Source organism: Rhea pennata, chromosome 36 (assembly GCF_028389875.1).
Source record: "Rhea pennata isolate bPtePen1 chromosome 36, bPtePen1.pri, whole genome shotgun sequence".
Lineage (NCBI taxonomy): Eukaryota > Metazoa > Chordata > Aves > Rheiformes > Rheidae > Rhea > Rhea pennata.
The window spans coordinates 17,043-147,968 of record NC_084698.1 but is presented as its reverse complement, the minus strand read 5'-3'; the positions used below and the strand labels follow the sequence as shown (position 1 = coordinate 147,968).

Here is a 130,926-nt window from a genome sequence, read left to right as displayed (position 1 = left end):
ACGGACAGGGGCGGCTCCTGTCCCCTATATAGGACACGGGCGGCTCCTGTCTCCTACACGGACACGGGCGGCTCCTGTCCCCTATACAGGACACGTGCGGCTCCAGGTCCCTACACGGACACGGACGGCTCCTGTCCCCTAAATGGACACGGGGGCTCTGTCCCCTACACGGACACGGGCAGCTCTGTCCCCTATACGGACACGGGGAACTCCTGTCCATTATGCAGGAAATAGGCGGCTCCTGTCCCTTACACAGAGACGGGCGGCTCCTGTCCCCTATATAGGACACGGGCGGCTCCTGTCTCCTACACGGACACGGGCGGCTCCTGTCCCCTATACGGACACGGGCGGCTCCTGTGCCCTATACAGACACGTGCGGCTCCTGTGCCCTACACGGACACGGGCGGCTCCTGTCCCCTATACGGACACGGGCGGCTCCAGGTCCCTACACGGACACGGGCAGCTCTGTCCCCTATACGGACACGGGGGACTCCTGTCCATTATGCAGGAAATAGGCGGCTCCTGTCCCTTACACAGACACGGGCGGCTCCTGTCCCCTATACGGACACAGGCGGCTCTGTCCCCTATGCAGGACATAGGCGACTCCTGTCCTCTACACGGACACGGGCAGCTCCTGTCCCTTACACGGACACGGACGGCTCCGGGTCCCTACACGGACATGGGCGACTCTTGTCCCCTATGCAGGAAATAGGCGGCTCCTGTGCCCTATACGAAGCACGGGCGGCTCTGTCCCCTACAGGGACACGGGCAGCTCCTGTCCCCCATACGGACACGGACGGCTCTGTCCCCTATGCAGCACAAAGACGGCTCCTGTCCCCTATACGGGACACGGACGGCTCCGTCCCCTATGCAGGACTCGGTGCTCATTCCCTCCCCGATCTGCATGGAGCCCATAGGGCCCCATAGGGCTGCGGCTTCCCTGTAGCTGAGCGTGCTGCCTGTGCCACACAGCCGGGACCGGCATACAACATATCCCCTATAGCCACCCCCGTGGGACTTGAGGCTTATATCAATATCTGCATTTGCGCTGTATGTATTGAGACGTGTCATATGGAGACACACTACAGAGTTTCTTCTTTCCATCCAAATAGCTGTAGTTAAATTGTGTACATAGACAAGTTCCTGTTATGGATTTACTTGCTATAGGTTATTACTTCTATACAAATAGCTACCGTTAAATTATATAAATACTATAGATACAGACAATGTTTCTGTTACACAAATATTGGCTATATTATTTCTATATCAGTGTATTTATATCACATATCTATTTATAGACATGCTTCTGGTGTAGATGTACTGCCTACAGGATATTATTTCTTTACAAATAGCTATAGGATATTATTCCTATATCAATATCTATATTTATGCTGTTTATTCAGTATATATGCCGGCACATTTCTGCTATAGAAGTACTACAGACAAGCCGTTCTTTCTACAGAAATACGTGTATCTTGTGCGAATATTTCAATTTATGCTTTACATAAAAAATGATACAGGTATGCTTCTGCTATGGACTTAGATATTGTTTCTATACGGGTATCTATATTTATGACATGTTTAACAAGGAACGGCATAAAGGCTACTCTTTCCATTCGGGGTATACGGCCACATTTCCCTTATGGATGTACTGCGTGTTCTGGGCATCGCGTATAGGGCGTTTCTCAGCGCGAGTCTCTGCAGCCCTCACGGCCATCGGGGCTCCCTTCGCGGGCTGCAGACATCTATAGGGTTTCTATAGGTGCAGACGCGTCGTGGCGGCTCTTGGACAGTGCCAAAATACCCTCAGTGTTCACGGGCGGCTGCACACGCGTGCCCAGCTCAGTACGGCGCTACACACGCGTGCCCGGGTGTGCACGGCGCTGCCCGACCTTGTCCGGCTCGGCACGGTGCGGCACATGCGTGCCCGGGTGTGCATGGCGCTGCACAGGCATGCCCGGGTGTGCATAGCGCTGCACACGCGTGCCCGGGTGTGCACGGTGCTCCACGCGCCTGGGCCGCGGCGGCGATGCCCGACGCTGCACGGCGCCCCCATCCCTCCGTCCGCGCTCCCTCTCCTCCCTCTCCCGTCCCGTCCGTGCCTCCTTCCCTGCGTCCCCCTCCAGCCCGGCCACCCCTCCTCGCCCTTCGTCTCTCCCTCTTTTCCTCCGTCCCTTCCTCCTTCTCCCCGTCCCTCCTCTCCACCAGTCCCCGTCTCTCACCTTCTCTTCTTCTCTCTTTCCAACCTTCCTTCTCCCTATCCCTCCTTCTCCCCATCCCTCCTTCTCCTTCTCCCCATCCCTCCTTCTCCACATCCTCTCCCCCGCGCTCTCCCCTCTCCTTCTCCCCTTTTCCCCTTTCCTCCTTCTCCCCTTCTCCCCATCCCGCCACTCTTCCCCCTTTTCTCCCGCCGTTCCTTCTTCTCCCAGTCCTTCTCGATCCCTCTTCCCATCCCTTCCACTATCCCGCCGCTCTCCCGTCCCTCTCCCCTCCAGCCCCGCCGCCGCCCCGGGGCGGCCCCTCGTTGCCCCGCCGGCGCCGGCGGATCAAAGCGGCCCATTGATCCCCGCATCGATCCGGGCCGGGCCGGGCCGGGCCGGGCCGGGGGGGCCGGGCCGGGGGGGGGGCCGGGCCGCGCTCCCATCGCCGCGGGTCATGAAACAATGAGCCGAGCCGGGCCGCGGCCGGGCGGTAATTGGGGCTATGAATAATGCAGACGGCGGGGGGGGGGGGGGCCGGAGCGGGGGGGGGGGCGAGGATGGGGGGGGGGGGCTTAGGGGGGCTGGGAGCATGGGGGTGAGCATGGGGGGCTGGGGGCATGGGGGAGAGAGCATGGAGCATGAGGGGGGCTGGGAGCATGGGGGGGGGGCCGGGCAGGGGGGGCAGGCAGGGGGTTGTTAGGGCATGGAGGGGATTAGGGCCTGGGGGGGCTGGGAGCAGGGGGCATTAGGGTATGGGGGGCATGGGGGGCTGGGGGTGTGGGGGCAGGGAGGCAGGTAGGGGGTATGAGGGCATGGGGGGTATGGTGGGCCGGGCAGAGGGGCACTGAGGCATGGGGGCTGGGGATATTAGGGCATGGGGGCTGGGGAATGAAGGAGGAATGGGGCCTGGGGGGCAGGAGGGCATGGAATGGGTTAGGACCTGGGGGGCCGGGGAAATGGGGGCCGGGGTGAATGGAGCCCCCTATGCTGCTGCGCCCCTGCTGCAAGGCCGGTGCGGCCTGGGTGCCCGCACGAGGGCTGCACTCAGGGACTCCACATAGGGGCCCTAAATAGGGTCTGTGCAGGGACTGCTTGCATGGGCTACTTGCACAAGGCACGTGCAGCACGCACGTCTGAGCGTGCACCAGGGGGGTTACACATGTGGGGTGTCCGCATGCCACTTGTGTCCATGTGTGCAGCGCATGCATAGGGAACATGCGCTGCCTCTGCACAACAGATGTGTGTGTGTGTACGAGGGGTGTGTGAAGTGTGTCTGTGCACATGTGGAGGGGGAGTCTGTGTACAGGTGTTCGTGCATAGGCGTCACACAGAGGGATGTTCAGGTCTGTAAGTGGCGTGCAAAGCATGTCCATGTATAAGTACGTGTGTGCCTCGGGGACGTGTGTGTCGATAAGGGATGTGCATAGCATGTCTGTGTTTCATGCAGTTTGGGGGGGCATAGAGTTGTGCATGTAAAGACAGTGCGTGCAAGAGCTGTGCAAGCAGTCCATGCCTGTGTGTACAAGGATGTGCAGCAGGAGTGGTCTGTGTGCAAGGGAGGTGCCTGCGTGCGTGAGCATGGTGTGCACAAGGTGTGTATACAGACTGCGTGTGCACAAGGCTGCACAGCAGGATGTGCGTGTACAGGGGCTGTGTGCATGTGACGACATGCCGTGCATGTGCGTGGCACACAGGTGTGCACAGCTGGGGGGGCGCGGTGCACAAGGGTGGGCGGTGCACGGTGCAGGAGTGTGTGTCTGGGAGCATGGTGTAGTAGGGGTGTGCACCAGGGAATGGGGTGTAGTAAGGGTGTGTTTCAGGGTGTGGGGTGTAGTAGGAGTGTGTTTTGGGGTGCACAGGGTGTATTGGGGTGTGTTTCAGGGTGCGCAGTGTGTGTGTGGAGTGCATAGCAGATGGGTGGTGCATGCAGGGTGCCTGTTGCAGTGCAGGGTGCACTAGGAGCGTGTTAGGGGTGTGTGTTGGGATGCAGCATGCATTAGGGGCACGTGCTGGGCTGCAGGATGTGTTGGGGTGCATTAGCAGTACGTTGGGGCACACGGAGGTGCACTAGGAGTGTGTTAGGGCACATTAGGGGTAACGTTAGGGGTGCGCTGGGGATGGTGCATTGAGGTGTGTTAGGAGGGCACTAGAGGTGCATTAGGAGAGTGTTAGGGTGCAACGGGGTGCATTAGGAGTGTGCTGGGGCGCACTGAGGGTGCATTAGGGGTGCGCTAGGGCCGCGCGCCGGCGCGGGGCGGGGGCGGGGGGGGGGGGCGCAGGGCCGCGCAGCCCCCGCGCCGCCCGCCGCGGGCCCGGCAATTCCCAGCGCTGCTCGTTAGTTCGTGGCTCCGGGAGGCGCCGCCGAGTTGAAAGCGCCGTAACCGAAATCAAAACTAACAAGGAAACGAGCCGCTGCCGGGCGGGGGGGAGGCGGTGGGGGGGGGGCTTCCGCCGGCCGCGGCGGGGGGGGCTGCAGCACGGCCCCGGCTCCCGGCCCCGCACCGCTCCCTGGCCCCTGCCCTGCACCCCACAACGCACCCAAACCCTCCCTGTGCCCCACACCGCACTGCACCCCCTTCTTGCAACCCACATCGTGCCCCAAACCCTCCCCACACCCTGGCCCTGCACCCACACCTTCCCATGCACCTTCCTTGCACCACCTACTGCAGCCTAGACCCCCCCACGCACCCCACATCCCCAAACCTACCCCCGTGCCCCTTCTCTGCACCCCAAACCCTCCCCTGCGCCCTGGCTCCACATCCCCCATCTCTGCAGATCCCCCTGCCCCTACAGCCCCCCTAAATCCCCCCCTTGAGCTCCCTAAATCGCCTCCCCCCACTCCAGCCCTCCCCCAAGCCTGCACCCCCATCCATGTTCCCCACCCCAGCTCACCATCTCTGCCCTTCCCACCCTCGAGACCCCCCCAAACTGCCCCCTCTTCTCCAGCCCTCGCACCTGCACCCTGTGCACCCCCTTGCCTGTGCCCCACTGCACCCCTCAATGCACCCCCTGCACTTACACCCCCATGCACCCCTCAATGCACCCCCTGCCTGCACCCCACTGCACTCCCTACACACCTCTCCCTGTGCCCCCAAGTCCCCCCCTTGCAGTCTGCCCCAGCCCCAGCCCCTCTCCTCCCCATGTGCCAGGGCTGAGCTCGACGCTGCCCTGGGTTTTCCGGGTGCCCCTGCTTGCCCCCCCCCGCCAATTTCTGTCTTGCCCGCAGGTGTGACCCCGCCGCACCATGGACTGTAACTGCGTGTCCGACCTGCTCCTCACCTCCCCGGTGCCGGCCCTCTGGACCCCAGGTAAGGGTGCTGCCGGCCCCTAGACACCCCCTGCGGCCCCAGCCCCCACCCTAGGGGGGTGCTGGTGGGGGGGGCACAGCTGGCAGCATGACACACGGCCCCTGTGCCCAGAGCCCACTACTCACACCCAGGACTTCCAGCTTGCACCCAGGACATGCAGCCCCCTCACCCAGGACCCCCCACTTGCACCCAGGACGCCTGCCTGCACCCAGGACCCACAGGCCCCTTGCCAAGGGCGTTCTGCTGGTTGCCTCCCTGCAGGCTTCGCCTTCCCGGACTGGGCGTACAAGCCGGAGTCGAGCCCAGGCTCGCGGCAGATCCAACTGTGGCACTTCATCCTGGAGCTGCTGCAGAAGGAGGAGTACCAGAACGTCATCGCCTGGCAGGGCGACTACGGCGAGTTCGTCATCAAGGACCCCGACGAGGTGGCCCGGCTCTGGGGCATCCGCAAGTGCAAGCCCCACATGAACTACGACAAGCTGAGCCGGGCGCTGAGGTGAGCGCTGAGAGGGTGCGGGGGGCCGCGGGAGGAGCCCAGGTGCCCAAGTCCCACCCATCGTCTGCTCCCCACTGCCCAGGTACTACTACAACAAGCGGATCCTGCACAAGACCAAGGGCAAACGCTTCACCTACAAATTCAACTTCAGCAAAGTGGTGCTGGTCAACTACCCGCTGCTCGAGGTGGGCGGCAGCTCGCCCTTCCTGCTGGCGCAGAGCCCCTTCACTGCCGGCGCGTCCAGCCCCGACTGCGCCACCCTCACCCCCGAGGTACTGGGGGGCCAGGAAAGGACTGGGGGGGAGGGAACCAGGAGGGTCATGAATAAGGATAGGGGGGTCCCAGGAAGGTCCTCAGGGAAGGGTCGGCAGCGGGTCCTCAGGAGATCCCAGGGGATCCCGGTGGGGTCCTGGAGGGATGCAGGGGTCCTGGGGGATCCCAATGGGGTCCCAGGGGGATGCTGCAGAGCACAAGGGGGCGCCTTGGGGTGGTGCAGGGGTCCTGGGGGATCCCAGTGGGGTCCTGGGGGGGATGCAGGGGTCCCAGGGGATTCCAGTGAGGTCCCAGGGGGATGCTGCAGAGCACAAGGGGGGGCCTCGGGGTGGTGCAGGGGTCCTGGGGGATCCCAGTGGGGTCCCGGGGGGATGCTGCAGAGCACAAGGGGGGGCCTCGGGGTGGTGCAGGGGTCCTGGAAGATCCCAGTGGGGCGCCGCAGAGCCCCAGGGGGGTCCCAGGGCGGTGCAGGTGGCTCCAGGAGGGTCCCAGGGGATCACGCAGGATCCTGGCGGACAAAGCCACCCGCCGCCGCTCACCGTCCCTCTCCGCAGACCCTGCAGTCGCTGTTCTCCAGCCCGCGCCTGGCCGAGCCGCCGAGCCGCTCGCCGCTCTACGAGCGCCAGCCCGAGGCTGAGAAGCTGCGGCTGGACGCGGCGCTGCCCTTCCTCGGCTCAGGTGAGGCAGGCACGGCGGGACCAGTGGCACTGGGACCCATGGCCACGGGGAGCCAAGGCTGCAGGGACCCATGTCTGTGGGGAGCCACAGCTGCAGGGACCCAGAGCTGCAGGGACCCAGAGCTGCAGGGAGCCAGGGCCAAGGAGAGCCACAGCCATGGGGAGCCATGGCCGCAGGGCCCCATGGTCACGGGGAGCCATGCCCACAGGGAGCCATGGCTACAAGGACCCACGGCCGCGGGGAGCCACAGCCATGGGGACCCACAGTTGCAGGGAGCCAGGGCCACGGGGACCCACAGCCACATGGACTCACAGCTGTGGGGACCCAGAGCCGCAGGGACCCACAGCTGTGGGGACCCACAGTTGCAGGGAGCCACAGCCACAGGGACCCACAGCCATGGGGACCCACAGTTGCAGGGAGCCAGGGCCACAGGGACCCACGGCTGCAGGGACCCACGGCCGCCGCTCTTGCTGCAGGTGTCTCCGGCTACTCCAAGGCGCCGGCGCTGCTGGGGCCCTACGGCCGCGCGGCGCCCTTCCCCGAGTACCCGTGGGGCTGGGGGCCCTACGTGCCAGGGGCGCTGCCCCTCGGTGGCTCCAAGCTGCCCGCCGCCCTCTACTCGCCGCACTTCTACCCTGGGCTGGCACCGCTGCCGCCGCCGGTGCCCGCCGCACTGCCGCCGCCGCCGCCAGGGCCTGAGCGCGCCGCTGCCCCGCGGCCCGCACCGCCGCCACCACCGGGGCAGGAACCGGGACCGGGGCCGGGGCCAGGACCGGGGCCGGGGGCGCTGCCGGAGCCCGATGTCACCGAGCCCGCCTCCGACTCGGAGCTGGAGATCACGGACGGTGGCAGCAGCAGCTCGGAGAACGAGGCTGGCAGCCCCCTGCCGCTGTCTGGCCGCGGGCGCCCCAAGGGCCTGGCCCGCAGCTGAGCGCCCCCCCGCCGCCCCTTTTTATACCGGAGTTTTATCTGGGGGGCGATAAGACTCTCCCCCCGCCCCGGGTCCCGTTAGACGCGGACTCGGCTCCCTCTGGCCAGCAGGGCCCCGCGGGAGAAAGGACCCAGGTGTCCGGGCCCCCGACCCCCTCCCCCTGCTGCATCCGCACCCAGCGCAGGGGAGGGGACCCAGGCGTCCGGGCCCCTGACCCCCTCCCCCTGCTGCATCCCCACCCAGCACAAGGGAAGGGACCCAGGCGTCCGGGCCCCTGACCCCCTCCCCAACTGCATCCCCACCCGGCACAGGGGAGGGGACCCAGGCATCTGGGCCCCTAACTCCCCCCCTCCCCATTGGCAATGCAACTCAGAGTCCGGGCCTCACCTTGACCACCTTGGGGGGCCCAGGCATCCGGGAACCCCAGACCCCCATTTCTAGCCAAGTGCAATATGGTCCATGCCCCCCCGCGTGCCCCCTACCCCCGCTTGTGCATCTTCGTGACGGAGGAACGAGCCCCCCCTCCTCCCTTCTGGTGTTCGCGGCCCCCCCGGCGCCTGCTCAAGCAATAAACTTGCCTCGCTCGGCCTTGCCTCTGCCTCTGGGGGCCCAGGCATCTGGGGGGGGGGCACACGCATGGTGGGGGGGGTCCTGTTCTCCCCCTCCTGCCCCCCCCACGCCAAGGACCAGCCAGGGTGGAAGCAAGAACAGTTTATTTGGCATTTTCCCAGCCTCTTTGGTGCTCTGTAGCCCCCACTCCCTGCCCCACGGCGGTGGGCTGGGGGCGGCCCCACGGCGAGGGGCCTGCTCCAAGCGGTGCTGAGGGGGCAGGCTTGGGGTGCCCCCCCAGTTTCTGTACAATGCTTAAAAAAGAACCAGCCCCATACATGTGGGGGAGGGCCCCCCACCCCCCACTTCAGTCCCATATATATACATTTATATAAAATCCCAGCAAATGTATAAAAAAAACAGCGTGGGGGGAGGCACTTGGGGGGAGCCCCCCCGCAGGGCAGGCGCTGCCCCCCAGCAGCGGTACCAGGGAAAGCCAGGGGGCAGCCCTGGTCCCCTGGGCCTCTGCGGCCGTCCTGCCGCCTTGGGGCAGCCCCGGCCTGCGCCCCACGGCAGGGCGAGGGCCCAGCTCCAGCTGCAGGGGCTGCGGAGAGAGAGAGAGAGAAGATGGGTCAGGTCCCTCGGGGCGCACTCTGCAGCACACGGTGGCCCCACGTGTGCTCCACAGCATGCTCCAGCCCCCCCCACGCCGTGCCCCATAGTGTGATGTGCCCCGCATCATGCCACAGCCTGCCCCAAGGCGCCCCACGTACCTGCCCTCATGTGTAGAGGCAGCCTGTGGAGCTGTGCTTGGCCAGAAGCTCCTGAACTTGCCAGTAATCCTCCTCGATTTCCTGGGGGCAGACCCACAGCGTGTCGGGGGGGAGCAGGGCCATGGCATGTTTGGGGAGGGCAGACCCACAGCGTGTCAGGGGTGGCAGGGCCATGGCATGTCAAGGTGGGGCACATCCACAGTGCGTCAGGGGCGCAGACCCATGGCGCGTCGGGGCGGGGGGGGAAGCAGGGCCATGGAGTGTCGGGGGTGGCAGACCCACGGCACACTGGGGGGGCAGACCCACAGCCTGTCAGGGGGAGCAGCCCCATAGTGCTCATTACAGGAGGCAGTCCCATGGCATGTTAGAGGGACTGGCCCCACAGCTCAGCAGAGGGAGCAGCCCCATGGCACGTTGTGGGTGCAGACCCACGGCGCATCACGAGGAGCAGATCAGCAGTGTGTTAGCGAAGGGCGGCCCCATGGTCCGTTACGGGGGGCAGCCCCACGGTGCGCTGGGGGGCGGCAGGGGGTTGCCTGCTGCCCCAGGCCCACCGGCGGCCCCTCACCTTGAGCCCATGGAGCGCCTCCTCCAGGCCCTGCAGCTGGGCCTGCAGCCAGGCCGCCTGTGCTGGGGCGAGCGCCAGCGGGGGCGGGGGCGCCTCCACCAGCCGCGACCCCCACTCGGGGGAGCGGGGGCCGTTCAGGGTCCCTCCTGCAGGAGACAGACAGACAGATGGATGGATGGATGGACGGAGAGAGATGCGGTGACGTGGAGGCTGCAGCTGTGCCGCCCCCAGTGTCCCATTACCTGCGGCACCGCCAGCCTCAGCGCGCTGCCCATGGCCCTCGCCCTCACTCTCGGCGCCGTCGCCGTCGTCCCGGCGCTCCTCGTCCTCGGGGGGGCCCTGGCACAGCCCCTCGGGGGTGGTCTCGGGGGGCGAGGCAGCCCCGTCGCCCGGCGCAGGGGGCTGCGCCGGCAGCAGCTGCTGCAGCGCGCACACTGCAGGGGCAAAGCAGCGTCAGGGGGTTGGGGGGCAGCCATGGGACTGGGGCTGGGCCTGGGCATGGGGTCAGTACGGGGGGCCGAGTAGTGCCCATTGTGGTTGGGGGTGAGGTGGGATGAGGTTGGGGGTCCAGGCAGCACCCGTTGTGGTTGGGGGGCACAGGAGGGCAAGGTTGGGGGGCTTGGCGGTGCCTGTTGGGGTTGAGTGGGCGTGGGGGCTGAGGTTGGGGGTTTGAGTGACACATGCTGGGGCTGGAGGGGGCGGGTGCTGAGGTTGGGGGTCTGGGTGATGCCCGTTGGGGTCACGGGCTGAGTTTGGGGGTCTGGGCGGTGCCTACTGGGTGCCGGGGGGGGCGGTTGGGGGCCAGGGATGGTAGTTGGGGGTCTGGTTGGTGCCTGTTGGGTGATGTGGTGGTGGTTGGGGGCCAGGGATGACAGTTGGGGGTCCGGGAGGTGCCTGTTGGGTGCCGAGGGTGGTGGTTGGGGACCAGGGACGACAGCTGGGGGTCCGGGTGGTGCCCATTGGGTGCTGGGGTGGCAGTTGGGGGTCTGGAGGGGTGGTTGGGGGTCTGGGAGGTGCCAGCTGGGTGCCGGGGGAGGCAGTTGGGGGTCATGGACAATGTCTGTCGAGTGCCAGGGGTGGCGGTTGAGGGCCAGAGATGGCAGTTGGGGGTCCAGGAGGTGCCCACTGGGTGCCAAGGGTGGAGTTGAAGGTCTGGAGGGGCAGTTGGGGGTCAGAGCTCACCTCTGCCCAGGGCAGTGGCAGCCAGGGCCCCCTCGCCGCCTGCCCGGGGGGGCCTGCGCAGCGCCAGCACCTCGGCCAGGACCCGCTCCGCCTCCTTCTCCATCTTCTCAGGCCCCCCCTCGAACTCGGTGCCCTCCACGGCCCCGTCCTTCTCGCGCTCTGCGGGGGGAGCGCAGCCTGTCAGCACCCCCCCCCCGGGGGGCCCCGGTGTCCGGTGCAGGGCGCGGCCGCCCCCAGGCGGGGGCTGGCGGCACTGCGGCCGCAGCCCCCCCGCTCCCCCCTCACCGTCCAAGGGCAGCGGCTCCTTCAGGGACCCCCCGTTTTCCGAGCTGCTGAGCAGCGGCTCCCGGTAGCTGCGGGAGAAAAGGGGGGGGATCAGCAAAGAGTCCAGCCCCCAAACCTCATCCGCCCCCAAAACCTCTGTCCACCACCCAAAAACCTCCATCCATCCCCCAAAACCTTTGCCTGCCACCAAAAACCTCCACCTGCCCCTCCAAACCCTCCACTTGGCCCCCAAAATCTCTCCCCACACGCCAAACCTTCCACCTGCTCCCCAAAATCTGTCAAACCCCCCAAAACTTGCATCCGTTCCCCAAAACCCCCACCCACCACACAAGACTTCCACCTGCGCCCTGAAACTTCTGCCTGCCCCCCAAAAACCATCTGCCCCTCAAAAATTCTGTCTGCCCCCCAAAACCTCCAGCCCCCCAAAACCTCCAGCCCCCCAAAACCTCTGCCAATCCCCTAAAATCTCCAAGTCCCCCCAAACTCTATCTGCCCTCCAAAACTTCTGCCTGCTCCCCAAAACTTCCACCAAATGTTCCAAAAATTCCATCCACTCTCCAACACCTCCATTCGGCCCCCAAAGCCTCCACCTGTCCCCCCAAATCCTCCCCCCCCGTGCCCTCCACTCACTAGATGGGGCTGTGGGGGCTCTGCCCGCCGCGGGCCGCCTTCACCCGGTGGCACCCCGGCAGCTTGAGGGAGCCGGCCGTCTCACTGATCATGGCGCACCAGCTGCGGGAGATGGGCGTGAGCCCCAAGCGGCCCCCCCAGCACCCCCTGGACTCCCCCGGGACCCCCCCGGCCTCACTTCTTCCTCTCCGACACGGTCTGAGCCACCAGCTCGTAGATCTGCGCCCCGTTCTCCCAGCTGATGATCACGTAAAAGGCCTTGTGGTCTGGGGGCAGCAAACGGGGGGGTCAGAGAGGGTGTCGCAGCACCCCCCCCACTGCACCCCCCTGCCGCGGCCACCCCCAGCCCCACGGGGGTCCACGCGCACACGTAACACATGCACGCGACACGAGCGAGATGCGCACATATAGGACACGTGCAGGACACGTGTGCACAGCACACGCAACATGCACATGACACAGGACATGCACGATGCGTGTGCACAGCATGCACGCATACGGCACGCAGCACCCACCACGTACCGGGGCACACGCCATGCCACGCGCACACACACAGGACACACGTGCGCGCACGACACAGCCCCATGCAGCACGGCGATCCGTGCCCTCGACTCCCGCCAGCGGCCCGGGCGCGCGAGCACCGTAGCCGCCGGGTCCCCCCGGCGCCCCACCTGTGGCCACCTCGCGGGTCATGGCGGAGCTGAGCTTGATGATGGGGCTCAGCATCTGCTTGCCGTCGGGCGTGGGCGTGATGGTGCGGCTGTGGCAGCGCAGCACCAGCCGCTCCTCCTGCCGCTGCAGCAGCACGAGCAGGTCGTCCAGCAGCAGCACGTGCACGTCTGGGGGGGAGCAGGGGGGGGTCAGCGGGCACCCCGCAATCCCCCCGCCCCATGCATCCCCACCACCACCACCACCACGCTCACCCACGGCCTTGTCCCTGGTGACGCGCCAGGTCAGCGGCCCCTCGTGCACCAGGTTCCTCTTGGTGATGTCTGTGTTCTGGGGATGGTGGGGAGTCAGTGGGGGGGGGAAGGGGGCAGGACCCCCCCATGTCTGTCCCCCCCCCCACAGCCCCCAGGCTCACCTTGAACTCGCTCAGCAGTGGATCCATGCTCTGCTTCAGGTTGGAGAGATCCAGGCGGCGCTGATAGTCCTTCAGCTTCTGCAGGGCGGAGTAAGGGGCACAGGCACCGTGGGGCTGGCAGGGGGGCTGGCAGGGGGGCTGGGGGGCACCGCGGGGCCGGCAGGGGTCTCTTACCATGAGGTTCTCCATGTCCCGCACCTCCTGGTTGACGTGGTTGAGGATCTGCCGGCAGCACTCGGCCGCCTGCTCCACCTTGGCCCGCTCGCCCGCGGCCTCTGGGGGCAGGAGAGGGGTCAGGGGTGTGCACGGCCCCCCTGCCGGCCCCGCGGCCCCCGCGCGCCCCCCCTCACCGGTGCACTTGGTGATGTTGTGCAGCAGCAGCGGGTACTTGGTGAGGCGCTGCATTTCCGTGGGGATGATGTCCTTCAGCTGCAGCCGGCGGCACCGGGGCTGGCTCTCCGCCTCCTGGGGGCCGGGGACAGCGCTGGGCCGGGGCTGGGATGGGGCCAGGGGCAGGGGCCAGGGGCAGGGGCCAGGGGCAGGGCCGGGGACAGCACTGGGCTGGGGACAGCGCTGGGCCGGGGACAGCGCTGGGCCGGGGCTGGGGACAAGGGGCAGGGGCCAGGGTCAGGGCCCGGGACAGCGCTGGGCTGGGCTGGGCTGGGGACAGCACTGGGCTGGGCTGGGGACAGGGAGGAGGGGCCAGGGACAGGGCCGGGGACAGTGCTGGGCTGGGATGGGCTGGGGACAGCGCTGGGCTGGGATGGGGACAGGGAGGAGGGGCCAGGGACAGGGCCGGGGACAGTGCTGGGCTGGGCTGGGGACAGGGGGCAGGGGCCAGGGCCAGGGCCAGGGACAGCGCTGGGCTGGGGGCTGGGCTGGGGACAACGCTGGGACGGTGGCTCAGATCCCCGCAGTGCAGCTGGGCAGCAGGAGGGCGAGGAGGGATCCAGAGAAAGGCTTCTCCGGGGGGGAATTCGCCTGGCCCAAATGGGGCAACGCTTGGGGGACGGATGAAACGGGGGGGACAGATGAAACGGTGGGACGGATGAAACAGGGGGGACGGGGGGATCAGGGCCCCTGGAGGGCGCTACCTGGATGAACTGGCTGAAGCGGGTGTCCTTGCGCTGCTTGGCCTTGAGCTGCTCCAGCGCGAAGGACTGGCGGCTGCAGAACCGCGCCGAGATCTTCTGGAACCAGCTGCCCTCCGTGCCCTCGAACTGCACGAGCCCCACGGCATGAGCCCCACAGCGCGCACGAGCCTTGCACGAGCCCCACAGCGCGTGCGAGCCCCACCACGTGCACGAGCCTTGTACGAGCCCCATCACGTGTGCGAGCCCCACGGCACACACGAGCCTTGCACAAGCCCCGCGGCATGAGCCCCGCAGTGCACACAAGCATTGCACAAGCCCCATGGCGTGTGTGAACTCCGCAGCGTGCACAAGCCGCGCACGAGCCCCACGGCGTGTGTGAGCCCCACGGCACGCATGAGCCTAGCATGAGCCCCACAGCATGCACAAGTCTTGCACGAGCCCCACGGCACATTCAAGCCCCACAGCACGCACGAGCCTTGCACAAGCCCCATCGCATGTGCAAGCCCCACAGCACACACGAGCCTTGCACAAGCCCCGCGACATGAGCCCCGCAGCATGCACAAGCCTTGCACGAGCCCCTCAGCATGAGCCCTGCAGCACACACGAGCCTTGCACAAGCCCCGTGGCACGTGCAAGCCCCGGAGTGCACACGAGCCTTGCACAAGCCCCGCGGCATGAGCCCCACAGTGTGCACAAGCCTTGCATGAGCCCCACGGCGTGTGCGAGCCCCGCAGCGCGCATGAGCCTTGCACGAGCCCCACAGCATGAGCCCCGCAGCATGCACGAGCCTTGCACGAGCCCATGCCATGTGTGAACCTCACAGTGTGCATGAGCCTTGCATGAGCCCCACAGCGTGTGCGAGCCCTGCAGTGTGCACAAGCCTTGCATGAGCCCCACAGCATAAGTTCCACAGTGTGCACAAGCCTTGCATGAGCCCCATGGCATGTGCAAGCCCCGCAGTGTGCACAAGCCTTGCACGAGCCCCGCGGTGTGTGCGAGCCCCACGTGAGCCGCACAGCATGCAGGAGCCCCACACAACCTGCACAGAGCGTGGGAACCCCACGGCCTCTCTCACCCGGGCCTGCAGGACGTCTCCGATCTCGGAGATGATGTAGTTGCTCTCCTCCCGGAGCTTCTTCAGGCTGTCCAGGAACACAGCTGGGGGCACAGGAAAGGGCTCAGCCCCCCGGAAGCAGGGCGGCGCTGGTGCCACCAGCCCCCTGCCCGCCCCGACTCACTGTGGACCTCCACAAGATCCTCGAGGCTGGGGAAGATGTTGGAGAGCTCCTGCTCGTCAAAGAAGGCCTCCTTCAGCATGGGCTGGTAGAACACCTCCAGCAGGACGCGCAGCATGCGCACGTGGGCGTGCTCCGTGAGGAACAGCTCTGCGGGGAGCGGGAGAGCGGCGTCGGCACTGGGCGAGCCCCGGCAGCGGGACATGAGGCCCCCAGGCCGGGGCAACGGCTCGCGGGGATGGTTTTGGCGCGCAGGGGGGTCTCACCGTTGATCACTTCTTGCCGCTTGACTTCGCTCTTCTTCAGCCTGAGGAGGGCGTCAGGGGCGGCGAGCTGGCGCCAGGTCGGCGGGTCCAGCTCCAGCTCCGAAACGCGCGGCTCAGTCTCCTCAGACTGGGGAGGCAGAAAGGACTGCGGGGGCTCACCCCCGCCCGGCCCCCCTGGCTCCAGGCTGCGGGGAGAGACGAGGGGTTTCAGAGCACGAGGGACAACGGGGGACGGACGGATCCTGCCCTCCTGCCCGGGGAACACAGAGGCCTCCCCCCGCGCCGTGCCACGCCGCGCCGGGGCCAGGGCTCCCGCCACCTACGTGGGTCGCCGGCGGCCCTGGGCCGGGGAGGGCCGTTCCTCCAGCTCGGTGGCGCGGGCGGCCGCCTCCAGGTCCACGTCGCTGCGGGAGCGCGGCTGCTTGCCCTTGGCCGAGCCGCGCTGGGAACGCTTCCGCTCGTATACACGCAGGCTCTCCGAGCGCCCCAGCTTCCCCGGCAGCCTGCGGCGGGGGGGGGGGGGGGGGGCGGGACACCAGCCACGGGACGTGGACGCGACAGGGGACAAGGCCCCGGCAGGGCGGACAGGACACGGGGAGCCGCAAAGGCGGAGGCGGCAGAGCCGGGAAGCCGGCCGGGCGCAAGGAACGGAGCAGAGGGCCGGGGGGCGGCGGGCGAGACGGGGGCGGGCGGAGGGCGGCGTGGGCAGGGGGGAGCCACACACCCAGCACAGAGAGCCGCAGAGAGCGCAAGGGGGTCGCGGGAGCCGCCGGCGTGTGCGTGCAGAGGGCACATGTGTGTTCACGTGTGAAGGCACAAGCGTGCATGGAGGGCGCAGGTGTGTGTTTGTGTGTGCAGAGGATGTAGGCGTGCGCAGAAGGCACAGACGCATGTTCACATGTTCATGCGTGTAGAGGGCACAGGTCACAGAGGACGCAGGCATGTGTTTGCATGTGTGGAGAGCACAAGTGTGCATGAAGAGCGTGGGCATGTGTTCACGTGCGTGGAGAGCACAGGTGTGTGCAAAGGGTGCAGGTGTGTGTTCACGCATGCAGAGAGACAGGAACGTGCAGGGTGTGCGGGCGTGTGTTGGTATGGGCAGAGGGCACAGGCATGTGTTCGCATGTATGGATAGCACAGTTGTGCATGGAGGGCACAGGCGGTCCCACGAGCCGAGCAGCGAGCGTGGCGGGGGCGATTTGAGCATGCGGGGATGAGGCAGCGGCAGACAGGATAGGCATGTGCAGAGGGCACAGGCGTGTGTTCACACGTGCAGAGCGCACAGGTGGTCCCATGAGCAAAGCAATGAGCATACAGGGGAGAATTTGAGCGTGCAGAAGGGGGCAGGGGCAGACAGCACAGGCATGTGCAGACAGCACAGGCGTGTGTTCACACATGCAGAGGGCAAAGGCGGCCCCACGAGCCAAGCAGCGAGCATACAGGGGATAATTTGAGCGTGTGGGAGGAACCAGCGGCACACAGGACAGGCGTGTGCAGACAGCACAGGCGTGTGTTCACACATGCAGAGGGCACAGGCAAGTGTTCACGTGTGCAGAGGACACAGGCGGCCCCATGAGCCGAGCAGCGAGCGTGCGGGGGGCAATTTGAGCGTGTGGGAAGGGGGCAGAGGCAGACAGGACCACATGCACGGAGGGGAGAAAGAGAAACAGGGTGAGACCTCCGGGGGGGGGGAGCGCATGCACCAGATTGGGGGGGTTCCGAGCCATGCAACAGCCCAGGGAGCCTGGGGCCAGGATGGGTGGGTGCAAGGCCCTGGGGGTGGGGGGCAGGCAGTGGAGGCAGAAGGGGGCAGCCCCCCTCCGGCGCTTGCGGCAGGGGGTCCCGGTACTTAGCTGAGTTTGTGGGTGTCGCTAAGTTAATGTCCCCTGGCACCGCTGCGCCCCCCCAAGCATGCAAGGGGGGGGCTGGGGAATCACCAACCTGATCCGCTTTCTGGGGAGAAAGAGCAGCACAAGAGCAGGGTTAGGGGGGGGGGGAGCGGCAGCAACAGCAAAGCCAGGAGAAAGGGTCGGGGGGCAGCGGTGAGGTAAAGGAGAGGGAGCCCCAGCATCCGGGCCCCCGGTGCACCCTCGCTCCCCACGGAGCTCGGCCCGCGGACGTAGGGCGGGGGTGTTGCTAAGTTAGGGGCTGCAGCAGCGGGGTCCCTCCATCAGCAGCCGGACCAAGGGGCTGCGGAGGGAGGACAAGGCAGACGAGGGGGAGGCCAGGGCACCTGCGCAGAGAGGGCAGCGGAAACGGCATGGCGGGGGCGGGGGGGGGGGGGGGGGAAGCTGCTTCACCTCTCATTCTCAGCCCCATCTTCTGTGGGGTGCTGCTCACTGCTGGCGGGCTCTGTGGGGCAGAAGCCTCGTGGCGGCGTGTCTCCCAGCTCTGTGGGGCCGGGGGGGTCCAAACCTGCAGGGAGGACAAAGAATGAGCGAGATGAGCAGGATAAGAAGCGCCGAGAGCACACCCTGAATCTGCGGCCCCCTTACCTGGGTCGCCTTCGGCGCCTTCTCCCGGGGGCGGGTTGATGGTCACGGCCACGCTGGGGGGGTCGGAGGCGGGGGCACTGGCTGCCCCCGCTTTGGGCCGCACGGTACCACCCTCGGTCTTGTCTGAGGCTCTGGGGCCCTTCCTGTCTGGGTGCGCCACCTTTTCCGCTGTGGGGAGGAACCGGGTTGGAGAAGGGGGAGGGAAAAGGTTAGGAAAACGCCCAGAGGGGGTCAGGAGACCCTTTGCACGCTCCGAACTCGGCGCAGGCTGCAGTCCTGCCTTCCGGTCCAGCCCTCTGCCAGGGCAGGGCGAGTGCCCAGGCATCCGGGCTCCCCCCCGGGGTCCGGGCTCGGAGCCCCCCACGACGAGCAGATGGAAGATGGAGATGCGAGCGGAAGGGAAGGACGGACAGACGCCAGGCTGGCTGCATGCAAGGGGGCAGATTAGTGTATTACAGGGGGGCGGCCCAGCTCTCTGCCCCGTCGGTGCTGCACACGCAGGGAGGAGGTGGGTTAATGGGGTTACAGGTTCCGACCCCCCCTCCCCGGCTGGGCTGACGTGACCCGGGGGAGGAACAGATTTGGGGTCCCATGCATGTAGGGGGGACAGGAGGGGGTACCTTCGCCCTCGGGGACTTTGCTTTGCCTGAAATCGGAATCTGCAAGAGAGAAGAATGGGGGGGGAGCTGAGGGGGACAGGGGGGTCTAAAGGACAATGGACGGGGCTCTGCCCCCAGGCCCCGCGGCATGGCCCCACGCGGAGCCTCAGCCTTGCAGCAGGACAGGCCCGAGCCCCACGAACGGTGCTGGGTGCGTAACCGGGAGCTGCAGAGAGAAAGGGGGTATGTGAAGACTTTGGGAAGAGGGGGAACCTCGTGCCCCCTCTCACTTACTGTGGGTGTCACGGTTCCAGAGGGAAGTCCCCGGGAGGATGAAGCCCTTCCGGGGCTTTGTTTGCAGCTCCTCCGGCTTCTTGATCCCTGAGATCTGTGGGGTGAGGCAGGGGCGCGTCAGCGAGACCGGGAGAGGGTCCCTCCCGGGAGCGGGCAGGGAGCCCAGGCGGCTGGGCGCCTCACCTTCTTGCGGAAGAAGTTGGATTTTGATTTCTTGCTGTCACTGAGCTTGGTTTTAACCCCCAGGTACTTCATGTAGGTCACGATGGCCCCAAAGATGGCAGAGCTGGGATGAGGGAAGAGAGGGGCTGAGGGGCGGTGAGGGGTGGAGAGGGCTCCGTGGGGGTCGCCCGCCATGGCGCCGGCCCCACAGGGCTGCAGATGTTTCCTCCTCCGCCCTCCGACAGCCACAGCCTGAGCTGGGGGTGCAGAGCAGCCCGGATAGCACTGCAGTACGCTCCAGCATGGCGAGACACCCCCCACCCCAAACATGGCACCCCCCAACACCCTCGGAGTGCCCCAGCCACCCTCATGCCTCCCTGGAGACCCTCAGGTACCCCTAAAGCCACCCCACCGCCAGGCGCCCCGAGTGCCTGCCTGCTTTTCTCACCTTTTTTCCTCGTCGGAAGATATCGTGAGGCTGGAAAAACAAGAAGCAGCAGTGCACGGTGAGCCCAAGTGTCCGGGGAGCCCTGACCCCCCCCATCCTCCTGTGCTGCTTGCCCCCCATCGCGTGTCTCCACATCGAACCCCCCCCCCCACTGTGGCCAGGGGCTCCCCAGGTGGCCCCCTCACCAGTATGCCAGCCCCATATCTGCCTGTCGGTGTCGGCACCAGGCGCTGGAGCATGTTCTGGTGAGCACGGGTGAGCGTGTGCTAGGACGGAGCAGCTGGGACAGACTGGGCTGGACGGGTTGTGGGGGACGGGGGGTTTATACCACGCCGAGACTGATGCAATCGTCAGCAATACCCAGGAAAAGGGGGGAGGAGGGCAGGAAGGGGGTGTTTCCCCCTCCCAGGCCGCAGCTGCTGGCTCTGTCTGCGCTTCTGGGACGGGCGCCCAGCGGGGAGGGGCGCCAGATGTGCTGGGGCCGCACGGAGGAGGAAGGGGGCTTGCAGCCAGCTGAGGAGGGTCCCTGGCTGGGCCGCGGGGGTAAAGGGCCTGGGAAGGAGCCGGTGCATGCATGCGCACGCAGGTGCGGAAAGCGCGGAGGCGCCGGAGTCAGCCGAAGCACGGCGCGCCCCTCTGCTGCAGCGTTGTCCGCGCGCAGCCACGGGTCAGGGCCGAAGCACACGCACGTCGGCACGTTCGGGGCGCGGGCACCTGCACGCATGTGTCCCCGAGGCGCCCCACTCACTGCATCTCCTCCAGCCGAGCCAACAGCACCTCCGCCAGCTGCTTCTCCTTGGCCTCCCGGATGCCAACGTCCCGGGTCTGGTAGGACTCCAGCTCCGTCAGCTCCTGCTCCCCTGGCGTCATGCCCATCAGGCGCTTGGACCTAGGGGAAGGGGCGTCAACGGTGGTGGGACGCACGCCGGGGCCCCCGCACCGCGGCCCATGGCCTCCTCGCACCTGAAGTCCTCCAGCTGCCGGGAGATCTCGGGCTCCTGGAAGGCCTGGATTTCCTGCAGGTACCGACGCTGCACATCATCCGCCAGGAGCTCAGGGCGCGTGCGGTCTGCAGGCGAAGGGGGCCGTGAGCTGCCTCCGGCTGTGTCCTCGGGGAGCCCTGCCTGTGCCAGCCCCGGCCCCCCCAGGGCCCAGCCGCCCCTCCGGATCTGCTGGGGGTGGAGAGCGGGCCGCCAGTGGGGAGTGCTGGACATGGCAGGACTTTGGGTGGATGGAGAGGGGAGCGGGCAAGGGGCTGCACACAGGGGCCCACTGGAGCGTGCAGCGTAGCGTTGCGGGGCTGGCTGCAGCATCCTCAAGCACCAGGAGATGGTGCCACGCAGCTGTGTCGCGTTGTTCCCCCCCCCCCCAGCGGAGGCCCCATGAGCTCAGCGCAGCCGGGGCTTCCCAGGCGCTTCCGGCCTTTCTCGCGGCAGCCAGCTGGGTGCGGCTGTGCGGCTGGTGGAGGAAGGGCCAGGGCCGGCAGGAGTAGCGGGTGCTGGGGGGGGGAGGGCACAGGGCTGCGGGTGCCAGGGGGTGCAGCGGGGGGAGCGGAGGGGGCACAGGACGTGCCATGGGGTGCAGGCACAGGTTTGGGTACAGAACCAGGGCAGAGTAGGGCTGAGTCCTGTCACCAAACCCCGCTCTAGGGGTTGGGGGGGGTTAACTCACCCAGTTCGAACTGCACTTGGTGGGGGACAGGCACCCGCAGGAGCTGCGAGAGATGGGGGGAGGGTCAAGGTTGCCCCTCTAAGCCCCCCGAGCAGCCCCACAGCAGGAGGGAGCTGGGGGGCACAGAGGGGCCAGGGGTGGCGCTCACCCCCGCCTTGTCCAGGAACAAGTGGCAGAACTCAAGGAACTGCTTCTTGCCCTCCTTGGGGTTCATCCTGCGCAGCATGTCCACGTGCAGGTAGCAGAGCTGGGGGGGCACAGGCAGGCAGGGGCTGAGGCAGGGTCCTGCTCTCAGCGCCCCCCCCTTCCCCCAAACCCCCCGGGTATTACCTCAGCTCCAGCCCCTGCCAGCAGGGAGGGGGGAACAGAGAGAAGAGGTTATTCAAGGGGACGCGCAGTGCAGCCTCCTACATGCACGCACCCCCCCGGGGGCAGCTGCACGCATGTGGGGAGCCTTTCGTGCCCCTAGGCCTCCCTCCTGCTGGCCCAGGGGGCCCTGTGCTGCCCCCCCCTCACCCCAGCAGTGCTGCCCGCCCCCCCCCCGCAGCACACTCACCACAGGGCAGGAGTCGAACTGGAGGACGACGTGCTGCAGGAAGGCCATGAGATAGGCTGGGTGCTGCCGGACCAGCTCCAGGCTCTGGAACATGCTGTTCTGGTCATCAGGGTTCTGGTGGGGGGGAGCAGAGTGAGGTGCCTGTGGGACCCCCCAGCCCTGCGGCCCCCCAGCCGCTGGGGCGCCCTCCTGCCCACTCACCGGCTCGATGTCGTTCTCAAAGTCCTCATCCTCGGCCCCGATGATGGCCACCGCGGACCCGCCACGAGCGCCCACCGCCGGGCTCTGGGGGGAGAGGCGGCGTTGAGGGGCACAGGGAGGAGTGGGGTCGGGGGGGTCCTTCTGTGGGACCCCTCCCCCCAAGCACAAACAGCCTCTCGAGGACGCATCTCTGGCCTGGAAATTTGCCCGGATTGCGGCGCCAGGGCCACCCCCCCCCACCCCGAACCACTGCTCACCCCGTTAAATGCCTCCTCAGGCTCCATGGTGCCCCCGGGCGGTGGGGGGCCCCGTCCGCCAGCTCACGGGGTCCCACCTGGAAGGGAGAGAGGGCGTCATGGGGAGGCGAGACGAGTTTGCTGGGTCTCGGCTCAGCGTCCGGGCACCTTCTCAAGTCGCGGCCCAGGAAGTGGCAGGAGGGTTCCCCCCCCCCGACAACAGCGGCGGGCAGGATATAGGCATGTGGTTTGGGGACACGCCGGGGCGCGCGACTGGAGGCTCTCTCTGCCCCCCGCCCCGGCTCAGACATTCAGAGCTGGGGGTGGCGCCGGGCTGTCAATGGGGCTCTGTGCTGCACAAAGAGCCCCATTGAGAGCCCAGGGGGGCGGTGCGGGGGGGGGGGGGGAGGCCCTGCTGCCGGCCCCACCCCACCCACGCCCGGCCCCCACGCTCCTGCACGCATGCACACATGTGCATGTGCACCCCTTCACACGCTCACACCCCTCTGGGCACCACAGCCTGCACTTCTGCCCGCTCTGACCCCCGGGGGGCAAACCTCTGGGGCGGGGGGGTGCTTCAGGGACCCCAGGGTGGGGGACACAGGTGCGCTGAGACCCCCACGCTCCGGGCACAGTGGGAGGCTGGGGGCCTTCCAGGGCAGAGCCGGGGCTGCCACCCCCCCATCACTCCCTACGCGCGCCCCACGCCTACCTATTTCCGAGCGGCTGCTGGTGAAACCAGTCTGAGGGGCAGGAAATGCAGCAACCCCCCCAAGCCAGGGTGGGGGGGACACAAGGAGCAGAGCCCCGAGGGGCTGGGGGGGGCAGGACCTGGACACCTGGGCTCCTGGGGGCCCCTCCCGCTGTCGCCCCGCGGCGGAAAGGCGGCTCCTCAGGCTCTAAAACAAAGCGTCGGCCCCCGGATTATTTACAGAGAGAGCAAGGCTTCCTGTAGGAAGTGATGTGCAAGGCGACGGCACCGAGCCCCCCCCCATCTCCCTCTGCCCCCCCCCCAGCGTGCCCTGCGGCCCCCAGCTGTCCCAGGGCCCCCACGCAGACGAGGGCTCTGCCCCCCGGTGCCCCTCACCTCTGCCCCACAGCCCCGCGGCCTGCTTGGCAGTGCCCGCGGCCACTGCCCTGTCCCCGCTGGGCCGCGTCCAGGGTCCAGCTGTCTAGAGCGGGCTGCGCTGAGAGCGGATGCCCCCCGTCCTCGCGGGGAGGGCGGGATGCCCCCCAGGCAGGGAGTGTCACCAGAGCCCCGTCCAAATGCCTGTGGGATTCCCAGCATTGTAGGGCCACAGGGAAGGGGTGAGAGCCGGGCCCCCCTCAGGGCAGGGGACATCCCCCGGGGGACGCCGGCACAGCTGGGCCCCGCAGCCTGCGCCGTGGGGGCACGGGGGTCTGGCCACACAGCCCCAGCAGTGGGGTGCCCCCCTTCCCCCGGACAGGGCTGCCCAGCTGCGTGCACCTCGCCCACAGCCAGGCCCACGGCCGGCCTCTGCACCACCCGGGCCAGGCAGACCCCTGCCCCACACACGCTGCTTCCAGCCCCATGCGCTTCCCCTGCCCTGCATAACCCCCTGCCCCATATTCATCCCCTGCCCCACATTGCCCCCAGGCCCAGGCTCATCCTCTGCCCCACATAACCCTCAGGCCCACCTACCCTCCCGGCCCCACATATCCCCCTGGCCCTGCACGCTCTCCCGGCCCCGTGTAAACTCCAGCCCCATCTGCGCTCCCAGCACCCCCCCGCCATCCAGCCCCGCCTTCGGTGCCGGTGCCGATGCCCGGGCCGACACGACGCCGGAACCCGCCAGGAAACGGTCACTTCCGCCGGCCCGGCCCGGCCCGGCGCGGCCCGGCCCGCGGCGGGGGCACTCACCGCTCGGGCCGCGCCGGGCCGCGCCGCGCCGCGCCGCTCCGCCGGGCCGCGCCGGGCCGGGCCGGGTCGGGGAACCGGGAACCCGCTGCCTGTTCCGGGCGGGTCCGGGCCGTCCGCCCCTTCTCGGCGCTTCCTGCGGGAGGAGCGAGCCGCGGGTCCGCCTCCCCCGGGCGGCGGCGGCCGCCCGCCCGCCGGCCGCCGCGGGGCTCCGGGCGTCTCGGCCCCGCATCCCCGGGAGCCGCGGGCATCCCGGCTCTGTGGCCCTGGGAGCACTGGGACCTCCAGGCTCTGAGCCCTGGGCACCCCGGGCTCTGCGCCCCGGGCACCCCGGCTCTGTGCCCCTGGGAGCTCCAGGCACCCCCGGGCTGTGCGTCCCCAGGAATCCTGGCTCTGAGCCCCTGGGAACCCTGAGACCGCCTGGCTCTGCACCCCTGGAGAGCCCCCAGTCCTGTACCCCCACCTCTGTCCCCCCGGAGCCCTGGGTGCCCCAGCTCTGCACCCCTGGGAGCCCCGGGCACCCCGGCTCTGTGCCCCTGGGAGCTCCAGGCACCCTGGGCTGTGCGTCCTCAGGAATCCTGGCTCTGAGCCCCTGGGAGCCCTGAGACCGCCTGGCTCTGCACCCCTGGAGAGCCCCCAGTCCTGTACCCCCACCTCTGCCCCCCCGGAGCCCTGGGTGCCCCAGCTCTGCACCCCTGGGAGCCCTGGGCACCCCGGCTCTGTGCCCTGGGAGCCCCGGGCATCTTGGCTCTGCACCGCTGGAAGCCCCGAGCCCCATGTCCCCTGTGTCCCCAGCCGTGCAGCCCTTCTGCTCCAGACCCCCTAGTCCTGCATCTCCTGCGTGCCCCCACGAGAGGAGCCAGCACTCTGACCGCCGCCCTGGGCAGCCCTCCTGGGTGCTCAGGCTGTGCCCAGCGGTAGGGACGCCCCCTCTCCGGTGTGACGGGTGATGCCTGGCCCTCATTCGGGGTGGGGTGCTGAGGCCGCCCCCCCCCCCCGCTTCCTGCGCAGGCATCCTGTGTCCCCCCGGGAGGGCCGGGGCCCCCGGGCGAGGGCAGGGGCGGGCGCGGGGCGCCCGGGCGCATCTCCTCCCGCGGGGAGTAGGCGCGCGGCGACGCCGATGCGGCGCAGCGCGGCACGGCATGGCGGGTGCTCCTGGGCGGCGCGGCGCCCTGCAGCCCCTCTTCCTCTGCCTCTTCCCAGGTAGGGCCCGGCCAGGTGTGTGTGTGGGGGGGGCTCTGGGGGTGCGGAGCAGGTGGGAAGCATCCCATGGGTGCTGCGGAGCTGGGCAGTGAGGGCTACCGCGCCCCACTGATGCCCGGAGGGCAAAAACCACCCTGGCCCTGCTGCCAACCCTGAAGCAGCAGCTGGTGGCTCTGCTCTGCCTGCCCGGGGGGCGAGGGGGCCGAGGGGGCTGGCTGCACACCCCCTCCCCGGCACCCCCTCCTCAGCCTCCCCCTCGGGGCACCCCGGAATCGCCTGCGCCCCGGCCAGGCCCTCGCACTTCCTGTCAACAACGCCCAAGAAGAGGAACTGAAAGCAGCCCGGGGGTTTGGGGGCCATGCAAGGGGTAGGGGGGTGCCGGGGACGCCCCTGGCTCCAGCCCCAGCAGGCCCTGAGGTGCCCCTACGCCCTGCCCGCAGGCTGCCTGCTCCTGGCGCCCGCCACGGCCAACCTGACCTGGAACAGCACCCACTCCCCTTTCCCGCCGCCCCCGCCCCCGTCGAGGGTGACCCTGACACCCATCTCGGTGGAGAGCCACCGGACCACGGCGGCTCACTGCTGCTCCAGCGACTCCAACGTGGTGGTGAAGGCCGGCCCCACATCCCGCACCTTCACGGTGGGCGACCACGCCAGCCTGGAGTGTGAGTTCAAGGCACCCAGGGAGGCCACGGTGACCTGGAACCGCGTCTACCCCCGCAAGAACTGCAGCGCCTTCTTCGCCCCCGTCAACGTCAGCTGCAGCAACTGCTCCGTGGTGCGGCATGAGGACCGCGCCACCCTGGCCTTCCACCACGTCGGCAAGGACGACGCTGGCCTCTACTTCTGCCGCGTGGAGGCCGGCTGGGCCGCAGGGCAGTCGTGCGGCACCTACCTGCGTGTGCGCAGTGAGTGTGGGTGTGGGGTGGGCAGCGAGGGAGAGGGGCTCTGGGCCAAGCCAACGGTTGCATCCCCCCGCCATGCACACCCCCTTTCAGAACCGGTGGCCATGCCCTTCCTGAACCTCAAGGAGTCCACCAAGAACCGGATCATCACCGCCGAGGGCATCCTGCTGCTGCTCTGCACCGTGGGACCCGGCCTCTTCCTATTCTTCCAGGTGAGCGCCGGGCGCGTGGTGCTGGCGGCGGGGGGGGGGGGGGCCGGGCCAAGGCCCCGTCCTGAGCTCTGCCCCTTTCCGCCGCCGCAGAAGCGCTGGGCCAACGAGCGGCTGCTGCAGAGCAAGAAGGGCGCCTGTGAGGAGGAGAACCTGTATGAGGTGAGGCTGGGGCACCGCGTGGGCGCCCTCCGCCACGGCGCGGCGTGGGCCGGCCCCCTGGGCCCACCACCCCCGCCCTGCCTTTGCCTCTGCAGGGGCTCAACCTGGACGAGTGCTCCATGTACGAGGACATCTCGCGGGGGCTGCAGCCCACGTACCAGGATGTGGGCAGCCTGGGCGCCGGCGACACGCAGCTGGAGAAGCCGTGAGGGGCCGCCCGGCAGGCCCGCGCCCCGCTCCGGTCACTGCGCCGCCCGGCCTCCCCCCGCCCTCTGGCTTCCCCTGCGCGTGGGGGCTCGGTGCCGCGTGGCCACAGACCCCCGGCACCGCCCCCTCCCAGCTCGAGCGCCCCCGGCTTCGCTTGGCTGCTGAATCGCGGGGTGCCCTGCACCTGGGCAGCTCAACAAGGAATAAAGCTAACGAGCTGCTGCCAGGGGTCCTGGAGTCCATGCTGCGCAGCGGGGCGCTGCTGCAGCCAGCGCTTCTCAGGCTTTCTGGGTGGGAAGCGCCTTGGGGGCTGCAGCCAGATTTTCCCGATCCTCCCTCCTCCTCGCTCCCGAAGTGAGGGAAGAAAAGCAAAGCTCATCCCCTCTCCCACCCCAACCGCCCGGAGCGCCAGCGCTGGGCGGGCACTGCCCCCTCTGTCTCCCTGGAGCACGGGGGCTCACTGGTGCTGGAGTGCCGCTTCCGCCACCACCTCCCCATCTGTCTGGGAGCCTGCGGGCCGCGCCAGCAAGGCGTGCTGTGCAGGGAGAGTGTGGTCGGTGGGGAGAGTGTGGTCGGTGGGGAGAGCGGATTGTCGAGCTTCCTACCAGCGCTGCCCCCCATGTGACCGTCCACGTGGCCCCTTTCTGCCCTAACGAAGGCACCAGCTATTTCAGGCCACAGCTGGAATCATCCGCCAGGATGGCCCCGTTCCTGCGAATCTGTGGGAAACCGGGATAACTGCGTGGGGAGCCCAGCCAGGCAAGTTTAGTGAAGGGCACCCTTGCCAAGCGAGGGAACATCCTCAGCCCAGGCAGATGTGCCCGTTGCTGCACCGGCAGCAGCTGCGGCATGCAGTGTGGGATGAGTGTGGTGCTCTCAGCCCAGCTCCGCTCAGGACAGCCGGGAGTGGGCAGGGCGATGCTGAGTTTGCAGGCGCCATCCTGCGCCCGGGGCCCGGTGGAGGATTCCCGAAGTGGAGCCCCTCTGTTTTAGGGCGGCGCTGCACTGCGTCCCCCCTCCACCACCTCCCAGGGTGGAGCGTGCACCTCCGTAGGCGAGCTGCGATCCTGCCCCATCTCCCAGACATGCTTGGAGAAACGGCAATGTGGGGACATGAATGACAGATAAATGCGGAGCAGGAGAGAGCTGAAGAGCACTAAACGTCCTCTGCTTCCTGCCAGGCCTCCGCGGCCGCAGAAGGGAGCTCGTTGGTGCACAACGGCAAGCTGGGCGTGCTAAAAAGGGAAGGGAGGTGCAGGGCTTTGATGGGGCAAGGAACGTGCTGCCCAACCCTGTGCTGCGCCGCCTCCTCCGTGGACACCAGCTCGCCCAAGGCACCGAGGCGTGGGGTGTGCTGAGGGAAGGGCAGTCACCGCTGCCTCCTTAGGTGCTCGGGGCAATTGAGGCCACCTCAGGGAGGAGGAAAGGCCCCGGAAACTATCACTTACATAATTGTCCGCCCCCCCCCCCCCCCCCCGGCTCGTTGATTTTGACGTAGGCTTTCCTCTCTTTCATAAGCTGTATGCGTTTGCTTGGGTGCTGCATCTGGTGGCTTCAGAAACCATCCCCCGGGTGCATCTAGAGAGCGCTATGCAGGACGGCTTAGCCGCTGCCGCAGTCGAGCTACAGAAATAAATGGACAGTGACATATTTGGGCCTAATTCTCTGTAGCTGCAGAGCAAATAAGAACCCCGGCCTCCAACGGAATGGGAATGCACGGAGAAAGATGAGCCACTGCGCTCTTTCTTGGAGCCAGGCACGGAAAACCGCAGCAGCCTAATCCTGATACTGATACCTTCTGATTATAATTGACTAAGCAGCGACACTGTCCCCTCGCATTTGTATCTGGCTCAGCCTCAGCTGGGCTGCGTGCCGACAGCCTCCGACAAGCTGCCGTGTGGGAATGCGAGAGCCAGGACAATGGGAACGAGACGGCAGGCTGCGGCCGTGGCTGCGCTGGACTGCAGCCAGGTTACGGAGGGAGGGATCCACGGGCCGCGGTGGCGACAAGGACGTTTCTTTTGTCACTTCTGCCTGCATGCTGAAGCAGCAGGAAGCTGAGCTGGGGGCAGGTTGGGGGAGAGGTAATGGTAGTCAGTGAGATTTACGTTTCCTTCAGTGGAAGGAGTCGGCCAGCGTGGAGAGCTCGCGCTCCGAAGCGGCTTGCTATTGTTTGGGCACGCAGTTAACTCTCCGCGGACCCACCAGTGGCTCGTCTCGGCCCGCCGAATCCACAGGCTGACGGCTCCCCGCTCCTGGGGCTGCCACGACAGCGCGGACAAGAGCTCTGCACGCAACAGCAAACCGTGTCAGAGGCCGGTGACGTTGGGGTCAGGATCTGCTCTGTCCCTGGGGGATGTTTCATCTGGTTTCTCAGGATCTGCTATATGCTGGGAATCCTCCTCCTCAGTGGGTGCCTCTGCAGCTTGCTTTAAAAAAAACAACACTTTTACAGCAGAAGGAAATTACTTTGTATGTGAGTGATGTTTTCTAACAAAACAATAATTTGCTGCAGAATTTTTCCAGAACATTTTTGATTTAACAGAGTTGTCAATGTTTCCAAAACGGTTGTGCAAATGGCTACAGGAGTTTTTTCCCTTTTGTGGGGAGGAGGAAAAGTCTATTTCTGAATAAAATTTCCCATGCCTTTGCCAAGGAAAGCTGCTCTGGTAACCAGCAGAGGGAGCATCCGACACAAGCAGTTTGTGGTTGGCCCTTGTTAGATGCCTCAGCCCTACAATTTACCACCTTCAGGAACTGGCGTGGAAGAGAATTGTTCCTTTCCATGTTGTGGCCAAAAAAGCAAACATATTAATGGTTTTGTCAGGTTTCAGCTCTTCTAGGTTTTTTTTATGCAATTCTCCCCGCACCCTTTAAGTATTTTATATCCACTTTATTGCTAGCAAAGACTTTTGTTTGAATCAGTGGGTGAGGATTGTAGCTTTAGTTATTCTTACTGTATGCTAATTGTTACATAATTACTAGCACTTATGAGTGCCACTAGTAATTTGGGCCCTGACTAGATCACAGTCAGGGCTACACATGTTGAGACACTGCTTAGTTAAGTTTTACCTCAGAAGTGAGTTTTGTTAGCAAAAAAAAAAAAAAAAAAAAGACAAAATACAAATAAAATATATCAATTATTCTTACCTATGTGATGTTTTGCCCTTTCTCCTTTATCAAGTATTCTTGCCTGTGTGATGTTTTGCCCTTTCTCCTTCCACTTTTTTCAACAGCTGTGGATTTATATTGTGGCCTCGAGGTTTTGACTGTAGCTGTAAGAAAGATGAATGTGTTCCCAAATGTGTCAAGACAAAAGAGTGCTGAAATGATTAGTATCGCAATGCCAGGGGCCGCCAGCCCTTGCACATTTTCAGTGGCTGTGACAGGATCACAGGCGTTGGGGACTGGGAGGCCTTTGCCCCTGCCCGTGGGAGTTCGGCGCAGGGCAGGCGGTTTGCGCAGCTGCTGCAGAGGAACAGGTTTAGCTGTGCTGTGTCGCTATTTAAGGTGCAGTGCAAAGGGGCTCAGGAGTTGCAGGGAGAGGCAGCTCTGCTCAGGAAGGAGACATTAGAGCTCGTGTGTGGCTGCGTATGCAATAGCTCTGTGCTGCCCGTTATGTTATTTTAAGGTGTTACTGGGATGAACAAGAGGGCACTGGCAGATTACCACCTTTGTCTTCGAAATGGTATGAATTGCCTGAAAGTGTAAACTCTTGTGGTAAAACAAGTGTCACAGTATGGTTCAAACCCCTCAAAGTTCTTCCTGCACACTGCGTACTTCCTGCCTTATCATTGCCAAGAAAGGATGTGTGCGTGCCTCAGAGCAAAACCTCCCCCCTTCCCTACACCAGCTGCTTGGGCTTTTGGGGCTGCCAGCCATGACACGAAAATACAGGCTTTGGGAGAGAGAGACCTAAGAAGGATGTTTCAGGATGTGAGCTCTTCCCAAACTCTCCACAGGGAAAGTGCTTCCCGCACAGGAACCTTGAGGGCTTTGCTGTCCTGGCTGCGGGACTTCACCATGGCAGGGTGGCACCTGAAGGTCCAGGAAGGTTCACCGCCACAATACCCAGACAGATGCATGCCACCGCGAGGGTGGGCCGCACCCCCGGCCGCGGAGAGCCAGATCTGTCTTACACAGAGGTGCAAACTTTACCCTTTTGGCAAGTTTCCCCGATCAAAACAGAAAGCGGAAGCTTCAGGGAGGCAAAAGAGAAATGCCTCAGCTCTGCTTGCTTCTGCCAGATGGTGCACCATTTGCGTGTCGCTGGTCTCCTCTCCACCTGCCCTCTTCACCTAGTTCTCTTGTAAAGTCACAGTTTCACTTCATTTTCTTCAAGGCTACCATTTCTGCCCGCTGTCTTTCAGGAAGTAGATGAACATCTCCTCAGACTGCACTTCCACCAAACTGGGGAATGAGAGAGACAAAGTGGGCCTTGCTGTCCTCTTTCATTTTTCTGAAAAAAAGAGAGAACTCTACTTGTTCCCACCACAGCTCCTCACCTCAGGATCCTCTCCTTCCTCATTTCCCAGCACCATCCTCTGACTAGAGAGCTTTCTTCCCCAGGGCTAGCACTCACAGACAGTATTGTGAGCCAAACTGATGTGTTAGGGATACGTAGCCAGGCATTTACCAGAGAACTGGAGGTGTGGGAATGTGGTTCCTTCTCTCAGCTGTGGGGCTGGCACAGTGGGAACCATGGCGTGGCTGCCCTCCCCACTGTGGGATCTCCTCAGCACTGGAGCCCCAATCCTAGGGCTCGGTATAGTCACAGCCCCCTAGGTGCTGGGGCTCCTGGGGGTGCCAGCCCTCCCAGCTCTGGGGCTTGGCAGGGTCAGTGCTCCCTCAGTGCTGGGGTTCCCAGCCCTGAGTCCTGCGGCTCAGCAGGATCACGGGCCCTTCAGTGCCAAGGCTCCCAGGGATGCTGGCCCTCCTGGTCCTGGGGCTCAGCAGGGTCACAGCCCCTTCGGTGCCAGGGTTCCTGGGGGTGCCGGCCCTCCCAGCTCTGCAGCTCAGCGGGGTTGCGGCCCCCTCGGTGTCAGGGTCCCTGGGGCTCGGCAAGGTTGCAGCCTTCTCAGCTCCCCGGAGCTTTGTCAGCCCGAACCCAATGCTACCGCTCACCTCAGAGGTGCGACGTCCTCTCCTCCTGCGCCCTCCCCCGCCCCGCCCCGCCACAGGCCTCTCAGCCAATCAGCGCGGGCGCCCCCAGGCCGCGGGCCAATCGGCGGGCAGCGCGGGAAACGCAAAAGCCCTCCCGCCGGGCTCGTGCCGCGGGCGGCTGCTGTTCAACGGCCGCGGCACGAGGGGCCGCTCTGGCGCGCGGCGGGGCAGGCCACGCCCACCGCGCGGGGAGGGGCGGGGCCTGGCGGACGGTTGGCCGCGGGCGGAGGTGGGGGGGGGCAACGAGGGGAAATGGGGACGTGGAGGGTGTTGGGGGCAATGGGGAGACGGGGGGACAAGGGAGCATTGGGGAGCAATGGGTATATGGGGGATGTTAGGGGGCAATGGGGGGAAATGGGGGAAAATGGGGACATGGGGGGAGATGGGGGAAATGTGTGTCCCTGGGACATGGGGGGCCCTGAAGATATTGGGGGCACCGGGGGGGGGGGAATGGAGGCTCCTGGAGATGTTGGGGGAGATCGGGGGAAATGGGGGTCCCTGGGGAGATGGGGGAAATGGGGGGCCCTGGGGATATTGGGAGTGTTGAGGGTGCAATGGGAGGCCATGGAGGCCACGGGGACACTGGGGGAGTAGAGAGGGTCCCTGGGACATTGGAAGAGTTGAGGGGAAATGAGGGTCACTGAGGATGCTGGGGACAACAGGATGAGAATGGGGGTTTATGGGGATCATGGAGACACTGGGGGAGTTGGGGGGCTGGGGACATTTGAGGTGTTGGGGGGAACCTGGGGGGTCCTGGGGACATTAGGGGTGCCTGAGGGGGCAGTGGGGGGCCATGGGGACATTGGGGGTTGCAGAGGGGTCTGTGGAGCATTGCGGGTATTGAGGTGGAAATGTGGCTCCCTGGAGGCCATAGGGACATAGGGGGGTGCTGGGAAGGGAAAATGAGGGTCCCTGGGAATGTCAGGGGGGTCTGGGAGTCCATAGGGATACTGGGGGTCTCAGAGGCAGAGGGAAACAGAGGGTCTCCAGGGATATCAGTGGTCTTTTGGGGAGAGCTGCTGAGACAGTGCCATTAATGAATTTTCTGTGATAGTTCCAAGAAATAAGTGTCTGATCTCTACACAAGTGACAGCACGAAGTGTCCTCCGGGAAGGGGTAAATAGGGAGAGGGCATGCGGAGGCTGTTTGGTGGGCAAGAGGGTTTTCAGAAAGCGGAGAGCTCTGCAGGAAAGGTTTTGCCATGGGCAGGGATGGGGGGTAGAAGGAGCTGGGGGGCAGAGGACTGGGCAGCGGTATTCAGGGAAGGATCTCTCTGGGGCCCCCCTCTCCCTTCCATCTCCTCTTCCCCACCACCAGCTACCCCCGTCCTGTTCCTCCACCAGGCTCAAACGCGCCCCTCTTCCCTAGGGTGCCTGGCACGGCGCAGGGTTCGAACCCCGCGTTAGGGAGGCGACCCACGCGGTTTGCACTGCACTGCCCCAAACTGCTGCTTCCGGAGACGGGCTCGTGCCTGCGGAGGACCTTTCCCGTCACTTCTCCCCTCGCCAACCTGTGCGCTTGCTAACGTCGCTGCCACCTTTCCCAGGGGCGCCGCCAACAGCATGGATCGCAGGAGCGGCGCCGACGCTGCCCCCCGCCTGCCTGCCGGTCCATGCAGCGCGGGGGCGAGGCCCGGCCGCGTCAAGCGCCGCAAAACCAGGCGGGAGCGCAACTCTGCCAAGTTTGGCCGGAGGGCCGTCGGGGCCGGGCGGCTGGAGCCCAGGCCCCTGCAGAGGCTGCCGCCGCCTCTCCGGGGCTGCCGCCACACTGGCCGGCCCTTCCGCAGCCCCGTTTCGGCCTCCAAGCCAGTCGTCATCACTCAGAACCGCCTCAGCCAGCACCTGGGCATGTTCAACAGGGAGGTGAAGTCCGTTAATATTGAGAGGCTGCTCAGCCCCTGCAATGGGCCAGAAACCGCCCCAGCCAGCCCCAGCAGGAAGGACGCCGGGATGGAGACGCAGCTGCAAGCTGACGTGCCGGCTGCTCCCAGCCCTGCTGCCGAGCCCTCGCTGCAACACCTCCCTGACGGGCAGCCGGGGACGGAGCATGGCAGCAGAGAGCCTCGGCCCGTCACCGCTCCTGCTGCCGAGGAATCAGTGCCAGGTCACCCTGAGCCCAGCGCCAGCCAAGCTGAAACGCCGCTGCCGCCGAGCGACAAGGAGAACGTGCCCCCACCGGGGCCGGAGCACGCGGCCGCTGGCCTGCCCTGGAGGGAGATAGCTTGCAAACTCCGAGCACTGCTCAGCCGCACACCGGCGTTTCCAGGACGCGACCTGGTCAGCGAGCGGCGTCGGACCATCCTCGCTGTCCTGCTTGACAGGCACCATGCCTACCCTGACCTCTCCATGCTGCTGGCCCACAAGACCCAGGCAGCGGAGGCTGCTCCACAAGGTCAGGGTGCCCAGCAGCACTGCTGGGAGCGGGGCAGGGGTGCATGAATCTGTGCAGGACCTGCGCCAGGGCGATCTTCCCAGAGCCGAGTCCTTCTTTCCCCACAGTGCACTTACCAGGCACCTGGCTCCCCGCGTCCCGGCCTGTTGTGTGGGGGTTTCCAACCGGAGCAGCCTTTGGGTTTTGCTCACGGCTCCCCACTTTCTCTCCCTTGCAGATCTCCGGAGCCTCAACACCCCGGAAGAGGAGCTGCTCTTCACTATGGGGTTGAGCAGCAGCAGGAACTCTGAGCCAGATGCTCCTGGGAAGCGGAGAAGGAGCAGGGGCCTGCCATCTGCCTGTGGCTGCACCCCCAGCCCCCCGCAAACAGTCTTGAACAGGGTGAGTAGCCTTCCTGCCCGGAAAGCTGCCTTCCCTGCCCTGGAGTGGGGAAGGTGTCACTCCATTCAGCTCTCCCCTGCTGCTGGGAACTGGACCAGGGCTGGCTGCAGCGGTGCAGGAGGCAGCTTGGGTGGCCGGTCCGGCCTCACTGGGCTTCATTAATACTTGGCATCCGTCCACACAGAGCCGTTTCCCCTGGACTCCGGGGAACGAAGAGGTGGGAGGTGAGCACCCGGAGAGCCCTGCCACAGTCTTCTGCATCCATGGAGAGAGGAGGTCAGCCTGCAGGGCATCCCCACCAGGGCTGGAGGCGTTCGGCCGGCCTGCGAGAGCACTGCCCCGCGGCGAGTTCTTGCCTCACTCTGCCAGTTTCCCCCCGCTGGAGGGGCCAGGTCTCCTGTGCAGGGCTGTGCCTGGAGCAGCTCCGCGTTGCAGGGCTTCCATGGGGCCTGCTTGCAGGTCCAGGACGTGGCCGGCAAAAACCCTCATGGGCTTTGGAGAGGACGCTGCGGAGGAATGCAGCTGGAGCCACAAGCTGCCTCTCGCAGCGGGCAACGTGGGCCTGAACAGCACAAGCCCACTCGGCCTTTCCTTGGCTGGGCCACAGAAGTATGGCTTGAGCCGGCGTCCTGCAACAGAGCCTTGCACTTCCCAGCACCTGGACTTGGGACCCCGCCCCACACGCAGGGCTGCCCCGGCCCCACGGACCTCCGTCGATGTCCTCGGAAGCGCTTGGAGCTCCAGCACCTTTGAGCGTCCTGAGCACCGGCTTCCAGGTGTCCCGGGCTGGCCCCGCTCCGTGCACCAGCCCGCGTCCCGGGAGCTCTGCCCTCAGCATGGCTCCTGCTTGCCATGGCCGGACCATCCCCTTGAGGTGCCTGTGCCCTGCTGGGAGACGCGTGAGCCGGGCCACCAGAGGCTGCCAGCACCCGCCCAGCCTGGAGTCAGCTGTTGGAAGCACCAGGACAGCTCGGACAGCTACCAGCCGTGGGACCGCAAAGCCTGGGAGGTGCCCGAGACAGGGCCCAGCAGGAGCTGGCTGGGCCCAGATGATGCTGAGCAGCTCCGTGCACTCCAGTGCCTGCCCATGTCCTTCTTTCCCCCCTCAGAGGTGCTGGAGAGGGGCTGCTCTCCAGCTTCCCAGGCACATGGACACCATCAGGACTACTCCAGCCCTGAGGCCTGGGTCTTCCCCCGCATGAAGCTGTACTGAGGCCCGCTGTGGCAAAAGGAGCAGCGAGGCGAGCAGCTGTGGAAGCCGGCGTTTTATTGTGGCGCGGGCCAGTGTCGCACCGCGAGCCGAGGAGCTTCACCCAGAGTCGGGGCCGGCACTTGGCCCCCAGCGCGCTGCCTGCAGCCTCCCTCCCCTCCTGCAGCCTCCCTCCCCTCCTGCTGCCGCGTGCTCAATAAAGGCTGTTTCTCCCGAGGGTGGCATTGCCGGCCCTTCCTCCCGGCTGCGCCGGCTGCCTCCTCCGGGCAGTGGGACTTAATCCAGACGGCTCTGTGTGTCCCCGCGGGGCCTCGGGGAAGCCCTGACGGCTCCCCAGCAAGGCCCAGGCCCAGCCCTGGCTCTGCCACCGTCGTTAAGGTCTGTGGGATCCCAGGGAATGCTGAAGCACAGTGTAACGGCAGTTAGCACCGCCCGGCCTGCGGCATCCCACGCCCTTCCTTGGTGTGTCCACTCAGCCTGCTCTGAATCCCCGGCCTGGGAGCAGGATGCTTTCTGGGGGGGGGAGATGGAGGCTGCAAAGCAAGGAGGAGGAAGGCTTTGGACTGCCTCTGCTGCCTACAGCAGCTTCTCTTCCTGCCCAAAGTCCTCCTCCTCTTCCTCCATGTAGTTGCTCTTCAGGGCCTTTTTAAGCTTCATCCAGAAGAGCTTCTGGGCCTCGGGCTGTGGAGGCCAGCTGAGGTAGGTCTTCTTCAGCATCACCTTCCGCATGCGGTGGTAGGCAGAGAGCTCCGCGTTGGGGATGGCCTCCAGGAAGACCAGGACCAGCACGTCCTTGAGCTCATCAAAGAGGCGGTAGCTGGCCAGCTGGATCTCCAGGGAGCACCACTCGCTCTGCAGGTAGCTGCGGCTGATGATGCAGATGGTCTTGCGGCTGTTGTAGATGCTGTCCACAATGTTGTCGATGATGCTCCTCCCGGGCCTAAAGTCACGGTGGTGGAGGCAGAGGCGGAAAGAGCCCCGGCCGCTGCCCTGCTCCAGGTTGGGCACCAGCTCCTGCAGCACCCAGCTCTCGTCGGCCGAGTTGTAGGAGATGAAGCTGTCGTACCGGTACTTCTCCTTGTCCTGCCGCCACCAGCGCTCATTCACCCAGCAGCGGAGGATGTAGAAGTGGTACTTGAGGTGCCAGTAGGCCCGGTGGTAGAGCAGCGGCAGCACCATGAGGAGCAGCAGCGCTGGCGCCGTGCCCAAGAACAGGTAGAGCCCGACGTCCAGGAAGCAGACGTGCGTGTCAAAGCTGTACACGTAGGCTGGCTGCTGCCGTGAGTCGCAGGTGTAATTGTAGAGGTACACCACCTGCACCTGGCTGTTGTTCAGCCACGTCTGGAACCAAGTGTTCTCGCAATTGCAGCTCAGTGGACATTTGCGCAAGTCCAGGTAGCGCAGGGCTCTCAGCCGCTGGGCCACGCTCTGGTTGACCGTCTGCAGCTCGTTCTTGGCCAGCCTCAGTGTCTTCAAGCGGCTGAGGTTGCCGAAGACCTCCAGCGTCAGGGAGTGGAGCCCCACGTTCTCCAGGTCCAGGGACTCCAGGCTGGTGAGGTTTTTGAAGATGCCCGGTGGCAAGTCCTGCATCCCATTGTTGCTGTCCGCCAGTGTCAGGTACTGCAACTGGGCCAGGTCATCGAAGATGTCAGAGGGGATGGAGAGCAGCTTGTTCTGCGACAGGAAGAGGGTGCGCAGGGCCGTGAGGCCCTGGAAGAACTTGTGGGGGATGATTTTGAGGCCGTAGGGCTGCTGGGCCTGCAGCTTGAGATCGTAGAGCTGATGCAGGTACATGAACGGGGGCTGCTGGCTTTGCTGCTTTGTGATGTACTGCAGTTTGTTGCCCTTCAGATCCAGCACCTCTAAGGTGGCCTGCACTGGGCCGAAGATGTCACTGCTGATCTCCTGGATGTGATTGCCATCCAGGTAGAGCTTACGGAGGCTGTGCAGCCCCTGGAAGGACTTGTCTGTCAAGTGCCGGATGTTGTTACCCCCCAGGTCCAGCGTCTGGAGCTGACTCAGGTTGCTGAAGACATTGGAGAAGAGGACAGAGACATGGTTGTTGCGGAGGTTGAGCATCTGGAGCTGGCCCAGGCCAGTGAAGCTGGTCTGGTAGAGGTCGGTGAGGAGATTGTTGTCGAGCCGCAGCTCGGTGAGGTTGTGCAGGCCCTGGAGCGCGCCCTTCTGCAGGTCGGCAATGTTGTTGATGTTGAGGTGCAGGACGCGGAGGCTGGGGGCGTAGCCGAAGGCACGGCGGCCGACCATCAGGATGCGGTTGAAGCGGAAGGAGATGTTGTAGAGGCGAGGCAGTTGCGCACCCGCCTCGCAGGACTGCAGGCGTTTCAGGAGGTTGTGCTCCACCACCAGGCTCTGCAGCGCCTGCTGCTGCCTCCGGCTCAGCAGCTCCCCCACGCACCCCACGGAGTGCATCTCGTTCCATGAGAGGTCCAGGGTGCCGAAGTGTGGGCACGGGGCGAAAGCGCCCTTCCGCAAGGCACGGATCCCGTTCCGTTGCAGCTGGAGCTGCCTCAGCCCGGCGCCCTGCAAGTGCCGGCACACCTGGCTCACGCTCTCGTTGCCCAGCCTCAGGCCGGAGAAGTCCACGCTGCGGGGCCTCACGTCGGAGACATTCAGCAGGCGGAAGATGTCCAGGGGGTTCCCCAGCAGCTGGAGCCGGCTGAGGTTCTGGAAGCGGACCTGGGCGAAGGACTGCACGTCGGAGATGTTGTTGTAGGACAGATCGAGCACCTTGACGTGGTGCAGAAGGTCGGGGCTGGCGCCGCTGACGCCCACCAGCGAGTTGTTGCAGAGGCGCAGGGTGCGCAGCGACGGGGGCAGGCGGGGGCCGGGCTCCAGCGACGTCAGGTTGTTTTTGCACACGTCCAGGTCCCGGAGCCGTGGCAGGTGCTGCACACTGCCGGCCACCTCGCGGAAGCTCTGCAGGCGGTTGTTGCAGAGGAGCAGGGAGCGCAGGCTGGCCAGTGGCTGGAAGGCGCCGGGGCCCAGGGTGCTGAGCAGGTTGTGGTGCAGCAGCAGGCGGGAGAGGTTGGTGAGCCCTTGGAAGGCGCCCTTGGTCAGGCTGGCCAGGCAGTTGTGGGACAGGTCGAGCGTGGCCAGCACGCCGAGGTCCGCGAAGGCCCCCTGCTCCACCGTCCGTAGCTGGTTGAAGGCCAGGTCGAGGCGGCGCAGCTGGGTCAGGTGGGCCAGGGCGCGGGGCGGCAGGCGGCGGATGGCGTTGTGCGAGACGTTGAGGGCCGTGGTGCTGGGCGGCAGGTCGCTCACGGCGCTGCCGATGTCCTGCACGAAGCGCTGGATGCAGCGGAAGCTGCCGGCGTCCTGCGCCGACTGGATGCAGTTCCGGAAACCGTAGCCCCAGCTCCCTGGTGTGCCCAGCAACGCCAGGACCCATGGCACCAGGAGGGGACACATCCTGCCCCACGCCATGGAACGACGGGCCTGCCTCAGTCTGTCGCACCCCCGCGCCGGGCCAGGGGGCACCGGGGCGCTGCGCGGGCTGGGGGCCCGGACGCCTGGGCCCCGCGCCGGGCACGCCACGGTCCTGCACAGGGCTGGGGCCCGGAGGCCTGGGCCCCACGCCGGGGAGCGGAGCTGCGCAGTGCCTACCTCTCCGGCCGGACGCCGCAGGCTCTCTGACCCTCTTGCTCAGCCGCACCAGCCGTGGGAGGTGGAAAAGGGAAGCTTGGGGGTATCACTTTCCGTTGCAGCCGCCCACCGTGTGGGGCTTCGGGAGCCGGGACGCCCCGGAGCCCGGGGGGGACCGTGGGCTGGGAGATCCGGGGCAGCGAGGGTGGGCGCCGGACCCCATGGCCTCGGCACGGCGGCAGTGTGCCAGCGGGGGGGGTCCCGGCCCGCGGCTCCCCCGGGGCCCCAGCTGCTACTTTCGCTTCCTCTCCTGTCTCCCGCAGGGCCCCCCCCCCAGTTGCCAGTGGCAAGACATGGGTTCCTCCTGCCCCCTTGCCACACGTCTGGACTGGGTTGTACTGGGAGGAGGGCTCTGGGTTATACTGGGTTATTCTGAGGGGAGGGCACTGGGTTGCATTAGGTTATACTGGGAGGATGGTGCTGGGTTGCACTGTGTTATACTTGGAGAGTGGCACTGGGTTGCATAGGGTTATACTGGGAGGAGGGCACTGAGTTATACTGGGCTGTGCTGTGTTATACTGGGAGAAGGGTGCTGGGCTAGTGTGGTCCCTTGGACTGTCTCACCTGCCAGTACCCCTGCCGTACTGGGGAGGAGGGGCGCTGGTTCTGGAGAGGACGGTGCCGGTACCCGGGAGCGGTGCCGGGGAGAGGGGGCAGTGCCAAGGGGCGGTGCCGGTACCGACACCGGTGGGGGGGCGGTGCCAAGGGGCGGTGCCGGTACCGGCACCGGGGGGGGGGGGGCGGTGCCGGTGCCAGGGGGCGGTGCCGGTGCCGCGCCCGGGAGCGCGCACGGCGGCTGCGGCTGCGGCTGCGGTCGGGGCGCGGGCGGCGATGGGGCTGCGGCCGCCGCGGCGCGACCCCGCGCTGCTCCCGCTCCCGCTCCTGCTCCTGCTGCTGCCCGCCGGCGCCGGCGCCAAGTACGTCCGCGGCAACATCAGCACCAAGGAGGTGAGCCGGGCCGGGCCGAACCGGGCCGCGCTACACCAGCGCCCCCTTTGCACCGGGACCCCCGTTTTACACCGATCCCCCCCTCCCTGCTTTGCACTGGGGCCTCCTTAGCACCGAAACCCCCTCTCCGTTTTGCACCCCCCCCTCGTTGAACCGGGACCCCCGCCCCACTTTGCGCCGCCCCCCGGCTTTGCACCATCCCCTTTGGCACCGGGGCCCGGTTTTACTCCGGACGTCCCCATTTCCCCGGGCCCCCCTCCCCACTTTGCCCCTAGTGCCTCTCCATGTGCTGGGAGGGGTGCCCTGGAGAGCTCTGGGCAGGGGCGCTGAGTGGACTGGGCAGGGGAAGATGGGGGGTATGGGTGGGCACTGGCAGCACTGGGCAGACTGGGAGGGCGGCAGCTTTGGTGGGAATCTCCAGCCCTGGGAGCCCCCTTACCCCCATGGTGCGTTTTGGTGTGAAACCTTGCAAAATGGGGCCAGACCCTCCCCATCCTGGCTTCTCTGGATGCAGGGCCCGGTTGGGGGCGGGGGGGCAATGTGGGGCTGGGGGTGTCCTGGGGGATGTGGGGGGCAATGTGGGGCTGGGGGGGGGCAGGGGAGGGAACCCCCACACCCCTCATCTTCCCTTCACCATTCTCGGCTCTTTCCCGGGCCTACTTGGCCCGTTGCCTTGGAAACCCGGAGCAGGGCCGTTGCCATGGCAATGGCGGGATGTGAGGGTCGTGGGGATGGTGGTGCCCCCACAGGCACCACCATGTCACCCCCCTCTGGGTGCCCCAGGCCTGGGCCATGCTAGGAGGCCGCGTTGCCATGACCACAGAAGGATCGGGTGGCACCCGGACGCCTGGGCCCCCTGCGCTGGGGGTGGGGGCGGATGCCTGAGTCCCCAGGGTGCAGTGGGGAGGAGTGCAGGTACACCCCCCCGGACACCTGGGTCCCCAGGCAGTGGGGTCTGTGGGTGAGAGCAGCAGTGACCGCGCGGGGCTGCCAGGGTCTCGGCCATCCCTAAGCCCCCTCTCCCACCCCCCCCAGGACTGGGTGTTCCTGACCCGCTTCTGCTTTCTGTCCGACTACGGGCGCCTGGATTTCCGGTTCAGATACCCGGAGGTGAGTGCCAGGCCTGCTCCCCAGCCCAGATGCCTGGGTCCCCACTGCCCAGCTAACCCCCCTCCCATGCCCCCTCCCAGGCTAAGTGCTGCGAAAACATCCTGCTCTACTTCGACGACCCCTCGCAATGGCCTGCAGTCTACAAGAAGGGCAACAAGGTGGGGTTGGGGGTGCCTTGGGGTCTGGGACCTGCATTGGGATCTGAGCATAAACTGGCAACGAGCAGGGTCCAGGAGTGCTTTGGGGTCTCGGGGTGTGTTGGGGATGAACAGGGTCTGGGGGTACGTTGGGATCTGGGGGTGCATTGGGGATGAGCAGGGTCTGGGGGTGCATTGGGATCTGAGGGCACGTTGGGTGCTGGGGGTGCATTGGAGGTCTGGGGGGGTGATAGAGTCTGAGGTGGAATTTTGGGGTGCGTTGGGGTCTCTACACTGTGCCTTGGCGGTCCAGGCACACACTGTGAGTGGGCTGGGTGATACTGGGAGCAGAGAGAGTGATATTCGGAGGAGGGGTTTTACTGAGAGGGGATGTGATATTGGAGCACGTATTGGAGGGGTGATAGTGAGAATGGGGGGGTTATACTGGGAGGGGGATTGTACTGGAGGGTGTTATACTGGTGCACATATGGGAGGATGATACTGGGAGAGGAGGTTATACTGGGAGGAAGGTGATACTGGTGCACGTATGGGGGCAATACCGGGAGAGGGGGTTATACTGGGAGGAAAGTGATGCTGGTGCATGTATGGGGGGCACAGGGTCTCGGCATCTCTTGGGGGTGTCTGCGCTGGCTGGGGTGGGGGGTCCTGTGCCCACTCCCCATGCCCCCCCACTCAGGACTGCCTGGCAAAGGAGTCGGTGATCCGGCCAGAGAACAACCAGGTCATCAACCTGACCACGGCCTATGCCTGGTCAGGCTGCCAGGTGGGCCGGGGTCCGGGGGGGGGGGGGGGTTCATAGGGTCCCAAGGGGGCTGTGGCACTGACCGGCCCCATGTCACCCCCCTGGCACAGGTGCTGCTACAGGACTCGGTGCGGTACCTGAGCTGCGCCAGCGGCCGCAGCTTCCGCTCCGTGCGTGAGCGCTGGTGGTACGTGGCCCTCAGCAAGTGTGGGGTGAGTTGCCCCGGCCCGGCATCCGCCTCGGCCTCATCCTCATTTTCATCATCCCCATCTTCATTGCCATACCTGTCTCTGTCCCCACCTTCCCCATCCCTGTCTTTGCCTTCTTCCTCATCCCTTTCTCCTCATCATCCTGTTCTCTTCTTCATCTTCATCCATTCATCCTCATCTTCCTTGTCCTTATCCTCATCTGCTTCATCCCCTTCCTCATTCCTTCGTCTTCATCCTCATCCACATCATCCCATCACCTTCATCGTCATCATTCTTGTCACTCTCCTGATCCCTGTTGTCATCCTCATCTTCATCTGTTCCTCCTCGTCCGCTTCATCCCCTTCCTCACCTTCATCCCTTCATCTTTGTCCCTATCCTCCTTGTCTCATTGTCTTCATCCTCATCATCCTCCTTGTCCCATCGTCTTCTTCCTCATCATCTTTGTCCTCATCATCCTCCTGATCCCCATCCTCCTCCTCACCAGCTTTATCCCCTTCCTCATCACCCTCCTGATCCTTGTCCTCCTCACCTTCGTCCTCATCCCATTCTCTTCTTTGTACTCCTCATCCTCCTCATCAGCTTTCCCTTCCTCATCTTCATCGCTTCATCTTCGTCCTCGTCGCCCTCCGGATGGCCGTGCTCATATCCGTTGCGGCCCCGGCCCCGCAGGGCGACGGGCTGCAGCTGGAGTACGAGATGGTGCTCACCAACGGGAAATCCTTCTGGACCCGGCACTTCTCTGCTGACGAGTTCGGTGCGGCCTCGGCCCGGGCTGGGGGGGTCTATAAGGGGGAGGGGGGCGGTGGGGTGGAAACCAGGGGTCTGCAATGCAGGGGGGTAATTATGGGTTGGGGGCTGCAAAGGGGGGGTAACAGTGGGGTGGAAAACAGGGGTCTGCAATGCAGGGGGGGTAATTGCAGGTCAGGGGGCTGCAATGGGGGGCTAACAGTGGGGTGGAAACGGGATCTGCAAAGCAGGGGGGTAATTGTAGGTCAGGGGGCTGCAGTGGAGGTGACTGTGGGGTGGGGGGTTGCAATGTGGAGGGGTAATTGTGGGTCAGGGGGCTGCAATGGGGGGTAACTGGGGTGGAAACCAGGGGTCTGCAATGCAGGGGGGTAATTATGGGTCAGGGGGCTGCAATAGGGTAACTGTGGGGTGGGGGGTTGCAATGCAGGGGGGTAGGTAATTTGGGTTGGGGGATGCAATGAGGGGTAATGTTGGGGTGGGGGGTTGCAATGCAGGGGGGTAATTGTGGATTGGGGGCTGCAATGGGGGGTAACAGTGGGGCAAAGAGGTGAGTCCCAAGCCTCCTGCATGTCCACCCTCCCCAGGCATTCTGGAGACGGACATCACCTTCCTTCTCATCTTCATCCTCATCTTCCTTGTCTCCTGCTACTTCGGCTGTGAGTGGGGGCCGGGGGGGCTGCTCTGAGCGGGGGAGTCCTGGTGTTGCCAGGAGGGCTCCCCTGACAACCGCCCCCCCCCCAGACCTGCTGAAGGGCCGGCAGCTGCTGCACACCACCTACAAGATGTTCATGGCGGCGGGCGGCGTGGAGGGTGAGTGGGGGGCATGGGTGACTGGGGGGGCCAGGGGGCCCGGCTCACCCCTCCTCTGCCCCCAGTGCTCAGCCTGCTCCTCTGCTGCGGCTACTGGGGCCAGTACGCCTGCGACGGCGTGGGCAACACCAGCCTCAAGATCCTGGGTAGGCGCATGGTGCTGCATGTGCACGTGGCTCCTTGTGCACCACGTGTGAGCGTGGCTCGTATGCACAGCACTGCACGCGCGCGTGGCTTCTCATGCACCACATACAAGTGTGGCTCCCATGCATGGTGCATGCGCGCAGCTCTTCGTGCACCGCGTACGAGTGTGGCTCCTGTACACAGCATTGCATGCGGCTCCCCGTGTACTGCATGCAATCGTGGCTCCTGTGCATGGTGCTGTGCGTGCACATGCAGCTCCTGTGCACAGCGCTTCACGCACGTGTAGCTCCTCATGCACCACGTGCAAGCATGGCTGCTGTGCACAGTGCTGCACATGTGGCTCCTCCTGCACCGCGTATGCGTGTGGCTGCCGAGCACAGCTGTGCTGGTGCGCGTGCGGGTGCGAGGCCGTGTGCGCGCCGTGCCCAGCCGCCCTCTCGCCCCCAGCCAAGCTGCTGTTCTCCGTCAGCTTCCTCATCTTCCTGCTGATGCTGATTCTGCTGGGAAAGGGCTTCACTGTCACGAGGTACCAGGGGGCCGCGGGCACGTGGGGCGGGGAAGGGCCGTGGGGCAGCTTCAGGGGTGTGGGAGCAGCCGTGGGGTGCTGGGGACAGCTATGGAGTGCTGGGGTGGGCTATGGGGTAGCCCTATGGTACAGGGAATGGCTGTGGCTTGGCTGTGGGGCACAGAAGCCAGCAGGGGACAGCTATGGGGCAGAGGGCACAGCTATGGGGCAGCTATGTGGTGCAGGGAACAGCTCTGGGGTGGCTGTGGGGCTCAGGGGCACTAGGGGATGGCCATAGGGGCGGAGGGACCGTCTGTGGGGCAGCCCTAGGGTGCAAGGGCCAGCCGTGGGGCAGCTCTGGGGCATGGGGACAGAGGCCACGTGGTGCCACCCGGGTGGCCGTGGGGCGGGCCGTGGGGTGCCCCGCTGACGGCGCTCACCCAGGGGCCGCATCAGCCACACGGGCTCGGTGAAGCTCTCAGTCTACATGACGCTCTACTCCATCACCCACGTGGTGCTGCTCATCTACGAGGCCGAGGTGAGCGGCGCCGTGGGGCCGCGCTGTGGGGCGGCGCCGTGGGGCCACCTGGGCCCCGCTGACGCCCGGGGCGCCGGGCAGTTCTTTGACCCCGCACAGGTGCTGTACACCTACGAGTCGCCGGCCGGCTACGGGCTCATCGCCCTGCAGTTCCTGGCCTACGTGTGGTTCTGCTACGCCATCCTCATCACCCTCAAGCAGTTCCCCGAGAAGCAGCCCTTCTACGTGCCCTTCTTCGCTGCCTACACGCTCTGGTGAGCGCACGAGGGCGGGCACGGGCCTGCGCCGCCGCGGGAGCGTCGCACGGGGCTTCTGAGTGCACCGCAGCGTGGGTGTGCACGGGGCTGGGGTTTGCACAGGGATTCATGGCAAGATGGGTGTGCACGGGGCTGGGGTTTGCACGGGGATTCATGGCAGGCCGGGTTTGCACAGGGCTGGGATTTGCAAGACAGGATGGTTTGCATGGGGCTGGGGTTTGCATGGGGTTGCATAGCGGAATGTATATGCATGGGGCCTGAGCAACAGAACAGGTGTGCAAGGGGCAGGGGCTTGCACAAGGGGTGCAGGCATGCAGGAGGGCGTGCAGGTTTCCGCAGGGTTTGCACAAGGACACAGGCGGGCACTAGGGCATGCACAAGGCTGTGCAGGCTCGCCTGGAGTGCACGAGGACACAGGCGTGCATGAGGGTGTGCATGAGGGCGCGCACGAGCGTGCTGCTGGCCCCCAGGTTCTTTGCGGTGCCGGTGACGGCGCTGATCGCCAACTTCGGGATCCCCAAGTGGGCACGGGAGAAGATCGTCAACGGGATCCAGCTGGGAATCCACCTCTACGCCCATGCCGTCTTCCTGGTGAGCACCCCTTGCCCCACGGAGCCCCCTGGCCCCACAGGGCATCCTGCACCCCACAGAGCCCCCCTGCCCATGCCCCCTCCCTGGGGAGCCTCCAGCCCCCTGTGTGACCCTCTTGCAGTGACTGCCCTGATCCATGGGGTGCCCCAATCTGTGGGGTGCCCTGAACTGCAGGGCACCCCGCTCCATAGGGTGCCCCAAAGAATGGGGCACCCCAAACCGTGGGCACCCTGACCCACAGGACACTGATCTATGGGTGACCCAAACCCTGGAGTGCCCCAATGCCTGGGACACCCTCATCCGTGGGAGACCCTGACCCATAGGGCACCCTGATCCCTATGACCCCCAACCCACAGCAACCCCCGTCCCCCAGGTGATGACGCGGCCCTCGGCAGCCAACAAGAACTTCCCCTACCACGTGCGGACCTCACAGATCGGCATCGTGGAGGAGGGGGCAGTGGGCGCCAAGTTCCCCCACCATGTCTACGGCAACGTCACCTTCATCAGCGACTCCGTGCCCAACTTCACCGAGCTCTTCTCCATCCCCCACGGCCCTGGCGGTCCCGCCACCGTGAGTTGGGGCCCTGGAACGGAGGGGTCTCCAAGACCTCGGGGTCCTGCAGCTGCCTGCGCTTCCCTCAACCTTGGAGTCCTGCAGCTGGATGGAGATGTGCCCCATAGCTATCCCCTCTCCAAGGTGGAGAGGGTCCCCCTAATCTTGGGGTCCTGCAGCTGTATAGGGACCCTCAAACCTCAGGGACCTGCAGATGGAGGGGGACCCCTATAGCTATCCTTGCCCTGGGATAAATGGGTCTCACTAATCTTGGGGTCCTACATCTGGGTGGGGACCCCCGTAGCTGTCCCAGCCGCAAAAATGGTGGCAGTCCTTCCCAACCAGCTGTGCCCCCCCCCCCCAGCATGGGACCGGGACCCCCACCATGCTGGCATCTGTGTCCCTCCTGGCAGGCACGGAAGCAGATAGAGGAGACACCGGCAGCAGCACGGGGCCCCCCCGACGGGCGCGTGGTGACGACAGCAGAGCCAGGCCCCCCCTCCCGGGCACCTCCCAAGGGTGTGGGGCTGGGGGGCGAGGGCCTGCGCCCCCCCTGCCAGCTGCAGGCACCCCAGGTGGCCGCCCCCAATGGCTACACCGAGTATTTCAGCATGCACACAGCGGGGGGGCGGCACTTGTAGTCCCCTGCCACTGCGGGCCTGTGCCCTGCCCCACAGCTGTCACGGGGGGGCCCCAAGTCCTGTCCCATGGGGTCCCTGAATCCTGCCCCATTGGGACCCCCAAGTCCTGCCCCATGGGGCCCCAAGTCCTTTCTCATGGGGTTCTCAGATCCTGTCCCACAGGGCCCCCAAATCCTGTCCCGCAGGGTCTTTGGATCCTGTTCCAGTGGGACCCCCAGATCCTGCCCCACAGGTCCCCATGTCCTGTCCCACAGGGTCCCTGAATCCTGCTTCAGTGGGACCTAAAATCCTGCCCTGAGGGGCCCCCAACTCCTGTCACATGGGGTCCTTGGATCCTGCCCCAGTGGGACCCCAACTCCTGTCCAATAGACTCCCTGAATCCTGCCCCAGTGAGATCCCAGATCTTCCCCTTTGAGGCCCCCAGATTCTGCCCCTTTGGGACCCCCAAGTCCTACCCCATGAGGTCCTTGAATCCTGCCCCCAGAGACCCCCAAGTCCTCCTCCACTGCGATCCCCAAATCCAGACCGATGGGATCTCCAGTGATGCCCTGCTGGGACCCCAAATCCTGCTGCAAGGGATCTCTGATTCCTGCCCCATGGGACCTGCAATTCCTGCCCAGTAGGACCCCAAATCCTGCCCCAGTGGGATCATCTCTGCTCCCCAGGAAGCTCCCAGCCCTCAGGCAGGTGAATGTGGGGCTCCCCATTCCCCCCATATGGGGGAGAGGTTCAGCTCTCTTGTCCCCCCTTTCATCCCCTCCACCCCAGGTTGCAATAGGGCAAGGTCTGCCCCCTCCCCCCCCATTTCTGAAGAGAAAGATTTTGCCAAAATAAAGAGGATTCTCGTGTTTCTATGGGGCTGTGGAGTGAGTGCGGGGGTGGGGGGCTGGGACACCGGACCAGGGAACCATGGCATGGGGGGGCCCGGACGCTGGGGCCCCTGGGGGTGGGTGGGGCAGAGCAGGGAGGTCTGTGGGGTTGAGGGGCTGGGACCTGGGGAGGATCCCGGAGCGTCAGGACATGGGGTTGTCCGTGGGGCTGGGACACGGGTGGGGGGGACCGTGGGGCCAGGACATGGGAGAGTCCCGGGTGTCGGGACACGGGGGTGGGACAGGACGCCTGGGTCTGCCTCTGGAGGCGGCGGGGGGGGGGGGGGGGAGGAGGAGGCGGGCGGGCTGCAATTGCTCCTCCCCGCCGTGGGGGCTCTGTGGCCAGCACGGCCGCTCTGGCCTCTCGGCTCGCTGGTTGCGGCGGCGGCAGACTGGTCCGGTCGGCGCACTCCTCTCGCTGATCCGCCGCAGGTTGGGGCGCGCTAGTCCCTCGCTCTCGCTCGCCGCGCGGGCCGCTCCGGCCGCCGTGACGTGCCAGGTCCTCCGAGGAGGCGCTGCTCTAGCCTCCGCGTCTGTGACACAGCCCAACCCGGGCCCGGCTAGCCCTCTCGTTCCTCCAGCGCGTCGCTCTAGGCCCACACCTCGTCTCGCTGCTCCGCTCCTCCAGGGCGCCGCACTCACCCCGCCCTCTCCGCGCGGCCGCTCTGGCCCCTCATCTCGCTGCTCCGGGACCGGGACTCCGCCTCCGCGCTGAGGAGCCGCCGCGAGCGGGTGAGGGGAGGAGGGAACCTATAGGGGACCCATAAGAGACCCATAGGGGATCCACAGCGGACCCGCAGCGGCCGACGGGACCCCGCATCCCCCCCGCCGGCCCTGGACCAACTCGCCCCTCCAGCCCGCCTGGACCCCTGCCGGGCCCCGAGCAGGTTCTGTAGCCCCATGTAGGCCCCTGTGGGCCCTATAGGCCTCCCATGGGCCCCATGCGCTCATATCGGGGTCTCTAGAGGGTCTGGGGGCGCCCGCAGGTCCTTATGGGCCCCCTACATGGGCCCCTGCATGCTGTAGATGCCCTAGAGATCTGCCTGAGGGGTGGGGGGGCCTATAGCCGCCCACAGAGGGTCTTATGGGCCCTATAGTGCCCTGCAGAGAGAGGCTGTGGGCTGGGGGGGGGGCTGTCCTGTGGGATGAGGGAGTCTCCATGGGACAGGGAGGTCCTATGGGGCTGGTGGGCTCGCAGCATGTCCTTATAGGGTTAGCTGGCTCCTGTGGGGCAGGACATTCCTTCAGGGTCCCTATGGGGTTAACAGGCTGCTATGGGGCAGTAGGTCCCTATGGAGTCCCTAGAGGCTCAGTGAGTCCCTATAGGGGTCCCTGTAGGACAGGAGACCTTATGAGACCAGGGTGCTTATGGAGTTAATGGGTCCCTATGGGGTCCCAAGGGGGCTAGCAGGCCCCTGGGGGCATGGGATCCTGATAGGGGTCCCTATGGTGTTAGCAGGCGCTTATGGGGCAGAGCCTCCCTATGGGGTCATTGTGGGGTTAGCAGGCCCCTGTAGGGCAGGGGCTCCTTACGGGGGTATCTATGAGGTAAGCGGGCCCTTGTGGGGCAGGGGCTCCCTATGGGGGTCCATATGCCCGTGGGGCTAGCAGCTGCAGGGTGCTCACCCTGCTGCCCTTGCAGGTGGGCATGGGGCTGCCCCCGCACTGAGCCCCCCGGCCATGGCAGCCCCCCGGGCCCCCCAGGCGCTGCTGGCGCTGGTGCTGGCGCTGAGCAGGGTGCATGGGGCCGGCGCCGGCGACTGCAAGGGGCAGCGGCGGGTGCTGCGCGGCCTCACCGGCTATGTCAGCGACGGCCCCGGCAACTACTCCGTCAACGGCAACTGCGAGTGGCTCATCGAAGGTGATGCGGGGACCGGGCACCCCCAGGGGCTCCTGTGGCCCCCCAGAGACACCCACATACTCCTGGGGCACACTGGGGTCCCCGTGCATGCCTATAGCCCCCCAAGACACCCAGCACCCCATAGCCTTCCCTGGGGTCCCCCCAGTACCCTCATTGTGCTCTGTAGGGTCACCTCAATATCCATGGGGCACGGTGGGGTCCCCCAACACCCCTATAGTCTCCCCCATGGTCCCCCCACTACTCCCATTGCACTCCCTAGGGTCACCCCAATGCCTCTGGGGCACGCCAGGGTCCCCCAGCACCCCTAAAGCCCCCGGAGACATGTCAGCACCCCTATAGCCCCCCCACAGTGCCCCCGATATCCCTACTTCATACCCCAGAGACACCCCAATTCCCTTTGGGCAACCCAGGGTCCCCCAGTACCCCTATTGCCCCCCGCAGAGACAGCCCAGTACATCTGGGCCACCCCAAGGTCCTCCATAGTGCCCTGTGCCCCCCGCATTTCCTTCAGTAGCTCTCTAGTCACCACAGGGCTGCCCCATCCCCAGGTCCTCGTGGATTGGGAGGGGGATGACAAGGTGTCCTGGTGGCCTGGAAGGGGGCACAGCTGGGTCCCCACGGCCCCCCAAGTCTGGGGGGGGCGTGGGGGCCCCCTCTGATGCTCTGGGACCCCACAGCGCCCAGCCCGCGGCACCGCGTGCTCCTCACGTTCACCTTCATGGACACGGAGTGCACCTATGACTACCTCTTCGTCTACGACGGGGACTCCCCCCGCAGTCCCCTGCTCGCCAGCCTCAGTGGCAGCACCCTCCCCGCCCCCCTCGAGGCCACCTCGGGCAAGGTGCAGGGCTGGGGGGTGGCTGGGAGGGCCGGGGGTGCAGGGGGAGCTGGAGGTGCAGCTGCAGCTGTGGGATAGTTATGGGGTGCAGGATGAGACCATAGGGCTGTTGTGGGACACTGATGAGGCCCTGGGAGCTGCAAGGGTGCAGGTGAGGCTATGGGGCAGTTGTGGGGTGCAGAGGGGGCCGGGGGATTTAGTTGGTGCCATGGGACAGCTGTGGGGTGTAGGGGGTGCTGGTGGTCAGCTGCAGCCATGGGGCAGTTGTGGGGTGTAGAGGGAACTGTGGGTGCAGCTTGCGTCAAGGGGCGGTTGTGGGGTGGCTATAGGATGCTGGTGAGACTGTAGGGTGCTTCTGGGATGCCAGTGAGGCCACAGGGAGCTGTGGGGTGACCTTGGGGCAGCCGTGGGGTGCCTACCCTGACACTGCTGCACCGCCTCCCCCCCAGATGCTGCTGCACCTCTTCAGCGACGCCAACTACAACCTGCTGGGCTTCAACGCGACCTACAGCGTCTCACTGTGCCCACGGGGCTGCTCAGGGCGGGGGGCCTGTGACCCCCAGGGCCACTGCTCCTGCCAGCCTGGCTGGGGGGGGCCTGCCTGCGCCCAGCCCCACTGCACAACCTATTGCCAGGCCCATGGCACCTGCAACCAGGTAGAGATGGGGCTGGGGGGCCTGGAGCACCAAGGATGGAGCAGGACCATCAGGCATGGGGCTGGGAGGGTCGTGGACCTGCTGAGGATGGGTCTGGGACCATCAAGGATGGGACTGTGGGGCCCCCAAACCCACCAAGGAACCCACAGACCCCTCAAGCATGGAACTATGGGGCCTCCAAACCTACCAAGAACCCCCAAACCTACCAAGCATGGGGCTAGCAGACCCTCAAACCCGCCAGAAACCCACAAACACATCAAGCATGGGGCTGGGGGACCCCCAAACCCATCAGGCATGGGATTAGGAGACCCCCAAACCCACCAAGGACCCCCCAAACCCATCAGACATGGGACTATGGGACACCCAATCCCACTAGGGCCCCCCAAACTCATCAAGGATGAGGCTACAGGACCCCCAAACCCCCTGGGGACCGCTAAACCCACCAGGCATGGGGTTAGGAGACCCCCAAGCCCACTGAGATCAAGGCTGTGGAACCCCAAACCTGCCAGGGACCCCTAAACCTGCTAGGGACAAGGCTATGTGACCCCCCCAGCTCACCAGGAACCCCCAACCCAGCAGGCATGGGGCTAGACAACCCCCAAACCTGCTAGGGACAGGGTGGCCATGGCCCCTGGCTCAGTGCCCCATGGTGCCGCCATGTCCCTGCAGGCCACGGGGCGCTGTGAGTGCCAGCCCGGCTTCGTGGGCCAGGCCTGCGACCTGGCACTGGGCGAGAACCAGGGCGGCGGGCGCTGGTACAACGTCAGTGACGGGGACCCCAGCTTCCGCCCCCGTGCTGCTGCCGCCGGAGCTTTCCTGCCCCACAGCGGAGCTCTCTACATCTTCGGGGGTGAGCAGGCACCACGGGGGCTCAGAGGGCTGTGGGGGGCTATGAGGAAGGATATGGGACCATGGGGCAGGGCTGTAGAGGGCTATGGGAGGAGATGGGCAATGAGGGGCTCTAGAGAGTCGTGGGGGGGGATATGGGGTCTTGGGGGGCTCTAGAGTGTTATGTGGGGGGATATGGGGCCGTGGAGGGGTTGGAGGTAGGTATAGAGGGGGATGGGGGGCTACTGATGGCTATGGGAGGAGATGTGGGGCGGTGGGGAGCTGTAGAGTGTTGTGGGGTTTCATAGAGGGCTATGTGGAAGGAGGTATGGGTTCTGGGGAGCTATAGGGGATATGTGGGGGGATATGGATCAGTGAGGGGCTGTAGAGAGCTTTGGAGTAGGGATATGGGGTAGTGGGGGCTTATAGAGGGCTGTATGGGGGGATATGGGGCAGTGGGGCTATAGAGGTCTGTAGGGAGCAGACAGGAGTTGGGGGGCACTGTAGGAGGGGCATTGAGGGCTGGGGGGGCATAGGAGAGTTATGGGGTTGTGGGGATCCATAGGAGAGACACGGGGCCACAGGGGGGATATGGGGCCACAGGGGGCACTGGGGGACTGAAGGGGGGAGGAATTGGGGTCTCCATGGGAGGCTGGGGTGTGCCCCCCCTGTCCTGGGGGGCATCAGCGGCCCCTTCCTCCAGGGCTGGACCTCAACACGGCGCTGGGTGACCTCGTTGTCTACAACTTCAGCACCAACCTCTGGGCCCGGCTGGAGCTGAGCCCCTGCCCGGTACGTACGTGGGGCTGGGCCCCTGTGGCCTCCCACTGCTCCTGCCCCCCAGCCCTCTCCTGGCCTCCCACCACCCTCTGGAAGAGCTTTTTCCTGCCTTTGCTCTCTGTCTTCCCAAACGCACCTTCGTGAAGATTTTCCTTCTCTTCAAAATTGGTTTCCCTGCAGTTACCCCCAGAAATACCCCGTGCCCCGCAGCCACTCCTTTCTTTCCCAAATACCCTCGGAAATACCTCCTTTTCCTACAGTTGCACCTCCACAAATTTCCCTTGCTGTGCAATTACTCCTTCATTTTCCAAATATGCCCTGGAAAAACCTCCTTTCCCTACAATTGCATACCCACAGACACCCTTTCCCTTGCAATCCACTTTTTGTTTTCCAAATATGCCCTGGGAACACCCCCTTTTCCTCCAGTGACACCCCCAGGAATGCTGTTTGCAGTGGAAGTCCGCCTCTCCCCAGAAAGACCCCTAGAAAAACCTCTTGCGGCAGAAATGTTTTTCCCGCAGAAACGCTTCCTTTCCCTGCCATGAGCCTCTGTCCCCCAGAGATGCTCTTTCCTTTGCAATGACACTTTTCCCTCCAAGGCCTTCCCTGCAAATACCTGCTTCCTGGGTAGCCGCTGTGTCCGGGACCACCTCGCCCCCCTGCCGCCCGCCCACCCCCTTCTCCGCAGCGGCTTTCCGCACCGAAGCGCCCTGGCCCCGCTGCCAGTGGCGCTGACACCTTCCCACAGGCGCCGCGGCACTCGCACGTGGCCGTACGCTGGCGCGATGCCCTGGTGCTCAGCGGCGGCGAGCTGCCCGACGGGGCACTGGCCCGCGATGTCTGGCTCTTCGCCCCCAGCCCGGGGCGCTGGCGGGAGCTGGAGCCCCCCAACGGCACCGGCGCTGGGGCCCGGCCTCCCGGGCTGGCTGCCCACGCCGCCGCCATCGTTGACGACTGGCTCTATGTCTTCGGAGGTGGGTGCTGGGGCCGGACGCTGGTGCCCCTCCCGGCCGCGGGGGTTCATGGGGCGGGCGGGCACCTGGCTGCGGGGGTCCCGGACACATGGGTCCCTCCCAGCCATAGAGATCCATGGGGAAAGCGGGCATCTAGGTCCCTACAGGCTGTGAGGATCCGTGGGGTAGGTGGGTGCCTGGCTATGGGGGTCATGGATGCCTATGTCCCTCCTGGCTGTAGGGATCAGTGGGGCAGGTGGGCATCTGGGTCCCTCCGGGCCGTGGGGGTCCAAGGGGCAGGCAGGCACTTGGGTGCAGCCCACTGCACTGGGGCAGGCACTGGTGGTGCCAGGTGCCTGGGCCCTGGGGGGCTGGGCACCTGACTATGGGGGTCCCGGATGCCTGGGACCTCCTGCTGAGTCCCTCTGCCTGCAGGCCGCACGGCGGAGGACGTCTTCTCCTCGCAGCTCTTCCGCTTCAACCTGGAGACGTGGCGGTGGGAGGTGGTGGTGCCCTGGGGGGGGAAGCCCCCCGCGGCCGCTGGCCACTCCATGGTCTTTCACGCCCCATCCCGCACCCTCGTGGTCTATGGGGGGCACCGGCCCTCCACGGCACGGTATGGGGGCTGAGGGGACCCAAGGGACTGGGGGGGCTGTGGCTGTGGGGTGGTCTCATGGGGACTTTGAGGTGGGAGGCTTTTACCATGAGGTGGCCCCACGGGGACCCTCGAGAGCAATGGGGACCCTGGAGAGGGACTGTGACCATGGGGTGGCCCCATGGGGACCTTGAGGTGGGAGGCTGTGGCCATAGAGTGGCCCCATGGGGACCCTGGAGAGCAGTGGGGACCCTGGAGGGGGACGTGACCATGGGGTGGCCCCATGGGGATCTTGAGGGAGGGGCTGTGCCAATGGGGTGGCCCCATGGGCACCCTGGGGGGATTTGTGCCCATGGGAGGACCCTGCATGTTGGTGGGGGCCCCAGGGGGGTATGTCTCTGTCCCACATACAGCCCCATCCCCATGCCTGGGGTGTCACTGCTCCACGTCCCGTCTCCATGTCCCGCCCTGTCCCCGTGCCCCATCCACATGCCATCCCTGCACCCCATCCACTCCCTGCGGACTCCCCCTGTCCAGCGCATCGCTGCCCGTGCCCATCGCCTCCCGTCCCCTTGCTGCAGGTTCAGCATGCGGGTGAACACCACCGACCTCTTCCACGTGGACCTGCACCACTGGACCACGCTGCGGGCCCGGGACGGCGCACGGGGCCCGCGGGAGCGCGCCTTCCACAGCGCCACCATCGTTGGGGACTACATGGTGGTCTATGGTGAGTGGGGACCGTGGGGCCCCCCGGGGCCCCCAGCCACCCCAGAGACCCCCAGGGCACTGCTCCCCCCGTCGTCGGGGACAACACGGTGTTCTACAGTGAGTGGGGACTGCGGGCTCCCCCGGGGGCCCCCAGCCACCGCAGAGACCCCCAGGGCACTGCTCCCCCCGTCGTCGGGGACTACATGGTAGTCTATGGTGAGCAGGGACTGCGAGGCCCCCCCTGGGGGCAGCCACCCTGGAGACCCCCAGGGAACTGTTCCCCCTGTTATTGGGGACTACATGGTGGTCTATGGTGAGTGGGGCCCCTGGGGGCCCACAAGCACCCTGAGGACCCCAGCCACCCCAGAGACCCCCAGGGATCCACTACACCACACCAATGGGGCTGTGTGGTGGTCTGCAGTGAGTGGGGACCCATAGGAACCCACAGGCACCCTCTAGCAACCCACCGGCACCCCAGAGATTCTCAGGAACCTGCTGACACCACCGTGCCCCCATGGCTTCGTGGTCAAGTTGTGGGAACCCCCGAGCCCCCTGGAACTCCTGGGGACTCCCCCCACCATCACAGTGGTGTGGGGGGAGTGAGGACCCCCCTGCCACACAGCGAGGTGGGGGGAGCTGACCTCCGGCCCGGCCCCACAGGAGGGAACGTGCACATCCACTACCACGAGGAGAAGTGCTATGAGGACGAGATCTTCTTCTACCACCTTGGCTGCCACCAGTGGGTACCCAGCGCCGAGCTGGCCCATGGGCTGCCCCACGGTGAGGGGGCTGGGGGCTACCCCACAGCAGGGGGCATGGCCAGGAGGGCGGTGGCGGGTGCCAGGGACCTACCTGGGGGTCCTTGGCAGGCACGTCAGACCCATGGCAGGTCTGATGTCGCCCCCCAAGAGCCGGGAACGTGGGAAGGGGGCCCCCGAGGGTGCTGTGGCACTGACGTGCGCCCCCAGAGCGGGGGTCCCGGGGTTCCCCGGGGCAGGGCCGCTACGCCCACGTGGCTGCGGTGCTGCAGGGCAGCGTGCTGCTGGTGGCCGGCGGCTTCAGTGGGGCCCCCCGCGCCAACCTCCTCGCCTACAAGGTGCCGGCCTTCGTCTTCCAGGTGCCGGCCCAGAACGTGAGTGTCCCCCACCCCTGGCCTCGCTGCCGCCTGCCCCTGGGGTCCCCAACCCGTCCGGGGGTTCTTGTTCCCATCCACGGGGTCCTCAGCCTGCCTGGGGGTCCATGCTCCCACCTGTGGGGTCCCTGTTCCCATCCACGGGGTCCTCAGCCTGCCTAGGGGGTCCCTGCTCCCACCTGTGGGGTCCCTGTTCCCATCCACGGGGTCCTCAGCCTGCCTGGGGGTCCCTGCTCCCACCTCTGGGGTCCCTGTTCCCATCCGTGGGGTCCTCAGCCTGCCTGGGGATCCCTGCTCCCATCTGTGGGATCCCTGCTCCCATCTGTGGGGTCCCACCTCCCATCCGTGGAGCCCTCAGCCCACCAAGGGGTCCCATCCAGGGGTCCCTGATCCCATCTGTGGGGTTCCTGCTACCGTCTTTGGAGTCCCCAGGACCCACATGCCACTTCAAGGACCCCCAGCTCGCCATCCATGGGGTCCCTGGGGCCCACAGTCTCTTCTGCCCTTTGCCATGGGTTCCCAAGACCCCTAAGCTATGGGATCTTGGGAGCTTCTTCGTCCCCCTGCCCCATGCCATGGGGTCCCTGGCCCACCGCGGAGCTGGGGTGCTCCGTCCTTGCTGTCCCCCCCAGTACCACCTTGACTACTGCTCGCTCTACGCCGAGAAGGGCACCTGCACCAAGGACCCGCAGTGCGCCTGGTGCCTGGGCAGGTGCCAGAGCCCCGCGCCCCACAGCAGCGTGAGCACCCCGCCGCCGGGGGGCAGGCGGCGCTTGGGGACATGGCTATGGGGGGGGGGGGGACCCCGGAGTGTGCGGGGGGGGGAGGCTGTGGCACTGGGGACATGGCTATAGGGGGACCCCAGGCTGCCCCGGGGGGGAGGCTGCGGCGCGGGGTGGGGGGGAGGCTGCAGTATGGCGGGGTCCTGGGGCCTCCTGGGGGGAGATTGCAGCCTGGGGGGGACGTTGCAATATGAGGCAGCGGCTGTGACCTGGATGCTGGGGTCCCTGGGGAGGGGCAGGGTGCCTGGGCTCCCTGTGGGGGGCAGGGTGGAGGGCCAGGACACCTGGGCTCCCCATGGGGAGCAGGATCGGGTCCCGGACACCTGGGCTCCCCATGGGGGACAGGATTGGGCCCTGGACACCTGGATTTGCCCCATGGGGGACAGGATCGGGCCCCAGATGCCTGGACTCCCAGGGAGGTGTGGGGCTGGCGCCGGGGGCCACCGGGGCCCCACTGACATGCCCCCCGCCCCCCACAGTGCCCCAGCAGCAGCTGCCTGGGCCTGGCCCGTCTCCTGGTGGACTGTGAGTCGTGCCTGGCGTTCGGGGGGGCGGCAGGGGGCTCCCCCCGTGCCCCCAGCCCCTTTGGCTGGTGTGTGCAGAATGACACCTGCGTGCCTGTGGCTGGTGAGTGCGGGGCTGGGGGGCCGTGCTGGGGGGCCGGGCGTTGTACTGGGGGGCTGCTCACCCCCCCCCAACTCCTCCTCCCCTCCAGAGCAGAGCCGCTGCCGCGTGGGGCAGATTTCGGGCACCTACGGTTGGTGGGGGCCGCGGCCCATCTTCCTGACGGCCCTGGAGCACTGCCGCACTGCCAACTTCCTGCCCGGCCTCCACCTCGTCACCTACCAGCAGCCCCGCAACGACTCCCAGCCCGACAAGGTGGGCGCTGCTGGCGGGGGACTGCAAAATGGGGGGCGGCTGGGTGCTGCCGACGGGTCCCCGGGCTGCGTGGGGGGAGGTTGCAAAATGGGGGGAACCTCGGGGACTCCAGGGGCTGCCGGCGGGTCCCCAGGCTGCATGGGGGGAGGTTGCAAAATGGGGGGAACCTTGGGGACTCCAGGCACTGCTGGGGGCTCCCCAGGCTGCGTGGGGGGAAGGTTGCAGAATGGCGGGGGGGGGATCCCAGGACAGTGCAGGGGGAGATTGCAGCATGACGGGGGGGGGGGCAGCTAGGGCATCACAGGGGGCACGTCGTGGCGCCGTGGGGCGGGCGCCCCTGGTAGCTGTGTCCCCTGCCGGCACAGGTGTCCATCGTGCGCAGCACCACCATCACGCTGAGCCCCAGCGCAGAGACCGACGTCTCCCTTGTCTACCGGGGCTTCATCTACCCGCTGCTGGGGCCCCCCCCGGCCGCTGGCCCCGGCCCCAGCATCTGGGCCCGCATCCAGCGCCTCTACGTCGTCGCCCGCCTCGGCCGCCACCCCAACTCCCCTGAGCTGGTACGGGGCTGCGGAGACTTGGGGGTCCCCTAACTCCTGCGCGCAGGATGAGGTGGGATGCTGGGCTGCGTGGGAGTCCCAGTGGGGTTTGGGGTGGTCCCCAGCAGCATTTGGGGGTCCCCAAGGCATTTGGGGTCCCCTGACGGCTGCGCGCAGGAGGAGGTGGGACGCTGGGCCGTGCAGCAAGAGCGGGAGACGCGGCCCCTGCAGCGCCCGCGCCCCGAGCGGCTCTTCGCAGCCCCTGAGCGGGGCAACAAGTACGCAGTGCAGGTGGAGGGGCACTTCAACAGCTCCGGCAGCGGGCAGAGCAGCGAGCTCACCCTCATCTGGGACCGCACCGGCGTGCCAGGGGGCAGTGTGAGTGGGGCCGCTGGCAGCCCCCGCGGGAGCAGGGCTGGGGTGGGGGGCTCTGTTGAGTGCAGGGTCTCTATGGGGTGCAGGACTGGGGCAGAGGGTCTCTAGGAGTGCAGGGTTGGGGGTATGGGGTCTCTGTGGGATGCAGTGCTGCAGCAGGGTGTTTCTAGGAGTGCAGGGTTGGGGGTACAGGGTCTCTATGGGGTGCGGGGTTGGGGGTGTGGGGTCTCTGGGATGCAGTGCTGCGGCAGGGTGTTTCTAGGAGTGCAGGGTTGGGGGTGTGGGGTCTCTATGGGGTGCAGGACTGGGGCAGAGAGTGTCTAGGGGTGCAGGGTTGGGGGTGTGGGGTCTCTATGGGGTGCAGGGCTGCAGCAGTGGGTCTCCATGGGGTGCATTTTGCGGGTCTGGGATAGTCTCCCTAGGGTGCAGGTCTAGGGGTGCATTTACCTGCTTCAGCGTGCATTTTCAGGGTCGGGGCCATCTACTCAGGGTGCAGATTTGGGGTGCAAAGCCGAGCTTTGGGGTGCGTTTTCGGGGTCCGTGGCAGTCCCCGGGGCCGCAGCCTGGCCCCCGACGCCCTGTGTTCCCCCCACCGGCCGCAGGAGATCTCCTTCTTCTTCCTGGAGCCGTTCCGGTCGTCGCCGAGCCGCTGCCCCTCGTACCCATCATGCCTGGCCTGCCTGGCCGACCAGGGCTGCGGCTGGTGCCCGCCCAGCGCCTCCTGCCACGGGCGCCTGCCGCCACCGGGGCGCCCGGGGCCCTGCGCCGCCGGCACCCACCGCCTCGTGCTCTCACCCGCCAACTGCGTCCTCTGCGATGACTACCGCGACTGCCATGCCTGCGCCGCCGTGAGGCCTGGGGCCAGGGGAGCTGGGGGCTGCGCAGGGGCTGAGAGGGGGTGTGATGGGCTCTGCAGAGGGGCTGGGAGGGGGCTGGGGGTCTGCAGAGGGGATTTGGGGTCTGCAGAGGGGCTGGGAGGGGGTTGGGGGTCTGCAGAGGGGGGTCTGGGATCAGGAGAGGGTGTTTGGGGTCTGCTGGGGGCAGGAAGGGAGCTGGGGGTCCGGAGAAGGGGTTTGAGGATGGCAGATGGGATTTTGGGGGCTGGAAGAGGAGCTGGGAGCAGGGTTCAGGGTCTGCGGAGGGGGCTTAGGGGCTGGGAGAGATGGCCGCCCCCAGGAAAGGGGCGGCTGTGCCAGGCACGGGGAGGCCCCACGCCCACAGTGTGCCCCCCCACCCCGTGTCCCCCCAGGACCCATTCTGCGAGTGGCAGGTGAACACCAGCAAGAAGGGAGACTTCGTATGCAGCCGCCGGGGCCGGCAGCCGGGGGCCGTCCGCACCCCCCAGCACTGCCCCAGCCTCTGCAACCAGTGAGTGCCAGGGCTGGGGGGCAGCCGGGGGCGTCCGGGGGGCCGGCCGGGGTCTGACGCTGCCTGCAGGCGCCGGTCCTGCTCCGAGTGCCTCTCCAACTCGAGCCAGTGCGCCTGGTGCCAGTCCACCCGTAGCTGCTTCTTCTTTGCTGCCTACCTGGCCAAGTACCCGTACGGGGACTGCAGGGGCTGGTACGACAGGTGAGCCGGGTCAGGGGGCCGGGGGCCATCCTGGGGGCGCAGGGCCGTCCGTGGGGACAGGAGACACTCTGGGGGTATCCTGGGGTGTCCCTGGGGTCTGGGGACATCCTGGAGCACAAGGGACATCCTGGAGGGTCCTGAGGGTCTCAGGAACATCCTTGGGGTCTGGGGACATCCAGGGGTTACGAGGGACATCCTGGAGGGCCCTTGAGGGGCACAGAGATGTCTTTGTGGTCAGGAGATGGCAAGAGGGACATTTTGAAGGATCCTGAGGGTCTCGGGGACATCCTTGGGGTCTGGGGATGTCCTGAGGCATGGGGAACATCCTGGAAGGTCCTAGGGGGCCACAGAGATGTCCTGAGGGTCCAGGGGACGTCTTGGGGAGGCACACAGACATCCTTGGGGTCAGGGGACATCCTGGGGACACGTCCTGGCGGTTCAGGGGACATCCTTGGGGCTAGACGATGTCCTGGGGGCCCAGGAGGATGTACTGGAGGTCCCGGGAACATCCCAGGGGATTGGGGGCACACAGAGACACCCTGGGGACAAGCTGTAGGGGGGGACGAGGCCTGTGAGGCCCCGGACACCTGGGTCCCTGGGGCAGGGGGTGACACGGCGGCACCCCGCAGCGTCCACTCAGTGCCCCAGTGCCTGGACTGCTCCCGTTTCAACACGTGCCGCGAGTGTCTGCAGAACTTCGAGTGCGGCTGGTGCGGCAACGCCGACAACCCCATGCTGGGCAGGTGAGGGGCCACCTCACGGTGCTGCGCACCCCATGGCGCCGCGAGCCCCATGGCGCCGTGCACCCCACGGCAGGCCACACCCATGGTGGCCCGCACCCGGTGGCAGATTGCATCCGCAGCGGCTTGCGTCCTGGGACAGGTTGAGCCCCACAGCAGATTGCAGCTGCGGTGGCTCCTGCCCCACAGCAGATTGCACCTGCTGTAGCACGTTCCCCACAGTGCATCGTGCCCCACAGGGGACTGTGTCCATGGTGGATTGCACCCACAGTACCTCGTGCCCCATGGCAAACTGCACCCGTGGTGGATTGCACCCGCAATGGCTTGTGCCCCACAACGTGGCACGCCTCATAGCAAATAGCACCAGTGGTGGCTCGCGCCCCCTGGTTCGTGGTGCCACATGGCAAATTGCACCCCCAGCAAATTGCAGGTGCAGTAGGTTGCCCCCCATGGGGTGGATTGCATCCATGGCGGCTTGCACGCCAGGGCGCATCGTGCCCTGGGGCAGGTTGCACCCCACGGTGCCGCATAGCTCACGCCCGGCCGCCTCAGGTGCCTGGAAGGGGACTTCTCGGGGCTGAGCGGCTACGCCAACTGCTCGGCGGCACTGGGGGAGGCGCCCGGGGGGCAGCCGGCGCTGTGGGCCTACGCGCAGTGCCCCGACGTGGACGAGTGCCGCCTGGGCATGGCCGCCTGCCACCCCTTCGCTGCCTGCCACAACACGCCGCAGGCCTTTGAGTGCCGCTGCCGCCGGGGCTACGCTGGTGACGGCGTCACCCATTGCAACCGCACGTGAGCGGGGACGCGCGCGACGTGCCGTCCCGTGTCAGGGGCCGTGGGGGACACGTGCGCCGTGGTGGCTGTGCGGGGGGACGTGGGGCCTGCGCACAGCAATTGCATGTGACAGGGACACGGGGGGACATGGGGACTGTGCACTGCAGCTGTGTGCAGTGGGGACACGGGGATGGTGCCCTGCAATCACATGCGATGGGGACATGAGGGGGGACACGAGGGGATGTGGGGACCATGAATGGCTGTTGCGAGGGATGGGGACACAAGGGGACGTGGGGCCTGCGCACAGCAATTGCATGTGACAGGAACACGGGGGGACATGGGGACACGGGGATGGTGCCCTGCAATCACATGCGATGGGGACATGAGGGGGGACACGAGGGGATGTGGGGACCATGAATGGCTATTGCATGCACTGGGGACACAAGGGGACATGAGGACCGTGCCTGCAATCACATGCAATGGGGACACAAGGGGACATGGGGACAGTGCCCTGCCATTGCATGCAATGAGGACGTGGGACGGGGGGGGACGCAGGGGGACATGGGGACTGCACACCGCTGCTGGTGTTGGCCAGGGGGGACTCGGGGTGTCCCCGCATGTCCCCGCAGGTGCTACGAGGACTGTGGCCATGGCTACTGCAGCGGGGCCCCCAACTACACCTGCATGTGCCACCTGGGCTGGACCTCGGCGCCAGCCAATGCCTCCGGGGCCGGCAGCGGGGCCGCCCTGTGCTCCGTGGACTGCGGCTGCAACTTCCACAGCAGCTGCGAGACGGCGGGACCCGGCGTCTGTGACAGCTGCCAGAGTGAGTGTCGGGGCACACGTGCCCCACCGCGCGCACGCGTGTGCGTCCCTGCCCCATGCACGCTTCTCCTGCTGTGCACACGTGTGCATCCTCGCTGGGTGCACGCGTCCCGCACTGCACACACGTGTGTGCGTCCCTGCCCCGTGCACGTCTCATGCTGTGTGCACATGTGTGCATCACCGCCGCACGCACGTGTCCCCCTCCATGTGTACATGTCCCCTGCCGCACACATGGGCGTGTCCTCACCACGCATGTGCATCCCCTACCATGCACACGCGTGTGTCCCTCCGTTATGCACGCATCCCCCACTGCGGACATGCGTGTGCATCCCTGCTGTGTGCATACATCCGCCTTCATGTGCACGTGTCCCCTGCCACACACACGTGTGCGTCCTCACCGTACACACGTCCACCACTGTGCACAAATGTATGTGTCCCTGCTGCTGTGCACACGCATCCCCCACCGTGCACACACGTGTGCGTCCCTGCCTGCGCGGGTGCCGCTACGGCTGCCCCTGCCGCCGCAGACTGGACGCATGGGGAGCGCTGCGAGCTGTGCCGCCCCGGCAGCTTCGGTGACGCCACGCAGCCCGGCGGGTGCCGTGAGTGCCGCTGCCACGGCCACGGGCTGCCCCAGCGCGGCTACTGCCACGGGGCCACCGGCGCCTGCTACTGTGCCCCCCCCACCGAGGGGCCCCACTGCGAGCGCTGCGCCCCCGGATACTATGGGGACCCCAGGTGAGGGGCTGACGGGGGGCAGGGAGGGCCCCAAACCCTGCGCCGGACCCCCTGCCTGCCTGCCGGCCCCAGACCCGCGTGCTGACCCCTGGAGCCATGCACAGCCGCTGGACCTACGTGTTGGCTCCTTGACCCACGCACTGGCCCCCCAACCCATGCACCAGCCCCCTGACGTGCATGCTGGCCCCCAGGCCGACGCACCAGCCCCCAGACCCACGCACTGGCCCCCAGACCTGTGCACTTGCATGGGTCCCCTGGCCCTTGTGCCACCCCCCCACCAACTGCATGCCAGCCCCCCAACCCATGTACCAGCCCTCGACCCATGCAGCAGCCCCCCAACCCACGAACCGGACCTGACCCACTCAGCGGACCCCCAAACGATTTGCTGGCCCCCCAAGCCCTGAACCCCTAGCCCACATACCATCCCTTGACCCCACTTCTTGCCCCCAACCCGTGCACCACATCCCCCAAGCCTCATTCCAGACCCCTGCCCATACGCCGGCCCCCCAGTCTGCATGCGGCCCCCCTGCGCCAGCCCCACGCCCGGACTCTGCCCCCTGCAGGGATGGGGGCATCTGCTACCGGGAGTGTGGGGGCCGCTCACTGCTGGCCAACCTGTCGTCATCAGTGGCCCTGGGCTCGCGGCGGGCTGGGGGGGGCCCGCCGGCACCGGGGGGCCTCTCCTACTGCGTGTGGGTGCTCTCAGCCACCGGCAGCCTGCAGCCGTGCCCCGCCGGGCAGCCCTGCCCCACCATCAGCCTCACTGTGCAGCCCGACCTGCACACCCCCTGCATGGTGAGGGGCAGGTGGCGGGCACCGGGGGCAAACAGCAGGCGTGGGGGGCAAATAATGGGGACGGGGGCTGGAAACAGGGCAAAGCACGGGCATGGGGCAAGTGATGATGATGGGGGCATATAATGGGGATGGGGGGAAAATAACAGGGCAAAGCGTGGGCATGGGGCAAATAATGGGGATGGGGGCAAATAACGGGGACAGGGTGCTGCAAACAGGGCAAATAACGGGGATGGGGGCAAATAACGGGGATGGGGGCAAATAACGGGGATGAGGGGCAAATAACGGGGCAAAGCACAGGCATGGGGCAAATAACAGGGACGGGAGCTGGAGGGTGGGTAATGGGGAGCAGAGGCAAAGCAGGTGCAGGAGCCTCGGGGGCTGCAGCGGGGCACTCTGGGGGCCACGGGGGGGCTGTGCTCCCCTGCAGCCCCCCCCCCCCCCCAGCACAGCTACGCCTACGCCTTCGACGGGGTCCCGGCCTTCCTGGACAGCGGCGTGGTGCAGGCGGACCGAACACTGCTGGGCGCCTTTTGCGGGCACGGCCGCCCCGAGCCCCTCACCGTGGAGGCCCTCTCAGGTGGGCAAGGGGGCGCACATGCATGTGAACACGCGTGCATGAGCCCGGCCTCACCCCCCCCCCATGCCGTTCCCCCCACAGGCGTGCTGGTGATCTACTACGAGGCCAACGGCAGTGAGCCCACAGGCTTCAACGCCACGGTGGCAGTGCGGAGCTGTGGGGCCGGCTGCCTCCCAGGCCAGGAATGCCGGGGGGGCCGCTGTGCCTGCCGGGGGGGCTATGCTGGGCCTGAGTGCCGCTGGCGCCTCTGTCCCGGCGACTGCAGCGCCCATGCCGGCCAGGGGCACTGCAACACAGTGAGTGGGGCCACATGAGGGGTGCGGGGTGGGTGCGCAGGGGTGCAAAGGGGTGTGGAGTCAGTACATGGGAGTGCAAAGGGCTGCAGGATCGGTGCGCAGGGGTGCAGAGGAGTGTGGGGTGAGTGCATGGGGGTTTAAAGGGGTGTGGGATTGGTGCACGGGGGTGCAAAGGGGTGTAGGGTCAGTGCATGGGAGTGCAAAGGGCTGCAGGATCAGTGCGCAGGGGTGCAAAGGAGTGCGGGGTGGGTGCACGGGGGTTTAAAGGGTTGCAGGGTCGGTGCATGGGGGTGCAAAGGGGTGCAGGGTGGGTGTGCAGGGGTGCAGGATTGATGTAGGGGGAGGATGTGGGGTGAGGAGGTTGGAAGGGGTGCAGGATTGGTGCAGGGGCAGGATTGGTGTGGGGGCAGGCAGGGCAGTGGGCCCCACCTCACGCCCCTTCCGCCCCCCGCCCCAGAGCCTGGGCCTCTGCGTGTGCAGCAAGGGCTTCGCTGGGGCCGACTGCTCCGTCCCGCTGGCTCCCGGCAGCATCGTCTGGGAGACCCTTATCGACAGCCAGCTGACGGCTGTGAGTGGCCCCCGGCCGCCCTCCGGCCCCCCAACTCCCCTCGCTGCCCCCCGAGACACGGGGATCCCCGGGGATCCCCAGCAGGGGGCTGCCCCACAAGTCTGGGGCACCCGTGGGATCCTGGCCCAGGGTACCACCATCCACGTCCCCCCGGCAGGACACAGCCAGCCGCTTCCTGCACCGCCTGGGCCACACCATGGTGGAGGGGCCCGACGCCACGCTCTGGATGTTCGGGGGCTTGTCGCTGCGCCAGGGGCTGCTGGGCAACGTCTACCGGTGAGCAGCCCCCGCCCCAGCTCCTCCTTCTGGGAATACCCTTAACTCTGCCCCTGTGCCTGTTCTGTATACCCTTAACTCTGCCCACGTGCTCCTGGGATGTACCCTTAGCTCTGCCCCTGTGTCCACTCAATATACCCTTAACTCTGCCCACGTGCCCTTGGGATGTACCCTTAACTCTGCCCCTGTGTCCACTCGATATACCCTTAACTCTGCCTACGTGCTCCTGGGATGTACCCTTAGCTCTGCCCCTGTGTCCACTCAATATACCCTTAACTCTGCCCACGTGCCCTTGGGATGTACCCTTAACTCTGCCCCTGTGTCCACTCAATATACCCTTAACTCTGCCCACGTGCCCTTGGGATGTACCCTTAACTCTGCCCCTGTGTCCACTCGATATACCCTTAACTCTGCCCACGTGCCCTTGGGATGTACCCTTAACTCTGCCCCTGTGTCCACTCGATATACCCTTAACTCTGCCTACGTGCTCCTGGGATGTACCCTTAACTCTGCCCCTGTGTCCACTCAATATACCCTTAACTCTGCCCACGTGCCCTTGGGATGTACCCTTAACTCTGCCCCTGTGTCCACTCAATATACCCTTAACTCTGCCCACGTGCCCTTGGGATGTACCCTTAACTCTGCCCCTGTGTCCACTCAATATACCCTTAACTCTGCCCACGTGCCCTTGGGATGTACCCTTAGCTCTGCCCCTGTGTCCACTCAATATACCCTTAACTCTGCCTACGTGCTCCTGGGATGTACCCTTAACTCTGCCCCTGTGTCCACTCAATATACCCTTAACTCTGCCTACGTGCTCCTGGGATGTACCCTTAACTCTGCCCCTGTGTCCACTCAATATACCCTTAACTCTGCCCACGTGCCCACTGGATGCATGCTTGCCTCTGCCCGCAGGTACTCGATCCCGGAGCGGCGCTGGACCCAGATGCTGGCGGGGACGGAGGACGGGGGCCCTGGCCCCACGCCCCGCTACTTCCACGCCGCTGCCTACCTGCCCTCCCGCAAGGCCATGGTGGTGCTGGGGGGACTGACGGCCGGCGGCGTGGCCAGCGACGCCTGGGTGCTCAACCTCACCACACTGCAGTGGCGGCAGGAGCAGGTAGGGGCTGTCGAGACCCCTGCGTGGCCCCCTCCGCCCACCACGGCAGGTGACGGGGGCTCTCTGTCCTACTGGCACCCCGCCAGGACCAGCTACTGCCCGCGGTGGCCGGCCACACGCTGACCCCCCGGCGCGGGACCTCGCTGCTCCTCATCGGCGGTTACTCGCCTGAAAATGGCTTCAACAAGAAACTGCTTGAATACCGGGTTGACTCGGAGACCTGGGAGGCTGGGCAGCAGGCCGGGACCCCCCCCACAGGTAATGCCCCCCCAGCCCCGACGATAGAGGGGTCACAAGCTAGGACTGCCAGGTAATAGAGCTGGGACCCCCAAGACCCCCGCACTGAGGGCTGCAAAGCCAGGAGCCCCAGGTAGTGGGGCTGGCACTCAGAAGACCCCCATGTTGAGGGATGCCAAGCTGGGCCCCCCAGTAATGGGGCTGGGCCCCCCCCGCCTTCCAGGCCAGGCTCAGTTGCCATCTCGCCTGGCCCCGCAGGTCTCTATGGCCACTCAGCCGTGTACCACGAGGACACAGATGCCATCTACGTGTTCGGGGGGCACCGCTTCCATGTGGAGACGGTCTCGGCCTCCCCCGAGCTCTACAGCCTCTACTACCCCAACCTCACCTGGAGCCTGCTCGCCCCCTCCCAGGGCCACAAGGTAGGGGGGCTCTGGGGGCCTTGGAGACCTCTGTGGGGCCACTGGTGGCATCCAGGGCATGTTTGGGGGCACCCATGGGGTGCTGGAGGCATCTATGGGGCTATTGAGGGCATCTGAGAGGCATTTGGGGACATTTATGGGGCCACTGTTGGCATCTGTGGGGTGTTCAGGGGTACCTAGGGGTACTGGGAGTGTCTACAGGGCCTTTGAGTGCATCTGTGGGTACTGGGGGGTATCTGTAGGGTACTGGGGACATCTTGGGGGGCTCTTGAGGGCATCTCTGGGGCCCTTGAGGGCATCTGTATGGTGTTTGGGGGCACCTATGGGGTGTTGGGGATGTCTGAGGCCTTTGAGGGCACCTGGGGGACTTTGGGAGGCATTTGGGGGGTATTTGGGAACACCTGGGGGACCATTGGTGGCATCCGTGGAGCTACTGGGGACATCTATGGGGCCTTAGAGGGCACTTAAGGGGTTTGAGGGGCATCTGTGGATCTTCTGGGGTATCTCTTGGGCATGAGGGGCATGTTGGTGTGTCCGTGGGGTATGGGGGGCACCTGTGGGGTGCTGGGGGTCAGCCATGAAGCAGCAGGGGGGCATAGGGGGCAGTGGCGGCAGTGGTGGTGCAGGTGTTGGGGGGCAGGGGGCTGCTGTGGGGCAGGGAGGAGCTGTCCCTGAGCCCACAGACCCCTGCCGCCAGCCCCAGCCCCACTTCTTCCACGCGGCGGCGGTGCTGGGGGACGTGATGGTGGTGATCGGGGGCCGCACGGACACCCGCGACTTCAGCAACCACCTGCTGCTCTACCAGCTGCGCTGCAATGCCTGGCTGCTGCCCCCCCACACTGGTACGGGGGGACTTGGGGGGCACAAGGGGGCTGGGGGACACAGATGGGGGGGCAGGGAGCAGGAGTAGCCTGGCTGCTGCCCCCAACACCGGTATGGGGGGCACGGGGGGCTGGGGGACAGGAGCAGCCCAGAGCTGCCCCTGCAAACCAATGGGGGCTTGGGGCAATGGGGGGCCCTAGGAATGGGGCTGCACCCCAAATTGTTGGGGAATGGGGCTGAGACCTCAAATCATTCGGGAGTGGGGCCAGGAACACCATCCCATCCAGGAATGGGGATGGGAGCCTGGAAGTGCAGGAGAAGGGTGCTGGGGACCCCAGCCTACTCGGGGAAGGGGGTCAGCACTGGGGCTTGGGCCGGGGGTGCTGGGAGCAGGCAGAAAACGGGGCTGGGGCGCCCAAGGCCCTGGGGGCCGGCTGGGCCGGGGCCGCCGGCAGCCCCCCGACGGCGCGGTGCCTGGTGCAGGCCCCGTGGTGGTGGGTGAGCCCATGAACGGGTCGCTGGGCCACGCGGCGGCGGTGGCCGGCAACCGCGTCTACGTCTCCGGGGGCTTTGCCGGGGTGGCCCTGGGGCGGCTGGCGGCCCTGGAGCTGCCCCCAGACCCCTGTCTGGTGCTGCACGGCCCCGACGCCTGCAACCGCTCTGACGCCGGCTGCACCTGGTGCCGGGGGGGCTGCATCTCCGCTGACGCTGCCCAGAGGTAACGGGGCACTGGGGGATGGCACCAGGGATGGAGACGGGGCACTGGGGATGGGGACAGAGCACGGGAATGGAGCACAGGAGGCGGGGATGGCACCAGGCACGGGGCATTGGGGGTGGGGAGGGGGCACAGGGATGGAGCACAGGGGACAAGTATGGCATAGGGCACCAGGCACGGGGATGGAGCACCGGGGATGGGGGCAGAGCATGGGGATGGAGCACAGGGGAGGGGAATGGCACTGGGGATGGGGCACAAGGGATGGGGATGGAGCGCGGGGATGGCACCGGGGCCAGGAATGGAGCATGGGGGGCAGGGCACCAGGACCGAGGATGGAGCACGGAGGCCTGGGACTGACCGTGGGGATGGCACTGGGACAGGGCACTGGGGATGGAGCATGGCGAATGGGGATGGCACTGGGGACAGGGACGGAGCACACAGGATGGAGCTGGCATCGGGGCACCGGGGATGAAGCGTTGGGGTAGAGGTGGGGGGATTGGGGTGGGGATACTGGGATGGAGGGGGGGGATGCTGGAGCAATGGGGTGCAAAGCATGTGCAAATGAGGGTGGGGCATGCAAAGTGCATACAAATGAGGCTGGGATATGCAAAGTACATGCAAACAAGGGCTGCCGCAGGCTGGGCTGCGCCCCAGGGCCAGCCGCGTGCTCCCCGACGCCCCGCTCGCCCGAGGACTGCCGGCGCCTGCGGACCTGCAGCGAGTGCCTGGCCCAGCACCCGCAGGCCCTGCGGCACGGCGCCCCGGTGAGTGGGGCCACCGGGGTGGGGGGCCGCTGGCAGCCGGATGTCGCCCGTCCTCACGCCCCCCGCGTCCCCCCCAGGCCCTGCCCCAGTGCAAGTGGTGCACGAACTGCCCCGAGGGCGCCTGCATCGGCAGCACCGGCAGCTGCACCTCGGAGAACGACTGCCGCATCAACCAGCGGGAGATCTTTGCAGCCAGCAACTGCTCCGAGGTGTCGTGCGAGGCCTCCGACTGCAGCAAGTGCACTGCCTCCGGCAAGTGCATGTGGACCCGGCAGTTCAAGCGCACTGGTATGGGCTGGGGCATGCCGTGGGGCTGACAGTGAGGACAGGGGTGGCAGCGGAGCTGAGATCAGAGGGCTGCAGTGGGGCTGGTACTGGGAGTGCAGTGGTGCTGAGACTGGAGAGTGGGGTACAGTGGGGCTGATACTGGGGGTGCAGTGGGGCTGAGACTGGGGACTAGGATGCAGTGGGGCTGAGATTGAGGGGTGCAGAGGGGCTGGCACTGGGTGAGGTGAGGCTGGGACTGGGGACTGGGGTGTAATAGGGCTGGCACTGGGGGTGCAGTGGGGCAGACAGAGGGTGCAGTGGGGCAGATGGATGGATTGCAGTTGTGCACAGTGGGGCACAGTGGGACAGACAGGAGGTAGGTAGAGGGTGCAGTGGGGCAGATGGGGGCAGTGGGGCGGGCAGAGGGTGCAGCAGGGCAGATGAGGGCAGGCAGGAGGTGCAATGGAGCAGACAGGCAGTGGGGTGGGCAGAGGGTGCAGCAGGGCGGATAGGGGGCTGGCAGGGGGTGCAGCGGGGCAGACAGGGTGCAGTGGAGTGGGCAGAGGGTGCAGCAGGGCAGATAGGGGGCAGGCAGGGGGTGCAGTGGGGCAGATGAGGGCAGGCAGAAGGTGCAGTGGGGCAGGCAGGGGGGCAGTGGGGCAGGCAGGGGGTGCAGCAGGGCAGACGGGAGCAGCGGGGCGGCCGCTCCACGTGCCCCTGCCGCAGGCGAGACGCGGCGCATCCTCAGCGTGCAGCCCACCTACGACTGGACTTGCTTCAGCCACTCGCTGCTGAACGTGTCGCCGATGCCGGTGGAGTCGTCGCCGCCGCTGGCCTGCCCCACGCCGTGCCACAACCACAGCTCCTGCCAGCTCTGCCTGGGCTCCAAGGGGGCTGACGGCGGCTGGCAGCACTGCGTCTGGAGCGTCAGCCTGCAGCAGGTGCTGGGGGACGGGACACGAAGGGATGGGGACCTGGGGAAACGGGCCGGGGGGCTCCAAGGGGGCCGATGGCGGGTATAGGGTGCTGAGGGCACATATGGGGTGCCGGGGGGCAGCTGTGTGGTGGCTGGGGTGGATATAGGGTGCTAAGGGCACATATCGGATGCCGGGGGCAGCTGTGGGGTGCCTGGGGTGGGCTGAGGGGTGCCAGGGGCTGGTGGGGTGCAGCTGTGGGGGGTGGGGGGGGGCACCCAGAGCTCTCGCATAGCTCTCGGTGCTCCCGCGCCGCTCCTCTGACTGGGTGCCGTCCCCCCATCCGTCCCCCCATCCGTCCGTCCCGCCGGCAGTGCATGAGCCCTAGCTTCGTGCCGCTGCGCTGTGCGGCCGGGGCCTGTGGGCGGCTGCTGCGCGGCGCCGAGAGCTGCAGCCCCGGCTGCGCGGGGGCCCCGCAATGCGCCCACTGCCTGCGCCGGCCCCGCTGCGGCTGGTGCGCCCGCCGTGGCCACAACGGCAGCGGCCGCTGCCTCGAGGGGGGACTCCGCGGCCCCCGCCACGGTAGGTGCCCCCGTCCCCTGCCGCCGGTGCCTGGGGGGGGCCGCCCCCCGCCGGCGCTGCCTGAGCCCCTGCCGCCCCCCAGGCCTGGCACAGTCGTGCGGGGCGGACGCCGAGTGGGCTTTTCTGGCATGCCCCCCTGAGAACGAGTGCCTCAACGGGCACCACGACTGCAACGAGACGCAGAACTGCAGTGACCTGCCGCACGGCTACCGCTGCACCTGCAAGAGCGGCTACACTCTGGACAAGTGAGTGCGCCGGCACGGGGCAGGGTGTGCACGGGGCCCCTGCGGGTGTGCTCGCACGAGGGTTTGGCATGGCTTCGCGTTGTGCTCAGAGCACAGGTCCCCTGTGTGTGTGCTCACATGAGGGTTTGGCATGGCTCCAGTCGTGCATGGAGCACGGGGCCCCTGTGGGTGTGCACACAAGAGGGTTTTGCGCGGTTCCTGGTCATGCCCAGAGCATGGGGCCCCATGGGTGTGCACACAGGAGGGTGCTGCATGCAGCAGGGTGCCCGCTGAGCCTGCCGCCTCCCTGCAGCGGCACGGGGCTGTGCCGGCCGGTGTGTGAGCAGGGCTGTGTCAATGGCACCTGTGTGGAGCCCAACCGCTGCCGCTGCCACTTCGGCTACGTGGGGCCCAACTGCTCGGTGGAGTGCCAGTGCAACAAGCACAGCGAGTGCCTGGGCGTGGGTGCCCAGGACCACTGCCTGCAGTGCTTCAACAACACCAAGGTGGGGCGTGCCGTGGGGTGCCGTGGTGGGGCCCAGTGAGATGGGATACAGGGGAATGTGGGGCAGGATGTGGAGGTGTGTGGGACAGGATGCAGGGTGTGATGCGGGGCTGTGGGCCAGGATGCAGAGTTGTGTAGGGTGGGATGTGGGGCAGGATGCAGGGGGGCAGTGGGGGGGGGGGAGCTGCAGGCCCATGCAGGGCATGTCATGGGGCTGGTCATGGGGCAGGCTTTGGGGGCCATGGGGCAGGGTGCAAGGTGGGATGCAGAGGGGCTGCAGCTTAGACCACAGGGTAGTGCAAGGTGGCACATGGAGTAGATGATGGGGCAGCCGTGGGGCAGGGTGCAAAGTGGGATGCAGGGCACTGCAGCACCATGGGACAGGCTGTGGGGCAGGATGCAGAGTGGCTGGAAGACGGGCTGCGGCATGGGCTGTAAGGGTGATGCAAGGTGGGATGCACAGCGGGTGATGGGGCAGCTGTCAGCCGGCTGTGGGGCGAGATGCGAGGTGGGACGCAGAGCGGGTGGTGGGGCAGGCTGTGGGGCAGCTGTGGGGCAGGATGCAAGGCAGGATGCAGGGTGCAGGGATGCAGAGGGGCTGCAGGGTGGTGCGGGCGGCCATGGGGCGGCCGTGGGGCAGGCTGCGAGCCGGCGCCGCGCAGGGGCCACATTGCGAGAAGTGCCGGCCGCTCTTCGTGGGCTCGGCGCTGGACGGCGGCGCCTGCCGGCCCTGCCGCAGCTTCTGCCGCGACAACGCCGCCGTCTGCCTCGCACGCGACGAGTACGAGCGGGCCCGGCGCGACCCTGCGCGCTTCCCCCTGGAGCCCGCCCTGGTCAGTGGGGCGTCCCATGGCGCGGGGAAACTGGGCGGTCTCCTGTGCCCTGGGGGTCCCCGTTCCCTCCTGCGCCACATCCGGGGGGAGGTCTCGGTCTTTTCCTGTGGGGTCTGGGGGTCCCATCCAGCCCCACATCCCAGGGGGCTCCATCACCCCCACACCCTTAGGGGGCTGCAGGCAGCCATGTGGCTGCTGTGGGGCGGGAGGGGGTCTCCCTCAGGGGCTGTGGGGCGGCTGTGGGGTGGCCAGGGGGCAGGGAGGATCTTCCCCATGGGCTATGGGGTGCCAGTGGAGGGGGGTGTATTTCCCAGGGGCCAGGGGCAGCTGGGGGGCAGGTGCAGGGTGGCCATGGGGTGGCCGTAGTGCCCCCACCCAGCGCACCGCCCCCCAGATCCCGAGCTGGGTGTCGGAGGGGCCGAGCGAGGAGGCCGCCGTCTGCGTCAACTGCCAGAACAACAGCTTCGGCGAGCGCTGCGACGGCTGCCTGCACGGCTACTTCCTGCTCGAGGGCCGCTGCACCAGGTGCGGCGCCGGCAGGGGCACGCGTGCGAGGGGGTGCTCGTGCAAGGAGGGGTCCCTTGTGCAAGGGGGGTCACGGGTTCACCAGTGCAAGGGGTCCCCGTGCAAGGAGGGGTCCTCGTGCGAGGGGGCCCCCTCTGCGTGACCCTCATGCGCTCACCTCCTGCAGGTGCCAGTGCAATGGGCATGCAGACACGTGCAATGAGCTGGATGGCACCGGCTGCCCATGCCAGAACAACACGGAGACAGGCAGCTGCCAGAACAACGCGCAGCTCGACAAGAAGGACTGCTACAAGCAGCAGGTCGGGGACAGCCCCGGCCCTGTGTCCCCTGTCCCCTGCTGTGTTCCTCATTCCCCGTGTCCCATCCCCTGCCTGTGTCCGTATTCCCATCCCGTGTCCCTGTGTCCGTGTGTCCCCAGGTCCCTGTCTCCACGTGCTGATGCCCTGCCTGCATCCCTACCTGTGCATCTCTGTCCCCATTCCAATTCCCACACCCCTGTCCCCATGTGCCAGTGTGGTCCCCGTGCCCCTGCATGCATGTCCCCATCCCCGCATGCCATCTCCATGTCCCTGTGCACCATCCCTGCACCGGTGTTCCCATGCTGTGTCATCGTCCCTGTGCACCATCCCTGCACCAGGGTCCCTGTACTGTGTCCTATCCCTATCCGCCATTCCCGCACTGGTGTCTGCACGCTGTGTCGCCATCCCCATGCACCATCCCTGCACCAGTGTCCCCGTGCCGTGTCTTCATCCCCATACCAGTGTCCCCGTGCTGTGTCATTGTCCCCATGCACCATCCCCATACCAGTGTCCCCATGCTGTGTCCCCATCCCTGTGCGCCGGTACTGGCGAGCCGGGGCTGACACGCCGCTGCGGCTGTCGCCCCGCAGTGCGCCAAGTGCCGCGACTCCTTCCACGGGCACCCGGTGGGTGGGCAGCAGTGCTACCGGCTCATCGCAGTGGAGCAGGAATACTGCCTGGACCCCACGTCGCAGAGCAACTGCTTCCACCAGCCGCAGCTGCAGCACCTGGGCCTGGGCCGCACTGTCCTCTTCGGCGTCCAGCCCAAGTTCACCAACGTCGACATCCGCATCACACTGGATGTCACCTTCGGCGGCGTCGACCTCTTCGTCTCCACTGCCTACGACACGTTTGCCGTGGACGTGGACCCAGCCACGGGGCGCCACACGGTGCGGCTGCAGCCGGCAGCGGCAGGCGCCAACGGCACGCGGCTGCGGGAGGAATGGGCCCGGGGGCTGGTGACCTACGTGACGGTGCGGGAGGCGGCGGCGGCGCTGGTGGTGCGCGGTGTGCGCGACCGCCTGGTGCTCACCTACCCACACGAGCTGCACGCCCTCAAGTCGAGCCGCTTCTACCTGCTGCTGCTGGGGGTGGGCGCCGGCGACAACGCCAGTGCCTCGCAGGGGCTGCTCTTCTTCCGCCAGGACCAGGCGCACATCGACCTCTTCGTCTTCTTCTCCGTCTTCTTCTCCTGCTTCTTCCTCTTCCTCTCGCTCTGCGTGCTGCTCTGGAAGGCCAAGCAGTTCCTCGACGCCCGCCACGAGCAGCGCCGGCACCTGCAGGAGATGACCAAGATGGCCAGCCGCCCCTTCGCCAAGGTGACCGTGTGCTTTGAGGGGCTGCCGGCGGGGGGGCCACCGGCGGCGGGGCCGCGGGGCCGCCGGGCACCTGCCGAGGCGCTCCGCTCCCGGCGCCCAGAGCCACCTGCCTTCCGCCTGGGGCCAGTGACGCTGGAGCCCACAGAGGATGGGCTGGCTGGGGTGGCTACGCTGCTGCTGCAGCTGCCGGGGGGACCGCGGGGCCCCCACCGCGCCGCACTGGGCTCAGCCCTCGTGGCCCTGCGCCACAACCTGCAGGACTACTGGGGGGGTGGCGGGGGGGGCAGTGGCACCGGGGGGGCGGCACCGCGCAAGCCGGGGGCGCCGGGCCACGACCTCACCTCCATGTCGCTCTGAGACTCCCCCCAGCATCGGAGATGGAGGGCACGCGGAGGCCAGGGTGCATCAGGGTTGCTGCCCCCCTTCCCCTGCGGCATCTGAATCCCATGTGTATTTATGGGGGGGGGGGGCTGCACTGTCCCGTATGTCTAGGGGATTGCCCTGCCCATGAGAAACACCCCCGTATTTATGGGGAATTGTTTTGCACCATCTTTAATGGGAAATGCCCCCCCCGCCATGCAAAACACTCCAGTATTTATGGGGGGCTGCATTGCCCTGTATTTATGGGGGATTGAGCCCCCTCACATGCAAAACACCTCAGTATTTATTGGCAGGGCTGCATTGCCCTATATTTAAGGGGAATGTCCCCCACCTCCATGCAGAACACCCCAGTATTTATTGGGGGGCATTGCCCTATAAGGGTTTGATCCCACCATGCAAAACACCCCAATATTTGGGGGGGAATTGCCCCATATTTATAGGGGTTCCCCCACACACACCATGCAAAACACTCTGTATGTATGGGGAGGCTGCATTGCCCTATATTCATAGGGTTTCTCCCCCACGCAGAACACCCCCATGTTTGGGGGGAAGGACAGGGTGTTGCCCCCCCCCCCACCACATCCCCACTGTATTTTGGTGGGGGGGAAACTGCACATTTTCTGTATTTGGGGGGGGTCAGTGTCCCCCCCCTTTGCCACTCCGTCCCGGTATTTTGGAGGGGGTCTCCTGTGTTTAAGGGGCGCTGCCCCCCCCTTTGCCACATATTTATAGCCCCCTGGGCCCTGTTTCGTGCTGCCCCCCCCACCGTGGGGGGGGGTCAATAAACACTGGCTGTTGCCCCCAGCCCCATGCGTGTCCCCACAAGCAGCCGGGATGTGTGTGGAGGGGTTACTGGGGACCCCCTAGGGACACTAGAGCCTTCCCCGAGGCCCCCAGACCCTTCCAGCCACAGAGCCCCAGGCTTCAGGCCCACGGCAGCATCCAAAGCGCCGGGGCTGGCTGCAGCTCCATGGGGCAGACTATGGGGCACACTGCAGGGCTGGCTGCTGTGTCATGGGGCACACTGTGGGACACGCTATGGGGCAGGCCGAGAGCATGCAGGGCCAGGCTGCGGTGGGAAGGTTTATCTAGATACACGTCGTTGATGAGTGGCAAAGTTGTGTCCATCCTGTGTCCCTCCCACGTCCCCATGGCAGCAGCTTCCGGCAGCCCTCTTCCTGCACCGCTCCGGAGCTGCTGGTGCTGCAGGAAGGGCAAGCAGGCATCTCCTACCCCCTCCCACATCCATGGGGCCAGGACCCCCGTCACACACGTCTGGGGGGCCACGTCTTCCCATCACCCCATCACACAGGCAGCAGGCGCATTCAAAGGGGCTTTATTCCCCCATGGGGCTGAGCCCCATGGCAGCCCCATGGTGGGCTGGGGCTCAGGACCCCACTTCGCGTCCCGCGGGGCCACTGGGGCGCCGGGCGCTGCCCCCCCGGCTCTGCTGCCGGCCCAGGGCGGGTCTTAGGGGGTTCAGCCCCTCCCCACCCCCTGCCGGGGGGGCCCCACAGCACGGTGGGGGCTGTGGCCCGGACCCCCAGCCTGCGGCTCCGCTGTGGGGCGCCGGGGCGGTACTGGAGCCCACAGTTGATGCCCCAGCGCTGTGGGTCAGTACGTTGCTGGGGCCGTGGGCTCCTGCAGCCCCACTGCCGTGGGTCAGTGCATCGCTGGGGCCATGCGTTGGTGCATTGCCAAAGCTCTGGGTCAGTGGTACCCCACCACCGTGGTTCTCTGCACTGCTGGTGCTGTGGGTGGCCATGGCCCCACCGCTGTGGGTCTTTGCACTGCCGGTGCTGTGAGTCTCTGTGGCTCCACCACTGTGGGCCTCAGCGTTGCCAGTGCTGTGGGTCTCCAGGGCCCCACCACCATGGGTCTCGGTGTCACCGGTGCCATGGGTCTCCATGGCCCCACCACCGTGGGTCTTGGCATTGCCAGTGCCATGGGTCTCCGTGGCCCCACCTCCATGGGTCTCGGTGCTGCTGGTGCCGTGAGTCTCCGTGACCCCACCACTGTGGGTCTTGGCATCACCAGTGCCACAGGTCGCCGTGGCCCCACCTCCATGGGTCTCGGCACCGTGGGCAGCAGTGGAGCCCTCACCTGGTTGCAGGGAGCCCCGGCGGGAGGCGGCGGGAGGCTCAGGGGCTCGGCTGCAGCGCCGGGGGGCTGGGAGCAGCGAGGGGCGCCGGGGGGCAGGCAGCAGCGAGGGGCGCCGGGGGGCCGGGGGGTGCAGTGCCTCGCGCAGCAGCCGGGTGCAGAGCGCGGCCGCCTGCCGCGTCTCGGGGCAGAGCTGCGCCAGGCTGAGGAAGCCGTGGGGCAGGTCCTGCACCACATGCAGCGTCACAGGGCGGCCAAGCTCCCGCAGGCGCCGGGCGAACATCACCGAGTCGTCCAGCATGGGGTCCAGCGCGCAGGCCTGCGGGGAGGGCCTCAGCGGGGTGCGAGGGGACGTGGGGGGGGGGGGGGATGTGGGGGGCACAGGACAACCTCAGCAGGGGACGGGGGGATGTGGGGGGGCAGCCTCAGTGGGGTGTGGGGGGCACAGGGGGCAGCCTTAGCGGGGTGCAGGGGGATGTGGGAGCAGCCTTGGTGGGGCAGGGGGACAAGGGGATGCAGGGGGCACAGGGATGGCCTCAGTGGGGCATGGGGATGGCCTCAGTGGGACAGGGGGGTGTGGGGGGCGTGGGGATGGCCTCAGCAGGGCAGGGGGACAGGGGGATGTGGGGGGCACAGGGACGGCCTCAGTGGGGTGCAAGGATGGGGGGTGCAGGGGACAGTGGGAATGGGGGCGACGTGAGGGAACATGGGGACATTGGGAGTCACAGGGGGCATGGGGCACTGGGGGGACGTGGGGACGTGGGGCATCGTGGGGACAAGGCACACTGGGGGAGGTATCAGTGGGGACAGGGGTGCACAGGGCATCGGGGGGATGCAGGGACACGGATGTTGCCTGGTAGGACCCAGCCCATCACCTCATCCAGCCTCCCCCATCCCACGTGTCACGATGTGGGGCACCGTGGGGCAGCTGTGGGACAGTGTGGAGCACCATGAGATGGCTGTGGGGCAGCCATGGGGCAATGCAGGGTGGCCATGGGGCAGTGCAGGGTGCCATGGGGTACCACGGGGCACCACAGGGTGGCCATCAGGCAGCCATGGGGGAGCATGAGGTGGCTGTGCGGCACCGTGGGGCACTGTGGAGCAGCTGTGGGGCAGCGCGAGGCGGCTGTGGGGCGCCGTGGGGCATGGTGGGGCACCATGGGACTCACCACAATGTGGACGGGCGGCAGCTCCTGCAGCATGGCGTCAGGGGCCAGCAGCGGGCTCATGTACGGGTTCCTGGCCATGGGGCCGCTGGCCACGGCGAAGTTGGCTGGCGGCCGGTCCGAGCGCAGCGGCTGGAAGCCTTCGGGGTAGAGGCTGCCGGCGCTGTCCTCGTCCCCGGGGGTCACATCCCCGGTGCCGCCGTCCTCGTCTGGACGCCACCAGCTGCGGCTCCCACGCCGGGGCTCCTGCACACTGCTCCGCCGTGCTGGCTCTGCCGTGGGGACCCGTGGGTGCTGGCCCAGCACAGGGACAGCCCCTCGAGCCCCCCGAGGTGACTCTGAACCCCTCAAGATGTCCCCAACCCCACCCTGAGGTGCCTCAAACCCCTGAGGTGCCCCCAAACCCCTTGAGATGTCCCCAAACCTCCCTGAGGTGGCCATAAACCCCAAGATGTCCCAAACCTCTCAAGATGTCCCTGAACCCCTGGCAAGTCCCGATCGCCCCCCCCCCAGGCGTCTCCAAGGCCCCCCAAGGTGGCCCCGAACATCCCAAGGCCCCCCCAAGCTCCCTAAGATGGCCCCAACCCCCCCAGTTGGCCCCAAGGCCCCCCAAGATGGCTCCAGTCCCTCTGACACCAGCATGTCCCCAACCCCTGAGACCCCAACAGGTCCCTGACCCTCCAGGCCGCTGGGTCCTACCAGAGGAGCCAGAGGGCCGGGACAGGGGGCGCAGGGCCCCCAGCCAGGCCGCAGCCCCCCGGCGCAGCTGCCGCAGCAGCAGGGCCGTGTCACGGCGCAGCAGCCCCCCAGGACCGAGGGGCTCCAGCGCTGGTGCTTCTGTCTCCTCCGCCCCTGCAGCAATGCAAAATGCTGTGAATCTGCCTCAAAATTACCCTGAAACTACACCACCACCTCCTCCACCCCTGTGGCAACCGAAACCGCTGAGAAATCACCCTGAAACCGCCCTGCTACCCTTGTGGTGACCCAAAACGCTGAGAATCTGTGCCAAAACTGTCCCGTGACCCAAAATGGGGTGAATCTGTCCTGAAACTGCCCTGTGGCCCCAGCTGCATAGGCGCTGAGGCACTTGCAGAGCAAACCCACGTCCCCGTGTCCCTCCCATACCGCCCCTGTCCCCCCATGGTCCCATGTCCCCCCATGTCCACACCTGCATAGGCACTGAGGCACTTGCAGAGCACGCTGAGGGGCAGCAGGGGGTCGAGCAGGGTGAGGAGCCGCGAGGGTGACACGGCCGCCTGCACCATGGTCACCGGATAAGCCGCCACCACGGCATCAGGGCGCTGCACCCCGGCCGCTGCCGCCCGCAGTGACACCGCCAGGCACAAGTTCCCGCCAGCACTGTCCCCGGCCAGGCACACACGCTGCGCTGTCGACCCTGCGCCCGCGGCACCATCACGTCACCATCTCCACCTCTGCCTCCATCAAATCCCATCTCATCTCCATCCCCATCCTGTCCCTGGCCAGGCACACACCATTGACCCTGCAACGGTGCTGTCACCGCTCTGTCACTGTCACCATGCCCATCCCAGTCCCTTCTCCATCCCTGTCCCCATGCCATTCCCATCTTGAACTTGTCCTCATCCTTGTTCTGTCCCATCCCGTTACCTGTGTGGTGCTGATCCCTGCCGCCATGCTGGGCCTCTGCCCGTCCCTGTCACCACCCCATCCTGATCCCTGTCCCCCCTCCCCCCCCAGCTCACTGAGGAGGCAGTGCAGCAGGGCCCAGCAGTAGGTGTAGAAGCGCTGCTCGAGGACGCCGCTGGCTCCTGTCTCTGTGTGCCCCCGTGTTCCCCCATGTTCCCCCCCCCGTGACCCCTGTCCCCCCGTGTCCTCCCAGCTCACCGAGGAGGCGGCAGTGCCGCAGGGCCCAGCAGTAGGCGTAGAAGCACTCCTCCAGGGCCCGCGGGAAGGGCGCCTCGGGGGCCAGGGCGTAGTCGACGGAGAGCACTGGGGCGCCCAGCTCGCGGGCCCAGGCGCGCAGGTAGGGCTCGTGCGAGCGCGACGTCTGCGCCACGAAGCCGCCACCGTGGAAGTGCACCAGGAGGGCGGGCGAGGGGGGGCCCGGGCGGGCACCCGCCCCTGGGCCCCCCCGGCGCCACCGCGGCACCTCCGCCTCCGCCTCCGCCCCGGCCAGGGCGCTCAGTGCTGCGCTGTCCTGCACAGGGGTCAGGGTGTCGGGGGGGCCACGCCACCAGGAGCCTCCTGCTGACCCCCCACTGCAGGGACCCCCATGCACCTCCCGTGGTGACCCACACTGCAGGGAGCCCCCCGCTGACCCCCCCCCCCCCCACTGCAGGGACACCCATGCACCCCCCCAGTGGCCTGCCACTGCAGGGATCCTCACACAGACCTCCCCAGTGCAGGGACCCCCCCCCATGCACCCCTCATGGTGACCCCCCCCCCCCACTGCAGGCACCTCTGATGGTGACCCCAATGCAGGGAGCCCCCCCGTTGACCTCCCTGTACAGGGACCCCCATGCACCCCCCACGGTGACCTCCACTGCAGGGAGCCCCCCCACAGGAACTCCCTCGCACTCCCCCCCCGACAGGAGCTCCCCTCACGCCTCACCACACCCTGCCCCACAGGACTCCCCCCCCCCACAGGAGCTCCCCCCACGCCCCACCATGCCCCACGTGGGGTGACGCTGACCTGGCCCTCACGCAGCTCGTAGGAGAGCAGGCGCATGCGGACGGGGCCGGGGCCCGTGTGGGCCACAGGTGGTGGGATGGTGACCGTCAGTGCCGGGTCGGCCGCCAGCGGCAACTCCAGCGGCTCCGGTGGCACTGTCAGCGCCCAGCACAGCCGCACCGGCGCCGCTGCCAGGCTGGCCACCGACTGTGGTCACAGCACCATTGGTACAGGCCACGGGGCCATGGACCCCAACAGAACACCCCGCCCCCGTCACTGACTGCAGCCATGGCACCATCGGTACAGGCACAGGGCCATGGACCCCCATGGCCACCAACTGTGGTCATGGTACCGTCAGTATGGGCACAGGGCCACGGACGCCCCCCTGAGCCACTGACTGCGGCCACAGCACCATCAATAAGGGCCACGGATCCCCAGACTACCCCTGGGCCCCCAGAGCCCCCTGGACCCCGCCGACTGCAGCCATGGCACCGCTGGTAAGGGCCACAGCCCCACGGACTTCCCCATGGACCTCCAGAGCCCCTTGGGCCCCAGCCCCGGCCACCAACCTTGGCTGTGGCATCACCGTTGGTGTGGGACATGGGGCTACGGACCCTTGGACCCCCACGGCACCCCCTGGCACCCCCAGAACCCCCCGGTTCCCTCCCTCCCCCCCCCCGCACCGCCAGCAGCTGCATCTCTGTCAGGTTCCAGAAGCTCTTCCAGAAGTGAACGTCCAGATTCTGTGTGAGCCGCTCGAACTCAGCACCCCGCAGCTCTGGGTCCACAGCGAACTTGCCACTGGTGAAGAGCGACCCAGCCGCCACGCCTGCCAGGCACCCATTGGGACAGCCGGGGACACAGGGACACAGTCAGGGACACGAGGGGACAGGCAGGAACACCGGGACACGGTCAGGGACACGGACATGGTCAGGGACACGGGGACGCGGTCAGGGACACGGGGGGGAGGGCCAGGGACACAGTCAGGAATGCACCGAGGGGTGCATTCAGGGGCCATGTGGTCGGGCCCTGTGGCCGGGGGGACACGCGGTCAGGGACACGCAGTTGGGGGGACGTGTGGTTGGGGGGGGGGAGGAACACACAGTCGGGGCCAAGGCAGTGGCGCTCACCCAGCCCCATCTCGTCCCGCTTGTAGTTCTCGCCGAAGGACACCAGGCCAATGGCGATGGTCTGCAGGAAGGGCCGGATGGACGGGGCGAACTGCGGACAGATGGATGGGCGGACAGTGAGTGGCCATGTGCCACCACTGTCCCCACGTCCTCATGTCCCAGCACACCCGCACCATGTCCCCACGTCCCAACACACCAGGACTGCTCGCACCGTGTCCACACATCCCCGTGGCTGGTCGCACGCCCGTCTCCACGTCCCTGTGGCAGGTCACACACCCATCCCCACATCCCCATGTCCCTGTGGGAGGTCGCACACCCGTCCCCATGTCCCCGTGGCAAGTTGCACACCCATCCCGTGTCCCCATAGCAGATTGCACACCCATCCCCACATCCCCATGGCAGGTCGCACACCCATCCCCACATCCCCATGGCTGGTCTCACACTCATCCCCATGTCCCCCCCATCCCTGTCCGCTGGCCACCTGGAAGCCGAGGCAGCGCCCGTAGAAGCAGCCGTTGTGCATGGTGCTGTACTCGCGCAGCACCAGCTCGGAGAGGCCGCCCTCCTCGTGGGGGAAGAGGCAGCCGGGGCGGTTGTGGGCCAGCAGCCGCTGCGCCAGGTAGAGCAGGGCACGGAGCTGGGCCAGGGCGGCGCCGTAGGCCTCCAGCTCAGCAGCATTGTGGCCGCTGCGGAAGAAGAGGCTGCGGCGGTGGGCGGCCACGTAGCGGCTCTTGTGCACCACGTGTGCCAGGCAGCAGCACGCCGTGTGCACCAGGCTGCGGTAGCCGTTGCCCGGTGTAGCCTCGTCCAGGTCGAAGCGGTGGTAGAGGCGGGCGACGTGGCCCAGGGCAGGCTCCAGGCGGCGGGCGTGCTCGCGGATGGTGCCGAAGGCGGCCACGAAGCGCCGGCCCACCTCAGTGCCGCTGCGCCCGAAGAAGGCGGCGTTGTCCTCGGCCAGCGCGTGCAGCGCCTGGAACAGTGGCCGGGCCTCCATGGCAGCGCCTGCGGAGACAGGGATGGGGACGGGATGGGGACAGGGGCGGCAGCGGCGCTTTAATGGGGCAGTCGTGCTCCGCCCCCCCCCCCCCCGGATGTCGGGGCCCCCTCCCCTTCCCCTGGGCCGCCTGGATGCCAGGGCCCATCTGGGATGCCAGGGCCCCTCCCGGATGCCTGGGCCCCCCTGGGGCTGCCTGAGCCCCTCCCCCCCAGCTGCTCAGATGCCAAGGCCCATCTTGGACGCCTACCCCCCCCCGGACCACCCAGATGACAGCCCCCCCCCTCGGCCGCCTGCCCCCCCCCCCGGCTGCCTGCCTCTGGGGCAGGGGACGAGGCTTGCGCAAGGTGGTAATGGCAGGGACGGGACACTGGGGCAGAGGGAACAGGGACGGGGGTGGCCGGTGGTGGGGACTCAGGCCGTGGGGCCAGGACGGCCACATTCCTGTTGGTCCCCGGACGGGGGAGGGGGAGCTATGGGGCAGCTGTTTGGCCAGGACAGCCATATCCCCACAGATCTCCAGCCATGGGGCAGCTATGGAGCGGCTGTGGGGCAGCCATGTTCCTGGCCATAGCACAGCCATGGGGCAGCTGCATCCTGGCATGTCCCCTCGTGTCCCCAGCTTTGGGGCAGCCATGTCCCCACATGTCCCCAGCCTTGGGGCAGCTGTGGTGCGGCTGTGGGGCAGCTGTGTCCCCAGCCGTGAGGCAGCCATGTCCCCAGCTGTCGGCAGCTGTGGGGAAGCCATGTACTTGCATGTTCCTGACCAGAAGGCAGCCATGGGACAGCCTTGGGGTGGCCATGGGCTGGCTGTGGGGCAACTGTGTCCCCGCATGTCCCTGGCCATGGGGTGGCCATGAGGCGGCTGTGGGGCAGTCGTGTCCCCACATGTTCCTTGCCATAGGGCAGCCATGGGACAGCTGCATCCTTGCATGTCCTTGGCCATGGGGCAGCCGTGTCTCCAGCTGTGGGGCAGCCGTGGGGTGGCCATGTCCCCATATATCCCCAGCTGTGGGCAGCTGTGGGGCAGCCATGTATCTGCGTGTTCCTGGTGGCCATAGGGCAGCCATGGGGCAGCCTTGGGGTGGCCATGGGGTGGCCGTGCAGCAGCCGTGGGACAGCTGTGTCCCCCGCCATGGGACAGCCGTGGGGCAGCTGTCCCCGTGTGACTCTGGCCATGGGGCGGCCATGGGAATGTTGCCAGGCCTGGTTCCCCTCTGGTGTGGGCTTGGCCGACCCCGCCCCCCCCCCCGTTCTGGGGGTGGTTCAGCCCAGTGACCCCCCTCCCAGCTGGGGGCGGTTTCGCCACACTGCCCCCCCACATGTTTTCAGGGTGGTTTGATCCAGTGTCCCCCCCGGGGGGTGTTCCCCCCCCTTCCCCCCTATTTCGTGATTGGTTCCCCTCGAACCATTTTGGGGGCGTTTTCCCCTGCCCTCCCTCCGTTTCCGTGATTGGTTCGCCCCGACCCCCATTTTGGGGGCGTTTCCCCCCTGGCTCCCCCCTGGGCGCGCGCGTGGTCCGTCCTGGGCCTCCCCCGCCCCCCGGTGGTCTCGCCCGCGCGCACCCACCTGCGGCTCCGTCCCGGCCCCCCCGCGCGCCCCGCTTAGCCCCGCCCCCCGCCGGGCCGCTTCCGCCGCCGCACCGTCACGTGACAGTCTCCCACCAATCGCCGCCCGCGCCCGCGCCCGTCGCCCGGGCAACCGCCCCCGCCGCGGGCAGGGCGTGCGGTGACCCCTGACACCGCCGGGCCGCCGTCCCCCGGGCGACGACCCCGGCGCGCGGCGAGCGGGGTCGCGAGCTCTGACCCGGGGCGATGTTGCTGCGGGTTTATTGAGCGCACGCGGCGACCCCTGACCCGGGTGATCCCCGCGACCCCAGGCGCCCCGCCGTGACCTCAGTGAGCCCCTGACCCCCATGGCCCTTCCTGCGAACTTTGACCCCCCCCCCGGCCGCTCCTCGCCATGGGGCTGCGGGGTCTCGTGGCTCTGACAGGGTCACAAGGGTCCAGGGTGGCCTGGAGGTGTCACAGGGGGCTCGAGGGGGTCACAGGTGACCAGGGGGGTCATGGGGGGGGTCACAGGGGCCCGAAGGGGGCATGGGGGTCGCAGCGGGGTCCAAGATAGGTCACGGGGGGGGTCACAGAAGGGTCCAAAGGGGAGTCGAGGGGGGTCATGGGGGATCTATAGGGACCAGAGGGGGCTGAGAGGGTCGGGGGGGGATCCAGGGGGCTCAGAGGGGCTGGGGGTCATTAGGGTGTAATAGGGGATCTGTGGGGGTCATTGGGGGGCCCATGGGGGTCAGAGAGGTCAGGGGAATGAGGGAGTCAGTATGAGGGTGTCCATGGGGGTCATGGGAGTCCAAAGGGGTCGGAGGGGGCTCAGAAGGGCTGAGAGGATCATTGCGGGGGTACTAGGGCAGCTCCATGGGGGTTTGCAGGGACTGGGAGGTCATAAGGGGATCCATAGAGTGTCATGGGGGATCCATGGGGAGGGTCACATAAGGGTGGTCCATAAGGGGTCATGGGGGGGTCTGTGGCGGGGTCACAGGGGGGTGCATAGGGATCTGGGGGAGTCCAGGGGGGCGTGGGGGGATCCGTAGTAGTCCATGGGGGTCTGAGCAGGTCCGCAGGGGGCTGGAAGCATCACGGTGGGTCCTGGTGCTCTGGGGGGCCCCTGGGTGCTCCACGGGGCTGGTCCCGGTCCTAGAGGGGCAGCGAGAGCCCCTTGGTGGGGGCACGGGGGCGGCAGCGCCGGCGGAGGGGTGGCAGGCACCGCCTGGGGGGTCCTGGGGGGTGCAGGGGTGTCAGGGGACTCTGACCCCCCCCGGCACCCCCGAACCCCCAAACGCTCCAGCTCCCCCATACCCCCCCAGCTCCCCCATCCCCCTAATCCCTCCTGACCCCCAGGGCCCCCCTGTCCCCTCCTGCCCCCTGAATGCCTGACCCCCTCACCCGGCACGCGTGGCGTGGCGGCCGCTCTCCCGCAGGCACACGGCAGCCGGCGGCCGGGGCGGGCCATGGCGCGGAGGCCGGCAATGCCAAGGGGGGCTGGCACGGCCCGGGGGGGTCCTGGCAGTGGCGGCAGCAGCAGCAGCAGTAGCAGCAGCAGCGGCGGCAGCGGCGCAGCTGGGGCAGGCAGGCGGCACATGGCGAGGCTGGAGCCCTGCGGCCCCCGCAGCGCCGCTTTATCGGCCCCCCGGGCGGCACAGTTACGGGAAAGGTGAGTGTGGGAAAGGTGGGACCTGCCTGGGGCGTTCTGGGCGGCTTCCTGGAGCCGACACTGGCGCCACGTGCCTCCCCCGGACGCCGCGCCCCCCCTCCCCTGCCTCAGGGGCTGTGGGCAGGAGCACAGGGCCATGGGGCAAGAGCACAGCCAAGAGCACCTGGGCTGGGGTGATGCTTGCAGGCTCCTGCTGGTACCCCCCAAAAATGGCCAGATTTTCCCTTATTTCCCCGTTGTGCTGCAGCGCAGCTGGCTGCAGCCAGAGCCCTGTCTGTCCACGTCCACATCCACGTCCACGGCGGCGACACCAGCACTGGGGCCGAGCCGGCCGGGCTGCTCCATGCGTGGCCCCAGCCCCCACCAGTGTGTAGCCACTGCTGCCACAATGCCAGCAGCCTGGACCCGATGGCATGCGGTGAGTGCCCGAGCCCCCAAAGCCAGCCTGGGTCCCCCAAAACCTGCCTGAGCCCCCCCAAACCGGCCCGAAGTCCCCCCAAACAGCTCCAAGCCCCCACAAAACCACCCCAACCCCCAAACCCTCCCTGAACCCCTAAATCCTGTGCCACGTCTCTGCACCGTGTCCCCATGTTGCACCCTCCAGATGGAGGGGGAGCGGGAGTCGCCCAGACACCTGGGCCCCTCGTCCTTGGCAGGCTGGGGCCTGGACGCCAGGACCCTGCTGCTGCGCTTGTGGCCCCTTGCATACACTGGTAACCCGCACGCTCGTGAGCAACATGTTCGCAGCCCCTCGCACGTGCTGGTGTTGCAGGCACTCCCTTTGCTAATCATCGAAGGGATGAGCCTGGACGCCTTGGCCCCGGGATCCTGGGCTCTACTGGGGAAGCGAGGCTGCCGTTCCGAGCACGGAGGGACCCAAGCATCCAGGCCAAGGACAGCAAGAGGCAGCAGCAGAGACGGTTTAATGTCAGGGTCCACCAGGGTCAGGGGTACCCCGAAAGCGTCCTTCCGCCAGGGCAGGGATCATGGGGTGGGGTCGGGGTGAAGGGTCAGGGGGTGCAGGTTAGGGGGGCTGGGATGAAGGATCAGGGGTTAGGGGGCGCAGGGTCAGGGGAGGTCGAGGTGAAAGGTCAGAGGTCGTGGGGTGCAGGGTCAGGGAGTGCTGGGGTTGGGGTGCGGGGCCAGAAGTCAGGGGGTGCAGGGTCAGGGGATGCCGAGGTCGGGGTCCAGGATCAGAGGTCATGGGGTGCAGAGTCAGGGGCGCCAGGGTCAGCGGTGACTCTAGGGGCGACTCGGCCACCTCGTAGATCGGCTCCTCGTCATCTGTGGGGGGCAGAGAGGGACCCAGGTGTCCAGGGGAGCCCAGGCATCCGGGACCATCTCAAGCCCCAGGGGGCCCCTCCCAAGTCCCAGGGGACCCCAGCGTCTGGGGGGGGGGGCCCGGCATCCGGGGCTAGCACTCACCCTCGCGAGAGGCCGCCGATTTCTTCACTCTTGGCTCCCGAGCCCCCGTTTCCCTGCAAAGATTCAGGGGGAGCCTGGAGCAGCTCATGGGGCCCAGGCATCTGGGGCAGGTGGAAGGAGGAGGGGCCCAGATGTCTGGTGGAGGGGGCATTTGAGGGGAGGGGCAGGTGGGGAAGAGCTGGAGGGGGTGTCTGGGGCAGGGGGGGAACCCAGAGGGACTCAGGCGCCCGGGGTTGGGGGGGGACCCAGGCATCAGTGATGGGTGTGGGGGGACCGAGGGGTCCAGGACAGGTTCTGGAGGGACCAGGGATCCGGGATGGGAGGGGTACAGGCATCCGGGATGGGGGGAGGGGGGACCCAGGGCTCTGGAATGGGGGCCCCAGGCATCCAGGCAGCCTTACCGCAGGCGGGGCCGGACATGCCGGTGCACCAGGGCAGCTCCGAGGGCCCCGGCGAGCAGGACCCCAACCAGGGCGCCAGCCACCAGCCAGGCCAGGAACGGGGGGGTGGCACGGGGTGCCGGCGCCACCGTGGGGTCAGCAGTGCTGGAGGGGGCTGTGCCGGGGGGCCATGCCGGGGCGCTCGGCATGGGGACCCGTGGCCGGCCGGGTGCCCCAGAGCCGCAGCCGGGGCTGTTGCCGCCGCAGCACGGGGACACCTGGGCCCCCGCCCTGCGGGGGTGGCGGCGGGACGCGCCCCAAAGCTGCCAAACCCGTCAGGGCCTGAGTCACAGTGCCGCCAGAGCCGGCAGGGCCCAGGTGTCCGGGGACCCAGCGGTTTGGGGGCCCCAGCGTCCGGGGACCCTGGGGCCCCGGGGGTTAGGGGACTCCAAGTCACCCGTGTCTGGGGGCCTGCTGCCCCGCCGAGGCACCCCGGAACCCAGGGACCTGAGTGCCTCCTGCCCTCCCCAGGGGGCCCAGGCGTCCGGGCACCCACTGCCCCCCGCCAGGGGCCAGACATGGTGGGGCCTCGGGCGCTCAGCATTGGGGTGGCTGTGCACACGCGTGCACATGTGCTTGCACATGCAGCATGAGGCACCTTCACTAGGCGCTCCAGCCGCGAGGCAGCAGCCGCTTGCACGCGTGCGTGCTGGGCAGCTGCGAGCGTGCGAGGGGCACAGGGAGGGCACCAACCCGGCCCCCCTCCGGGGCGTGCGGCACTGCCGGGACTTTCCAAGCGTTGTCGCTTCTGGTAACTCGGCGCCCGGCGGCGGGGAGGAGCCAGGGGGGGCGCCGGCGGCAGGGCTGCGCACGCGCATGCACACGCTTGTGCACACGCTTGTGTGCGTGCTCAGGTCCACACACGTCCCGGTGCATGCATGCCTGGGCAGCAATGCACATGTCGCTTTCGCACGTGCGTGTGCGAGGCCCAATGCTAAGTGCTCATGTGCAGCAGCCCCCGCACGAGGCCCCATATGCACCACCATCTCGCACACACGCGTGTGCAAGCTTGTGTGCAGCCTGGAGCAGGCCAGGCTTGGGGGCCATTAATGTTTTATCCACTCTGGAAACCCCCCTGGGCAGAGGGCAAAGGTCCCTGTGGCCCCCACCCGACCCCACCAGGGACCTTCGCTCTGCCCCCTCCCTGGACACCTGAGCCCTCCCCGGGGGGGGGGGATCCAGGACGCCTGGGCCCTCCCCGGAGCGGGGGGGGGGGGGGCGCGCTCTGGGATGCCTGGGCCCTCCCTGAGGGGCGCTCCGGGACGCTTGGCCCCCCGCGGGGGTGGTGCTCCGGGACGCCTGGGACCTCCCCGGGGGGGGGGGGGGGCGCTCCCGGACGCCTGGGCCCTCCCCTCCGGCGGCGGAGCGCGGCGCAGGTGAGCCGCGGGGGGGGGAGCGGCCGCCTGGGTCCCCTCCCCGGGGCGGGGCCGTCGGGGAACCCCCCCGCGGCGGGGCGGGGGCGGCCCCGGGGCCCCCCCGCGGGAGGCGGCCCCGAAAGTCCCTCGCCGGCGGCCGGGGAAGTCCCGGGCGCTTCCTCCCAGCGCCGCTCCGGCTCCGGCCGCCGCCGCCTCCGCGGGGGCCCAGGCGTCCGGCGGGGCCCAGGCGTCCCGGCGGCGGCTGCCGGATGCGCGGCGGCTGCGGCGCCTCGGCGGGGACCCCGGCGCCCCGGGGGGCCCAGGTGTCCGAGGGCTGCGCGGCGGGGCCGCCCGGGCGCTAGCGGCGGCGAGGGACCCAGGAGTCCGAGGGGGCCCCGGCGTCCGAGGGGCCCAGGAGCCCGAGGGGCCCCGGCGCCCGAGGGGATGGCGGAGGAGTTGCCCGTGGACCTGCGGACGTGGCGGGCGGCGGCGGGCCCCCTCCCGGTCGCGGCCCCCCCTCGGCCGCGGCAGCCTGAGGCGTCGCTGCCGCTGCGGAAGCGGCGCTCGGCGATGCGGGAGGCGGCAGCGGCGGCGGGGGGGACCGGGACGCCGGGCCCCCCCCCGGGCAAAGCGCCCCGCGGCGGCGGCGGCGCCCCCGGCCCGGCCTGCGCCCCCCACGCCCTCGCTCCCTCGTGCCTGGCCCTCGCCTTCCCCCCCCTGCCCGCCGCCTACTACCCAGGTGAGAGCCGGGACCCCCCCCGGGACCCTCGTGCAACCCCCTGGCCCCCCGCGTCCCCAAAGCCCAGTGCAACACGGGCCCCTCCCGTGCATCCTTGGACCCCCCCCCCCCCGGGGCTCCCCTGTGCAACCCCGGGACCCCCTCGGGCCTCCCACAGCCCCATGCAATCCCGGGACGCCCCCGTGCACCCTAGGACGACCCCTCCCCCCCCCCCGGACTCCCCTGTGCAACCCCGGGACCCCCTCGGGTCTCCTACAGCCCCATGCAATCCCGGGACGCCCCCGTGCACCCTTGCCCCCTCCCCCCCAGAGCTCCTTGTGCAACCCCGGGACCCCCCCCCCCCCCGAGCCTCCCACAGCCCCATGCAACTCCGGGATGCCCTCGTGCACCCTTGACCCCCCCCCCCCCCGGAACCTCCCTATGCACCCTTGAAACCCCCCTGGTCACCTCCCCCTCACAACCCTGGGACCTCCCGTACAACCCTGCCCCCTCACAACCCCAGGCACCCTTGAGTCCCCCACCCTGGACCCCTTGTCCATGCCCCCGTATAACCCTGTGCAACCCTGAGACCCCCCAGTGCTCCCTGGGATCATCCGGGACCCCCTCGGACCCCCCCCCCCAAGCACCCCCTACAGGCTCGCGCCCTCCCCCCGGGAGAGGCCCAGGCATCCGGGAAGGGACTGTAGCGAGATTGCTCAAGGGGCTCGCGGGGTCCGGACTCCCCCTCCCCCGCCCCCCCCGGCCGCTGGGGCCCTTCGGGGACAGTGAGGGCAGCGCGGGTGCCGGGGTCCTTTGAGGCCAGCAAGGGGGGGCCAGGACGCCGGGGCCCCGCTGACGCCGGCACCCGCGCAGGGCTGCTGCCCGCGGCCGGGGCTGGGCCGCCGCCCCCGCCACCTCCGCTCGCCTTCGCCCCCGGCCCCTTCGCACTGCTCGGCGCCGCCGGGACGCAGCTGGCGGCCGATATCGCCGCGGCCACGGGGCAGGACGAGGACGGCGACACGTGAGTTGGCCCCCCCCCCGTGAGCCCCTCCTGTGGCACTCGGAACCCCCCCCGTGGGGACTTCCATCGCCCTCAGGACTCCGTGGGACCCCCCGGGTGGGACTCCCCTCTCGCACCCGGATCTCCCCCGTGGGACCCCCTAGTGAGACTCCCCCGGGACCCCCTTTGTAGAAACCCCCTTGGGACCCCCCAATCGCCTCTAGGACCCCCCTGTGGGAACCCTCCTGGGACCCCCAGCGTGTGGTATCCCCCCGGGTCTGCCCAGGACCCCGCCGTGGGAACCTCCCCGAACCCCCCATCCCCTCCCTGTCGGAGCCCTTCCCCTGTGCCCCCCTCCATGAGACCCCCGGGACCCCTCCGTGGGAACCGCCCTCCCCTGCAACCCCCACCACGGCCGCCGCCGCGAGGGGAATCCCCGGTCCCGGCCGCCGGGTTCCCCCCAGGCTCCGCCCCGCCGCTGACGCCGCTTGACGTCACCGCTGCCGGCCACGCCCCTTTACTGGAAGCGTGGGGGGAGGGACGACTTCCTCCCTCCCCCCCTCCCACGGAGGGGGCGGGGACGAGGGGGAGGGGGCGGGGCCAGGTGCTTCCACCCCGCCCCGCGGTGTCCCCGGGTCCTTGTGCCCCGCTCCGGGTCCCCCGGGTCCCCCCCGTGTCCCTGCAGGGCCTTGCACATTCTCGCTGCTCCTCGTGTCCACAATGTCCCTGTGTTCCCCCGGGGCACTGCACGTCCCCTGTGTCCCTATTGTCCGTGTGTCCACAGGACCCTGAACATCCCCATGTCCCCCCTTCTCCTCTGTCTCCGTGTCCCCCCAGAACCTTGAACATCCCTGTGTCCCGGGTGTCCCCAATGTTCTTGTGTCCCCACAGGGCCTTGCACATCGCGGTGGCCCAGGGCAACCTGGGGGCTGCCCGGCGCCTTGTGGGACTCTTCCTGCAGGGCCGCCGGGACCTTGACGTTTATAACCGCCTGCGCCAGGTACGGGGGACACAGAAGGGAGGATGGGGCGGGGGCAAGGGGAACATGGGGGTGTGCACAGGGCAGAGAGCTTATGAAGCTGCAGGGCGCACAGGGGAGCGCAGTGCACGGGGCTGCAGGGTGCACAGGGGAGCATGGTGCACGGGGCTGCACAGGGCAGGGGCTGCAGTGTGCCCAGACGTGCAGTGCCGAGCACGGGGCGGGGGGTCACCCACACTGGCCCTTCCCTGAAGCCACATGCACCCACAGCCAGCGGCACCGCCGGGACTTTCCCGGCAACTTCCTCCCAGCACCGCCATAGGGTCACAGCCCGGGCATGCACACGCGTGTGCACAGCCACGGCATGCAGCAGCCTGGCACGTGCCTTGCACATGCCTCGCACATGCCTCACGCGCACCTGCAGTCTATGCAAGTGCTTGCATGTCCAAGCACACGCCTTGCTGCCAGGCGGTGCATGAGAGCACCATGCGTCACACGTGCACATGTGTGTGCATCCCCCGCCATGGCTCACAGTGGGGGGGATCATCCCTGTCCTCGCCCTTCCCCCGAGCGGCTGTGTGACCTGGGGCCAGCACCTTGCATGCCCCCCATGCACCGCTTGCACAGCCCTGTGTGCTCCCATGTGCCCTGTGCACCCCCTGTGCGCCCTGTGCAGCCTGTGCACGCTGTGAGCCCCTGTGCACCCCACATGCCCCAGGCACCTTGTGCCCCCTGTGTGCCCCCTGCGCACCCCCCATGTATTCCTTGTGCCCCCACACCTCCACGCACCCTCTGCATCCCATGCGCCCCCCCCACGCACCTTGTGCACCTTGTGCACCCGCTGCACCCTACACCCCTCCTGCACCCCCCACGTCCCCACGCACCCTTCACACCCCCTGCACCCCACACCCCTTGTGCATCCCCCGTGCCCTCCACACCCCCTGCGCTGATGGCTGCCTGCAGACGCCGCTGCACCTGGCGGTGATCACGGCGCAGCCGGCACTGGTGAAGCTGCTCGTGGCGCACGGGGCCTCGCCGATGGCGCCTGACCGGCACGGGCGCACGGGCGCCCACCTGGCCTGCGAGCACCGCAGCGCCCGCTGCCTGCGTGAGCTGCTCGCCGCCCCCGGCGCCCCCCCCGACCTCGAGGCCCGCAACTACGAAGGTTAGCGGGGTGTGGGGGGTGCAGCAGTGGGGTGTGCGAGGGCATGGGGATGGAGTGCAGGGCGTACACAGCAATGGGGTGCGGGGGCATAGGGGGTGCATTGCTAGGGGGTGGGGGGCACACAGGCATGGGGGGCACACGGTTGGGGGCACCACTCAGATGGGGTGCACTGGGATGAACAGGGATGAGGACATAAGGATGGGGGACAGGGGAGTGAGGTGCAGGGCAGCATGGAAAGGGCTGTGCAGAAATGGGGTGCACAGGAATGGGGTGTGGGAACAGGAATGGGGAACTGGGAATGGGGGTGCGTGGGAATGGGGGCTGTAGGGATATGTAGTGCAAAAGGATGAGGTGCAGCAGTACATTCAGGAGGTGCAAGGGTGTGTTTTGGGGTGCATTTTTGGGGTGTGGCTACATTTCATGATGTGGTGTGCATTTCAGGGTGCATTTGAGGTTGTGGGGGTGCACTTAGGGAGTGCATTTCTGGGTACAGGTGCATTTCAAGGTGTGGGGCATTTGGGGGCGTGCTTGGGGGTGCATTTTGGGGTGTGGGGGCATCGTGGAGCATGTTTGGGGGTGCCAACGCCATGGCTCCCGCAGGGCTGACGCCGCTGCACGTGGCTGTGGGCGCGGGGGCGCGGGAGCCGGCACAGCTGCTGCTGGAGGCTGGCGCCGACGTGGATGCTGCGGTGAGCGGGGGGCTTGGGAGGGGGCAGGGGGCCGGGGCTCGCAGGGCACTGACCCCCCTGCTGCCCCCAGGACATCAAGAGTGGCCGCTCACCGCTGCTGCATGCTGTGGAGCGTGGCAGCCTCGACATGGCGCAGCTCCTCATCCAGGTGTGTTTTGGGGCATCTTGGGGTCTTTTGGGTTTTTCTGGGGCCTTTCGGGGCGCTTTGGGTGTTTTCCAGCTTTTTGGGAATGGCCATCCACGTGTTTGGGGGTGCTCTAGGGCATTTTGAGCACTTCCAGGTGGTTCAGGGCCAACGGAACAATTCAGGACGCTCGAGAGTGGTTTGGGATGGGTTGTGGCGTTGTGAGGCATTTGGGGATGTTTTGGGTCTTGTCAGGGCATTTTAGGGAGCTTTGGGGCAGTTTAGGGGATTTGGGGCTCTGGGGTGATGTGAGGACAATTTTGGGGGGCTCCAGGGTGGTTGCAGCCCCTCGCAGCCCGCCACCGTGCCGCAGTGGGGGGTGTGGGTGAACGCACAGTCCTACGCGGGGTGCACGGCGCTGCACGCGGCGACTTGGACAGTTTCCGGGGGCGCTGGGGTGGTGTCGGGGCGGTTTCAGGGGGCTCCGGGGCGGTTGCAGCCCCTCGCAGCCCGCTGCCATGCCGCAGCGGGGGGCGCGGGTGAACGCACAGTCCTACGCGGGGTGCACGGCGCTGCACGCGGCAGCGGGCCGGGGGCTCCTGGCGCTGCTGCGGCTGCTGGTGCGGAGCGGCGCTGATTGCGGCCTCAAGAACTACCATAACGACACGGCGCTGGCTGTGGCCAAGAATCGGCAGGTCGGGGTGGGGGGCTGTGGGAGGGTGGGGGGGTGGACAGGCCCCTTGGGAGGTCCTTATGGGGAGTCGGGGGATCCCTATGAGGGTCGGGGGGTGGAGGGTCCCCATGGGAGGGTCCTTATAGGGGGGAGGGGATCCCCATGAGGGTCTGGGGGGCAGAGGGTCCCCATGGGGGGTCCTTATGGGGGGGTCCCCATGGGGGTCTTGGGTGGGTTGGGCATCCCTGTGGGGGTCTTGGAGGGGTTCCCTGTGGGGCATCTCTACTGGGAGGGGCCCTATGGGGGTGTCACCATAGAGGGGGCCGAGGGATCTCTGTTGGGATGGGGGTCCCTATAGGGGGGCTTTTATTAGGGGGCTCTGGGGGGTCCTCAGGGGGGGTCTCTTTGGGGAGAATCCCTATGGGGGGGGTCCTATGACAGGGTCCCTTTGGGGGGGGTCTTGCTGGAGGGGGCCTTATGGATGGTGTTGTTATGGGGGGGTCTCTATAGAGAAGTTTTATGAGGTATCTCTATGGTTGGGTTTGGTGAGTCTCGGGGGGATCTATGAGGGGTTCCTGTGGGGGAACTTGAGGGAAGACCCTGGAGGGGGGTCCCAGGGGAGTCCCTATGGGGGTCCCTGGAGGACTCCCACCCTGAGAGGGGCCCTTGGGGGTGACAGTTTCCCCATGCCCCCCCCCCAGGTCATCGACATCCTGCGGGGAAAGGCATCTCGACCCCCCCCGGCCCCTCCCAGCCCCGATGTCCCCCCCGACACCCCCCGGACCCCCAATGGTGAGCGGGGTGAGGGGCCCTGGGGGGACCCCGAGGATTTGGGGGGGCTCCTTGGAGAGTTAAGGGGGCTTTGGGGGTCACTAGCAGGGTTTGGGGATACTGAGGGGATTTAGGGGTCCTGAGGAGTCCCCTGGAAGCTTGGGGTATCTCTAGGAGTCCTGGGGGGAGTCAGGGCATTTAGGGATCTGTGAGGGTCCCTGGGGGTGTTGGGGGGGTCTCCGGCATTTAGGGGTCCCTGGGTGTCCCCAGGGTGTTTGGGGGGGGGGAGTCTGGAGGGGTCCCCAGGGGTTTGGGAGTCCCAGGGAGGATTTGGGGATCACAGGGGATCTCCAGGGAGTTGGGGGAGTCTCAAGGGTCCCTGGGGGGATTGGGGGGGGATTTGGTGGTCCTGGGCAGGCGATGGGGGGGAGAGGTCTTGGCCCTCCCCAACCCATCCCCCCCCACCCCCAGGCCGGACCAGCGCCTCCCCCGAGTCCCTCCCAGAGGCCCCCAGCCCCCCACCCACCCCAGGTGCTACCGCCACAGCCAATCAGACACCAGAAGCTGCCGACTTGACCAATGGGGTGTCGACAGCAGGGACCCGCCCCCTGGTGAAGCAGGAGGGTGATCCAGCCCTGCCCACCCCAAGGCAGCCAATGGGGTGCGCTGGTGGCCCTGCCCTTGCCCTGCCATTGGCTGATGCCCAGCTGGAGCGCCCCCAGCACAGCAGCCTGTACCCAATGGCGTCACCCGGCCAGGAGGCCGTGGCCAATCCCTTCTCCCCACTGCTGCCTGGCCCCTACCACCATCCAATCCTCTCACTGGGGCTGGGGCCACTGGCCAATCAGGGGCCACTGGGGAATGACCAATCACGGACGCTGCAGGGTAGGGGCAGCCCTGCCCCAGGGGGCCCCCGGCTCCGCCCCCGGGATGGGCGGGGCCAGGCAGGCGGGGGCAGGTGACCGCGGACCCCGGCGTCCGGGGACCCGGTGTCCGGGGACCCAGGCGTCGCTGCCACGGACTTGCAGCCACGGGGCCCAGGCATCCCGGCGGGAGTGTTGCTCCCGTGGCTCCTCCCCCCACCGTGGGGCCCAGGCGTCTGGGCCCTGTCCAGGAGCATTAACCCCCCCCCCGGGGGGTAATTTATTGCGGGGGGGGGGGAGGGGAAATCCTGTAAAATGGCAAATTAAAGTTTTTTTTGTTTGTTTAAGAGTTTTCCGGGGGCGGGGCTGGAGCGGGGGGCGGGGCCGGAGGCGGGGCGGGGCCCGGCGGTACCAGGCAGGGGGCGGGGCGTGTAGAGGTGGGGGCGGGGCCGAGCAGTAGTCCAGGTGGTGCAGGGCGCCCGGGGGGTGGGGCCGGTCCTCGGCGGTACCTGCCGAGGGAACGGGACCGGGACGGGGGGCGGGGCCGGCACCTGCCGGGGGCGGGGCTGGCTGCTCCGGGGGCGGGGCGGCGCTTGGGGGCGGGGCGGGCGGGGGCGGTACCTGGCGGCAGGGGCGGGACGGCGCCAGGCAGAGCGGGGCGGGCGCGGGGGCAGCGGAGCCGGGGCCGAGCCCGGCCGAACCAGGCCGAGCCGGCCGAGTCGCCGCCGCCGTCCATGGGCGCCCCCGGCGCGGCCGCCCTGCTGCTGCTGGGCTGCCTGCTGCACGGTAAGGACACCGGGGCGCCCCGGGACCCCCAACCCCAGGGCACCGGGAGCCCCGGAACGCCCTGGAGCCCCTCGGGGCACCGGGACCCCCCTGGACCCCCCGGGCTCCCCTGAGCCCCCACCAGGGCACCGAGACTCCCCCCCCTTGACCCCAGGACCCAGCACCTCCAGGGCATCCCCGGCCCGGGTTCCCCCGGGCCCCCCCGGGGGGGCCCGGGCCCGGCCCGGCCCGGCCCGCCCCCCCCGGTCCGCTCCCAAGATGGCCGAGGCCGCGCCGGGACCTGTTTTCCTGGCGCAGCGCCGGGCGGGGGAGGGGCGGCCCCGGGATCGGGACCGGGACCTCCCCCCGCAGGGACCTCCCGGGATCGGGAACCAACCTCCCCCCCGGGACACCGGGATCAGGGAACTGGGGTCCGGATCGGGAACCGGGGACTCCCCCCCTCCAAGGACGCTCTGGGATCCGGGACTGGGAATCACCCCCTCCCCCCCGGGATCCTCCAGGATCTGAGACCCCCCCCCTCCAGGCTCCAGGATACCGGGATCTGGGAGTGCCCCCCTGCCCCCAGATCCGGGATCCTCCCAGACACCAGGAATCCCTGCGATCAGGGATCTGGGAGTGGAATGCTGACCGCCCCCCCCCCCCCGGGCTCCGGGGCACCAGAGACCTTCGGGGTCCAGGATTGGGACCCACCTGCACTCCAGGGCCCCCTGATCCCTCTGTCTGCCCCCACCACCTGCGAGGCACCAGCTGAACCCCTGGGAATGGCGGGGGGCACACACGTGTGTGTTGCAACCCATGTGTGCTGCACACATGTGCACGTCACTGCCTGTGTGCAGCACACGTGTGTGCCAGGCCCCCATGCACAGGCTCCTGCCGGCCCCCACAGCACTGGCGGCGGTGGCTCCTTTTGTTTTGGGGCCACGGCGGCACCAGCGTCGGGTGCATTTCCGGCAGCACTGGTGGCACTGCAGCACAGCTTGCACGGGCAGCGCACACCTCGCACACCCACTTGCACGCCTGGGTGCCGGCGATGCACTGGCCCCGGGTGGCCCGGATGCCTGGGCCCCCAGCTGATGCCCACAGGCCTGGCTGAGCACAAGGGTCCCAGGCATGCGAGGGACCCAGGCGTCCGAGCCCCCACGCCCCCATCACTCATGCCTTGCGCCCGGGCTGACGGCAACCACTGCGCTGCCATCGCCGTCGCTTCCCATTAGCGCTAGGACTCCGCACAGCCCAGGGGGGCTGCGCCTGGCACGCTTGCATGGGGGATGCATGCTCAGCCGGTGCACACACGCACGGGCTGTGTGCGCTTGGGTGCACGCTCGCACAGGGGTGCAGGCTCGGCCAGTGCATTCTCACAGGGGCTTTGCACACTTGGATGTGCACTTGCATGGGGGCCACACGCTCAGCCAGTGCGCACGTGCACATGCTGTACGTGCTTGGGTGCATGATTGCATGGGGGGCGCACACTCAGCCAGTGCACACTCACAAGGGCTGTGCTCATTTGGGTCCATTCTCACGTGAGGTGTGCATGCTCAGCCAGTGCACGCTCACACACACTGTGCATGTTTGGGCACATGCATGCTCACATGGACTGCACACTTGAGTGCATACTCGGCTGGTGCATACTGAGTGGGTGCATGCTCACGTACACGTGCAGGCTGTTCACACTTGGGTGCATGCATGGGCTGTGCACGCTCAATGGGTGCACACTTGTGCACAGATGTGCACACTTAAGCACACTCGCATGGGGTTGCATTTATGGGCTGTGCATGCTGGCACGGAGGGCACACAGGCTATACATGCTTGGCAGGTGCACACTTGCATGGGCGTGCAGGCATGTGCCATGCATGCTCAGCAGTGCACACTTGCTCCGGGGGTGCAAGTATTAACTGTGCACTCTTCAACTGTTCACGTTTGGGCACCTGCTGGCATGGGGGGCACACACGAGCTGGGCACACTCGGCAGTGCAAGCTCACGCAGGGGCCACATGTGGGTGCTGCATGCTTGTGCAAGGCCCCAGGAGGGATAGGCGCCTCTGCCACCACGGCACGCGTGTCCGTGTGTCCGCATCCATGTGCCTGCGTGGCCCAAGCGTGCCCATCCCTGGGCGCTCAGCCCGCCTGGATGCCTGGTTCCCGGAGACCCTGGCTGTTGAGTCTTCGGGCGCCTGGGTCCCCCAGTCAGCTGGGCCCCTGAGAACCTTGTTATTGGGTCTCCCAGATACCTGGGCTCCTGGATATCTGGATCCCTGATACCTGGGTCCCTGGAAGTCCTTCTTGTGGGGTTACTGGAGGCCTGGGCCCTGGGCCCCCAAAGTCCCTGGCCATTGGCCCCCCGGACGCCTGGGCCTCTGGCTGCCCAGGCCCCGGACGCCATTGCGCTGACAATGCGGGGGCCCTGTCCCGCAGGGGCCAGCGGGCAGCGGGTGACGGTGCAGGAGGAGGTGGTGGCGCTGGTGGGCGAGGACGCGGTGCTGCCCTGCGTGCTGGCCACCGCCGGCCCCGACCTCAAGGTGAGCCAGGTGACGTGGGAGCGGGCCGGCCGCGGCGGGCGGCAGAACGTGGCGGTGCTGCACCCGCGCCTGGCGCCCAGCTTCCCCGGCGGCGGCGGTGGGCGCCTGCGCTTCCAGGGCCGCTCGCTGCAGGACGCGACGCTGCTGCTGGGGCCGCTGCGCCTCGCCGACCAGGGTGTCTACACCTGCGAGTTCGCCACCTACCCTGACGGCAACCAGGGTGCCAGTACCCGCCTGCTTGTGCTGGGTGAGCCCCGATGCCTGGGCCCCTCCGCGGCGGGGGGAAAGGCAGGGGGAGCCGGGCACCGGGGTCCTTGGCCATGGGTGGGGGCAAGCCCAGATGCCTGGGCCTCTCTGTGGCAGGGGTAACGGCAGGGGCAGCTGGACTTCTGGGCCCCTCAGCCATGTGGTGGGGGTGGGGCAAGCCTGGACGCCTGGGCCCCTCTGCTTGGTGGGTGAGGGGGGTGAGCCCGGATGTCTGTGCCTTTCTCTCACTGGGCGGGGACATGGAGTCCGGACGCCAGGACCCCACCAACATGACCACCCGGCATCCACAGCCAAGCCGGAGAATCACGTGGCCGCGCAGGAGGTGGCAACCGGCAGCGTCCCCACGCCGGTGGCCACCTGCACGGCGGCTGGCGGCCACCCAGCCGCTAACATCTCCTGGGAGTCGCCGGTGCCGGGGACCGCAGAGGCCTCGGCCGAGGTGGCCGCCGATGGTGCCGTCACCGTCACCAGCCGCTTCAGCATTGTGCCGACACCGGCAGCCGATGGGCAGCGCCTGACCTGCGTTGTCAGCCACCCCAGCCTGCCGCGGCCCCAGAGCCTCCCCGTCACCCTCTCCGTGCTGTGTGAGTGCCGCGTGTGAGGCAACCGGGGGCCCAGACGCTTGGGCTCCTCCTGTACTGGGGGGGGGGTGATGGAGGGGAAGGACAGGGACCCAGACGCCTGCCCCCCCCTTGCTGGGGGGCTACAGAGGGGAGCAGATGGGGACGCGGACGCCTGAGCCCTCCCTGACCCCCACGCGGGACATGGGGCTGTAGTGCCTAATTGGGGGGCCCAGACGCCTGGGCCCGCCAGGGGTGACGCTGTGCCTGGCCCCCCAGACCCCCCTGTGGCCTCCATCAGCGGCTACGACCACAACTGGTACCTGCGGCGGCGTGGGGCTGTGCTGCACTGCGACGCCCTGGGCAACCCCGCACCCACCACCTTCGCCTGGAGCACGTGAGTCCACCGCGCCCGGATGCCGGGGCCCCGCGCTGGAATGGCGCCTGACTGGTTTCCCTGCCCTGGCCGGTCCCGCCCTGTGCTACAGGAGCACAAGTGTGTGCACAAGCGTGTGCAATAGGGGGTCCCAGCAGTGTCCTACGGAAAGGGGATCCATCCTGTGCACACGAGCGTGTGCATGAGTGTACATCAGTACATGCAATGCTGCAGGGCCCCAGGGAAAGTGGCTCCCTCTTTTCCCCCACCCGATGCATGTGAGTGTGCACCAGTGTGCGCAATGCTGCAGAGCCCCAGGGAAAGTGGCTCCCCCTTTTCCCCTACCCTGCACACCAGCGCATGTGCACAAGTGTGCAACAATGAGCCCTGAGGAGGTGGGCTCCCTCCCTCACCCCGCTCATGCATGCGCACGCAAGCTGCGGAGCCAGGGACACAGGGGCCCGCTGACGGCCACTGCCAGGTCGTCGGGGCCACTGCCGCCCTCAGCGGAGGCACAGGGCAGCCGACTGCTGGTGCACACGGTGGATCTGCTGGTCAACACCACCTTCATCTGCCGCGCATCCAACGCCCTGGGCAGCACCGCCGCCCGACAGCCTGTCCTGGTGCTCGGTGAGGGCCGGGGCCGGGGGTCACGGTGTGCGTGGAGCGGGGACACGTGGGGGTCGCGGTGTGTGCGGAGCGGGGACACAGCATGCACAGAGTAGGGACGTGTGGGATCCAGCATGTGCAGAGCGAGGAAGCCCAGGGGAACGTGCTGTGCGTGGAGCAGGGTTGCACGGGAAGTGGAGTGCGCAGAGGTGGACACACATGGGACGTAATGTGCACAGATCAGGGACATGTGGGGTCCGGCATGCACAGAGTGCAGCATGCACGGAGTAGGGGTGCAGACGGGATCTGGTGTATGCGGAGGAGGGATGCACAGGGGGATGCAGTGTGAGCAGAGTGGAGACATGCAGAATCTGGCGTGCATGGAGGGGGACGCATGTGGGTCGTCAGGCCAGGACCCGTCGTGTGGGGGGGGAGCCACGTCCCATGGTGCCAGGCTAGGAGCTGCCGTGTTGGGGGGACTGGACCCAGCGTGCGCGTGCAGGGCCGTGTACAGTGCTCAGGAACCCCTTGTGCACAGGGGATTTGTGTATGGTAACGGGGGGGCTGGACCCGTCGTGTTGAGGGGCTGCCACGCACAAGGCGGGGAGACGTGTCACATGAGGGACTCTGTGTTGCACAGGAGGAGGTTCTGCGACACACGAGGGGTGGCCGTGTCACAGGAGGGGAGGTTGTGCGTCAGATGAGGGGCTTCGCATTGCATGAGGGGGGAAGCTATGTCACACGTGGGGCTCCGTTTCGCACGCAGGGAGGCTCCGTGTCACACGTCAGGCTCTGTTGCACGCGGGGAAGCTCTGTGTTGCACATGGGGCTTTGTGTCGCTCAGGGGGGGAAGCCGTGTTGCGTGAGGGGCTCTGCTGTGTCGCATGCGGGACAGCGCAGCGCTGAGCGGCTCCACGGCCCCGCAGAGCACCCGATGCACCGGGGGGGGGCCTAGAGGGGCAGCAGCAGCAGCCGGGGGGGCAGCAGCAGCCGCCGGGGCCCTGGCGCTGCTGGTGGCAGCTGGCAGCCAGCTGCTCCGGTGCCGCTGCCCCCCCAGCACCGGCGGCCCCGCGCGGCCGCAGGAGGAGGAGGAGGAGGAAGAGCAGCTGGGCGAGGGGGGTCCGATGCTGCAGCTGGACCTCCGTGACGGCGATGGCAATGATGACAATGACATGGAGTCGCAGCGTGACGGCTCCCTCATCTGCCGCACCGCCGTCTATGTCTGAGTGGGGGGATGCGGTGGGGGCCCCATGCAAGGATGCTGTGCCAGGTGCGGGGACCAGTGGGGACGCGGCATCCCCAGGGTCGTCAGCACCAGAGTGGTGCCTCAGCTCATCGTGCTGTGGGGGCCCCATGGGTCCCGTGGGGTGACCATGGGCGCCATGGGGCGCCGTGAGTCTCATGCATCCCGTGGGGTGTGTGAGTGGCCATGGGTCCGTTGAGTCCCTGTGGGTCGCCAGCCCATTGCTGCACTCAGCGAGGAGGGTGTCTCTGTATTGGGTCATCGCCACCAGCGCCGAATAAAGTGATTTTCCCCTGCTGCCCCACTCCCGGCTCTGCCCCATTGAGGGGCCGGGACCTCCGTGCTGTGGGGCTGGGAGGAGGTTGGCCCCAGTCATCGTGCAGTGCACAGGGTTGTGCAATGGCACGGGGTTGGGCCATGCATGAGCTCGCGCAATGCGCAGCATCGTGGCATGCGTGGGGCTGTGCAACACGTGGGGTCGTGCAAGGTGTGAGTGACCTGGGGGGTTGTGCAATGCACGGGCTCGTGCAGTGCGCACAGTCGTGCAATGTGCAGGGCTGTGCAACACGCCGGGTTGTGCAATGGTGCAGGGTCGGGCCATGCACAGGGTGCGCAATGCGTGGGGTCGTGCAATACACGGGGACGCATCATAGGTCAGTGCCGTAGGTCGGAGTCAGCACCACGGTTCGGGGTCAGGGTCAGTGCTGTGGATTGAGATCAGCACCGTGGGTTGGAGTCAGGGCCGTGGGTTGGGGTTAGCGCCGTGAGTCGGGGTTGGTGCTGTGGGTCAGTGCCATGAGTCTGACGCTCGCCCCCCCCCCCCCCCCCCAGCGCAGCCGCGGACAGACGGGGCCGGTGCCACCGGCGGCATCATCGGTGCCATTGTGGCTGGAGTCGTGGCTGCAGCCGTGGTGGCTACTGGAGCTGCCATCTGCCGCCGGCAGCGCAAGAACCGCCGGGCGCACGGGGACGAGTGAGTGTGGGACCGGATGGGGTGGGAAGGGGAAGGGGATGGGGATGGGGACGAGGAGTGAGTGCGGGACTGGATGAGGGCGGGAAGGGGAAGGAGATGGGGGTGTGGATGGGGACGGGGACAAGTGAGTGCGGGACTGGATGGGAATGGGGACAGGATGGAGACGGGGACGAGGAGTGAGTGCAGGACTGGATGAGGACGGGAAGGGGAAGGAGACGGGGATGTGGATGGGGACGGGGACGAGGAGTGTGGGACTGGATGGGAATGGGGACGGGATGGGGACGAGGAGTGACTGCAGGACTGGATGGGGATGGGGACGGGGAGTGAGTGCGGGACTGGATGAGGACGGGAAGGGGAAGGAGACGGGGATGGGGACGGGGACGAGGAGTGTAGGACTGGATGGGAATGGGGACGGGATGGGGACGAGGAGTGACTGCAGGACTGGATGGGGATGGGGACGGGGAGTGAGTGCGGGACTGGATGAGGACGGGAAGGGGAAGGAGACGGGGATGGGGACGGGGACGAGGAGTGTAGGACTGGATGGGAATGGGGACGGGATGGGGACAGGGACGAGGAGTGAGTGCAGGACTGGATAGGGACGGGGACAGGATGGGATGTGGATGGGACGGGATGGGGATGGGGATGGGGACAGGGAGGGGATGGGATGAGGATGGGGTTAAGGAGGGACATGGGGGCAGCCCCTGTGCTGGGCCCCACCACAATCCCTGTCTCGCCCCCAGCCTCGACGAGCCCCCTCCATACAAGCCACCCCCCCCCCACGAGAAGGTGCAGGAGCCACCATGGGTAAGTGCTGGCCACAGGCCCGGGGAGGGGCGCATCCCGGACGCCGGGCCCCCCGGATGCCGGGCCCCCCCAGATGCCGGGGCCCCGTGCCGCCCCCCCATCCCTGCCCGCTCCCTGCAGGCCACCGAGCGCCAGCTCCTGCCACTGCAGCCGCTCAACGTGGAGCCGCCAGCCGAGGCCAGAGGGATTCTGGCGTCTGGGCGGGTGCCCCCACGGTACCACGAGCTGCCAACGGCCGAGGAGCCGGACAGGGACGAGGACGGGGACGGGGATGGGGACGGCAGCTACGTGGAGCAGCTGAACCCGCTGTACGACACGCCGGGCTTCGTCATGTCGCCTGCGGTGTATGTCTGAGCCGCCCCGAACCTGGGGGGCTGGGAGCACCCCGAACCCATGGCCGGTCCTGGTCCCATGGCTGCTCCAGGCTCTGCGGCCGGTCCTGGCCCCACAGCTGCTCCAGGCCCCACAGCTGCTCCAGGCCCCATGGCCAGTCCTGGCTCCACAGCTGCTCCAGGCCCCACAGCCAGTCCTGGCCCCACAGCCGCTCCGTTCACCATGGCCAGTCCTGGCCCCATGGCTCCTCCAGGCCCTACAGCCGGTCCTGGCCCCACAGCCGCTCCAGGCCCCATGGCTGGTCCTGGCCCTATGGCTGCTCCAGGCCCCACGGTGAGGAGCACCCTGGCTTGCTGGACCCCAACAGTGCCACCAGGCCGGGTCACAGATGGCACCTGGTCGTGGGGCTGGGTCAGGGCAGGGCCTGGGATAGGTTTAGGGTCAGACCTGGTGATTCCAGGCCGGATTTGGGGTCAGATCCAAGGATTTTGGGCCAGGTTGGGGCTGGGGCCACCTCTGCTCTTGCAGTTGCTCCCAATAAAGCATCTGGGACACCAGTGCGAGACACCTCCCTGATTGGCTGGGGACCCTATGGGCGCTATAGGTGTGGGAGGGGCATAACAGTCCCTGTAGGGCTATTATGGGAGGGGACCCTATAGACACACTACAGAGCTAAGGTCCTCTATGGGCACTTCATAGGTCCAGGGGGGTCCCTATAGACACCCTATAGGGCCATAGGAGTCCCTACAGATGCTCCATAGAGCCAGGAAGGTCCCCTATAAACTTCCTGTAGGGTTGGGGGGGTAGACCCATAGAGTGGGTAAGGTGGGAAAGGACCTCTGGAGAGGGTCCAGTCCAACCCCCCTGCTCCGCAGGGTCACCTGGAGCACAGTAGACAGGGTGGCAGCCAGGCGGGCTTTGACTCGCTCCAGAGAAGGAGACTCCGCCACCTCTCCAGGCAACCTGCTCCAGGGCGCTGCCACTCTCACGGGGAGGAAATTCCCCCTCACGGTCAGGCGGAACTTCCCGTGCTCCAATTTCTGCCCATTGCCTCTTGTCCTGTCGCACGGGGCAACTGGAAAGAGTCTGTCCTCGTCCCCTTGACCTGAAGGGACCTGAGCCCTGAAGGGAGGGCCTTTCCGGTACTTGTACACATCGATAAGATCCCCCCTCAGTCTGCGCTCCCCCAGGCTGAAGAGGCCCAGCTCTCGCAGCCGTTCCTCATGGGGCAGATGCTCCAGCCCTCGGATCATCTTCGCAGCCCTACGCTGGACCCTCTCCACTAGCTCCATGTCTCTCTTGTCCTGGGGAGCCCAGAACTGGATGCAGTACTCGAGATGAGGCCTCCCCAGGGCTGAGCAGAGGGGCAGGATCACCCCCCCCCCCTCGACCTGCTGGCAGCACTCTTCCCAATGCAGCCCAGAAGACCATTGGCCTTCTTGGCCACAAGGGCACATTGCTGGCTCGTGGTCAACCTGTCATCCACGAGCACTCCCAGGTCCTGCTCTGCAGAGCTGCTCTCCAGCAGGTCAGCCCCCAGCCTGGACTGGTGCCTGGGGTTATTTTTCCCTAGGCGCAGGACTCTGCACTTGCCCTTGTTGAACCTCAGGAGGTTCCTCTCTGCCAAGCTTTCCAGCCTGCCCAGCTCTCTCTGAATGGCAGCACAGCCCTCGGGTGTGTCAGCCACTCCTCCCAGCTTGGGGTCATCAGCAAACTTGCTGAGGAGGCACTCTGTCCCCTCATCCAGGTCATTGAGGAAGTTGAACAGGTTGGGAGCCCGTACTGAGCCCTGGGGAACGCCACTAGCCACAGGCCTCCAACTAGACTCCATGCCACTGATGACAATGCTCTGAGCTCTGCCCTTCAGCCAGTTCTCAGTCCACCTCACTGTCCACTTGTCTAATCCACACTTCCTGAGCTTGCCTAGGAGGATGTTATGGGAGACAGTGTCAAAAGCCTTACTGTAGTCAAGGTACACGACATCCACTGCTCTTCCCTTCAACTACTCAGCCAGTCATTCCATCACAGAAGGCTATCAGATTGGTCAAGCAGGATTTCCCCTTGGTGAATCCATGCTGGCAACTCCTGATCACCTTCTTTTCCTTCATATGTCTGGAGAGGACATCCAGAATGAGCTGTTCCATCACCTTTCCAGGGATGGAGGTGAGGCTGACCAGCCTAAAGTTGCCCGAGTTCTCCTTCTTGCCCTTCTGAAGACTGGAGTGACATTGGCCTTCCTCCAGTCCTCGGGCACCTCTCCTGTTCTCCATGACTTTTCAATGATGATGGAGAGCAGCCTGGCAACAACATCTACCAGCTCCCTCAGTACCCATGGGAGCATCCCATCTGGGCCCATGGATTTGTGGATGTCTAGCCTGCCCAGAAGGTCTCTAATCCTATCCTCCTCAACCAAAGGAAAGTCTTCCTTTCTCCAGAGCTTCTCCTTTACATTCAGGCTCTGGAATTCTTGAGGGCTGCCCTTAGTGGTGACGACTGAAGCAAAGAAGGCATTCAGTAATTCTGCCTTCTCTGTAGCCTTTGTCACCAGGGCCCCCGCCCCATTCAGTAGCGGGCCCACATTTTCCCTAGTCTGCCTCTCGCTACTGATTTATTTGAAGAAGCCCTTCCTGTCGTCCTAAATGTCCCCTGCCAGACTCAATTCCAACTGGGCCTTAGCCTTCCTCACCGCATCTCTACATACTCTGACTGCATTCCTATGTGATGTTTGAATACTAGCCAGCTCTCCTGGACCCCCACCCCCTTCCTTCTAGGGCCTTAACCCATCAGATTCATCCAAGTTGGTCTCTGAAGAGCCCAAAGTCCGCTCTCCGGAAGTCTGGGGTTGCAATCCTGCTTGTTGCCTTACTTCTTTCCTGCAGGATCCTGAACTCCACCATCTCATGGTCACTGCAGCCAAGGCTGCCCCCAACTCTCACATTTCCAACCAGTCCCTCTCTGTTGGTAAGGACAAGGACACCCAGGACACCCTTCCTCATAGGCTTCTCCTCCATTTGTGACAAGAAGTTATCATCAATGCATTGCAAGAACCTCCTGGACTGTTTGTGCCTAGCTGTGTAGTCCCTCCAGCAGATATCAGGGTGGTTGAAGTTCCCCAGGAGAACCAGGGTCTGTGATTGTGAGGCTCCTTCCAGCTGTCTGTGGAAGGCCTCATTGACTTCCTCTTCCTGGTCAGGTGGCCTGTAGTAGATACCCACAACAGTGTCCCCCACCATGTTAGCCTGCCCTTTGATCTTCACCCATAAGCTCTCGACTACCTGCTCCTCCACCCCTAGGCAGAGCTCAATGCATTCCAGTTGCTCTCTCACATAAAGAGCAACTCCACTACCTCGCCTTCCTGGGCTGCCTTTCCTAACAAGCATGTTGCCGTCCACAACACCATTCCAGTCATGCAAGCTGTCCCACCACATCTCTGTAATTGCAATGAGCTCATGACCCGGTGACCTCACACAGATCTCTAGTTCCTCCTGTTTGTTCCTCATGCCAGAGGGGTCCCTATAGACACCCCAAAGGTCCAGGGGGTTCCCTATGGACACTCCATAGGGCTGAGGGGGCTCCTATAGATACCCTACAGGGTCAAGGGTCCCTGTAGATGCCCCATAGGGCTGGAGGGGGTCCCTATAGACACCCCATAGAGTTGAGGGACCCTATACCCACCCTGTAGGGTCAGAGGAGCCTCTATAGATGCCCCATAAGGTTGAGAGCCCCCATAGACACCCCATAGGGCTAGAGGGTCCCCACAAATGTCCCATAGACACCCCCATAGGCTTGATGAGGGTCCCCGTAGACCCCCCCATATGGTCGAGTGGCATCCCCATAGATGCCCCCATAGATGCCCCATAGGGCTGGGGGGGGGCTCCTCAGAAACACCCCAAAGAGTTGAGTGGGGTCTCCATAGATGCCCCATAGGGTTGAAGGTCCCCATCGGTGCCTCACAGATGCCCCATAGGGCCGAGGCGGGGCTCCATAGACGCCCCGTAGGGTTGAGGGTCCCCATAGGTGCCCCATTTGCGCCCCATAGGGGCGAGGCGGGGCGGGGCGGGGCGGGGCCCCACCCGGCCGTTGCCATGGGGAGAGGCGCCCTCTGGGGGCGGAGGCCGCTCCTCCACCGCCCCAAGATGGCGGCGCCCGGGCGGCCCTCTGGCCCCGACGCCCTTGCTGTCTCTATGGCCGCGAGGCACGCGCCGGCGCCCTGACCTTGCGCGCCTCGCAACCGAACCTGCTGCAGGCGCCTGCGCCGTCCCGCCCCGGAACCGCTGGCCAATGGGAGCAGGGCAGCCGCGAGAGGGGGCGGAGCTCTGTCAAACAATAGCCAGTAGCAATGCAGAACCGGAAATTGGGGCGGAGCCTGGCTCCCCAAAAAGCCTCTGCAGGGGGTGGGGCTCGTAGAGACGACAGCCAATAGAGGCCCGGCAGCGGCCGGAAGGGGCGGGCCAGCAGAGCGCCGCGGCGCAGGCGGGCAACGGCCTCCCGAAAGTGGGAGGTGCTCCTCCAATAGCGGCGCGCGGCGGGCCGAGGGGGGCGGAGTGGGCGCCGCATTGGCCAATAGACTCGCGGGGGCGGGGCGGAGAAAGCAGGCGGGTTCGGGTGTGCCCCGGCTCCTAGCGCCGCTGCCGCTGCCGCGTGAGTGCGGCGTGGGGGGGGAGGTGGCGAGATGTCGCGACAGGCGGCGGGGGGAGGTGGGGGCAGAGCTGGGGCAGCGGGGGTGCTGGGAGCGCGGCCCGTGGGGAGGCAGTGGGGTTGGAGTGAGGCCCTGGGGGCGGTTATGGGGCTAGAGCGAGTCGCTGGGACGATTGTGGGGCTGGAGCAAGGCCCTGGGGCGGTTATGGGGCTGGAACGGGCAGTTATTGAGTGGGAGCGGGGCCCAGGACATTTATGGGGCTGGAGCAAGAACCCGGGGGTGGTTATGGGGTTGGAGTAGCACCCTGGGGGCAATTATGGGGCTGGAGCGGGGCCCTGGGGGTGGTTATGGGGCTGGAGCAGGGCTCTGGGGGTGGTTACGGGGCTGGAGCGAGGCTCTTGCCCTGTTATGAGCCTGGAGCGGAGCCCTGGGGCAGTTATGGGACTGGAGTGAGGCCCTGGAGGTGGTTATGGGGCTGAAGCAAAGCCATGGGGGTGGTTATAGGGGGGAGTGGGGCTCCGAGGTGGTAATGGGGCTGGAATGGGGCCCTAAGGTTGGTTATGGGGTGGGAGCAGGGCCCTGGGGCAGTTAAGAGGGCTGGAGTGGGGCCCAGGAGGGGTGGTTATGGGGCTGGAACAGGGCCCTGGGGCTGTTATGAGGTGAGAGCGGGCCCCTGAGGCCATTACGAGACTGGAGAGGGGCTATGGGGCAGTTATGGGGCTGTAGCGGGGCCTGGGGTGGTTACGGGAGGCAGTTCTGGGGGGCGGGGACAGCCATGGGGCAGGGGCAGTTCTGGGGGCAGTTGCAGGAGCCACTCCATTGCTGTCCCACAGCCGCCACCCCACAGCCACCATGGGGAACGCGCTGGCCGCCGGCTCCCCACCGCCCCCTGGCCCTGGGCTGCTGCCAGCACCCCCAGGGCTGCCACTGCCCCCCAGCAGTGCCCCCCAGCGCCCCACAGCTCTGCCCCATGGCACCGCCGCCACACCCCCCAGCACCGCCACGGAGCCGCTCCCCAACCCTGGCACCTTTGAGGAGTGCCACCGCCGCTGCAAAGGTGGGGATATGGGGGGCATGGGGGGGGGGACAGCAGTGCCCCATGGCACCCCACGGCACTGCCTCCTGCCCTACAATGCTGCCCTATGGTGCTGCCCAACCCTGGCACCTTTGAGGAGTGCCACCACCACTGCAAAGGTGGGGACGTGGAGGGCACGGGGAGGGGGGAACAGCAGTGCCCCATGGCACCCCACGGCATTGCCCCATAGCACTGCCTAGCCTCAGCACCACCACCACTGCAAAGGTGGGGACGTAGGGGGACGCAGGTGACGTTAGTGCCCCGCAGCCCCGCATTGTGCCCCATAGCGCCCCGTGGTCCTGTTCTGTGACCTGTGGGCCCACAGCCCTGCCCTGTGCCCGCTGTGCACCCCAAAGTCCCAATTTACACCCCATCGCACTGCTCTGTGCCCCACGGCACCCCACAATCCTGTCATGCACCCACTCTGCATCCCATGGCCCCACAGTCCTACTTCGTGCCCCATGGCCCCATGCTGCCCCCACCATCCTCCACAGCCCTGCGCTGTGCCCCATGGCCGTGCCACTCCACGGGGTAGTGCCGTGGGGCAGTGCTGTGGGGCTGATGCCGCGTTCCCCGCAGAGTTGTTCCCGGTGCAGATGGAGGGCGTGAAGCTGACGGTCAACAAGGGGCTCAGCAACCACTTCCAGGTGGGGCCAGCGCCGCGGGGATGTTGGGGACAGGGGCACGTCCTGCACTGGCCACCTGTCTCCATGGCGTGGGGGACATGGGGACGTTGGGGACGGGGACGCATCTTGTGCTGGCTGCCCATCCCCTTGGCATTGGGGCTGGGGGATGTTGGGGACAGGGACACATCGTGTGTTCCCCACCTATCCCCGTGGCTGGGGGGCCACAGGGACGCGTCCTGCACTGGCCGCCTGTCCCCATTGCGTGGGGGCCGGGGGATGCGGGGGTGTTGGGGACAGTGGGTATGGGGGCCATGTCCTGCGCTGGCCACCCGTCGCCGTGGCGTGGGGGACGTGGAGATGTTTGGGACAGGGACGCGTCCTGCACTGGCTGTCCGTCCCGATGGTGTCGGGGCCGGGGGACACGGGGACATCGGGGCCGGGCACGCATCCTGCGCTGGCCGCCCCCAGGTGAACCACACTGTGGCGCTCAGCACCGTTGGCGACTCCAACTACCACTTTGGGGCCACCTACGTGGGCACCAAGCAACTCAGCCCCACTGAGGTGAGTGTGGGGTGGCTGGGGGGTGGCTGGGGGAGCTCCTTCCCGTGCCCCTATGTCCCCACATCCCCCATCCCTGTGTCCCCACGTCCTTGTGCCCCTGCATCCGCCATCCCTGTGTCCCCTTGTCCCCCATGTCCTTGTGTTTCTGTGTCCCCATGTCCCCCTTTTTGTTTCCCCGTTCCCGTGCCCCTGTGTCTCCACATCTCCCATGTCCCTGCGTCCCCATGTCCCTGCGTCCCATGTCTCTGCATCCCCCTGTCCTGCATCCCCCTGTCCTGCATCCCCGCGTCCTCCCATTCCACATCCGTGTGTCCCCCTTCCAGGCCTTCCCGGTGCTGGTCGGTGACATGGACAACAGCGGCAGCCTCAACGCCCAGGTCATCCACCAGCTCACGGGGCGCCTCCGCTCCAAGGTGGCTTTCCAGGTGGGTCTGGGTGCTGAGGGGGCGGCACACAGGGGGTCTGTGGCAGCCCCCCACCCACCGCGGCCTCATGTCTCCCCTCTGTGTCTCTGCAGACGCAGCAGGCCAAATTCGTGAACTGGCAGGTGGACGGCGAGTACCGGGGCGATGACTTCACGGCCGCTGTGACGCTGGGCAACCCCGACGTGCTGGTGGGCTCAGGTGAGATGCGGCCGGGCCCTGAGTGCTGCCGCCGCCCATGCGCCCCTCACCTCCGTCCCCTCCGTCCCCTCCCACAGGCATCCTGGTGGCCCACTACCTGCAGAGCGTGACGCCGGCCCTGGCGCTGGGCGGCGAGCTGGTCTACCACCGCCGGCCGGGGGAGGAGGGCACCGTCGTCTCCTTGGCCGGGAGATACACAGGTACGGGGGACCTGGGGACATGGGGATGCAGCGGCCAAGTGGCAATGCTTAGCTCTGCCACCACCCCACAGCGCCCAACTGGATCGGGACCCTGACGGTGGGGCAGGCGGGAGCCCACGCTACCTACTACCACAAGGCCAACGAGCAGGTAGGGCCGGCGTGGGGCTGGTGGGAGGGGCCGGGGCCGAAGCGTCCCACCGGAGTGCCGCCTCCCACCGTCCCTCCCGCAGCTCCAGGTGGGCGTCGAGTTTGAGGCCAGCACCCGCATGCAGGACACCAGCGTCTCCTTTGGCTACCAGCTTGACCTGCCTAAGGCCAACTTGCTCTTCAGAGGTGGGCACCAGCCCCGTAGTGGCCACTGCAGCCCCATAGCAGCCCTGATGTCCCTATGGCATCCCCATGAAGTCCCCCATACCGCCTTCACAGCATCCTCTGTGGTGTCCCTGATGTCCCCACAGTGTCCCTGATGTCCCCCATCACATCCCCAAAGCATCCCCATGGCATTTCCCGCATTCCCATGATGTCCTCCATGGCGTCCCCCACAATGCTCCCCACGGCATTCCTGATGTCCCCTATGGCATCCCCCATGACATTCCTACAGTGTTCCCCACGGTGTTCCCTGCAATGTGCCTGATGTGCCCCGTGGCGTCCCTGTGCCGTGTCCCCCATGTCCCCGCTCTGCCCCGCAGGCTCGGTGGACAGTAACTGGGTCGTGGGCGCCGTGCTGGAGAAGAAGCTGCTGCCACTGCCACTGACGTTGGCCATGGGCGCCTTCCTCAACCACCGCAAGAACAAGTTCCAGTGCGGCTTTGGCCTCACCATCGGCTAGAGCTGCCTCCTCCTCCTCCTTGTTCTCTTCCTCCTGCTGCTGCTCCTGCTGCTGCTGCTCCTGGCCTGGCCCCAGCATCAGAGCCGTCTGCTCCCGCCGGCCCCGGGGGCGCCTGGCCGCAGCGCGTGGGGCGGGAGGCGCTGCCGGAGGGGCCGGACCCCCGCTCCCGCCCCGCGGGGGGCAGCCGCAGCCCCGTGCTGCCCCCCGCATCCTGCCGAATAAACAGCCGGCAGCGGGCCCGCGCCTTTGTCCGTCCATCCGTCCGCCCCTCCGGCCCCCTCGTGTCCCCCCCCGTGCGGCCCCAGTGCCAGCGTTGGCCACACGCCCGGCCCAGGCTGCCCGGAGGTGACCCTGGTGCGCTGGGAGCGCCGGCACCGGCAGGGAAAGGGGAAGTGCTAGCAGCTGCGGGGAGGCTGTCTGGGAACGCTGAGGCACCCGGCACTGTCCTGCCTGGGGACGCCAGGGCCCCTGGCCCAGCCTGGAGACATCGGGGCCCCCAGCACCAGCCTGACCGGCCCCAGGACGCCAGGGCCCCTGACCTGGCCCAGGGACATCAGGGCCCCCAGCACTGGCCCGACCGGCCCCTGGACCCATGACCTGGCCTGGGGACATCAGGGCCCCCAGCACCAGCCTGACCAGCCCCAGGACGCCGGGGCCCCTGACCTGGCCCGGGGACATCAGGGTCCCCAGCACCGGCCCGACCGGCCCCAGGACGCTGGGGCCCCTGACCTGGCCTGGGGACATCAGGGCCCCTAGCAGCAGCCTGACTGGCCCCAGGACACCGGGGCCCCGAGCTGCCCTGGCTCTGGGCCACTGCCCCTGGGCTTGGCGGCGGCAAACAAAGCGGCACTGCTGTGATGCCCCGGCCAGTGTGGTGCCCCGGCCAGTGTGGTGCCCCGGCCAGTCGGAGCCCCGCTGCTGCTGCTGGCATCGCAGCTGGGTCAAACGGCCCCAAAACAGCCCCAAAATGGTTGCATGGTGCAAAGCAGCCCCAAGCAGCTTCACAGGCCCCCAAAGCAGCGCTGCGGCCGGGTCACTGGTCCCCAGCCCAGTGGTGAGGAGCCATGGGGTGGGATGGGACAGGGTTTACGGGGTTTCTCCTTGTGGCCCTGGGGACAGGGACAGGTTTGGGGACACAGCCGGTGGCAATCTCAGCTCTGGGTACGGGGCAGGAGCCCAGGTGCCTGCAGTGTTCCTGTCCCCACGGCACAGACAGGGACACGGCAGGACACGTCCCCGCAGACACCTGGACTTTCCCCTCACTGCCAACATAATTCCCAGGATGGGGCTGCACCGGGGATGGGGCCACAATGGGGACAGGGATGCGCCAGTGATGGGGATGGGGATGGGGATGTGATGGGGTCAGTGACCTGATGGGGATGGCAGCTGCTGGGGAAACACACTGCCTGGAGGGGGAGCAGGGAATTTTTCTGCTGTGGGGTTTTTTTGCCTGCGCCGCGTCCCCGCCCTGTCCCGTGTCCCCGTCGCGTGTGACGGCGGCCGCGGGGCGGGGGGACCTTTGCCCCAGCGCCAGGGTATTTACAGCTCTGCGCAGAGCTGCCAGTGCTGACACTGACGCTGACACCGTCCCTGAGCACCGCTGGCCCCGACGCCCTGCAGGTGCCAGGATGGGGCAGGTTTGGGGATGGGGGAGGCAGTTTCAGGGTAATTGGGGGGAGAAAAGAGGCAGTTTTGGGGACAGAAGAGGCAGGTTTGGGGCTGGGCAGACAGGGGATGAGGTAGTTTTGGGGCCAGGGAGGGCTGTTTGGGGGCAGGGCAGATGGGGGAACCAGGCAGTTTTAGGGCCCAGGAAGGTTTAGGCTGTAACGGGGGGGAGGGTATTTTTGCCCTGTTTTGCCCCGTTTGGCCCTGTTTTACCCTTGTCCACCCCAGGTGAAGGCGCCGTCATGAAGCTCTGGGTTGCGCTGCTGGGAGCCACCCTGCTTGCAGGTGAGCACCAAGCCCTGTGCCAATACCCCTGGGGCGAATCCCCATGCAAATCCCCCCCCCCCCCCAGGGTGAATCCCTGTGCAAACACCTTCCTGGGGCGAATTCCCTATGCAAATCCCCTCTGCCCCCCACCCCAGCCAATCCCCCCCAAGCAGAGTGAATCCCCCTGTAAATACCCCCGGGGCAATTCCTCTTGCAAATACTAACCTGGGGTAAATCCCCATGCAAATACCTGCTCGAAGGTGAATCCCCATGCAACCCCCCCCACCCCCCCCCCCCCGGACAAATCCCCGTGCAAATCCACTCTGCCCAGAGCAAATCCCCATGCAACTACTCCTCTGGTATGAATCTCTCATGCAAATACCCCCCCACCCCGAGCAAATCCCTGTGAAAATACCCATACATGCGTGAAGGGTGGCGGCAGGTGGCTGGGGCCCATGTGTGCACGCACACGCGTGCACCAGGGGCCGGGACCCATGGGACAGGGATGCCACAGGCTGTGGGGCCGAGCTGGGCCCTGAGGAGCCGCGGGCCGGCTGGGAAGCGGCTGTCGACGCCTTCTGGGAGTACGTGGCCCAGCTGGGGCATGCGGTGGAGAACGGCACTGTGCGTGTGAAGAGCGCCCAGATTGGCCGCAAGCTTGAGTGAGTGCGGGGCACCAGTGCTGCGCGGGGGACAGGGCTGCATTGCACCGCGGGAGTGCGTGGGGGGCTGCGTTGCACCCGAGGGAGGGTGCAGGGGCTGCATTGTACCCCGGGGAGGGGCACAGGGGTGGCATTGCACTAGAGGCAGATGCATGGGCTGTGTTGTACCCCGGGGTGGGGGGCACAGGGGTGGCATTGCACTAGAGGCAGATGCAGGGGCTGCGTTGTACCCCGGGGTGGGGGGCACAGGGGTGGCATTGCACTAGAGGCAGATGCAGGGGCTGCGTTGCACCCCGGGGGGGGGCGGGCACAGGGGCTGTGTTGCACCCAAAGGGGGCTGCGCTGCGGCCCCAGTGCTAGTGTGCATCCCTCCCCCTGGCAGCGGCCTCATCGCGGAGACCATGGCAGAGCTGGAGGCGCAGGCGGTGGAGCTGCAGGCCCAGCTGGGCCCTGGTGGCGAGGCCAGCGTGGGGCTGCAGCGCGACGTGGAGGAGCTAGGTGGGCGGCTGCGGGCTGAGATGGCGGAGGCACGGGGCCGGGTGGCGCAGTACGGCGCCGAGGCACAGGCCGTGCTGCAGCAGGGCGCTGAGGACCTGCGTGGCCGCCTGGCCGCCTACACCCGCAAGCTACGCAAGCGCCTGGCCAAGGACACCGAGGAGCTGCGGAGCCGCCTGGCCGCCGCCGCCAGCAAGGTGCAGGCGCGGGTGGCGGAGCGGGCGGCAGCACTGCGCCAGGGGTTGCCGCCGCTGCGGGCGGCCCCTCGGCTGGCAGCGCTGGGGCAGGTGCTTGGCGAGCAGGGCCTCCGGGTGCAGCAGGGGCTGCAGGAGGCGGTGCAGGAGCTGCGGGCCTCGCTGGATGGTGCCGTGCAGGGGCTGCGGAGCTGGCTGGCTGCGCTGCTGCCCAACGTGCCGCTGCTGCTCGACGGCCCCAAGCCTTGAGCAACCCCGCATTGTGCGTGAGCTGCCCCCTCCCCTTCACTAATAAACTGCTTTGGGCATCGCTGGCGCTTGCAAGTCTGCTGCGTGGGTTTGCGATGCCGGTGCAACCGGGCACCTGGCCAGTGGGCTTCGAGGGCACCACGACCAACTGCAGAGTCAGGGAATGCCGCATGTGCATCAAACTCAGAGCAATCTGCGATGCCACAACTGGCTGCAAAGGTCAGCACTGCAGCTTGTGCACTGCAGCCAGCTGCAAAGCTCAGCACCATGATGGGCTGCAAAATGAGGTACCGCAGCTCATGCACTGCCACTGGTGCAATCCACAATGTCACGATGGGCTGCAAAGCCTGGTGCTGCGCCCCTGTGCCGCATCCCTGCCTGCCTGTGTCCCATCCTGGCAGCAGCCCAGCCCAGCGGCTCCAGGCCTTGACAGTGCTTGCTGCAGCGGTCCTGGTGGCATGGTGTGCTGGGGCTGGGGCTGTGCTGGGCCTTGGGAGGATGCTAGTCTGGGGCTGGGATGGGCCACAGGCAGGTGCCCAGTGCATAGGAGTGGGTGTAATGTATAGAGTGGGAGTGCAATGCATCAGGGGGATACGATGGACAGAGTGGGTGTACAATGCATGAGAGGTGTGCGCAATGCATGGGGGTGTGCAATGCAGCGAATGCATGTGCACGGGTGTGCAGTACACCTAGGAGTACAACACAGAGTGGGGAGGGGCATGCAATGCACAGTATGGGTGTGCAATGCATGGTGTGGGTGGGCATGGTATGCAGGGGACATGCAACACTGTGTGTGTGTGTGTGTGTGCGCGCGCGCGCACGTGTGCAGTGCACGGCCGGGGGTGGGAGGTCATGCAATGCTCAGGGTGTGTGTGCAACGCTGGGGGGAGCACAGCACTCACGGAGGACGTGTGTGTGCAATGCACGAGGCGTGCACAATGTATTGCGTTTGTGCAATGCTCAAGGGGCCTGCGAGCTAGAGCCTTTGTGCGTGCAATGTGCTTGTGCAACGCCGGGGGAGGGAGTACCCCCCCCCAGCCCCAGGTCCCGGTGTGTGTGTGGGGGGGTGTTTCGCAAGCAGCGGGGCCGCGGCAGGAAATGCGGCGGGCAGTGGCCGGGGTGGGGGGGGGAGGCGCGGCGCGGGGTCACTCTCGGGCGTCTCCGCAAGGGCCCCGACGGCGCGGGGGTCCTGCCGCGCGCCCCCGGCCTGGCCCCGCCCCTCGCTCCGGCCACGCCCCCAGCGTGGGGTTCCTGCCGCGCGCCCCCGGCCTGGCCCCGCCCCTCGCTCCGGCCCCGCCCCCAGCGCGGGGTCACTCGCGGTCGCGGCGACCCCCCCCCCCCCGCCCTCCTGCAGCCGCAGCCGGGCCGGAGCTCCCCGGGCCGGGCCGCAGGGCGGAGGGGGGGGGCCCGGGGAGCTCGGGAGGGCGGTGGCGGCAGCGGCCGTTTGTACCCGCGCGGCCGCGGGCGGCTCCAGCACGGCTGCAGCGACCGCGGCGGAGCGCTAGGCCGGTGAGTGCAGGGCAGGGGGGGTCCGCGGGTCCGCAGTGGGGGCCCTGCACCTGGGGGTGCCTTATGGGGGATGTTGCACCGAAGGGTCCCCGTGGCGGGGGGGGGGCCTGCACGGGGGGAGGGCCTTGTGCTTGAGGGGTTCTTGCACAATGGGAGTCCCGGGGTGTGTGTGGGGGTGTCCCATGCCGGGGGGCCCTTGTGCCTCGGGTCCCATCCTGTTCCGCGGCCCCGCCAGTGGCTCCCGTTGGGGACGATGTGGCCCTGGCGATTGTGATCCTGGGGGGCGGTATTGGGGACCTCTGGGGGCCTCTTGGCTGTTGGGGCATCCAGGATGTCTAGGAGGGGTCTGGGACCATTGAGAGTGTTGGGGTGGTCCGGGGCCGTCGGTGGTTCCGGGGCCGGTTGGAGCCAGGCCGCTCCCCTCCAAGGTGTGTGTGGCGGGGATTCTGCAGCAGCTGCAGGGGCTCCTGGTCTAGGTGTGAGCCTCGGGCCCCGAAGCAGAGCTGCCTTCGCCCAGCAGTGCAGCAGCTACCTTGGCACCATGGCCCAGGGGCGCGCGGCCGCCCTGGGAGTGGGGGCTACTGCGGGTAGCTGCAGTGGGACAGATTAATGCATGTGATTGCAGTGGGGCAGGTTGCAATGGGGCAGGTTTGTGCATGTGGTTGCAGTGGGGCAATTGCAGCAGGCTGGTGCAGCAGTGCATTGCTCAGCCCTTCCCAGGGGGCTCTTACTGGGTGTAGGGGGAGGGACTGGTGCTGTGGGTCATGGCCCCCCCTCACCCTCCCCTTGTCCCCAGGAGCTGGCTGAGGGCTCAGATGGAGGTGCTGAAGCAGAAGTTGCAGGAGATATTTGGCAAGGAGTCGGGGGCTGCCCAGCCCCCACCCCCCGCAGCTGTTCATTAAAGGCCACAGTGCCCACACGCCCACACCACCTCCGGCTCCCACTTGGCTCCATCATTGGTGCCATTTCTGCTAGCGGCTGCGCAGGGTTGGGCGCTGGAGCCGGCCAAACCCCTCGGGGGATGTGTGTGAGTGTGCAGGCCTGCAAGCAGGCACATGTGTACCAGTGTGAATGTGCAGATGAGCAGAAGTGCGTGCATGAGTGTGCAGGCTTCCAGGTGTGTCTACATGTGTGTGTGTGCATGTGAGCATGCAGGCATGCATGTGTATGTGCACAGGAGTGTGTGGAGTTGAACCTGCAGATGTGCATGTGTGAATGAGCCTGTAGGCATGCACATATGTGTGCACATGAGCCTACAGGCGTGTGCATGCACATGAGTGAGTGTGTGCACGTGAGCATGCTGGCATCTACATGTCTGCGTGCACGTGAGCATGCGGGCATCTGCATGTCTGTGCACGTGAGTGTGCAGGCCTCCACGTGACCGTGCGAGCCCATGCCTGCCTGGGAGCATGTCAACACCTCCAGCAGCACGGCAGCAGCTGATTCCCGCTTGCAAACATTGCAACAGCCACGGCCTCATGCCCAGCCCAGGGGCAAACAGACCTTTGGCTCGAACAGGGCTGGGGGGATGTGGGGCAGCGCTGGGGGGGAGGGGGAATGGTGGGAGACCCCTGCACTGCTCTGGGGCCCTGGACATGTGCTGTGTGCTCACGTGTGCATGTGCACAGCACTGTGCGCACATGTGCTCACATTTGCACGTGCCTGTGCATGGGGGTGGTGCACATGGGTGCTCACAGTTGCAGCAAGTGTGCGCTGACTCGCCTTGCAAGCACGGTTGCCCAGGCCCTGTGTCTGTGCATATGTGTGTGCATGCGTGTGCAGCTGCTCCACGGCTGCATGCCCCAGCTCTGCTGGGCTCCCGGGGCTGCAGTGTCTGAGTGCCGGCGCTGGGGCTAGGTGCCCCATCCAGGTGGTGGAGCCAGGCGATGTGTTCCGGGGGCCGCCACCGTTGCCTGAGGCCATGGTACTCTGGGTGCTCCGACGGTCAGGGCGGTCAGGGCCGCCGTGGCTCGGCTCTATTTGCCCGGACTTCGCCCGGGCGCCAGGGGCCGAGCTGCCGCGCCGCCCCGTGATCTGGCCCCATAAAGCATCTGCGGGGCCAGATCACGGGCTGGATCGCGGGCTGGAGCGAGGGAGCCGCCGGCAGGAGTGTGAGTCCCGGGACAGGGACAAGGAAGGGAGGGGATGGGATGGGACAGGGACAAGGAGAGGAGGGGATGGGATGGGACGGGAGGGGGACAGGGATGGGATGGGGATGGGACAGGGACAAGGAGGGGATAGGGACTGAATGGGGACTGGGATGGAGACGAGGAAGGGACGGGATGGGACAGGGACAGACGGAGCTGGGTCCCCACTCTGCTCTTGCTGTGGCAGGTTCTTGTCCACATTCCCAAGCGGAGCCGAGTGGAGCTGAGCTGAGGGCGGCCCCGGGCCCAGCACCTCGGAAGCATGGCCAGGACGGACGCCCGGGCGATGGCAGCAGCGCTGCTGCTGCTGCTCTGCGCAGGTGAGCGGTGCCCGCTTGGCCCCGGGGTGCCATCCGGCCCTGCATCGCTCCCTGCGTGGCCAAGGCCCGCGGAGCCACCTTCCCGCAAGTGCTTGCAGGCTTTGTGCACGTGAGCATTCATGCACATGTGCATGCATGCAATCATGAGTATGTGCATGTGTGCACCCAACATGCATGCATGTGTGATTCTGAGTGCGTGTGCACATGTGTATGCACATGTGCACAGACACGTGTCTGTGTGTATGCATGCATATGGACATGCCTTTGTGTGTGTATGTGCATATGTGGCTGTGTGCATGCACTTGTGCATATGTGCCTGCATGCATCTGTGCATATGCAAGCATGCGCCTGCCTGCCTGTATGCGTGAGCACGCGTTCGCCCTCCCGCTCAGCCTTCCCGCCCTTAGCAGAGGCTGCCAGCCACCGCCTGCAGCAGCGAGACACCGCAGACCCATCACAGCTGCAGACCAAGGCCACAGGCTACCTGGCACAGGCCAGCTCCATCGCCCAGGGCTGGCTGGAGAAGATCAGCGTCCCCATGGTGCAGGAGAAAATCAGGTGGGGCGGCAGGGCTGGGGCGGGGGTGGCAAGGGTGCTGGCTGTGCCAGCGCCACAGGGTCACCTGGCTGCCTCCCCCACAGGGACGCCTACAGCAAGGGCTCGGAGGCAGTGTTGACCTACACGGGGATCCTCACGGACCAACTCTACCACTGGTGGTGTGGGGAGCAGTGACCCCCCACGCCTGAGTCCTAATAAAGCCAAGGTGCCGCCACCGCCTGCGCCAGGCGCCTGCATCCGCCACGCGTGCCATGGCTCCGCCGCCACTGTCGGGCTCTGGCCTGCTGGCTGGGAAACCCACTCAGCTCCAGGTGGGGAGCAGGTGGCACCTGTGTCCGCTTGTGTGCATCATGCAGCGTGTGTGTGCCCACCTGTGCACCACGTGGTGTGCGTGTGCCCATCCAAGTGCACCACGTGGCATATCTGTGTCTGTCCATGTCCACATGGCGTGTGCGTGTTTGTCTGCCCGTATGCACTTGTGAGTAGTGTGTGCATGTCCACCCCTGTACGCTGTGCTGCAGGAGAGGACGGGTGGGACGGGTTTGGCGACAAGACAGGGACGGGATGGGGATGGGATCAGACAGGATGGGATGGGAGTGGGATGGATGGGGATGGGCCAGTTGCCTCACGGGGTGCTGCCCGTGTTTCGCAAGCAGGAGGAGAGCCCGGCCCAGGTGCAAGGGACATGGAGCCATACGGCTGCAGGGGGGCTGTGGAGCATGGGGACCCCTGCTCCAATCCCCCCCACCCCATGGCTTTGGGATACATATTCCTGTTTTGCATAATGAAAATCCCAGCCCCCCCACAGCTTCAGCTATGGGTGGCGCTTCCGCTTGTGTCCTGCCAGCAGCCTGTCCGGACTTGGGGCCTCAGGCGAGCAGCACCTGGCTCTGTGCGCCCGGGCCAGGGCTGCTCGCCTGCAGCCTGGCTGCCGGCTTCCCCGCTTGTTTTTGTTGCTCTGTTTGCTGCCGCAGGTCTCGTGCGCGGGGCCGCTGCTCATCCCTTCATTTTACGGGGCTCATTCAGCAATCTGGGTGTAGGATTTGGCTGCCAGCCTCGGCCGTAGAGTTTGAAGCCCTGGCAGCCATCTGGGCTCCGAGATTTGCATTTGCCACTTCTGGCTTGCCAATAAGTGAAAAGGGTGAAACAGGTGGGGGCAACGCGTGGGGGCGGCCTGGCCGAGCCGTCTGGGCCTGGCCGGGCCGGCAGTGCGCCACCTCCCTGGTGGAGCTTCCGTGCAAGCAAACACCATGCGTTTGCCCTATTTTTTGTGCTCACGTCTGCAGTGGCTGCCATTGCTCTCAGGGCCGGCCGTTGCACGTTATATATCTGGGGCTGGGAGCTGCTCCCTGAGTCTCTTGGGTCCCTGTGGCTCTCGGCGCTGTCTCCTGGCTGCTCCTGGCTTTGCTTGCTGCACCCTGCCGCGTCCCCCTGGTGCCTGGGGCTGAGAGATGGGGTCTCCGTGGGGCCAGGGGAGCCACCGGGCACCTTCTCACCAGCCGCATTGGGCCCCGGGATGTGCCTCGTGGCCTTTTGGTGCCCTGGACCCTCCATCCGCATTTGAGAGCGTACCAAGACCCTTTGTGTGCATTTTAGTGCTCCCAGAGAGCCTTCTGCATTTTGGGGTGCCCCGAGGCCCTATGTCCCTCCAGGGGCAGCGCAGAGCTGCCTGGTGCTGCCGCACCCGACCGTGGGGCCGGCCTCTGTGGGCTCGCGTGGGCTTGTGCCTGGCTCTAAGGTCTCGTCCAGGTCATTTGGGCCTCTGTGGGCTCATGCCAAGCTCTGTGGGCTCATATGGGTTCATATGCACCGCTACAAGCTCCTGTGGGATCATGCCAGGCTCTATGGGTTTTTAAAGGCTCTTGCTGGACTTGCATGGGCTCATGCAAGCTTCTACAGGCTGGTACAAGCTCAGGCTAGTGTCTATGAGTGCTTGTGGGCCTCTGTGGGCTTATATGGGCTCACACCCCTCTCTATGGGCTTATATGGGCTCACATGGGCCTCGATGGACACGTGTGGCTCCTGCCAGCTCTACGGGCTTGTGACAGGCTCTAATGGGCTCATAAGGTCCTCTACCTGCTCGTATGGGCTTCAGCCCAGCTCTGTGGGTGCCAACAGGCTCTACAGGCTTGTTCAGGCTGCTGCAGGCTTGTACAGGTTCATGCCAAGCTCTGTTGGCTCATACGCACCTCTACAGCCTCGATTTTTTTTTTTTTTTTTTTTTTTTTTTTTTTCTCCTCTACAGGCTCATTAGGGCTTGTATGGGGCCTTTACAGGCTTGTATGGGCTCACATGGAGCTCTACAAGGTACTATAGGCTCGTGTGGGCCTGTATGGGTTCTCGTGGGCTCCTGGCAAGCTCTAGCAGCCAGGGGTGGGCTCTATGGTTTGTGCGGGCATCTACGGGCTTGTCCAGTCTTACGTGTTTTTTGGTGTGCCCCAGGACCCTCCTTCCACCTTTTGGAGCCTCCAGAGTCACTCTGTTTGCTCTGTCATTTTTTTTTTTTAAACTTCTGTTGCATCCACAGTTCTCAATTTGTTCCCTTGTCCCCTGAATGCTCCCTTTTGCACTCTGTGTACCCCAGGACTCTCCCTTGAGCTTGCAAGAAGCTGCTCTCAGGAGTGGGGGGTGCCTCTGGTGCCCTGGGAGCCGCAGCTGCCCCTGATGGGGCTGAGGGCCATTACTCCTGCCTGCTTGCTGACGGGCTGCAGGTGTAGGGCCCGAGGCTGGAACAAGGCCCAGGTGGGGCTGAGCTGAGCCCCAGGTGGGGCCGGGAGGTTGATGGCAATGGCAGGGGGTGGGCAGATGCTGGAACTGGGGCTTTATTTAGGGCGAGTTCGTGGAGCAGCCAGCCTGGGAGAAGGGAGTTACAGCTGAGCACTACCTGCTGAGACTCGAACGGTGGCTGCACCACGTAGGAAGGGAGTGGGGCTGGGCTGCAGGTACCACACGTGCCGGGGGTTCCTCTGGACAGGACCATCCTGGGCGACATGGAATAATCTGGCTGTGTTGGGGCTGGGGGTGGCGGTGCGCCAGGGCCGGATGGGGGAGGGGGGAGGAAGGGTGAATGCGGAGCTGTAGGCGGGGGGAAAGGGGAGCGCCGGGGCCGAGGGGGGGAATTACTGCGCGGTCGGGGGGCGGGGAGTCCTGGGTCAGACCCAGGAGGGATCCCCGGGGAGGGTCGCGGGGGGAAGCGACAGTATCGGAGCTGTTCGGGGTCGGTCGCGGAGCCCCCGGCCGGTGTGGAGCATCGCGGGGCCGCGGGCCGGGCTCTGCGGCGGCTTCCGGGTCCTGACGCGGGATAGAACGGAATCACTGCAGGGTCAAACCTCACCGAGCCGTGAGGCTCTCCCCCACCACCCATGCCGGGAGCAGTAGTCTTCCGGCGCCGGGCTTCCGGGCGGCCATTTTGGCCTGCAAGACGTGCCGGGAGCAGTAGTCTTCCGGCGCCGGGCTTCCGGGCGGCCATTTTGGCCTGCAAGACGTGCCGGGAGCAGTAGTCTTCCGGCGCCGGGCTTCCGGGCGGCCATTTTGGCCTGCAAGACGTGCCGGGAGCAGTAGTCTTCCGGCGCCGGGCTTCCGGGCGGCCATTTTGGCCTGCAAGACGTGCCGGGAGCAGTAGTCTTCCGGCGCCGGGCTTCCGGGCGGCCATTTTGGCCTGCAAGACGTGCCGGGAGCAGTAGTCTTCCCATCGTGGACTTCCTGGCGGCCATTTTGGCCTGCAAGACGTGCCGGGAGCAGTAGTCTTCCCATCGTGGACTTCCTGGCGGCCAGTTTAGCCTGCAAGACGTGCCGGGAGCAGTAGTCTTCCATCGTGGACTTCTTGGAGGCCATTTTAGTCTGCAATACATGCCGGGAGCAGTAGTCTTCCCATTGTGGACTTCTGGGCGGCCATGTTGGGCCTGTCGAGGGGCCGCAGTTCCCTCTCGGAACTCGAAACTCATCCCACAGGATGGCCGCGTTGTGCTCGGTGGCGACCAGGAGCTGTCGCTCATGTGCCTCTGCCTTCTCAGCCCTGCAGCAGCGGCCCACTGTGTCTGTTCCTTACTATTAGTGTGCTGCTCACATGAGAGTCCCTGTAAGTCTCAGGGACATCAGAATTTCCCTGTTTTTCCCTGGTATGGGGCAGGAAGTCTTTTCCATCTCTGGTCTGACCAGGCAGGGTTGTCCCAGGTGCTCGCGCTGTCCCTCTTGGCAATGGGAGAGCGTGAGGACCCTTGGGACCTTTGTTTCCCAGAGGCTTCCCTTGGTCCCCTAACCCTCTCAGGACCCTTCTACTGAACTCTAAACCCCTCTTTTGGCCTTCCTTGTGCCCCAGAGGCCTATTTTGGTCCTCCAGAACCATTAGGAGCTCACTAGTCACCTCTGAATCCCTCTCAAGGCCTTCGTTGTGTCCTTTTTTGACCTTTCCTTGTACCTCAGATTCTTTTTTTTGGCCATGTAGACTCCTCTAGTGTGCTCTGGATTACACTTTCAGACTTCCTTCTGCCTTAAAGCAATCTTTTGGCCCTTTTAACCCCTTAGGAATCCCCATAATACCCTCAAAAACCCTCTAGAGGCCTTTTTTCACACCCCAGGGTCCTGTGTTGGCCCTCTATCCCCCTTAGCAGCCCTCTAGGCTGCTCTGGTCACTTTTATTTTCCTCTACAGGCTACTGTTGGCCTTCTAAACCCCTCAGCATGCCTCTATTCCCCTTAGAACCTCTCCCGAGTGCCTCCTTTTTTCGTGTCAAGGAGCCCTCCTTTGGCCCTCCTCCCCTCTTAGGGGACCTCTAGTCTACTCTGGACTCCTCTTTTGGTCAAAATTGTCACGTACGCCCTTTCGGATTCCTTGAGCGTGTTCTGCAACACTCCTGTGATTTCCTTGTTTCTCAGAAGTGCTCTGGAGCCCTTTGTGCCAGAGAGCTGTCTTCTAGCCTTCTAGATATCTTAGGACCCTTCCAGTGCCATCAGAACGCCTCTGGAACCATCCGTCAAACCCCAGAGTCTTCTGCTGGCCCGCTAGCATTGACAGCAGCCCTCTAGGCTGTCCTGGCACCTCTTTTGGCCTTTTATTTCCCGCACAGACCTTCATTAGCACTCTTGACCCCTCAGCACCTCTCTAGTCTGATCTGGTTCCCTCTTTTGGGCAAATCTGAGACTCCATTTTCCCCCTATAGCCCCTCAAACCCCTCTAGCGCGGTCTGGACTCCTCTTTTGGCCTTTCTTGTGCCTCAGAGCTGCCTCCTTATCCTCCACCCCCCCAGGACTCCTGCAGTCCCATCAGAATCCCTTCAGAGCACTTCTTCCTGCCTTAGAACCCTATGTTAGTGCTCCAGCCCCTTCAGCAGTCCTCTATTCTGCTTTGGCCTCCGCTTTTTTGACTATTTTCCACCCACAGACCTCTATTGGCTCCCTGGAAACCTTTGAACCCCTCCAGGCCCCTCTGAACCCTTCCAAAGGGCTTTGTCATGCCTCAGGGCTGCTTTCTGGCCCTCGAGTTCCCTTAAGACCAGTCTGGTCCGCTGAGAAGCCCTCCCAAGGCCTTTGTTGCGCCCCAGAGCCCTCTTTTCGCCTTTCATATCCATAGGATTCTTTCTGTCCCCTCAGAGCACCACCTGACTTCTGCCTTGTTACCTAGTTTTTGGTTTTTGGTGTGTCAAAAGAGGGCTCCAGGGGCAGGAAGGGCAGCTCCAGAGGAGCTCCTTTAGGAGCCCTCTGGTCTGCTCAGATGACCCCTTTCGGTGCTTGTTGCACCCCAGAGCTGTCCTCTGACCCCCCCACCCTATTAGGAATCATCTAGTCTCCTCAGAATCCACCCCCCCGATTTCTTCCTCATTCCCCAAAGTGATTTTTTTTTAATGTCATGTAGACCCCTTTGCACTCCTCTAGCGTGCTCTGGACGACTCTTCTAAGCTTCCTTGTGCCCCAGAGCTGCCTTCAGGTCTTCCAGCCCAATTAGGATTCCTGTAGGACTCCTGTGGTCCCCTGAGTATCCCTCTGGAGCCACCCTTCCTGCCCCAGAGCCCTCTGTCAGTGCTCTGGCCCCTTTAGCAGCCCTCTGTCATGCTGCAGCCTCCTCTTTTGGCCTTTTCTTTTTCACTTGCAGATGTCCGTTGGCCCTCTAGACCCATTAGCACCTCTCTAGCATGCTCTGGATGACTCTCTTGGCATTCCTTATTCCCCAGAGTTGTCTTCTGCCCCCCCCCCTTAGGAATCCTCTAGTCTCAGAAGCCCTCCAGCTATCTTCCTTGTTCCCCTGAGTCCTATTTTTTTTTTGGGGGGGGGGTGTGCATCTAGACCCCTGAGCACCTCTCTAGTGTGCTCTGGATGACTCTTTCTGTGTTCTTTGTGCACCAGAGCAGTCTTCTGGTCTTTCAGTCCCCTGAGGGATCCCAGTCCCCTCAGAATCCCTCTGGAGCTGCCCTTCCTGCCCCGGAGCCCTCTTTTGGCACACCAGCCACCTTAACAGCCCTGTATTCTACTTTTCTCTCCTCTTTTGACATTTTATTTTTCACCTGCAGACCTCTCCTGGCCCTCTAGACCCCTTAGAATCCCTCCAGTTCACCATGGATGACTATTTCAGCTTTCCTTGTTGCCCAGAGCTGTCTTCTGCCCCCGCCTCCCCCCCCAGCCCCCTTAGGAACCCTCTAGTCTCCTCAGAACTCCTCCAGCTATCTTCCTTGTTCCCCAGAGTAATTCTTTTTGCCATGTAGATTGCTTAGCACTCCTAGTTTCCTCTGGATGTCTCAGCCTTCCTTGTGGTCTTGATGTGTCTTCTGGCCCTCTGGAATCCCATTAGAAAGCATGTAATTTTCTGATAGCCCATCCAGGTTTCTTCTTTATTCCCTAGAGTCATTTGTTTGGCTTCGTAGGCCCCTTCTGAACCGTCGTCGTACACTTTAGACTAGTTGCTTCCCTTCATTGTTTGCCAGAGCTGTTGTCTGGCCCTCCCCCTCCCCGGATCCCGCAGTCCCCTCAGAATCCCTCTCGAGCGCTCCTGCCGCCCTAGAGCCCTCTTAGCGCTCCAGCTCTTTGAGCAGCCTACCGCTCCGCTTCGGCCTCCTCTTTCGGCCTTTTGTTTCCCGCCCGCAGACCTGCGTTGACTGCGTAGGCTCCCCCTTAGCACCATGCTACTCCCCTGGAAACCCTTCAAAAACTCTTCCCTTTAAAGGCCCTTTTCGTGCCCCAGAGCTGTCTTCTGGCCCTCAAAGTTGATTAAAACCCCTCCAGTTGTTCAAATGGCCTCCCGAGGACTTTGGCCCTATGTATCTCATAAAACCTCTTCTGTGCCCTTAGAATACCTCTAGAAATCTCTCTTGTTAGCAAGTTCTTAATTTTTGGCCATCTAGTCCCCTTACGAGCTGTCTGGTCTGCTCTGAACGCTTCCTGGGATGCTTACTGTGCTCCACAGATTCTCTCTGGCTCTCTAGCCACCTTAGGAACTGTCTAGTCTCCTCAGTAGCCCTCCAGCTATCTTCCTTGTGCCCCAGAGTCATTTTTTAGCCATGCAGGTCTGTTAGGAGCTCTCTAGCGCACTGTGGAGTCTTTTGGCCTTCCATCCTCCCTAGAGCTGTCTTTTGGCAGTCTAGCTTCTTTAGGATTTCTGCAGTGTTCTCAAAACTGTTCCTGAGCTTTTTCTTATGCCCTAATCCTTTTTTTTTATTTATTTATTTTCATTCAGCTGCCTGAGCCCCCTTTTCTCCTCTGAACCCTTTGAATGGCCTTGGTTGGACTTTTGGGGGTTTTTTTTTTAGTTGTTCTCTAGTATCTATAAGACATGTTTCATGTGCTCTGGATTCTTCTTCAGAGCTTTACTGTGCCACGTGCACCTCTGTTGGCCCTGCAGAGCCCTTAGGAATCCCTTTATTTTAGTCTGGACTATTATTTCAGCCTTCTTTTTGTGCCCAAGTTATGTTTTGGCCTTTTCACCCTCGTAGGACTCCTCTAGTCCCTTCAGAACCTCATTCTGAAGCCTTTGT

The 130,926-nt window shown here is 66.3% G+C and overlaps 12 protein-coding genes across 26 annotated transcripts; 9 read left to right on the top strand and 3 right to left on the bottom strand.

Moving 5' to 3' along the window:
- The first annotated feature begins 5,445 nt into the window (after positions 1-5,445).
- On the top strand, positions 5,446-7,887 carry ERFL (ETS repressor factor like). The gene is made up of 6 exons (XM_062598711.1): positions 5,446-5,509; positions 5,771-6,005; positions 6,088-6,277; positions 6,833-6,956; positions 7,433-7,617; positions 7,702-7,887. The coding sequence occupies exons 1-6, from the start codon at positions 5,446-5,448 to the stop codon at positions 7,885-7,887; spliced, it is 984 nt and encodes a 327-aa protein (XP_062454695.1).
- Positions 7,888-8,583: 696 nt separating this feature from the next.
- Positions 8,584-24,155, bottom strand: ARHGEF1 (Rho guanine nucleotide exchange factor 1). Of its 5 annotated transcripts, XM_062598747.1 has the most exons (34): positions 24,098-24,155; positions 22,928-23,114; positions 22,237-22,313; positions 21,980-22,063; positions 21,779-21,892; positions 21,371-21,469; positions 21,223-21,265; positions 20,515-20,620; positions 20,300-20,440; positions 19,552-19,581; positions 19,125-19,227; positions 18,942-19,035; positions 18,669-18,707; positions 18,049-18,216; positions 17,854-17,968; positions 17,495-17,506; positions 15,877-16,056; positions 15,554-15,738; positions 15,291-15,437; positions 15,128-15,210; positions 14,053-14,178; positions 13,309-13,423; positions 13,133-13,233; positions 12,959-13,036; positions 12,798-12,873; positions 12,546-12,713; positions 12,053-12,140; positions 11,875-11,976; positions 11,245-11,312; positions 10,960-11,118; positions 10,020-10,211; positions 9,778-9,923; positions 9,210-9,290; positions 8,584-9,040 (listed from the first exon to the last, which is right to left on the bottom strand). In XM_062598747.1, exons 3-33 carry the CDS (start codon positions 22,261-22,263, stop codon positions 9,216-9,218), a joined length of 3,264 nt encoding a protein of 1,087 aa, XP_062454731.1. In that variant the 5' UTR covers positions 22,264-22,313; positions 22,928-23,114; positions 24,098-24,155; the 3' UTR covers positions 8,584-9,040; positions 9,210-9,215. The 5 variants fall into 5 exon arrangements, with proteins under 5 accessions (XP_062454731.1, XP_062454734.1, XP_062454733.1 ...); XM_062598750.1 differs by lacking the exons at positions 15,877-16,056; positions 24,098-24,155; XM_062598749.1 differs by lacking the exons at positions 18,669-18,707; positions 24,098-24,155.
- Positions 24,156-25,655: 1,500 nt separating this feature from the next.
- CD79A (CD79a molecule) lies at positions 25,656-26,966 on the top strand. Its single transcript, XM_062598710.1, has 4 exons — positions 25,656-26,202; positions 26,293-26,411; positions 26,502-26,570; positions 26,666-26,966. The coding sequence occupies exons 1-4, from the start codon at positions 25,656-25,658 to the stop codon at positions 26,777-26,779; spliced, it is 849 nt and encodes a 282-aa protein (XP_062454694.1). The 3' UTR covers positions 26,780-26,966.
- A 9,532-nt stretch (positions 26,967-36,498) lies between these two features.
- On the bottom strand, positions 36,499-39,351 carry LOC134152949 (toll-like receptor 13). The gene has a single exon (XM_062598709.1). It carries the CDS (start codon positions 39,349-39,351, stop codon positions 36,499-36,501), a length of 2,853 nt encoding a protein of 950 aa, XP_062454693.1.
- A 1,065-nt stretch (positions 39,352-40,416) lies between these two features.
- Positions 40,417-48,390, top strand: TMEM145 (transmembrane protein 145). The gene is made up of 15 exons (XM_062598708.1): positions 40,417-40,533; positions 41,569-41,643; positions 41,724-41,801; positions 42,478-42,564; positions 42,654-42,755; positions 43,332-43,506; positions 44,084-44,155; positions 44,241-44,309; positions 44,375-44,455; positions 44,901-44,979; positions 45,403-45,496; positions 45,578-45,750; positions 46,224-46,344; positions 46,718-46,915; positions 47,311-48,390. The coding sequence occupies exons 1-15, from the start codon at positions 40,417-40,419 to the stop codon at positions 47,536-47,538; spliced, it is 1,749 nt and encodes a 582-aa protein (XP_062454692.1). The 3' UTR covers positions 47,539-48,390.
- A 701-nt stretch (positions 48,391-49,091) lies between these two features.
- Positions 49,092-76,396, top strand: MEGF8 (multiple EGF like domains 8). The gene is made up of 43 exons (XM_062598706.1): positions 49,092-49,139; positions 50,050-50,268; positions 50,946-51,109; positions 51,556-51,762; positions 52,432-52,612; positions 53,294-53,382; positions 54,119-54,344; positions 54,759-54,939; positions 55,500-55,645; positions 56,287-56,406; positions 56,595-56,758; positions 57,391-57,498; positions 58,020-58,167; positions 58,256-58,419; positions 58,785-58,979; positions 59,136-59,336; positions 59,936-60,181; positions 60,583-60,701; positions 60,771-60,902; positions 61,532-61,645; positions 62,195-62,434; positions 63,046-63,242; positions 63,769-63,979; positions 64,543-64,774; positions 65,219-65,351; positions 65,433-65,647; positions 66,105-66,215; positions 66,373-66,491; positions 67,407-67,611; positions 67,698-67,869; positions 68,107-68,270; positions 68,968-69,112; positions 69,576-69,810; positions 70,445-70,571; positions 70,649-70,859; positions 71,565-71,779; positions 72,127-72,334; positions 72,417-72,579; positions 72,872-73,064; positions 73,726-73,896; positions 74,291-74,421; positions 74,588-74,720; positions 75,311-76,396. The coding sequence occupies exons 2-43, from the start codon at positions 50,088-50,090 to the stop codon at positions 76,394-76,396; spliced, it is 8,103 nt and encodes a 2,700-aa protein (XP_062454690.1). The 5' UTR covers positions 49,092-49,139; positions 50,050-50,087.
- Positions 76,397-77,740: 1,344 nt separating this feature from the next.
- LIPE (lipase E, hormone sensitive type) lies at positions 77,741-86,049 on the bottom strand. The gene is made up of 10 exons (XM_062598756.1): positions 86,030-86,049; positions 83,948-84,468; positions 83,467-83,557; positions 83,020-83,165; positions 82,358-82,543; positions 81,550-81,862; positions 80,855-81,082; positions 80,386-80,538; positions 79,690-79,958; positions 77,741-78,839 (listed from the first exon to the last, which is right to left on the bottom strand). The coding sequence occupies exons 2-10, from the start codon at positions 84,458-84,460 to the stop codon at positions 77,808-77,810; spliced, it is 2,931 nt and encodes a 976-aa protein (XP_062454740.1). The 5' UTR covers positions 84,461-84,468; positions 86,030-86,049; the 3' UTR covers positions 77,741-77,807.
- A 5,095-nt stretch (positions 86,050-91,144) lies between these two features.
- BCL3 (BCL3 transcription coactivator) lies at positions 91,145-98,228 on the top strand. 3 transcript variants are annotated; one of them, XM_062598753.1, is made up of 9 exons: positions 91,162-91,638; positions 92,491-92,638; positions 93,509-93,617; positions 94,560-94,761; positions 95,362-95,450; positions 95,521-95,598; positions 96,084-96,269; positions 96,949-97,039; positions 97,490-98,228. In XM_062598753.1, exons 1-9 carry the CDS (start codon positions 91,344-91,346, stop codon positions 97,978-97,980), a joined length of 1,689 nt encoding a protein of 562 aa, XP_062454737.1. In that variant the 5' UTR covers positions 91,162-91,343; the 3' UTR covers positions 97,981-98,228. The 3 variants fall into 3 exon arrangements, with proteins under 3 accessions (XP_062454739.1, XP_062454737.1, XP_062454738.1); XM_062598754.1 differs by having other exon boundaries at positions 91,163-91,638; positions 96,102-96,269; XM_062598755.1 differs by lacking the exon at positions 96,949-97,039 and having other exon boundaries at positions 91,145-91,638; positions 97,490-97,692.
- A 297-nt stretch (positions 98,229-98,525) lies between these two features.
- Positions 98,526-106,462, top strand: NECTIN2 (nectin cell adhesion molecule 2). Its single transcript, XM_062598727.1, has 8 exons — positions 98,526-98,667; positions 101,079-101,429; positions 101,740-102,033; positions 102,289-102,406; positions 102,867-103,015; positions 105,069-105,210; positions 105,951-106,014; positions 106,135-106,462. Exons 1-8 carry the CDS (start codon positions 98,616-98,618, stop codon positions 106,366-106,368), a joined length of 1,404 nt encoding a protein of 467 aa, XP_062454711.1. The 5' UTR covers positions 98,526-98,615; the 3' UTR covers positions 106,369-106,462.
- Positions 106,463-110,916: 4,454 nt separating this feature from the next.
- On the top strand, positions 110,917-115,137 carry TOMM40 (translocase of outer mitochondrial membrane 40). Of its 2 annotated transcripts, none has more exons than XM_062598725.1 (10): positions 110,917-110,988; positions 111,820-112,043; positions 112,641-112,708; positions 113,156-113,248; positions 113,572-113,673; positions 113,766-113,871; positions 113,949-114,071; positions 114,143-114,219; positions 114,302-114,404; positions 114,761-115,137. In XM_062598725.1, exons 2-10 carry the CDS (start codon positions 111,839-111,841, stop codon positions 114,898-114,900), a joined length of 1,017 nt encoding a protein of 338 aa, XP_062454709.1. In that variant the 5' UTR covers positions 110,917-110,988; positions 111,820-111,838; the 3' UTR covers positions 114,901-115,137. The 2 variants fall into 2 exon arrangements, with proteins under 2 accessions (XP_062454709.1, XP_062454710.1); XM_062598726.1 differs by lacking the exon at positions 110,917-110,988 and adding an exon at positions 111,028-111,044.
- Positions 115,138-116,326: 1,189 nt separating this feature from the next.
- APOE (apolipoprotein E) lies at positions 116,327-118,493 on the top strand. The gene is made up of 4 exons (XM_062598744.1): positions 116,327-116,520; positions 116,794-116,850; positions 117,347-117,494; positions 117,877-118,493. The coding sequence occupies exons 2-4, from the start codon at positions 116,808-116,810 to the stop codon at positions 118,430-118,432; spliced, it is 747 nt and encodes a 248-aa protein (XP_062454728.1). The 5' UTR covers positions 116,327-116,520; positions 116,794-116,807; the 3' UTR covers positions 118,433-118,493.
- Positions 118,494-119,763: 1,270 nt separating this feature from the next.
- On the top strand, positions 119,764-123,181 carry APOC2 (apolipoprotein C2). Of its 8 annotated transcripts, none has more exons than XM_062598733.1 (5): positions 119,764-119,941; positions 120,738-120,762; positions 121,799-122,052; positions 122,276-122,408; positions 123,050-123,181. In XM_062598733.1, the coding sequence occupies exons 3-5, from the start codon at positions 121,863-121,865 to the stop codon at positions 123,138-123,140; spliced, it is 414 nt and encodes a 137-aa protein (XP_062454717.1). In that variant the 5' UTR covers positions 119,764-119,941; positions 120,738-120,762; positions 121,799-121,862; the 3' UTR covers positions 123,141-123,181. The 8 variants fall into 8 exon arrangements, with proteins under 8 accessions (XP_062454717.1, XP_062454722.1, XP_062454720.1 ...); XM_062598738.1 differs by lacking the exon at positions 121,799-122,052 and adding an exon at positions 122,816-122,966 and having other exon boundaries at positions 119,765-119,941; XM_062598736.1 differs by lacking the exons at positions 120,738-120,762; positions 121,799-122,052 and adding an exon at positions 122,816-122,966 and having other exon boundaries at positions 119,766-119,941.
- Positions 123,182-130,926: the final 7,745 nt, after the last annotated feature.

Coding starts and splice junctions, on each gene's coding strand:
- ERFL (XM_062598711.1), top strand. CDS start 5,446: ATGGACTGTAACTGCGTGTCCGACCTGCTCCTCACCTCCCCGGTGCCG. Junction 5,510..5,770: donor GCCGGCCCTCTGGACCCCAG/GTAAGGGTGCTG, acceptor GCCTCCCTGCAG/GCTTCGCCTTCCCGGACTGG. Junction 7,618..7,701: donor TGGCACCGCTGCCGCCGCCG/GTGCCCGCCGCA, acceptor CCACCGGGGCAG/GAACCGGGACCGGGGCCGGG.
- ARHGEF1 (XM_062598747.1), bottom strand. CDS start 22,263: ATGGAGCCTGAGGAGGCATTTAACGGG. Junction 20,441..20,514: donor CGGCAGCTGGAGGACTTCAG/GTGCGAGGAGGC, acceptor CCCTTCCCCTAG/GTCCAAGCGCCTGATGGGCA. Junction 11,977..12,052: donor ACCGTGTCGGAGAGGAAGAA/GTGAGGCCGGGG, acceptor CATCTCCCGCAG/CTGGTGCGCCATGATCAGTG.
- CD79A (XM_062598710.1), top strand. CDS start 25,656: ATGCAAGGGGTAGGGGGGTGCCGGGGACGCCCCTGGCTCCAGCCCCAG. Junction 26,203..26,292: donor CACCTACCTGCGTGTGCGCA/GTGAGTGTGGGT, acceptor ACCCCCTTTCAG/AACCGGTGGCCATGCCCTTC. Junction 26,412..26,501: donor GCCTCTTCCTATTCTTCCAG/GTGAGCGCCGGG, acceptor CCGCCGCCGCAG/AAGCGCTGGGCCAACGAGCG.
- LOC134152949 (XM_062598709.1), bottom strand. CDS start 39,351: ATGTGTCCCCTCCTGGTGCCATGGGTCCTGGCGTTGCTGGGCACACCA.
- TMEM145 (XM_062598708.1), top strand. CDS start 40,417: ATGGGGCTGCGGCCGCCGCGGCGCGACCCCGCGCTGCTCCCGCTCCCG. Junction 42,565..42,653: donor ATGCCTGGTCAGGCTGCCAG/GTGGGCCGGGGT, acceptor CCCCTGGCACAG/GTGCTGCTACAGGACTCGGT. Junction 45,751..46,223: donor TTCGCTGCCTACACGCTCTG/GTGAGCGCACGA, acceptor GCTGGCCCCCAG/GTTCTTTGCGGTGCCGGTGA.
- MEGF8 (XM_062598706.1), top strand. CDS start 50,088: ATGGCAGCCCCCCGGGCCCCCCAGGCGCTGCTGGCGCTGGTGCTGGCG. Junction 66,216..66,372: donor TCGACAGCCAGCTGACGGCT/GTGAGTGGCCCC, acceptor TCCCCCCGGCAG/GACACAGCCAGCCGCTTCCT. Junction 74,422..74,587: donor CTCGAGGGCCGCTGCACCAG/GTGCGGCGCCGG, acceptor CACCTCCTGCAG/GTGCCAGTGCAATGGGCATG.
- LIPE (XM_062598756.1), bottom strand. CDS start 84,460: ATGGAGGCCCGGCCACTGTTCCAGGCGCTGCACGCGCTGGCCGAGGAC. Junction 82,544..83,019: donor CAGAGATGCAGCTGCTGGCG/GTGCGGGGGGGG, acceptor CTGTGACCACAG/TCGGTGGCCAGCCTGGCAGC. Junction 81,863..82,357: donor ACGAGCTGCGTGAGGGCCAG/GTCAGCGTCACC, acceptor ACCCCTGTGCAG/GACAGCGCAGCACTGAGCGC.
- BCL3 (XM_062598753.1), top strand. CDS start 91,344: ATGGCGGAGGAGTTGCCCGTGGACCTGCGGACGTGGCGGGCGGCGGCG. Junction 92,639..93,508: donor CAGGACGAGGACGGCGACAC/GTGAGTTGGCCC, acceptor GTGTCCCCACAG/GGCCTTGCACATCGCGGTGG. Junction 93,618..94,559: donor TTTATAACCGCCTGCGCCAG/GTACGGGGGACA, acceptor GGCTGCCTGCAG/ACGCCGCTGCACCTGGCGGT.
- NECTIN2 (XM_062598727.1), top strand. CDS start 98,616: ATGGGCGCCCCCGGCGCGGCCGCCCTGCTGCTGCTGGGCTGCCTGCTG. Junction 98,668..101,078: donor GCTGGGCTGCCTGCTGCACG/GTAAGGACACCG, acceptor CCTGTCCCGCAG/GGGCCAGCGGGCAGCGGGTG. Junction 105,211..105,950: donor CGCCGGGCGCACGGGGACGA/GTGAGTGTGGGA, acceptor TCTCGCCCCCAG/CCTCGACGAGCCCCCTCCAT.
- TOMM40 (XM_062598725.1), top strand. CDS start 111,839: ATGGGGAACGCGCTGGCCGCCGGCTCCCCACCGCCCCCTGGCCCTGGG. Junction 112,709..113,155: donor GGCTCAGCAACCACTTCCAG/GTGGGGCCAGCG, acceptor GGCCGCCCCCAG/GTGAACCACACTGTGGCGCT. Junction 114,220..114,301: donor ACCACAAGGCCAACGAGCAG/GTAGGGCCGGCG, acceptor TCCCTCCCGCAG/CTCCAGGTGGGCGTCGAGTT.
- APOE (XM_062598744.1), top strand. CDS start 116,808: ATGAAGCTCTGGGTTGCGCTGCTGGGAGCCACCCTGCTTGCAG. Junction 116,851..117,346: donor GGGAGCCACCCTGCTTGCAG/GTGAGCACCAAG, acceptor GGGATGCCACAG/GCTGTGGGGCCGAGCTGGGC. Junction 117,495..117,876: donor CAGATTGGCCGCAAGCTTGA/GTGAGTGCGGGG, acceptor TCCCCCTGGCAG/CGGCCTCATCGCGGAGACCA.
- APOC2 (XM_062598733.1), top strand. CDS start 121,863: ATGGTACTCTGGGTGCTCCGACGGTCAGGGCGGTCAGGGCCGCCGTGG. Junction 122,053..122,275: donor AGGGAGCCGCCGGCAGGAGT/GTGAGTCCCGGG, acceptor TTGCTGTGGCAG/GTTCTTGTCCACATTCCCAA. Junction 122,409..123,049: donor GCTGCTGCTGCTCTGCGCAG/GTGAGCGGTGCC, acceptor CCTCCCCCACAG/GGACGCCTACAGCAAGGGCT.